General features: G+C 30.4%; 8 protein-coding genes and 1 long non-coding RNA gene across 18 annotated transcripts in view; 3 read left to right on the forward strand and 6 right to left on the reverse strand.

The window, feature by feature from the left end:
* Nucleotides 1-3,913, reverse strand: part of LOC105140713 (PHD finger protein ALFIN-LIKE 4) — a 5,792-nt gene extending 1,879 nt beyond the window's left edge. The window contains exons 1-5 of one of the 5 annotated variants that reach the window (XR_845225.1): nucleotides 3,446-3,913; nucleotides 2,953-3,079; nucleotides 2,807-2,839; nucleotides 1,418-1,646; nucleotides 341-476 (exon numbers count right to left, since the gene is read on the reverse strand). Coding sequence is in view for 1 of the 5 variants with exons in the window: in XM_011047655.1 (XP_011045957.1) it covers nucleotides 341-476; nucleotides 1,418-1,646; nucleotides 2,807-2,839; nucleotides 2,953-3,049 (495 nt within the window). In the remaining 4 variants the exon portion in view is untranslated. Of the gene's footprint in view, nucleotides 1-340; nucleotides 477-1,417; nucleotides 1,647-2,806; nucleotides 2,840-2,952; nucleotides 3,399-3,445 lie in introns of those variants that run through there. The other 4 variants (XR_845226.1, XR_845224.1, XM_011047655.1 and 1 more) reach the window with 4 other exon arrangements.
* Nucleotides 3,914-4,625: 712 nt separating this feature from the next.
* On the reverse strand, nucleotides 4,626-8,368 carry LOC105140714 (protein bem46). Of its 2 annotated transcripts, none has more exons than XM_011047657.1 (8): nucleotides 7,905-8,367; nucleotides 7,647-7,682; nucleotides 7,451-7,529; nucleotides 7,295-7,349; nucleotides 7,078-7,194; nucleotides 6,329-6,493; nucleotides 5,689-5,932; nucleotides 4,626-5,061 (listed from the first exon to the last, which is right to left on the reverse strand). In XM_011047657.1, the coding sequence occupies exons 1-8, from the start codon at nucleotides 8,140-8,142 to the stop codon at nucleotides 5,045-5,047; spliced, it is 951 nt and encodes a 316-aa protein (XP_011045959.1). In that variant the 5' UTR covers nucleotides 8,143-8,367; the 3' UTR covers nucleotides 4,626-5,044. The 2 variants fall into 2 exon arrangements, with proteins under 2 accessions (XP_011045959.1, XP_011045958.1); XM_011047656.1 differs by having other exon boundaries at nucleotides 4,635-5,320; nucleotides 7,905-8,368.
* Nucleotides 8,369-15,456: 7,088 nt separating this feature from the next.
* LOC105140715 (nuclear transcription factor Y subunit A-3-like) lies at nucleotides 15,457-18,924 on the reverse strand. Its single transcript, XM_011047658.1, has 5 exons — nucleotides 18,537-18,924; nucleotides 16,998-17,104; nucleotides 16,847-16,918; nucleotides 16,338-16,517; nucleotides 15,457-16,105 (listed from the first exon to the last, which is right to left on the reverse strand). Exons 1-5 carry the CDS (start codon nucleotides 18,826-18,828, stop codon nucleotides 15,731-15,733), a joined length of 1,026 nt encoding a protein of 341 aa, XP_011045960.1. The 5' UTR covers nucleotides 18,829-18,924; the 3' UTR covers nucleotides 15,457-15,730.
* A 17,243-nt stretch (nucleotides 18,925-36,167) lies between these two features.
* On the forward strand, nucleotides 36,168-42,089 carry BRXL4 (BREVIS RADIX-like 4). Of its 2 annotated transcripts, none has more exons than XM_011047660.1 (7): nucleotides 36,168-36,503; nucleotides 36,610-36,742; nucleotides 36,990-37,161; nucleotides 37,256-37,656; nucleotides 39,780-39,915; nucleotides 40,203-40,603; nucleotides 41,622-42,089. In XM_011047660.1, the coding sequence occupies exons 3-7, from the start codon at nucleotides 37,012-37,014 to the stop codon at nucleotides 41,698-41,700; spliced, it is 1,167 nt and encodes a 388-aa protein (XP_011045962.1). In that variant the 5' UTR covers nucleotides 36,168-36,503; nucleotides 36,610-36,742; nucleotides 36,990-37,011; the 3' UTR covers nucleotides 41,701-42,089. The 2 variants fall into 2 exon arrangements, with proteins under 2 accessions (XP_011045962.1, XP_011045961.1); XM_011047659.1 differs by having other exon boundaries at nucleotides 36,171-36,503; nucleotides 36,610-36,825.
* Nucleotides 41,789-42,458, reverse strand: LOC105140716 (uncharacterized). The gene is made up of 2 exons (XR_845228.1): nucleotides 42,217-42,458; nucleotides 41,789-42,087 (listed from the first exon to the last, which is right to left on the reverse strand). It is a non-coding gene; the product is annotated as an uncharacterized LOC105140716 (long non-coding RNA).
* A 12,660-nt stretch (nucleotides 42,459-55,118) lies between these two features.
* Nucleotides 55,119-56,912, forward strand: LOC105140719 (uncharacterized). The gene has a single exon (XM_011047661.1). It carries the CDS (start codon nucleotides 55,704-55,706, stop codon nucleotides 56,838-56,840), a length of 1,137 nt encoding a protein of 378 aa, XP_011045963.1. The 5' UTR covers nucleotides 55,119-55,703; the 3' UTR covers nucleotides 56,841-56,912.
* An 8,990-nt stretch (nucleotides 56,913-65,902) lies between these two features.
* On the forward strand, nucleotides 65,903-70,262 carry LOC105140721 (acyl-CoA synthetase family protein). Of its 3 annotated transcripts, XM_011047667.1 has the most exons (8): nucleotides 65,903-66,170; nucleotides 66,389-66,575; nucleotides 66,808-66,997; nucleotides 67,248-67,451; nucleotides 67,675-67,974; nucleotides 68,067-69,607; nucleotides 69,801-69,925; nucleotides 70,149-70,244. In XM_011047667.1, the coding sequence occupies exons 1-6, from the start codon at nucleotides 65,937-65,939 to the stop codon at nucleotides 69,028-69,030; spliced, it is 2,079 nt and encodes a 692-aa protein (XP_011045969.1). In that variant the 5' UTR covers nucleotides 65,903-65,936; the 3' UTR covers nucleotides 69,031-69,607; nucleotides 69,801-69,925; nucleotides 70,149-70,244. The 3 variants fall into 3 exon arrangements, with proteins under 3 accessions (XP_011045969.1, XP_011045968.1, XP_011045967.1); XM_011047666.1 differs by lacking the exon at nucleotides 69,801-69,925 and having other exon boundaries at nucleotides 70,149-70,262; XM_011047665.1 differs by having other exon boundaries at nucleotides 68,067-69,925; nucleotides 70,149-70,240.
* On the reverse strand, nucleotides 70,070-76,368 carry LOC105140720 (beta-galactosidase-like). 2 transcript variants are annotated; one of them, XM_011047664.1, is made up of 19 exons: nucleotides 75,901-76,368; nucleotides 75,670-75,765; nucleotides 75,431-75,543; nucleotides 75,229-75,295; nucleotides 75,015-75,107; nucleotides 74,611-74,754; nucleotides 74,074-74,162; nucleotides 73,825-73,930; nucleotides 73,643-73,730; nucleotides 73,377-73,495; nucleotides 73,129-73,290; nucleotides 72,717-72,892; nucleotides 72,490-72,599; nucleotides 72,283-72,392; nucleotides 72,069-72,179; nucleotides 71,806-71,916; nucleotides 71,496-71,701; nucleotides 71,086-71,419; nucleotides 70,070-70,602 (listed from the first exon to the last, which is right to left on the reverse strand). In XM_011047664.1, the coding sequence occupies exons 1-19, from the start codon at nucleotides 76,069-76,071 to the stop codon at nucleotides 70,492-70,494; spliced, it is 2,517 nt and encodes an 838-aa protein (XP_011045966.1). In that variant the 5' UTR covers nucleotides 76,072-76,368; the 3' UTR covers nucleotides 70,070-70,491. The 2 variants fall into 2 exon arrangements, with proteins under 2 accessions (XP_011045966.1, XP_011045964.1); XM_011047662.1 differs by having other exon boundaries at nucleotides 75,431-75,765.
* Nucleotides 76,369-103,229: 26,861 nt separating this feature from the next.
* On the reverse strand, nucleotides 103,230-104,256 carry LOC105140722 (RING-H2 finger protein ATL52-like). Its single transcript, XM_011047668.1, has one exon. The coding sequence runs from the start codon at nucleotides 104,022-104,024 to the stop codon at nucleotides 103,428-103,430; it is 597 nt and encodes a 198-aa protein (XP_011045970.1). The 5' UTR covers nucleotides 104,025-104,256; the 3' UTR covers nucleotides 103,230-103,427.
* Between the last annotated feature and the right edge of the window lie 10,691 nt (nucleotides 104,257-114,947).

The raw sequence follows: 114,947 nt of genomic DNA on the forward strand, positions 1-114,947 counted from the left end.
GGGGGGGGGGGGGTTGGGTTTATGAAACAAACCTTAAATTCAAGTTTATATTCAACGACTCTTACATTTTTAGGATTTCTAAAATGAAGACTTTTTCTAACTTCGGGGATGTCATGGCTTGCACAATTGGTCACTGTTAAACAGAACCTTTTAAATTTGATAATTGAGTCCTTGAAAAATGTAACGTTGGGAACCAAAGATTAAATTTTAGTCAATCCTCTTATCAGAGGCTAAAAATAATATATCCATTTAAATTCAGCAGTTGAAGGAATTACATGGTGTAGCTGATATTCCCAAATCATTTAATCAATCAAGAAAAAAAAAGAAGAAGTAATTTTACCCCTTTTGAGTTTGACTTGGACTTGTTACTGCTATGATTTGAGATGGATGATTTCTCCTTTGCTTCTTTCTTCACAGCTCCGGTTACAATCTCAAATATTGTTGGGAGATCATTTATCATAGTGAAAAGACGTTTCCTGTGTCACAACTTGCATTATATGATTGGGAAATGAAAGTTGATAGACAAATTATTCACATCAGCTGGCAAACAGGCATTGCAAAGAAGAAACAAACACAACACTAGAGAGGCAAGTTTCTATGCTCCACCATGAAAATCTTTCAAGCAGAGAGAGCTAATATCAAGAGGAAAAAAAATCTTGTTGATGCAACTGTTGTTTCATCGCTTTTAGCAGCAGTCTCACCAAGATGAGGCCATCAAAGAGTTAAAAACACAAACTACTTTATCACGCAACAAGCTTATACATCTTGTATTAAAGTGACAGGAGAAAAGGTCTTTTCATTTAGAACAGCATCAAGAAACAAATCTCTGTTAAAAATCTGTACTTCACAATACTGCTATTAAAAAAGGTAGAGGCATCAGTATATAACAGATATTGGTATGCAGCATTAACTTGGTTGTTATGAATTTAGTTTCTAACTTCTACAATTTAAATCAATTGTAATAAAAAAATGTAAAAACAATTTTCTTGCAAATAAATAATTACTTTGGAATTTTGATAAATAATATGAGCATTTCTCAACCTATCAGACCTTGAAATCAGATAAGACCATAAAACAAATAGCTGATCATTCTTAATTACATACCCTTTTCTCTTCTATTCATAATGTCACAAACATTAAATTGTGGGCTCTGAGAAAAATGTTATTAAGAATCTCCATAAACTGGATCTGGGGTGATTTAAATTCCCAACAAGAAGCCAAATCCTAAGCTTCAGTTAAATTACAACATGAAGAACATAACAGACATTGTGAGCACAACTATGAAAGTGCACGGACATCTGATCCCCTTTTTTTTTTTTTTTGGATAACTAAATAACTAGAAAGAACAAAATATTCTTTTATGTAAGACATTGAAACACCAATGTTGGAAGCAGGAGAGGGGGGGCGGGGGACTTGCCTATCAGTTTTATCAAAACCAAATCTAGAGCCAAAGTAGAAAGCCACAGCAAGCAACCACGCGTCACTATGAACAGCAACTAGAGAGAGCCAGTCTTTTTCTTGCATCCCATCTCTGGCAAAGTTAATTCCAAGTGCAGGCTCTGGGAGTTCGGGAGGCACTTCCTCAGCAGGTAAATTGACTTCCCAGTGTTCATTAGGGAACCCATACAGGCAAAGATTCTCCTTCTCTGTAGGGCACACTAGTTAGTTACATGTATATTTGAACATCATCCACCGTTAAAATGAAGTGAGAGACTATAACTATGATTAAAAATAAAATAAGAGGCAATAAGTTTATAACTCTATTTTTCTCTTTTGCAAGCTATCCAAATCAATCGGCAAACAAAGATCACAACAGAAACAGTAATATCAGCATCCATCTCAAAAATTCAAATGCAATCACAGATGCTGGAAGGTGCAAATGCTATTGGAAGTGATAAGGTGCAGTTCCTCCTTAAGCTGCAAATAGAAGGCGTACAAGGAATTATACAGAAACGCCACACTGAAACGTAAGAAAAATAAAGCTCCTAATTATCACCCTTGACTTTGTTATAGACGTCAAGAAAAGTTAATTAGCAGAACCAAATGAATGAAAATAGAGAAGCTTGATAATCGTAAGAACAAATATAAAAGATTGTTTGAGTTCTACGTCCAAAGTTAATTTTTCTGTGGTTTGAAACCAAATCAAGCATACTTCTAAGGTGGTATAAATTTCAACTTGTTTTAGACAACCACTGGATTTAAAATCTGAGACCATAAATAATACAAAATCCAGCATATCGATATTTCAAATCATAACAAACAAGTGGAGTGTAAGTAGGAGTTGAAAAAAACTCACAGAAATATAGCAAATAGAACTCATCTCGACACAAATAGAAGAATCCACCCAGATCAATGCCAAATGTTTCCATGCACAACAGAAAATGATTCGCTCAAGGATCCCTAAACAAAGTTTGCTTGAATTTTTGAAGAAAACACATCTCTGTCCCCAACTCAAGATTGTGGAGGCTGGAAACGTAGCTTATGGAAAATGCATGTAGTATTTCTCCTTCTTAACAATCAAGTAACTTCAATAACTGTTTGAAAAGAATAACTTAAATCTCAAGTGCGAAGCCGAAAATAAGTGAAGGAGAACACATCGTAAAAAAGAAGAAGAAGAAGAAGAGTTTAAGCTTAAAGCCGCACTAACCAGTTTTTTTATTTTTTTCAAAAAATAGCAATGCTTTTATTAATCAGTTGAACTTTACTCCTAATAGAGTTTTTAATATACAAAAATTCAAACAACAGAACACCACCAAGAAATGAAAAAAAATTAAAAAGCGTGGTAGAAAGATAAAAGAACCCTAACCAGGATCACACTGCTGATAAAATTCTTCTACATCTGCCAAAAAAAAGAAGAAGAAAAACCACCACAAACAGACGTAACATAACTCACAATGCGAAATCAAAATCCGAAAAGAGAATTGAGAGAGAGAGAGAGAGAGATAGCAGTACCAGTAGTTAGGGCTTTGATCATTCCAGCTCTACGGCCTTTAAGATCCCTGAAAACCTCCTCTACAGTTCGGGGGTTGTACTGGGCGCCTCCGTCCATTTTTCCGTACAATTCAAACAAACAATTGTGCTGCAGAGAGACCAAGATAAATAAAATAATGTAATTATTATAAAAGAGAGAGAAGAGAGATAATAAAGGAAATCTATCTTGTTTTGGAGGGGTATTTATATTTATGAAGAAACCAAAAAAGAAGTTACTTTTTTTTTCTTTTCTTTTTTCTCAGTACTTGGTAGCAGAAGCAGGAGAGTGGAGACAGGGACAGGCCTCAAACAATAAAAATAAATAAATAAAGAAAGAAAGAAAGTCCCGATGACTAATAATCTTCTGGTCAAGTGATGGGGAATTCCTTGAATTTTAAAAAAGGATTTCAAACAGGACTCTAACTGTATAGGTCCTATCTGTGATTAAAGAGAAAGAAAAAACTCAAGGTCCCACCCAATTTGTTGTTTGCTTCCTTGCTCCAGCTCAAGTAGTTGTTTTTAATATTTCTTTGGCAATCATCATCATCTGAGACTGGGAGGGTGTTCTTCCATCCTTCAAATCAGATTTTAAGCTAGCTTTTGAGACATCTAACTGAGGTGAATCCTCCAGCCGAGTTCAGTATAAAGTATAAACTAGATCCTGTCTGCCTTTCTCTGCAGCCCACGAGTATCCGAAATTTATAAATCAATTAAAAAAAAAAAACAAGTTTGACGTGGATGATAGAGACTCTCGTTATCCACGTCGCATTCGGTCCTCGGCTGAAGGATCCATGATGTGATGTTTTTGGGCTCACACAGCTCACAGACACAGCCTCGGGCACACAGATTTCTTGAATCCAAATCCAGAATTGAATGGTGATGCTGAAGTGAGCTGGAGTGGTTTTCTAATCCCTGTGCTTTGATGGACTACTCTCTCTCTCTGTCTCTCTCTCTCTCTCTCTCTCACCTGTGAATTAAGATGGGAATCAAAGAGCGAGAAGAGTACGATATCTCAATCAAGAGCCATCTTGCTTTACGGTGATTGAAGATCGCGTACCTGTCATACACGTGTATGATTGTTTGCTCTTTAGAAAACATACAGTTTTGTTTTCCGTTTTAATTTTTTTTATTTTTTTATTTTTTTATATACCATATCAAAAATTAATTTTTTAAAATAAAAAATAATTTTTTAATATATTTTTTCTAAAAAGTTACTATAATGGTATCAACAACCATGGCTATGCTGTTCTGGTGGCACCGACGGCTGACTCTATTATAGTTGCCGCGATATTAACCTGCCCCCATGGACTTCCACATTATAGATCTTGTGTTTGAGAGAAATGTTTGTTTGTTTTTTTTATTTCAAAAATGTGTTTAAAACTTTTTTATTTTTTTAATTAATTTTTTTGAATGGTTTTAATAAGTTATATCAAAAATAAATATTATATATATATATATAGATACATATATTATTTTAATTAACTTAAAATAGAACCAATGCAATGCCATAAAAGTTCTTAATTAACCATAATTAAAGTTCATAAAAGAATGATAAACTACTACTAATAAACTAGTCTCATTGGCGCTTTATAGATCGACCTTTAGCGAAGAACCTTAAACTAGTGATTAAGCGCGCAGGTTAAGATAGGTGCCTGCAAACAATATAAATAATTAGCATTGAGGAAACTTGAGAACACCTAGATTTGTGGAAACATACAACCAGTCCAGCATCTGAACTCCGATAATTTATTTCAATTTTCTGAGGCTTCTTATTTCATACAATCACAGCAGGTCGGAGGAGTTTACTAGCTAAGGAGATTTATATCAAGATGGTGTACGCTATACCGGTGGGCATTCATATTTTCTGAACATCTGCTGAGGCCTTGTGAGACCAACAAAAATTCTCTGAGAAAACCAGAATGCCTTGGACTGATTTCACTATTCAGTGAGCAAACCCACAAAGTGCTTTTACTCCCTGCAACTTCACGGAAAAAACAGAGTAGAGGTAACAATACTTTTGAGTTCGAGGTGCTGCCCTGAGCCAATTTATAACATCTCAAAATTCTAAATGAAGTCACCTCCCCTCAGTATCTGGAAGCAGAAATATAAAAATCTTCAACAAGGAGTGAGTAGAGAGTATTGAGCTTGGGCCAACACAGCAGTGATAAGAATCTTCACCGTAACTCAGATTCTAGAGCTGGTTATTCCACATCTATCATAAGACAGGTATGAAGTGATAATAACATAGAAATGTAAAAGACGAGGTAACACGACATAAAACAGCCTGTAAAGGATAAGCATCAGGTGGTTTTTCTCAGGGAAACAGTGTCTTCATATACAATGAAGGTGCCTGCAGCGGAAAAAAAGACTTTATCAATTGAATACAAGCTTATCGGACCATCAAAGTATAGAGCTTCAAAACTGACAGATCATCTTTTGTCTACAAGAAATTAGCTGTAATGGTCATCAAGTGCAACAAAAAAGGACAAGCTAAAGGGGTTTTGCAGGCTCTCTCATGAAGGCTAAAAATCCAAACCATGGGTCATGCAAAAGTAAACATTAAATGGTGTAGAAGAAGAAGAAGACTGGAAAAACCCAAATCCAGGGGCAAAGTCCATCCCATCAAATATAATCAGATCCCAGTTTTTTCTTCAGCTATTATGTGAAAGGGGATTTTTCCCAAACATAATTTCATATGATTTCAAGAAAATGAATCACCTTTGTCATCATGGGATGAATCATGTTCCTTTATCTCTGGAACATGCTTTTCAAGAAACTGCTGAGTAGTTCTCCAGTAGTGATCACCACCAGCAAGCCAAGTGTCCATATGCATGCCATTAGGAAAATCCACAAAGACGCACTCTCTATTATGAGCAGCTGCTTTACCATAGAGCATTTGCATATGGAATGGAGGAACCATTTCATCTTGCAATCCAGAAAGGAAAAGAATTGGCTGCTTAATCTGCATTAAGAAGGTCAATCCAACAGTGACACATCGAAAGAGGAAATTACATAAAACAAAAGGTAGAAAAGAGTCACCGCACTGTAATTGCCATTTCCAGAAACGCAATTCTGAAAATAGCTAGTTCAACTTCAACAACCTGTGTTATATAAGCAAATCATACAGGATCGGCACATGCACTTTAATTCTTCCACAAACCAAAGAGAAGCAGGGGACACATCCAGCCTATAACTCCAAATATATATTCTCAAATAATAGAAGATATAGATGATGTCCTATGGGTGGCAACAAATGATTGAGACATGGTCTTCCACTCGTTTTCACATGCACAAATGCTTTGCATTCATAAATAGTCAATAATGAAAAGCATGAGATTCCACTGACATTTAACCTCACCTGGCCAACAACGTCAATGGTACTCCATGGAGAACGTACAAGAAAATTAAGAAGTTTAGGCCCTTTTGAACTCGTGCCTCCAATAAACCACTTTAGGAAGGGCAGTATAACTCCAGCCATGTCCAGAATGGATGTAAAAGTGTTTTCCAGGATCAATGCAGCAACCTGAAAGGATAGACCGGATAAAAGATGACGATGAACACACAAGAAAAAAAAAAGGGGGTGAAAACAAATTAATACTCACAAATATAGTCTGAGGACCTCCAAAATGGAAAGTGAATAAATTCCAATAACTCCAATAAACAGTAACAAAGATAAATAGTAACTAGTATGTGTACAAATTGGATTGCAGTGAGCTTGGACAAATCACCTTCTTTATTTGGTTTCTTTCATGTCGATGAAACGAATAGTTGGGAGAAAAAGAAAATGAAGGTATAGCATATCAAGATTATCATATTTTAAACTGGAAAGAAATGCAAGATGAAAGCAAAATACAAAGAGAAGAATAAAGAGCTGTCCTAGCCATCACAAGAGCATCTGCAACAAGATGAATACAAAAGAGACTGTATCATCAAAATTTATGAGAACCTAAAAGCACAATACGAGTGATTTAAAACTACATAAATACATGAAACCGCATGACATGATTAGTAAAAGCTTGTTCAATTATTCAGGAAAAAACATAAACAAGATTTTAAACTACATAAATAAACAGCATATGGTACTAATAGAATTATCTGGAGCAATACCTTATCAGGATTGTTTTTTGTGAGAAGAGCCCCAACTGCACCCCCAAGTGACCGCCCAAACACAACTATTCTAGATGTGTCAATGTCAGTCCTCTGTGAAAGATGGTCCAAAGCAGCCTACCCAAAGAAAGAAAAGCATACAAGGACTGAGAACAAAGCTATAGTCTACGCATGTAACCATTGGGAGATAAAGATGGCAGGGCCTAGAGAACAACACCTGAGCATCTTTTGTGATCCCGTGCTGCGAAGGATATCCATCACTTGCTCCATAACTGTTTAGATAAAAGAAATGACGAAGCATTTGTTTTCAATCAGACAAGCAGAAAGAATACAGAAATATAAACAAAAGGAAAAATGGTTAGCAAATGCATACCCTCGATATGAAAGCATGAACACATTGCACTGCAACCTCTGAATCATTATGCGAACCATTTCAAGACGATGGGCAATGTCTGAAGGTTAATAGTTAAGGCCTCTAGTTTCAGGGAGCTAATAAGTAAAAAAAACTTAAAGCTGAATGAACCCAATACAGGACAAATATTTATAATGGTGAATCATGGCAAGGATACTTCCAGCATTCTCTTGGAAAAATAGGACAGTCGGACCTGCAAAACCATCATAACTAATTTCTGAGCTCGGAATTTATACTATCAGGAACGCAACTAAAGAAATGACACGTTCAAATTTAAACTAAACCTAATCCCAATTAAATTTAAAAAATAATAATCCTTTACTCTAAATCAAATTCCAATTTCATGTCCGCCTATTTAAACCCTAGCTGAGATTTAAGAAATAAATGAATGACCGAAAATAATTGTAGTGATGACCTCGGCGTTCAGGGAGTGCTTTAATGAACCACGCGTGAAGACGGACGCCATCGGAGGATCGGAGCCAAACGTCCTCGTAAAGGAGACGGAGTCGGGCAGGAGTGACCGAGTAGGATTTAGTGAGACCGGGTAACACCGGGACGTAGACAAGCTTCTCTTGAAAGGCTACAAGCAAAGCCATCCCTGCTACCACTATGCCTCCTACTCCGTACAGCAACACACCCACGTACGACACCATTTCCTACTGTTGCTCTTATCGTTTTGATTTAACAGTCTTCACTCTCTCTCTCTCTTGCGGTGACCGTGAGGAGCTGTTTGTTTACGATTTGATTTGAAATAGAAAAACAAATAAAAACATTGATGTTTGTGTTGGGTGAATCTATCTGTCCATTTTTCTTTGGATCTTGGGGTGGAAGGAATGTGTTGGAGAATGTGGGTGCACAGGTGTCAGAGTCAGACCTAGACCTCCCTGAGATTTAACCCGATTCAAGGCTCGGGTAGCTGGGTGGTTGAGTCAATTCCCAAGTCAAGCTGCATCTTTATCAGAACAAGTTGTTCTGGACTTTTAAAAGAAATGATGTTATTTGGATAAAAAGTCTTAAAAAAATGAATTAATTTTGTTTTGAAAAAAATTTTAAAAATAAAATTATTGAAGTTGGTTTAAAACATATATATTTTATTAAAATTATGATTTAAATTAAAGTTGAATAAAAAATAGTTTAATATGTTTAATTAAGAATGCTTTTAAAATTGAAGTTATAAAATAATTTAAATATATATATATTAATATTGATGATTTTTAATTTAAATATTGTAAATTTAACTACTATTATTATTCTATCATGAGTTAAATAATATTTTATATAAAATATTTTTTATTATTCTATTAAACTATTTACAATTCCATCATGTATGAAATACATCCAATAAGGACCATAGTTTTCATAAATTTCTTAAGAGCGCAACAATATAAGGTAAAATATAATTAGGAATAAAATTGGGATTATGATCAAATTCTACAAATATTACATCATCAAGCAATCTTCGTTTAATTTATGTAGTATTATTGAATAATATTTAACGCTAGTTTTTCAAATAAAATACAATTAAAAATATTTTTTTTTATTTTGTTGGGTCGAACCTGATTCAATATAGTTTTAACTTTTAACCGAACCGGTATGGTTAAAACAATGAAGAATATCTTCACTGTTCACGTAAATAGTGGAGACATGCTCTATTGTTCATTGAAGAAAACCCATAAACAGTGGAGCTATGCTCCACTGTTCATGAGTTTTCTCATCACAAGAAATAGCTAAGGGTTGCTTCTTGTAAACTTGTGGCACAACCACAATTGATGGTGGGCCCTACTAATAAAAAAATTACTTTTTGAGCATTACCATATGTTTGTTTTGTTATGGTTGCTTCAAATGCAAAAACAACCACGCAAACAAATAGACTCTTAATTGGTTCTCAATTGTATTTGGTTAGATCAATTAGATTATAGGTTTATTTTTGAAGTTACCTAAATTTGAACTGATCAATTTTCAATCCAATTCAATAATAACTTATCTCGAGTTAGGCTATATATTGGAGAATCGTTGAATTGACTTACTCAACCCAGTAAAATTTAATAACAATGGTTAAAAATATATGAACAAATAATAATTACATAACAGTTTTATCGGTTTAGCTATTATATTAATATTTTAATATAAGAAATATTTTAATAAAAAGGGATATAAGGGGTCAATTGTCCTTTTTTGCCCTTATATGGCTCCACCATTGATGCGAGTAATATAAAATTATTTTTCAAAATACTATCTTAACTTAAAGGCTTGAAACCAACACTAATTGATTTTTTTTATATATTTAATTATAATTAGAAGAATAAAATTTATGAGATTTTAGAATTTTAATATTATATCAAAGAATTTTATCAACCTAGATTTTTAAAATATTAGTTAAAATCCCAAAATTGTTTTATATTACTACTAATACTAGTGTTTGAACTTTTGACTTAAAAATAATATTTTGACATAGGTGTGTTGAAGTCTGTTTCTCTCCCATGGGCTTCAAGACCAAGTTGAGGTTTAAGATAAGGTTGTTAATATTATGGTTCCAGCAATATGATCCATCTTTTTTTGGCAAAGTGGCTGGTAGATCATATTTGTAGCTTTTTATTTGGGGATTCTTTAACAATTAAATTAGTGTCAGTTCAAAGGGATATCAATTATACTTTTGAAAAAATAGCTTTTTAAGATATATCTTCTTTTTTTATTTTATCATAACTAGTTAGAGATATTTCAACCGTGATGAGTCAGAGATAGTTCTATCCTGATGAGTCATAAATCTTTTCTACATTAACAAGACAAAGGTATATCTACGATTGAAAAATAAAGAGTAAAAAAATAAATATGAAGAAATGTTATCTTTTTCTTTTTTTTTTTTATAATTCCTGAGGTCTCTCCTAACGTATTAGCAAAATATCTGTCTTGTTCAGATAAAAAAAAATTTACATATCAAGATAAGATATCTTTGTCTTGTTAGTGTAGAAAATATTTATGACTCATCAGGATAGAAATATCTCTGACTCATTAGGGTTGAAATATCTCCAACTAGTTATGATAAAATATTTTTGACCCATAGTTATGGAGTTAAAGAGAGCATAGGTCTAGCGTCGGTAGATCTGGTAGATTTCTAGATTTATAGACATTAGGAGATGGTGGGTTTAATAGCTTGCCAGGCTCATACACGTTTAGGCTTAGTATTTGGTTGAGCTAAAAAATGGTGGGTTTGATAGCTCGTCAAACCCGTACATGTATAGGCTTAGTGCTTGAATGAGTCTAAAAATAATAAGTAATAACCCTCTATTTATCCATACATGTGAAAGATAGTCCCACACAAACAAAATAATAATAAATATTGATCTTTCAGTAACCCCCCAAATCTTTAGGTCTCATATACAGATTTTAAAAAGCCTTTACCAATAGTATATGAGGCCATTTTTTATCTTTTCTATAATATTGTGTGCACCTCTCAAGACATTGTTGGGATCCTTAAGTCCATGTGTCTTTTTTTTTTAATGGAAATAAGGTTTGACTTAGGGAACGAAAAGAAGATTAACTTTCAATATTGTATTTAAATAGTCCTCTTGAGATGTGTGGAGATATGAAAGGTTTTTTATATAATGGTGGAGATAAAGGGATGTTTTCTTTATAACCTTAATTGTTATTGATTTTACTTTTCTTTCACTTTTACTTTTTTTTTTTATTTATGAAAGAAAAAACTATTCTTGTGGAAAAAAACCCCAAACCCAAGCCACCTCTTCTTTAATTTAAGAAAAAACTCATATAGCCATCCATAAAACCTCTTTTCAAATCTTTATTTTTGAATCAAAACAAATAGATCACAAAAACATTAGACCCATCTACAGAAAAAAAGTATCATGTCCCTTGACAAGGAGTTCATTTATAAAAACTTTCATGAAGGACTCCAAGTAAGATAAAATCATTTTAAAGGCCAAACTCCAAACGCAATTTGAAGGATGAGATGGGTCTCCTGATCTGATTAGAAAACTAACGGTGTTGAGCATCCCACTACAACTGAGAGTCTGACATAAAAATGATGGGCTTTAAGACCCAAGAAAGATGCAAATCAAGCCTCCAACATGCCATGAATAAATTAATATAACTAAAATGGTCAAATATTACAAGAAACCAAGTTAGAAACAAAGTCTAGTTGCAACATAGTTGGAATTACAACAAAGTTGTGATAGCAATAGAATCAGTTTTCAACACAAATTCTAAGAGATTTATCCAACCTTAAAGACCAGACAAAGAATTAAAGAATTAAGTAATATTAATACTTCTAATTAGCCTAATAATCCTAAAGAAATTTGGCAAGGAGTAGGATAAATAGAGTAGAACATAGCTAAAAGAGGATTCAAAAAATATTTCTTTTTTTTATGCTTTTGTCAATTTTCTAGCAACTGTCAATTTTCTAGCAACTATGAACTAAACTTTTGAATTCGGTTCAAAAGAGATACACCATCTCTGTTAACAAATTCTGAGAAGCAATGTTATCATTGTAATTCTTTCAGATTCGAGTATTTATTTTTTTTTAATTCAAAATTATGCTATTAATTGTTATTCAAACTTATTGAATTGTTTTGAGATGACATGTATGCTCTCTAGTTTTTTTCAATCTGTAATTATTGTTAGGCACTAGAGCAAGAAGCAAAATAATTAATTTCATTGTTATAACTCTCATCTTTATTTATTAAAAAAAATAAACCAAGTTAAATTGTCAAGCTTTTGAATGTTTACTTAGAAAAATCCACAGATTTTATTCCTATAACTACTGCCGATTGAATGAAAATTGCTTTCAATATTACATTCACTTAGTGGTAAGAAATTAATTATAAAGTTTTTCCTAATAAATGTACTCGTAATTTCATTGATTTTCCTCCGCTTTAAGGGATATCAAATATATTTACTTGACGTGAAATAATATTTATTTTACTTTGATGATCAATAAATTTATAAGAATGAATATATGGAATTTTACTTTGATGATCAACAAATTTATAAGAATGAATATGTGGACCCTTGAACTAAGTTAACGACATATCAATTTATTATTTTTGGAATTGTTGTTTCTTGAATTTTTCATTCAAATCCCCTATTCTTTCTCATTTCAGTATATTATAGGAAGATTAAACAAAACTTTTCTTAGGTGCAACCTAGTTTTCATGATCATACTATAAATTTATTTTGTTTGTGATAGTTAAGTCAGAATTATATTTTAGTGGTTTCAACAATCGACTAGTACACACCTATCTTTAATGAGGAGGTATACCTCAATAAGCATACCCCCCTCTTTTAATAATTTTCAAGTTCTTATCCAAATGTTTACTATGCATCTATTATGATTAGTTGTAGTTTAATGGACAATATTTTTGTTTTAATATATCTAATCATGTTTTAAGTCAATATGCATATTTTGGAATGTATGTTTAAGATATATTTAAATGCATGATTTAATGATTTAAGATTGTTGATATGATGAAGCTAGCATATTTAAATGTCAATTTTAGTATTTTGAGATTTAGGTTGATCACTTGGTTTTGTTTCGATTTAATGCATTAGTGTTTGTTATAATTAGATTGTAATCTTATTTTACTCTTTGATATAATGTTAGGGTTATCACATCTTTTGTACATGTTGAAGATGATAAAAAAAAAATGTATCAAAATTGATGTAATAGTGTTTTTGTTAATGAAAATGCATTACTAGAAAATTCTAGGATATGATCTGGTTGGACTACTATGTTAATTTTTTTTTCTTCTTATTTCTTTAAGGTTTTTATAGTTTAAATAGGTCAGGTTAGGCATGCCTATGTTAGTTTTAATAGGTTTATGTTATGCTTCTTTGGTTTAGGTTAGTTTCTAGGTATAAGGTTTTTCTACATAATTTAATGGTTTTTTCTGAATTTAGGTTGGATGTTCATAGCTGTTATTTTTTATTTCTTAAAAGCTATAATTTTAGTCCATCTTGTATGCTTTGATTAAAGCTTATACTCATATATGAGTGTTCTTTACTATTAATTTGTTCATTAATTGTTTATTAATTGAATCAATTGATCTTTGACAACTTTGAACACCTGAGTTAAGATTAGAAGCTGTTGGGTTCGATTCATGAAATATACAACATGTCTTTCCATTTAGATATTCTTTATTGATCTTCCATACTTTATCTCTCTATACCTTTCACTTGGTGAAATTTGGTCTATATTATTGATTTAGTTTCTGGGTTCTTTGCTTTTTCTTCATGTTCTTCAACGATTTCAAATTTTTTTTGCCTTTTAATCTTCATAACTTTCGTATTAATTTTAGGATTTGTTTCTGGGCTTTGGGTCTAGGCTAGGAAACCCACCCCACATGGTTGGACCGAGCTTATCATTTTTTTAAGAGCGTGTATGGTGCATCAAAAATCTACTAAAGAAAAGGTGCAATATTTTGTTTTTAAAGCGTGTTTGGTAAACACGATCTTAAAAAAAAAATTAATCCTATGATTTTTAGTTAATAATGTGTTTGGCAAACAACCTCTACTAATTTTTCCATCTTAATGAAAAATGCAACCACTTGAATTAAATGACTAACAAGAGAAATTAAAAAAAATTATATAGGAAACAGATATTAGGAAAAGTTAAAGACAAAGTTAAATAGAAAACACGTATTCAGAAAGTTATATTGGAAACATACTTGAATTAAATTAGTGTATAATAATTATTTAACTAATTTAAGGGTATTATGGTTTTTAAAAATATTTAAAGGTATTATAGTCAATTTAAAGTATTTTATAAAATTCATGCTTTTATATATAATTATAGATTAATAAAAAATTTATTTTCAGTTAAAAAAAAAATTGAATACAAATTTTTACAAAGAGAAATTATTACATTAATTATATACTACACAGATAGCATCACCATAAAAGCTATCACTATAATTGCCAAAACAAAATTAATTACACATGTAAGTTAGAAGCAGAGATATAGATAGATTTATTGCACAAAAATGTGAATATCAAAGTTTAAGTGATTTTTATTATTTATTTATTTATAATAAATAAATGTTTATTTTATGACAATAAGAATATTTTATAATCAAGGTGTACATCAAAATTAAGGTATTTAAGAGTATAATAATGATTATTTTTTGTTTATAAATATATTAAAATAATTTTTTTATTTTATAAAATTATTATTAATATCAATATATCAAAATAATCCGAAAACATATAAAATAAATTTTAACTAAGCTCCGCTTAGACCACAATCTCAAATAAACTCTGAATCGGTTCAAATAATTTTAAAAAACTCTGAATTAGTTCAAATAATTTTAAAAAAACACCCGCACATGGGTGATCGGCCGGTCTAATGTTTATTCTTCTTAACTCTTACATACCAACCCCTTAAAGTTTTATTCTCTTTAAGCTAAATAGCAAGAAAGAAGTATCTTTAACTTTCAAGTTGCAATCATAAAATCAACTTATTCCTCTCTCAAAGGTGCATGCATGACTTCCTTGCATGTTTCAAGTTATTCCAGCCGTAATCTCTAGGTTATCTTTTTAATTGGTCTCCAAATAAGAATAAATAGAAATGACTTTTGTTAATCAGTCTACTTTGAAGAAAATGTCAAACTTGTCCCTTGTTTTTCTAGCTAAATGCCTCAAATAAATATTTGATATTAACTTTAAACTTTATAACATTCAACTTTTCAATGATTATGACATTCTCACATCAAAATGTCTCTAAACATCTCCACGCCCACTATACTGAAGCTATAGAAATTTTGCCTGAATGCAATTGTCCTCTAAAAGTTACTTAACTTTGAACTCGCCTGCCGCGTTCTTGTAAATGACATGAGAACCAAGCAGCAGGCACCAAGAACACGCCTTTGGCTTTGTTCGGCGTCGACATATACAAGAACGAAACAAACACATGTTTATCTGAATCTTAGTAGCAGTTAAAAAAAAATTATAGGCCAAGCTACAACCCCAAGTCTGATATTTATTTGATAATCTGATGAGCAAACACTTGCAAAGTTACCATATTTAACAATCAGTGCAACCAAAGGATAGATTTCAAAGACAAACTCTTTTCAAACCATGCTGACACGCGGAGATGTATATATAGAAAGAAAGCAAAGTGCAGAGAAATTGAATACATAACAGTGTCCTTCATGCACTTTTTGTACCAAGTAAAGAGACAGAGCCAAGGATGAATTGCCTGGACCGGTGACACGGTCTTCTTATTCCGCATTTTCACCGAACAACAGAAGCATGGTGTTGGGTTCCGCTGCTCATAAGCCCACCATTGATTTGCACGCCTCCACCCAGGTGAGCAGCAATACCTGAGAATCGGCGATCTGGCTGCCTGAAATTGACATCACTGTTGGAGACGCTGGTGGTGTCAGAGCGGGTTGTTTTTGAGGCACTGGATTGACCAGTTCTTGATTGGCAGCTTTCAAGTTCTGATGCATCATTCTTTGGGTGCAAGTGGATGGTATCTAGTACATTACACTGGCCATTAGAGGACATGGGATCAGATCGTTGGAGCTTTTTTGTGCTGAGAAAGCGTCCACCAGATCCTCGAACCCTATTTAAGGCATGAATGTGCCGAGACTCATGAAGGTATGGCTGCAATCCATTAAGAGTGGCATGATAAGTCGATCATAAATAACAAATTAAGAGCAATGTATTACTTTGCTGGAATAGCAATGTGTGCTTTCAGGTTTACTTTCCCAAGAAGGAACCAGCTATTGAGCTTTAAACATTATTGCAACTAAAAGAGATAACAAAATACTTCAGTTTACCACTACTCCCTTTAAAATTCCAGCCCTGAAAATAAATGGTCGCTGAATAGACATACCTTTCGATTTTTCACAAGTTTGTTTTGAGCCTCAAGTTTTGCCCGTGATTGTCTCCTTCTCAGAATTCCATGGTACTGTTTAGCATTAACATAAATGGGTCCATCATCTGCAAGATCAAGAGGCAGTGGGACTCGTCCAGCAGTCATCCCCACCACATGAGAACCCATCTGGGGCTGAATCTGGTCAGGTTCCAATGATAATTAGATCAAATTGGAGAGCAATAGTTACAAAAAATCAAAAGGAACATAAACAGTATACAGATGATACTTTAAACACTCTTATATCATCACTCTAAAAGGATCAGGATCATCTTTCACCCATTTATGTAGGGCCCCAAAAGTGCCCTAACAAAGTAGATTGCAAAACAATCCAAAAGGAACATTACATACAAATAACGGTCAGTAACATATAAACAACTCAGAAAATGCTGCAACAGATAACAAGACCATAGCACAGCACAACTCTACCTACAAAAAGATGGTAAACTTATGTACTCAATGGTACTTACGAACGCATGTGGTCCATAAGGATTAAACAGCCCACCAAAGTAAGGATCAGCACATGGATATGGAGTACGAACCTGAAATGATGAAAGTCATTAATCTATAATTGTAACCAAGATGACAAATAGAAACCCATATAAAACCAGCTCAACCTACCACTGAATAGCTACAATCAGCTTGTGAATGATTGGACACACCATCTGGAGTACTCAGCAAGAGAACCGGCCTCATTTTGCCCTCCACGCCCTTCCCACAACTTTCATCTTGACTCGTGTATATGGAAAAACAACCATTTCACGTTAAAGGTAACTTAGCAATATGCTGGTAAAGTAGCCAATTCAGCCTCATAAGGCATAACAAATAACTTACATCATAATAAATGAGACCGTAGGTACCATAGGAAACATATTAACGGGTATCATATCCATCAAAAGAACTGATATAGTAATACAAGTTCTAGTAGTAGCAAGTTACTGATCTATGCAAAAGGGTCTCTCTTAACTATATATCCTAAACTACAAAGGGACTAGGATTCCAGTGGAAGTCAAAAAGAGGTGAGAAAATTATTTCATTGTCAGAATATAAACAACTGGTCAGGGAAAAAGCAAGTTCACAGAAATGAGATAAAACATAGATACATTATCAGAGGGAAAGAGACAACAAATGAGAAAACAGATGAAGAATTGAAAATCCAAAACTAAACATCTCATAACCCATAAGAACATTTTAAAATGCATTCAGAGGAAAAGGAACACGTGCACACACAGTTGTTGAGAAAGCTCTTTGGTCAATTCTGTAGAATTCAGATGTCACTTTACAAAAACCCAAACAAAACATGAGATAGAGAATAAAAAACCTTACATACTGTAAGGGTGTTTAATGGCTGAAAAAGGCACGTTAAATATATCATACAAAGGATTCAGATGATTTGTCTTCAATTGAACTCCGATGACTTCTGATAACATGCAACAAGAAATCATCTGAATACAATTGGCGCGTTTCTCCATTATCAACAAAAAGAAAACGAAAAAAAGAGCATGTGCACACAGGAACCAAGTGATTTCGTGTGTGTTTGGTAGTGTGGTGCAAAGTGTTTTTCAATTGAAAATGCATCAAAATAATATTTTTTCAGTTTTATTTTTATTTTTTATATAAGCACATCAAAACCATCCAAAAACACCTAAAAAGCATCAGGGGAAAAGCAATTTGAAAAGAAGGTTGCAATGCAAAAACACTCACTTCATGTATTACGTATAGTTTGAAGTTTTCACAAACTGAATTTATGAAAAAAATCAAGCTCTGATTAACTTCTTGTAAAGCCAGCTAAGAAATTTTAGATGACACGCTAGTAGTTCAAACATCTCACTGAACACTCATTGTAATTCTTAAAAAAAAAAAAATACACTTATTTTATCTTAGAAGGGATTCCTAGACCCCAAATTTCCCCGGAGCACTAAAAACTGCTCTTGAAAAGAAAATAAATGTCCCAAAGTTTTTCTTCTGCTTTGATAACAATATGTAGCTTCAAGAGCCAAGTCACAGCCTAATATGTAGCCACGCATGCCCTCTAAAGTAGAGGAAACAAGTTGTCTTCCCTAAGACTAGTTGAAAAATAAAAAGTGTGCTTTGCAAGTGTAATGCATAAGATAAAGAACATAACACAGTGAATAAATGTGTGCTATCAAAAATAAGTACCAGATTCAGACGAAATACATTGATCTTGTGAATTGGTCCCTCCCATGGCACTCATTTCATTGTGAGATTGACCAATTGACAGAGTTGAGGACGATTCCTGGTCCGGAAGATTAAGTCCTAACTGCTTTGCTTCATGATAAGGTTGAGGTGAAGAGTCTACTTTAAAGCTTATGTTCTTGGATAAAGATGGTGAAAATTGCTGTTCATTAGAATTCCACCATGATGGGCAACTGACAGTAAAGTGTGGTTCATCAAAGTTTTTCTTCAGCAAGTTCTGAATTCGTAAAGCCATCTAGTTTATCTATATATATGTATGTATCCTGAATTTGAAGAAAATCCTTAAGCAATCAAAGATTCTTGGTGGCTCGCCTTTGAGATTACCGTTTAGCTGTCCCAGGAAAAAAAAAAAAAAAAAAAACACAAGATCCACTGAGCTAGGCTGCTTCAGTTACATAAGAACACGTGACAAAAAAATTAAAATCACATCAAGATGGATAGGTAGATCGAGATGAAATACACAAAATAGACTAATTTTTCACCATGAAACTACCAGATGAAGCTTTTTGACACACAGAAATAATCTCATGCTGAAACAACCATTCAGGTTCAAACCACCACTGTAAGGAAAGCTTAAGTTGCCTAGAGTTTGTAATTTGAATAAAAAATATTGAATACTCAAAAAAGAATTGGAGACACTAAGAACTGTACAAGGATAATTCAATACTGAAATGACATAAGAACAGGTTTTTAAATATGTAAATATATACACAATCTAAACTAGAAGTAACTTGTTTTTAGCAGTTCTAGGTAATTTTTGGAAGTTAGAAACGCAAGTTTTTAAGAACTTTATACACCACTTATGCAGCAACTGATGACTGCATTCATTTCCGGCCTCAGCTATCACATAAGAATCTCATGGTTTACCCACGTTTCCAGGAAACTTGTTCAAGGCAGGTGATAACTAAAGTCATATCCATCAGAATCCAACACCCAATTCTCCATCAGTATCACTAAAGTGCAAAGGGTGTGCATACATGTGTGTTTGCTGGCTTGAGGTTGCTTCTGTGGTTGACAAATTTACCATGGATGAGTTGGGGACGAAGTGGTCCTATCTAATTGTACAAGAATCAACAGATGGAAAGCATTTTATGATACAATGTACAAACAAATCACAACTTCCAATAAAAAAGGAAAAATTAACTCCCTGACATGAATGTTCACACTAACTTGCTGCCAATGAATATTCACTACCATAGCATGAGATTCTTTCACAGTTACTCCAATTTAGTAAAGTATTTCTTCCTAAGAAAACAAGCTAAATAACTAAACAAAACATTTGTTTTGACCATTTAAAGAACCTGACCTGCCATCAATATCAGGAATGAGTTTCCAATCAATAGATGATTCCTGCTGCACCCAAGAAACAATATAAGAAAATATAGTCCACGATTAACCACTATAAAGAATTGGCGTGCCTAAAATTTTCCAAAAGTGGGTGAAACATGCAATATTCAAGCTCATTACGAATTGAGCAAGAATGTGTGTCATCCACTGAACCCGCAAAACCGGTGAAGCTAAGAAAAACCATTGATCTTGGCATGCAGCGTAAAAGCATGTATAAACCAGATACTTGGCCAACATATTGATTCAGAGCTCAATGACTACCACTTTTAAATCGTTACTTCAAATCATTAAAATGCACCACGAGACGTTTTCCCCCCACTTTTCCATCAACATACGAATATGTAAACTGCAAATTAAACCTACCGGAGCTCCAAGTTTTTGGAACCTAAAAAGTAATGCCAGCATTTAACCGCGCTATGCAAGTAAGACAAGGCTAAGAAACTAACAGGAATGATTAATGTATATGTACAAACTAGTAAATATAGCATTGAATAAGCATGCATGGAGTCAAAGTCCAACCACAACAAGCAAGCCCACTACTTAGGGTGCCATATACTCTCCCAGTAACCTCTTGAATGCATTTGGCATATCAAGTGTAAGATGAATAAAATCACAAGAGAATTCCTCAAGAAACCCATTCCAATATCAGGGGGGGAAAACACCTCAAGAAACCCATTCCAATATCAGGGGCAAAAAAAATTCAGTCAATGCAAAACCTAACCTTTTGAGAACCAGAGAGTAAAATAAACAAAAAATGCAGAAAAAAAATTCCAAAAGTCTAAGAGATGGGATTAAAAAAAACCCAAGAAACCAAGAAAGAAAAAAAAGCCAAAAATAGTAGTGAGACCCAAGAACTAAGCATAGCAAAAGAAGTAGATATAGAACCACTTTCCCATCACCATGATCTCAAACTCCACATGCACACATAAAACAGCAAAAAAAACATGCCCACCTGGATTCTATACCCATAAATTCTATGCAAGCCATCAAACCAAGAACAAGCAGAAATAAGAAAAAGAAAACATCAAGAGAGAGAGAGCGAGAGAGAGAAAAGGAGAGAGAAAAAAAGTGAAAAAAAATAGATGTAAGCAAATAAAATAGAGAAAGAACGAGAGAAAGAGATAAAAGGAAAGACCTTTGGGATCTGATAAGCAAGTCAATAAGTAGACGTTGAAGAAGAAGCAAAGAATTTCAAGAGGAAGCTGTAGGGAAGAAGTTGGGCATGTCTCCCTCTCTTGAAACTCTCCAAACCACCATCCCGCACCCACCTATCCTATCACTATAAATTTCTCCTCCCCCACCCCTCTCTCTCTCTCCCCCCCTCTCTGCGAGATTTGCTTTGCTGTGACAATTCACATACCTACAAAGCTACTAATAATTTCTAAATAAAATAATATAATCACTCCACCTCTCTCTCTCTCTCTCTCTCTCTCTGCGAGATTTGCTTTGCTGTGACAATTCACATACCTACAAAGCTACTAATAATTTCTAAATAAAATAATATAATCACTCCACCACCACCACCATCACCACCTTCTCCTTTACACATTGTCGCTTTTTTTAATGCATTTTCTAACGTTTTCTTTTTTCCTTAAGCTGGCCCACCTATCCCCACCCCAACACGCCCTTACTCTTTTGGCTTTATTCATAGCCGCCGTTCACTGTCCATTCCAAACTCCACTATGTGTATTGGTGCACTTAATTAGCTCAACCGTCCCTGTACTCTCATGATTTTCTTAATGCCATCCCACAATTAATTTTCTGAATACAGATTGCTTTCATGTGGGTTCCACCGTTAGTGTCATTGGATGGGAGGTAATTTATGTTTTGATATTTACTATAAAGTATGCTTTTAAATTTTTTAAGATAAGGTTTATGTTTAAAAGATATTATATTTTAAAAAAATTATCATATTACCAAACCAAACACACTTAACTATTTTATTGAAATATACATGATTTATATGATTTTATTTTTTATTTTTTTCTTCACCAAAGAACGAAAAAAACATTAATTTTTTTATAAAAAAGTAGCATGATAATTTGGCATTTCTTGTCCAAGATAAAAAAAAAACGATAATTATTGAAATGCAACAAGGTCCATCATGTTATAACATGGTTCTATTATGATGGATGAATCTATTTTTTATTATATAATTTCTTCAAGTTAATAAAAATTAAGAAAAATTGTTTTCTTTTAAGGAAACCTAAACCCAATTAAAACAAATAAATTCAAATTACTATTCACACTCTCCTTTTCTTTATCTTTTTTCAGGAAAAAATCACATAAAGCTACAGCTTTCTAATCTAGATATTAGATACAACATCAAAAAAATCAACTCATCACCTTAACCTTATCAACAACATCATCTAGTCCATCATTGTAACCCAAAAAAATATATCAATTGAAATAAGCATCAAAATGACCATCTTCTTAGTACAAATATGGAGATGAGCTTTCACCAAGCTATTATAAAATTTAGTTTTTATGTCAAAGTTTATAAGATAATTTTTAAATTTTAGAGAAGAAAGATAGTAAACTTGAAAGTGGCTAAACCACTCAAGATTTTTTTACAGCAAAGATATCTTTGAACTAGCATGTATGGTAGTTAAGAAAACTAAAAAAAAAAATAGATGATTTAACATGTTATATTAAAAAAATTAATAAATTATGATGAGTTTCTATTTTATAGTTTAATCAAGCCTTTCTTAGAAAAATTACTATTCAAGACTTTTTTGTTAAACTTTTTTTTTTAGAAAAATTACCATGATCATCTCTAGTTTACTCAATTTTACAATTTGATGTAGTGAGGAATCACTCTGGTTGCTCCTGTTCAAGAATTCTTGTTTAGGCAATTCATACCATTCATACATAGTGTTTTGATCTAAGATTTCAATTCTTCCATGTTTCAGCAGTAACATATTGTTTCGTGTCCAAAATACGAAAGAAAGAGGTGTTTCCACGACTCTACTACCCAATCAATTATGTTCCACTTAATCCCTATTTCATGGCCACATATCTTTCATCTCAAAAATCATAGACAACATCTTGAGCTTTATAAGTTTATATCATTTCACATGACACCAAAAAAAATCAATAAAAAAATCTTCGACGCATCAAATTAATGAAAAATCCACTATAAAAAATTCAAATATTCACATATCAAAACACACACAAGCACAAGTCATGGCTCCTATAGGTTAACTTAAGTAACCCAAACAAAACCCGACTTAACCTAGGTCTGTGTACCCACCCTAAATTTTATATCAACTCGAATAGTCATGTTTAAGTAGAAAAGGAATTTTTTTTAATTGATATAGCCTCTCATACACAAGCTCTTTTAATCATCTCACAAATATAAATTTTACACTCAACACGCTTAACAATAAGTAATGAATTTTTCATTTAAAATAATGAAACTATTTGATCTAAAAACATTTATCCACGCCCAAAATGTTGTCCCGTATTAAAACCTCTAAATACAACCACAATCCAACCATATTCTACTTATGCAACCAATACTCACATATATGTGACTTTAGACTCATTATCCATAAATTCCATCAATAACATATTTAATCACCATATAAATATACATGTCCATAAAATCGTTGATATCTAAGTTTCGCCTCATGTAATTAATTACATTCATAAAAGAATAATAGATAGCATACATCTTACAATCCAGAAGTTATTCTAACTAAAATATATAAAATAAACATAGTTAAAGTTCTACAAAATAACTATTTATAGTGAAAAACTAAGAAAGCTAGAGTTTGATATCAAGATGGTGGTGGGAAATGAAAGAAATCTACAAAACATATAATTCTATAAAATTATTGACTTGATCACAATCGAGAATCATTAATAGTAACTTTATCGTAACTTTATTATAATTATTTGAAAAATTATAAAATTTATAATTCATTGTCGAGCATGATCTAGTCATATTATATTATCAATTTCATTTCATCCTCCTATTAATGGATGAGATTTCTTTTCATTACTCCTATCTCATATTCTTAATCATTATTTAGCCTTTTACATTTTGTATGGTTCATTATTACATTCAAACTCTTGCTATTGTGGTTGGTTTTATTCTCATTTATTAGTTCTTGTCATTAAGGAGTATATCTTGTCATTCATTTTTTTTTTCCTGAAAGCATATTTTATAAGAAATTTATCTCCTGCCCCAACACATAAAATATATCATATCTTTTTTATGCCCTAGAGGCATACACATATAACTATCATGCCTTAAAGTATATTTATACGATCAAAGAGTTGATATCTTCTTCCAAGTGTAAGAGTGTTGAAGTAATAAATAACTCAGCAAGACCGGGATCGAATCACAAGGATGTTAACTGTATAAACTACAAATAAAAAAATAGATAATAACAGAAAATGAGTTGAAGATAGCTTTGAGATGTGACATTGATATAAGGATTTAAACAAATATAAAATAATTGTCAACGTTAAAGGATCCACTAATAGTATTTTAAATAAGTATAATATAAACTCTTTTTATTATTCAACTAGAAACCATATACAAAAAAAGTTACAATCGGATTATAATTTATTATCATGATTATATTAATTATCTTATTTGAGTAATGCCAATACTTGTAAATATTATCAGATATTCATGGTGATAACTTATGTTAACAACAAATCAAGTTCCTTTCATAGCACAAGTGTCAGTTGTACCATACAGTTGGGCTATAAAAGTGTCAAGTATTTATTCTACCAAGGGTTGTTTAACACAAATCTAGATTAATCATTTAACAAGCAATGTATTAAGAGTGTATAAGATAATAAATACAAAACATGTTAGTATCAAACATTAAAGTCCATGTTGAGTTTATACTATACTTATTCTTACACCATTAGTGTAACATTTTCATCTTGACATAATAAATTTAGCTAAATATTATAAATAAGAGAAGTATAGATAAACAAGATGAGAACATAATTATATAAGTATAGTAAAAGAAATAAAAAGAATAAACAAGAGATTAAGAAAAATATAACATGGAATAAATCTTGAACATTACAAAATATAAAGAAAGAGAGCAAGAGCAAGATATTGATCTAAAAATCAAATGTTTAAATATATGGTAAATGCTTCTTTTTACAAGTCAAATTTTAGAATTATTGATTTGATAACTAATCGTTGAGTGGGTGACCACCTTTTGACTTGGTAACAATCCTATCTTCTTATCTACTGAAAACATCATTGCTAATATCATAATTTGAATAGATAGTCTTCATTAAAGTTTTGAAAAATTATCTTAGCTTTCGAACAAAATAAAAATGAGGTCATTTGGACTTTTAAAACTCGAGTTATGGGTTGAACTCTGAACAATATCTGAGTTATAAAGCAGATTCCCACTTCTCTAGTGTTGCTACAATTTGAACTTGAAAACAGTTATTTTGAATCTTGAACTCTTATAAAAATTTTAGGCTTATGTCTTAACTTTCTATCCATATAAATCATATCTAAATCCAGGTTCTACAACTCCAATTATGATCCAATAACCGAATGGTGTTCCAATTTGAATTCAACAAGTATCTCTTTTTTAAGCGTCACCCTGTCTATCTTTTCAATTTCAGTAGTTAAACTCATTAATCAATTATTTGCTTTATGTCATAAACTTGTATTTAAAATGAATATTTACCATAAATTAAAGATATCTTATATTATCAGACTTGTTATTATAAAACATGCTCTAGTTAAGAAGTTATTGATACTTCAAGTGCAAAAAATATAAAACCTTGGTAAAAATATACTTTTAAGTACTAATCTTATATCTATATATAATAGTCCTGCCTCAAAGGCTTATGTTATTCAATGATAAAAATATATTTTTAAGTACTAATATTATATCTATATATAATAGTCCTGCCTCGAAGGCTTATGTTATTCGATCTTAGTTTTCCTACCCCAAAGGCATATTTCATTTAATATAAAATTTATGACAATAAACCCTTTGTAAACAAATGGTTTGCATTTTAACATTTACAAAAATTATTAAAAATATATCAAAAGGGTAAAGGTAGGACCCTTACTTGGAGCTGCTATTGTACATGCTCTTGAGAAAACGGGTCTCACTTCGTATGTTTCTCCTATAAATCCTAAAAAATAACAATCAATATCTTATCTAGCCAAATACATTCACACAATCATTTATTTAACAACTAATTTTCAATGTCATACATTTCATCAACTAACTCAATATATAAATATCTAAACTTTCCATTGATGAATTTCAATGTTTAACATTTAAATCAAACACCAAGTAGGCATTTGATTTAAATTATCCTATTCTTGGAATTTAAACATACCGAACCTTCCCAATCCATATCAATATTAGCCCAACCACATAACAACTCATTTACCATAATCAAAGTAAACTTAAATCTATAAACCAACATTATTTCATATGATTTATACAATCTCAACCCAAAGTTTAGAATCCCCCAACTTTTTTCACCAATGTTTGGCCTAAAATACATTAATCAATTTCTTAATCATGCCATTATAAAATGTCATTTTTATTTTTATATTACCAATTCACATCCAAACACATAATCTTATATTTGTCTATTCTTTTAAAAAAAATTATCAACAAAAAACTAATATAATAACTCAATCACTTTAAGCATGCACAATTAAACTCACCATCTCTATGTTACCAATTTACATTCAAGCATATCATTTTTATTTCCATATTTTCATACAACCAAATACATTAAAACACTAAATTTAATGCAATTTAGTAAATTTTTATATTTTCATCGATATAAGAATAATAAATCAACTCATAGCAATCCACATTAAACCATTTAAAAGTTATTTTAAGAATTTCCAACATCATTAAAGCATCAAAATCAATACAAATTAATCAATTTTTATAAAAACCCCAAATTCCTACCCATAATTGGTCATTTTAGGTGTTTAATTTCTATAATTGAATTCAATTTCTTTCAATTCACTTCTTATTACATTATTTCCCATGCCAAAACAAAAAAAAAAACTTAATGACCTACAATTTCTATACAAGTTACACCAACCCTGAAATTTAAAATTTAGAGAATTTTTACCCTTTCCCTGTAAAGTCAAGAAATAATTGAATTAAATTGAAAGTAACCTCCTTACCTTTACTAGTTTGGCTTAAATTAATAAGTTTTTGATGGAAAAAACTAATAATCTTTCTTTCTTACACTTTACAAGCCTTTTCTCTTTAATAACATTAAATCCTCCAATTTCTCTCTAGGTTTTCAAGCTAATTTTAGTGAGTTCTTAACACCATTAGCTCCACTTGAAAAAACTAATCAAACTAATCTTTTTTTTATATTGATATTTTTATGAATAAATGCACATTTTAAGATTTATAATTATAAAGGCTTAAAAAACTTCTATATAGAAAAAAGAAAAGGTGCAAAACACCTAGTTAAAGCTTGTGCACAAGCTATTTCTCTTTATTATTGTCCTATTCTCATAGCTTCCCTTGTTTCATCACGAATGCAATTATCATAAACAATCCAACTAATACCCTCAAACCTTAACAAGGAAGATTCCTTAAAATCTCATACACATATACATTTTTCATAGTTTTTTTAACCATTCTATAACAATTTAGGTTAACATCATGCCATATCGTTATTCATACACATCAAATAACAACAAAATTTCATGATCTTAAGAAATCCCCATACGATAATAACATCATTACACTTTAACATATATATTTTTTAATTCAAGTTCAAAGAATAAGTTTATGAAAACAATTTAAGTTCATTTATTTCTCTCGTATGCCAAAACTTACCCTCTATTTTTTTATGGTGTTCCTTTCAATTTCTTGTTTAAGGATCATTTTAACATATTTTAGTCTAAGTCCAAACATAATATAATACAAGATCATATTCTAAAATCCTTTCTTTTTCATTTCCAAACAAGGTTGGATTTAGCATTCCATGTTTGTCCTAAATCAACATTCCATGTACATTTATCATTTATGCAATTTTAATACATAATTCTACACAACAATTCAAGTAAAGTTTGACATCGTCCATACTACCCTTTTTAAGCTAATCATTCACCTTATCATATTCATAATTTCAACCAAGTATGCTTTTGCCTCTTTAATATTTTTTTCCTCTATTAAACATTTTATTTTATGCATATATTTAATCTACAAAACTTGAAGCAATATATACCCAATAAGTGTTTAAATTCATTTAATTTTTATTTTACTTCCAACTGTTGGGTCCATTTAATCCATATTTGAAATTTGTTCTAATTATTAATCTCAAGCATATATATTATATCACTAATACAACTTACAAATTCAATTTAATCATATTATATACAGTTCAACATTTTTATTTTCTATATATGATCGACTCCCTTTAATGAAAAATCGTATGTTTTTTTATTTAATTCATTTCATTCTTCTAACTCATTAAGTCTTCACACAACCATCCTAGCATCTATTTAATTTTTATCATATTTATTCATCATAATTTCTTCCCAACATACCACAACCAATACTTTCTTCACATGCAAATAATATACAATTTTCAACTCAACTAAAAAGTCATTTTAACATAATCTTCCATTCATATGCATCATAAGGCCATATATATTCATCAGTCTTAAACAAATTCCTATCATTTGCTCATTATCCACTTATGGTCGATTCTATGAGAAAGAGTTCTTCCTTGGTTTATTTCAAATTTTCCTATAATCTCTTCTTTTTTTACCATTCTCATGCTAACACAATTGATTTTCTTTATTATATTCATTTCCTAACATTTCTCAAAAACCCTAGAATATAATTTTAAGGGTTTTTTATTATTTTTTTCTTATCAATGAACTAGTTGATAATAAAACCATACCAACCAAGTTTTGAGTTTAGTTTATGGGTTTCTTATCAAAACTTTTATCCTTTTCTTCTCCTTTTCCTTTCAAGGTTTCTTGTTTCTCTATTTAGTCTTAGCTATTATCAAGCCTGTTCTTCTCTATCTCTATTACTTCATGAGTTTTTTCCTATCATGTTCACTCTTAAACTCTAACAACTCATCATTAAAGAGCATGACCTTAAATTTGGTAAGAAACATGAGGGGAAGATTATGTTCTACGCTCTTAGCTATTATCGGTTTTAAAGAGGAAAAGATAAAAGAATTTTCAGCGTAGTTACCAACATACCCTTACTTAATTCCTCAATTATTTATTTGTTATAGATTATTTGGTCAACAATACTATATTTCAAGGCCTTTCCAAACTCATATTGTCTTGATTCCTCAAAATATTTCAAGGCCTTTCCAAACTCATATTGCCCTAAGATTTTAACTTAAGATGGAAAAATAGGTCTAGAGACTCATCATAAAATTTCAATCTGATCTAAATTTGAATTGAGAGATATATTTAATATTGTAAAACTAGATATTCAGTAATTTTACATCAAAAATCTAAATTTACTACCTATACATTTCATTTGCTATGAGAGGAAGGAAAAAAAAAATTTCGTAAGAACTCATTCCCCTTTCATTTACGGTGCCTTTGGTTTCTTAAAAAGGAGAGGGAGATAACTTTTTCCTCTAATTATGAAAATGTCATTAGTTTAATTCCTATAATGTTTTCTTGTACGGTCCATGTATTTTTATTTTTCATGTTTAGATTTAAATTGTTAAGGTTTTTCGCTAATTTACCTGGAATGTTTCTACATCTCATAATAAAAATTTCCACTAATTTTCTTATTTCTCAGTTGAGAAGTACAGTATTAAATATGGATTTAAAAGTTTGAGCTTGGGTTTAAATTCCAAGTCACCCAGGTCATGGATCAACCTACTAGATTAGGTCGGGTTTTAAAACAATGATATTCTCAAATTTTGTAACTACCCTTATGTTATTGATCACGTGCTTCTAAGTTGCAAATCATTAAGGTGACTCTATCTTAAGCTTTATCAACTCTAATAAATTTCTATTTGCGGTATATTTGCAAAAAATCATAGTTGTCTACTTTCTTAATTTTTAGTTTAACATCTTTAAACCAATATATTTATGTCAGAAGTTAAAAAATTAAAATCCTTCCTCCTCTGAACAAAGTTGATATAAGCTGCAAAACATAAATTAAACATGTTATAAAAAAGATTTAAAAATTAGGGTTATATGAATAGTAGCCATAATATTTAATTTGGGGATTTTTAGGATTTTTAGGATAACAATATTGATTACTTTCCCATTAGCAAAAAAACTCTCTAGGATTCTGAATATTAATGTCTAAATAAAAAAATTAATTTTTTTTCTAGTTTTTAAGCTTAGAATCTACGAGTTCAATAATTAAAAATTTAGGCTTTTTAGTTAAGTCAAGTCATAAAACCTATATTCTAATGAAATAAAAATATTTAACAAAAACTATTATCAAAGTCTCGATTAAAAAAAACAATTAAAACATATCATTTTATTGTTTAATTCTAAACGATAAATGTTAGAGAACTGAGGAGATTTCAAAAGCTGGTGATGAGAAGAGACAACTCATCTCCAAGATAATTGAAGATAAATAATAAAATTTATAATTTTATATTTGATTTAGGTTTAGTTTAGACTATGAAGAGAGAGAATTTTATTCTAAAAAAAGAGAAGTCGAAAATTGAAGAGAAGGAAGGTTTATGGTGTTGTTTGGTTGTTTTTCTAATATAATATATATGGTTTTATTTTGGTCATTTAAATTGATTTGAAAAAAAATTTAACTGAATTATTTTTGTAATTTTTTAAACAATGGAGGCAAGATGTAAAATTAAGTAAACTATATAATAGTCATGCTAAGTTTTTCCTTTTTTAACTTCAGAATTTTGGATACATATTATATATACAGGTTTCTTTGTCCTCTTTTTCAATATTTTAATTCATTCCTCTTCTTTTTTCCCTCAGGATTATAAAGGAAACACAAACCATGGTTATCTTTCATGAAGAAAAAGATAAGTGATAATTAGATTTATATATTAGTTTATATTAGTGTTTGGAGTCTGTTTAAGAATATAGTAAATGTTGCGTCTCAAAATGCTTTTTGCTAAGAAATATATAAAAATATATATTTTTTATTTCAGTACATCAAAACGATTCAAAAACAAAAAAAAAATCAAATCTTTTTCAAAAATACGATTCAACCGCCCTTCCAATTAGGGTCTTAACATATAAGATTCAATTTGAATCAAGAACCCTTTATGCTAGGAAGTTTTCAACCGCCCTTCCAATTAGGGTCTTAATATATAAGATTCAAAAAACAAGAACCCTTTGTGCAAGGAAGATAAGAAAAGGGTTTAGATTAAGAAAATTATTTGATGAAAGATGATATTAAAAGAATTACAAAAGTATAAGGATACCACAAGCTAATTAATCCGAAGTGCGTGCAAAGGCAAAAGAAACAAAAACATATATTATACCTAGCTAAAAGGGGTTAAGAGAATTTCTTTTTATCAGAGGTTACCATACTAACCTTTCTTTGTATTTTGTTCAATTATGAATAAATTTCTACAATATCAAGGTACAATATTTAATTTTGAATACTTAGGACAATAATTTTACAAATAACTTGTTAATTCTAGACCACAAGATTAAAGGTAATATATTATAATATATATATTACTTAGCCAGTTACATAGACTTTAAAAATAGTTAATTAATAACTTAGCTATATTGAGGGTGATTAGAGAGTGTGGTAATTATATTTTTTTTATAGTGTTTTTTCTAGAAAATATATTAAAAAAATATTTTTAATACAGCACATCAACCACTAAAAAAATAATTTTAAATAAAATAAAAATAATTAAAAAATAATTTTAAATAAAATAAATTGAATTTTTATTATTTATTTAAACTGCAATTCCAAACTTAATATAAACCTTAACAAATCAAATGCACAATCAACCACTAAATTAGCCGTCAAATTTATCATACCAGTTTATAGACATACTCAAAATTAATAGCTTTGTAACAATTGTTTTTAATTTATTAATATGATGAATATATTTTTGACTAATCCTTTTTAGATAATTTTAAAAATATATATTTTTTAATAATTTTATAAAGTGAAAAAGGAAAATATGGCTCGTGACCATGCAAGCTGGTCGGAAATAAATCAATAAAGTATTTTTAGATCGATATCAAAACTCAACTGATTATTTTATTGTGGAGTCAATATTAATCAATTGTCTATAAAAGTTAGTATGGTATCAAGTTTTTACACCATAAATTAACGCTAGTTGGACCTCCATAAGGATCGTTTGTATATTTAAAAAAAAAATCACTGTTTAAAATTATATGGTAAAAAAATAAATTAAAATATATTTTTTTAAGGTTAAAATTGATGTTGAATATACTCTAATTATATAAGAAATTCACTTATAAAAACTATATTTTTCTAACTTTTATAGTTTTTTTAGTGGAATCTATATATAAAACTCAGTCTCAACCATAAAAAATAAATGATTTTAGTAATGCTTTATTATTTGAAAAACACAATGAAGAATCAATTATTAACAAAATTAAATAGCAATGATCCGTAAATAAATATTTGTAATTCCATTCATTTGCTTCCTTAAAATAAGCAAAAATATCGAAAGAAGTCTAAAAAATACTGTTTCACTTGCTAGATTCATGTCGATCCTTAATGAATATTATAATTATGTGAGGGAATTAGAAATTTTAATATGAAAGGGTCAAATTAGTAAGAAAAAAAATAAAAAGATTGAAATTTAAAATTCCTAATTTTAAGATTAAAGGAGTGAGGCTGAAAAAAACAATTCTTTAATTTTTTTTAATTTTACATTAATAAAAAAAAAAAGTTCCATCACTCTAGGCTTAAAAAAAGACTACATTTCTTTTATTCTAGCTACTCTGAGAAATGACAAGACAGAACACGACGCCGTCAGAGACAAAGATACCCTGTTTCCTCTAAAAACAAGTCAACGAAGTGTGTTGGCTTTATCAACTAATCTGTCGTGCCATTCTAACCAGCCAAAACGCTGCCGACATCAGATGCTGACGAAGCAGTTAATTCGGCCGACATTCTTCGGCATGTTAACGGGCTTGAAAATGTTTATCTTTGTCTAGGGAAGTTAAATTTAAAGCCTGGGGTTACTGGGCCACTTGATGGGCTCCCAAACTGCCACCGTCAAATTGCTGTCAACAGGACTTGAATGATAATCGCCCAACAGAAAGAGGGCCATACAGAGAAGGTTTCGTCTAGTTAGAAAATCCATACTTTATAGTTGGAAGGTTTAGTCAGTTAGAAAATCCACACTTTATAGTTGGCCTGCTTAGATTAAAATTTTCTTTAAAGCAAAAATAATTATTTAAGTCACGATTAAACCCTTTACAATATCATTAGATCAGATTAAATAGACTTTATTCAACCCATATTTGAAGCTAGATTATTTAGAAGTTGTGTAATTAATGAGCATAAAGATAACTCAAACTACATGTTTTAATAAAAAAATTAAGATAATATTTTTTTTTTAATATTGAGATTATAACATATTAAATCATCTTGAATTTTATGGTTTAATTTACCAACTTCACGATCCCAATCTTAAATTTTATTAGATTTAATAACTTTATTTTTTTAAATTATTTTTATTTAATCATATAATAAAAAAATAGACATTTAAAAAATTAAACACTAACACAATATAATGATATTTCAGACATTTAAAAGATTAAACACTAACACAATATAATGATATTTGTTTAAAACCATGATAATCATATAAAAAATAAGCTGAAACAGAACCCCAAATCTCAATTAATTAATAACAACATACTTGGTTGTTTAAAAACATAATAATCATATAAAAAATAAGCTGAAACAGAACCCCAAATCTCAATTAATCAATAACAACATACTTGGTTTAATGACCTTTTTTTTTTAACTATTCTTTATTTAATTATAGAACAACAAAAATAAATATAAAAAAATTAAACATCAATCAAATATTGAGATATTTGTTTGAGACCACGATAATCCTATATAAAATAAAATAAAATAAGTTATGAAGAATGATTCACAATAAATCAAATGTTAAATAATAAAATCAAAACAAAATATCTAATAAAAACTCAATGTGCTGGTTTGCACTTTTACAACAAAGTCCAAATATGTGGGTTTGCTATCTTTGGCTCGTGTGCTTAGGCTTTTTAATTTGTTTTTTGTTTTTTAAGAGGTGAACAACGAATTATCTACCCTTTTTTTTTAAAAAAAATAAAATAAACGACATTATGTCTACCTACCAAGAATCCAGTTACCATAATGGTAGTTGGAAATTTAAAAGGTTTTTTTTTAACTGAGTCTGAGACAGAGTTATTAAACTCGGTCCGGGGGTTGACCAGGCCAAGGATATGGGTCTCGAGTTTCATGGGTCAACCCGGAATAACAGAAAAAAATAAAAAAAATTATAATTATAATATTTTATATTAAAAAATTAAAAAAATCAATGTAAATATATGTTATACATATTGTAGATAAATAAAATTTAAAATAATATTTAAATTCTTTTTTTATCACACGTTAAAAAGTATTATGTTAAGCTTTTAAGTTGAAGTATTTAAACAATAATTTTTTTTATCCCACATTGAAAAAATATAATTTTTTCTTTGGGAACATATAATATACATACTAATGAGCTTCAAATCCTATATTGAAAAAAACATAATTTTTTTTTTCTTATGAACATAGAGTATATATATACTAATAGGTTTCAAATACAACATTAAAAAAAATAACTTTTTTCTTGAAAACATAGAATATATATACTAATAGGTTTCAAATCTCATATTAAAAAGATATTATATTATCCTCTTAAGTTGAAATATTTAAATAATTTTTTTTTATTCTACATTGAAAAAATAAAACTTTTTTCTTGGAAACATAAAGTATACATACTAATAGGTTTCAAATTCCATATTTGAAGAATAAAAAAAAATATCAGGTCTCGCCCGGGTCTCGGGTTGACCTGCCAGGTCGATCGGGTTTGGCCGAATCGTTCCACCGACCGATCTTTTAACAAACCCGGACCGGTCCAACTCTTGGGTTTACCCGCCAGGCTGGTCTGGGTTTAATAATTATGGTATGTGACTTATATGGTTCAGGTTGTGACTAATGCCAAGGTATGAGACATTTAGGAGTTGATCAAGAACCATTATTGGGGTATTTAGAGTTAGACATAATACAAAAACTGAACATAAACACTTAAAAATCAAGACAAGACTAGGCTTGTATTGTTTAATGTTCATGTCGGGATTCAATTTTAGCTAGAACCAAGTCCATGGTGTTTGGAGTCAGAGCCATAACTATTTTCAGAGCGCTTATAGAATGAACAAGTATTAAATATAGTATTTAGGGTTTAGTTTTAATTAGGATTCAATTTTAGCTAGAATCAAGTCCATGGTGTTTGGGGTCAGAGCCATAATTATTTTCAGAGCGTTTATAGAGTGAACAAGTATCAAATATAGTATTTAGGGTTTAGTTTTAATTCTTGAAAATTAAATACAGGGTTTTAAGGTATTGAATCGGAGTTTGGTCTATGACACCACAAGACTAAGTTAAAAATAATTAAGTTTTGAGACACCATAAGACTAAGTTAAAAATAATTAAGTTTTGATTTTGGAGAGTTTAAGTATTATTCTTGATAACTTGAAAATCTAATAAAAACTAAATGTATTTTTTTAAAATAAAATAAAAAACTAGTTGGCATTCTTGAATATGAGAAATAAAAGAAAAATGAAAACAAAAACAGAAAACGAAAATGATATCAAAAGACACATTAATTTTCGAAACCAATCATGTATAGTCTTAGAAAAAGAAAATAAGCTGAATATGAGTAAATTTAGAGAAAGAGGTAGGGAGTGACTTCTAAATGTTGGTTCATACCGGGTAAAATAGCCATCCATGTCCCCTGCCCAAACTCCAACAAAAGAGTGGTACGAGCTTGATATATGGAGTGATTTGGACCTCTCAGTATCTCCAAAAGAAACAATCCTTAACATGAAAGGTCGCAAGCAAGAGTCTCGTGCATGATGCACATGTTTGGTCTATTTGTGCACACCATCTTCCTCGTACGAGTTGAAGAGAAGGAAAAAAAGAGTTTAAAAACACAATCAGCAAAAGAAATGGTATTCGAATTCGATTCGAGACGAGGGTTAAATGGGCTTCTAAGACAAATGAAGAAGCCCATAATGTGGATCACAAGGCCAAGTCCAAATAAATATCTCCCATAGCCAGAAGAAAAGAAGAAGAGCATTTGAAGAATCCGAGAGACAGACAGGAGGCAGCGGCCTGAATGCACAGCAATTCTCAAAACATAATCAAGCTAAGGGCTCTGAGCATCGAAGTAAGAAAATAAAAGAAGCCAAGGCTTCAACCAACAAACCAACAGCTCTCTCTCTCTCTCTCTCTCTCTGCCTCACTCTCTTCTTCAACCCCTTTTTTATGGTGATTAGTTCCCTCTACCACCATATTTATGCAAGCAAAAAATGCAGTCCTCCTACCACTCCAATTCAAGGTGATTCCAATCTCTCTCTTGCCTCTCCTTTTTTTTTTTCTTTAGGAGTTCATGCAATTTTTAATTCAAGAATTTTTATCTCCTTTTGTTTTATTATTGTTGACAGAGAATCTCTGATCGTGTTATTTAAAGCGCGCAATTGAACGAAACGCTGCATGAGCACTGGACTCAAGGCCCCTCTCGTTATTCGCGCCTTGCTTTCTTCTCCGATTTCCCATTCTTAATTTCTCACTAACACTGTACGGACTTGATACTTCTCTGAGTCGTCATTCGCGCTTTGCTTTCTTCTCCGATTTCCCATTCTTAATTTCTCAAAAACACTGTAAGGACTTGATACTTCTCTGAGTTTTATATATATATATAGACACACACATCAGCGATTGAATCTTAATATTGGCAGCTTTTATTTGTATCAAATAATTCCGATTTTTTCCCCCGAATTTCGAATGTTGCCTTTCAACTGTTGCATCTGTTGGTGATACACAGTCTGCCTGCAGCAGAATTCAAAATGCTGACGTGTATAGCTCGTTCTAAACAACCCGGTGATGACTCACTGAGTCAAGCCGATGACGACTCAGCCGCCGCCACCGCCAATCATCATCTCTCCGCAGCCAAACAACAACAACAACAAGCAGCCATCAAATCCCTAACTTCTCAGGTACCTCCACACTTCCAATAAAAAAAAACCAGAAAGTTCAAAAATCCATTGCTCTTATTTTTAATTATGCTCTTTTTTTTTTTAATTATTACAGTTGAAGGACATGGCATTAAAGGCATCAGGTGCATACCGCCACTGCAACCCATGCACGGCGCCAAACACAACTACTCAGAGTCGACTCAGGAGCAACTCGACTGAGTCAGACGCCGAATCAGAGAAATTCAGGTGGTCGCTGCGGCGGACGGGAAGCTCGAGCTCGACGACACCGCGTACGTGGGGAAAGGAGATGGAGGCGAGGCTGAAAGGAATATCGAGCTCCAGTGGCGAAGGGACTCCGAATTCGGTAAATGGTAGTGGGCGTCGGGTCGACCCGCCAATAGTATTCGTTGAAGAAAAGGAACCTAAAGAATGGGTGGCACAAGTGGAGCCCGGTGTTCTCATCACATTCGTTTCGCTTCCAAGGGGAGGGAATGATCTCAAGCGGATACGCTTCAGGTAAGTAGGTCTCGATTTCTTTTATTGGGCGGTGGTGATTTGTTTCTGATGTGATTGATTGTTTGATTTTTGTGTGAGAACCGTATCCTTGTTACTGTTTGGGTAACGGTGACTGAGAGTGTGGAACAAACTGCTTGCTAGTGGATTAGACACGTCATTGATTGGCTGAGAAGTCTGTTACTTTAGATTTTTTTTTTTAATTTTGTTATTTTTATTCTGTTATGCTTTGAGGTTCTTTTTTTTTTCGAAAAACAAATGTTTGCCCAAGATGCTGGGTGCTGTTTGGATGTCAAATGCTTGCACATTCGAACTCAAAGACTTATTTTGTTTTGAATAATCTTTTTTTTAATACTTGAAACATTTTCCACTAATCTAAAAACTTTGATACAAACTTTGATTTACCCCGGTATAATGATTAATTTATTTTCTTGGGAATTTTAGATGGGTGTGCTTTGTTATAGATGAGGCAGATTAAGTTTTAAAAGCTTTTGCAGATCAAATGACGTAGAAGGATGCATACATACACAGCTAGCTGATTCCAACTATAATTTGAGATTGCTGTTATTGTGTTTTGAGATCTTTTAAATTTTTTCCCTGAAAAATGGTAAAATTGCTAATAATATATGGTGGTGTGCATTATTAGTAATTTGATTATTGTGAATCCCTTTTGATTTTGTATTCCTGAGAAGTAATATGTGCTTGCTCTTTGATTTTTTCAAGAGCCCTTTTAGATTATTGAATAAATCAACCTAAAAGGCTAGCAATATTGAAATATATGAGACAACAATCCTTGTGATCTTGTTTTAACCACTTGGATCATTAAGCAAGACAAGTCCATGTTTGGAAGGAGATACGTCCAAACAATACCTTAGACACCTCTGCCTGTTATGTTCAAATGGAGGGCGGAATAAGTGTAGGGCCTACAACCCAACAGTAAAATTCACGCCTACTGGAAAAGCAATCCAATAAAAGTCCAAAAGAGGAACTCATTGTGCCTCATTAGTGGTGGTGGGGGCTGATTTGATTGTGTTTGTATCCTTTTTCACTGAGCATTGTCGTCGTGTCGGGAGAATGCTCTGCCCTTTTCTTTTTCAACAAAAATACAAGTATTTCATCACGCCGAAGCCTGATTCTCCGTGACTTTGTCACCTTACGTGACCATTTATTTGACTTTTACTTTAGCAAATTGCCACATCATCCGCCACTCTTCAACCAATATAGAGGACAAACTATGGCCCTCAAATGAGCCACATGTTGGCACCGTACATGGAAAATGGCTGGAGAGTGGAGAGGCAAGTAGACCTTTCTTGGATTACAGGGGACATAGATGAAGAATTTTCCTTGGTCATTACTTGTGATGGTTACCCTGTAGTTTCCCCTCCTTAATGACCACACCCTACATTTGACTCCCTGTTCATTCTTCTTGGATGATTTTTTTTTCTTTTTGACTTTGTTATCCCAATACACACGTGTCTTAATCCCATTAATTCTTCTTGTTGCTTGGTCATATCCTGTAATATTTCCACTGGATTGGTTTTGAACACTGCCCCCTCTCTCTTCATGGAAAGTAGCCTTATTCTTTTGACTGATTATATCCTCTACTTCAATAATGTTGCTACCTAAAATGCATTTTAAGCACCGAAGGTTAGATTTTACAATCTTTTAAGTGCTATTAAAATACGTGGTGCTCTCTTTTGTGTCAAAAAGTACCTCGTGTCCAATTTAGTGGCTTATATAATTATTGAAGTAGATATATAAGACTATAATTGATGGTAGGTTCGATGCTTGAAGCGGTAGGCATGTGAACAGGTTATAGCTTGTATGATGTAAACTCAATGATTATTCTATTTGCAAAATGTCAGAGGACCTCGTTCAAGCCTTAGGGAAATTTCATCTTTATCACTTAATCCTGATAATAGCACCTTTTGTAACAGTGATTTCTCCCCTCATGTCCATGAAAGATTTCACATTGTATTTTGCTCAATCGCCGCGTAGTGCTTTAATTTTGGCCTTTACCAAATGGATGTCATGCGCCACCTCATTTGATGCCGATACTAATTCAGTGTTTCCATGATAATTCTTGAAAATCAAGATTCTGAATTTGCTGTAATCTCCTTGATTAGTCGAGACATGTTTAACAAGTGGCAAGCTCAAAGATGGTGGGCAGAGAACTATGACAGGATCATGGAGCTTTACAATGTCCAGAGGTTTAACCGCCAAGCTTTCCCACTACCAACACCCCCAAGATCCGAGGATGAGGTGAGTTCCTTCCTTATTTGACAACTAAAGGGATGGTTATTCAGAGTACAGTGTTTTCAGATGGCCAGTTGGGACATTATAAAGTAGGTTGCCAAATCACAAAATTGTATGACTTGGATGCAACAACATTCAATTTAACCAAATAAACATGCAGTTGGGCCAGCACACGTTTTGCATTGAATGATCTCCTTGCACAATATAGCAATATGTGGTATTATTATACTGGGAAATGAGTTTTGACAACACCTGTGATGTCTAAACATGTCATTCTCTGAACCCTGTTACAGAGCTCAAAGATGGAATCTGCAGAAGACAGCCCAGTAACACCTCCACTGAATAGAGAACGGCTACCCCGTAACTTGTATCGTCCAACAGGAATGGCAATGGGCTACTCGTCCTCAGATTCACTTGACCATCACCCATTGCAGGCCCGTCATTACTGTGATTCTATTGGTTTCACCTCCACCCCAAAACTCTCCAGCATCAGTGGAGCTAAGACAGAAACATCATCAATGGATGCATCTATAAGAAGTAGCTCATCGAGGGAGGCTGATCGCTCAGGAGAGCTTTCCATCAGCAATGCCAGTGATATGGAGACTGAATGGGTCGAGCAGGATGAACCAGGTGTTTACATCACTATCAGAGCCTTGCCAGGTGGAAAAAGAGAGCTCAGACGAGTCAGATTCAGGTAAGATTCCGTGCCTAATCGTTGGTTGAATTGATATTTCTGAAAAGATTAAACAGTTGCCATGTTGGAAAAAGAGCCGACTATGCAAGCATATATATTTAGGCTGTTAGCATTGCATTGACGTTATTCACAGCCTAGTGGCTTTAACTTCCATACATACATACATACATATATTTATATATATATATATTTCAATTTGGTTGCACTAACTGATCAATGACATAGTGGTTTCGTATTATTGCAATTTTCTGACCAGAATCTAGAGTCATTTGATCATATATGAATGTTTCTTATTTTCAAACTGTCAGATCATTTTGGCAGGTGAGAAACATGTATGAATAGTTCTTTGTTTAAGATACAGATATTTTAATTCTAGGAAGAAAAATGGAGTGTATGTCACATAACTGTAAGTCCTAACCTTCTCTGTAAAAGCTCTTCCTGTGCAGTAGGAACTATTTGATCAGTCAGCTGCATCACAGCTAGTTGATAATTTTTAGTTTGCCATGAATGATGGCCATAGTGACTACATATCTGCCCAGACTTCAAAAATCAAAATGATGGCCATAAGTTTTCTCATAAGCTGGCAGTATTTTCCCCTTTAACAACGGGGATGTTTTAGAGACAAACAAACATTGCACTCCCACATGGAATGCTGTAAGAAAAAACCCCCTTGAGTAGATTTGAGTTGACTCGATGCAAATTGTCTGGGCATGATACAAAGGCAATGATTGAGTTCCAGCTTATTCTCAATCATGACTAGAATTGATAACCCGTAGGAAAATTGACTGGCAGCAGTTAATCATGCTGCTTCCACTAATTGTTTTTTTTATTGCTGACAACAGTATACATTCAGCTTGAATCATTAGTCGTCCAAAATACAAGCTTCTAACATTTCTTTTTTGACCGCAGTTAATCATGCTGCTTCTTCTTTTCTTCTTCTTCTAAAAATAAAAAGTAAAAAAACTTGTTCCTACTGTATTCACCGAGTATTCTTGTTTTATATGCATGTGCATTGCAGCCGAGAAAGATTCGGGGAGATGCATGCCAGAGTGTGGTGGGAAGAGAACCGAGCCAGGATACATGAACAATACTTGTAATTGAGCAATACGGTGGCTGCTGGTTCGTTGTAATTGTGGGGGTGTGTTTTTCCCAATATTTTTAACTTTATTTTTTTTTTTAATTTTCTTTTGGTCTGCCATACCGGTAGAATCTCTTCCATAGATATCCGAAAGGTGCTGCTGGCACTCGTCGATGCTGGGCACACCACTCGCTCCATCCTTCGATCCAAACTGTGAAGCCTCCCAGCATCGTAACTACGCGAGCATATATCCTTTGTGGGATGGGGACGTCGACTTAAATCCATATTTTTAACAGTTTCTTTTGATCACGGGGGGCTAAAAGAGCAGCATTGGTTGTGTATTTTCAAGTAATTTGGGTGGTCGACACATCAAGAAGTATCAATGAAAGAATGTGTTTTCTCCTCCCTTCTTCCCTCTCTCTCTCTCTCCCCTCTCGCTCTCCTCATCTTCTTAAGCAATCAACGAGAAGCTTGTAAATAATCAACGCTACCATCTAAGATTTCTCGCCGGCTTTTCGATCATGACCCTTTAGGCGTGGTATATGGTGCTTGAAGTTGATAAACGTCAACGTGTCATATGCAGCCAAAGACTGAAACATCGCTAATTTAGAGGCCAAGGTAAAGGGCTGCTGTCTGGTGTCTTTTCCAATGCTTCGATGCTCATCTTCCAGTTCTTGTTCCGTTTCCTTGCCGGTCAATCCAATTCTTTTGGAATGGTTTCAATTTGCTGTTAATTTCTGTCAATTTCATCATTTGAAGTTATGTTTTCATGTTTTAAGCACTTAAACATGTTTTTGATATCTTTTTTGATGTTTTGATATTAGATTAATGATGAATTTCATTAAATAAAGTTTTAGCTTCTTTTTAAAAACAAATTGAGAGATGAAGGACTAAGTTTGATATAACAAAAGAAATAGAGGACTTATTCACAAAATTTGCATAAAAAATTTATTTAATCCCTCGAGTTTCAGTTTTCCATCTTTTGTCCCCATCGTTTTACATTATTGCATTTTGATTCTAAACTTTTTTTTTTTAAATCATATTTTAGTTCTTGAAAGTTGAGAGATGAGGGGACAGTTGAGGAAAATGAAATCTCTTGGGTGACCAAAATCTACTCATCAATAACTTTGATTTTTATATTTATAAATTTTTCTTAAAAAAAAAAAATCAATAGACATTGTTTCCACTTCCAATGATGTAGTAAAAAATAGATTGATTTTTAAAAAATATTTTATATTTTATTTGATTTTAAGTTTTTAAAGCGAATAAAATATATTTTATTGTGGAAAATTAAGTTTAAAATGCCCGTTTAAAAGGTGTTTATTTTATTTTTCATGTTTTGGGATGAAAAATGATAGAAATCTGGGCACGAAAACTTAAACTTTGATTTTCTGGTTATTGGAGACTAATTTGGTGGCTGAAAAATTGAACCAGACAAAATGTGTGCTAGGCAAAAGGTGTGTCATCACCTATAATTAAACCAAAAAAAAAAAAACAAGCGAACAATTTGTCATGTTCCTGGTTTTGTCCAAAACAAAAAAACAAAAGAGAATAGCATCTAGGCATGGTCTTCTAGATTTGGGCTCCATGACTCCTTTTAAAAGCCAGCATGTAGGCTTGACCTTCCAGGGCCCAGAGAGCATGACCACTCACTTTTTTTTTTTTAAATTGTCTTTTTATTTATTTTTAAAATGAAATACTTTTTCATTAATATCATTATAATAAAATTCTCAAAAGACAAAAAAATTATGCCTTCCTTTTCAAATAATATCTGATCTTATTATAGTAATATTGTGGATTAATTTATAAAAACATTATATATATAGATGTATACTTTTTTTAAATTGATTATGAATAAGCATGTTTTTTTTTTCATGTTATTCTTTAATATAATTTTTGTAATGTTTTATTTTATTTATATTTATGAGTCTCATGACATGATTTTTTTAAGTGAATTTTTCTTTTTTGTTGCAAGACTAGGTAGCTTTTCTATTTTTGCTGCTGGTTAGATTATTTTTTTAACATAATGCCAAAAAAGTGCAAAACTTGTTAATACTTGCTACAATATTTTTTTTTTTTAAATAAGACTATATATATATATATAAACATGTATATTTAAAAAAAATAAGACTATATATATATATATAAACATGTATATTTAGAAACACATGCATCAAAATATATAGTTTTTTAAATGATATAGAAGTTGATATAATTTTAAGGTCGATATTAATTTTTTATATGATATTAATTTGATGATATATTAACATTTTTTATATGATATTAATGTTTTATATGATATTAATTTGATGATATATTAAACTAATTCTAATCAACTTAGATTAACCATTAAATTCATAATCTAAATTATAAATATGATTATTATCGCTACCTAATATAAATTGGGATTTTCAAAATTAAAGAAAAAAATAAAAAAATAAAGTCATTGTCTAGTTTTTTAAAATATTAAGAATTCTAAAATTTGTATTCATTCTAAAATCTAAGGGGTTGATTATGTTTATGAAAATATAAACATCACCCTTAATGTACCATTTTAAATAAAATATTATTTTAACTATATATTTTCTCCGAAGTTCATCTCATTAATAGTCTAAATTATTTCTAAGGTAATTCACAAACCATTTATTTGCCAATGATATTTGTCAAGCTTACAACGTACCTTGAATCAGGAATCTTGAAAACTTGAAGATTTTTTTAATTGTTTTTAAAAGGCATCATGCTAGGTCTATGCTCATCCCTAAGAATTAAAACAGATGTTGACCTAATTATTAAAAATCAAGCTTTGACCAAAACAAGACACGAACTTGATCAAAACTCCTCAACACAAATTTTATTATTGTTTGAAAAATAAATATTTAAACACATAAACATACATTGAAAGGTGATATAATATTTTACAAAATGACACCCATGTCACTGTGAAACCATTAAAAATAAAATAAAATCATAATAAAATAAAACAAATTGCATGAATGAAAAGTTGTTGATTTTTAAAAATATTTTTTTTACACTTATGTGTATGCAAAAAAGAGACAATATAGTTTTATGAAATGTTGTGAAACCATTAAAAATAAAATAAAATAAAAAATTGCATGAATGAAAAGTTGTTGATTTTTAAAAATAAATTTTTTACATTTATGTGTATGCAAAAAAGAGACAATATAGTTTTATGAAATGAAGCTAATGCTACTTGAAGCCAATAAAATAAAAAATTGCATGAATGAAAAGTTGTTGATTTTTAAAAATAATTTTTTTACACTTATATGTATGCAAAAAAGAGACAATATAGTTTTATGAAATGAAGCTAATGCTACTTGAAGCCAATAAAATAAAATAAAATATGTATAATTAAAAAGTTACTAATTTTTAAATATGAATTTTTTCATGCACATGTATACTTAAAAAGGAAATAGAATATTTTTAAGAAATGAATATAATGATTCTGTGAAGCAAATAAAAACATAAAAAAAAATGCATGAGTAAAAGTTGCTAATTTCTAAAACATGAAAGTTTTTACACTCAATTGTACGGGAATAAGAGACAACATAATTTTATAAAATGGAACTATTATTATTGTGAAGTCATTAAAAATAAAATAAAATAATGCATGAGTAAAAATTATTGATCTACGAATATGAGTTTTTTAATAATGCATACATAAAAAGAAAAAAAAATATAATTTTATATAAATAATGATTACGCTACTAAAATTTTAATAAAAATAAAATAAAATTAAAAAGCATTGGTGAAGAGTAAGCATGCATAAACTATTTTTTTATAATGTAAATAGTAATGTTTTAAAAAAAAAAAAACAAAAAAGGAAGGAGGTTATAACTTACCTTTAAAAGTGCTTTCAAGTGAGGAGAGGCTACTGTGGTTGCTTTGAATGGTGAAAATAGTGATGATGATAATGGTTTTTTCTTTGTTATTTTTTTTTCTTTTTCTTTCTCTTTTGCTAGTATCAGATCAAACAACTCTTTTTCTTAACAAAAAAAAACACATTTAGATTGTGTATTACAACAAATCCTTAAATTTTGATGACTTTTCAATTTTATACCTAGCTTTGTAATTTTTAATTTTTATCTATTTTCACTCTTTTTTTCTCAATTTCATCTTAACTTAACTCCTAATTGCATTAAAATGGGTCCTTGGATTTTGATGTTTTTTCCAATTCGATCTTTAGCTTGCTATATTTTAAATTTTATCCAATTTCACTTATTTTTCCTTAATTTCTTCAAATTCACCCCTAACTAACCTCTCTTCCTCTTAAATTTTAGTCATTGGCTTTCCAATTATCCATTCTCAACCCTTTTCTCAATATTTCCTTTCAATTTCATCCATGATTGTAATTTTCTCAATTTTTAAATATTTTTCTTTTTTGATTAATATATATATATATATATATATTTGTTTTTAGGATATTTAATAACCAACTATCTCTTTCTTTTTCTTTTTTTCTCCTATGATGGGCTTTCATTGGCCCCAGGTTGGACAAAATCCAAAGTTAAATTAAAGAGTTATTAAAAAAATAGGTACCAAATTGAAAGAAAATGGTTTGCTCTCATGTAGAATGAAAATTGAGACTCAATTGAAAAGTTATTATAGATTCAAAGAGTAAATTGAATACAGAGAAAAGAGAAGGGTTTGCTGCATACAGCGCACACTCTAGTGTGGAGGAGAAGATGTTTTATTAAGGTAATGCGTTCAAGTTTCTATGAATTTAAAAGGATGCATTCTTTTATATAGTTGGAATCATGGCAGAATGAGTTTTCTTTTAAGACGACATGTGTAACCTATTCATCATTAGAGTGTCTTCAACAATTAATTTTTCTTATCTCTATTTTCCTCTATATGTCATCTCTACTTTCTTGATTTTTATGTATGCTTTCTCTTTGTTATAAAAAAGAATTTTTTTTTTAAACCAAGCTCAATTTTAATCTTTTTATTTCCAATAACTTGTCTGATATAAAGTCCAAACTGTTTTTTGCAAACTAAGCATTAACCCCCCTGTTAAGATGTTTGTTCAACACTGTGAGAACCTGATAATAAGATAATTCAATAAAACTATAAATCCAATTCTTAATCAAGATAACTATGAAAGGACTTAATTGAAAAACAAAAATATGTTGGTTATGAAAAAAAAGGAAGAAAAACAAAACCAAATAGTAAGTCAACAAAAAAAATGTATTTATTTACAATAATACTATTATACCCGAAATAATGATTAAAGAAGCTCTAATATCTAACAATAATATAAAAAAACCCTACTAAAAAGAGCCTTTAGTACTCCATACAACTATAAGTATACTTTCCTCAACATCTCTTGTTTTCTATCAAAATAAGTAAAGCTGATATTCTAATATGTAAAATGATCCTTCTTGTCTATTTATATTAGTGTCCAAAAAGCTTTATGAAAAAAAAACAACAACCAAAATGAAGAATACATTAGTGTTTCTCAGTGAAAAGCAGTAAAACTCTTGAATCCCCACTTCTTTAACTAAAATCAAAGATTTCCAAAACATATTGCCTTTAAATCCTCATAATTCTCAATTAAAAAACCCTAGATTAACAGTATCAATATCATGTAAATAACAATTAGTAGTAATTCATCAATTTCTATCCTTAATATTATTTAGATGTATCATGAACAAGCCATTCCAAGCATCTCTGCAATTCTTAGCAAGCACCTATACATGCTGTCATCATATGGGTTATGTCCAAAATATGAAAAATAAGGCCTTGAACAGGTGTTGATTAAACATTTCTCATGTTATCCTTTACTGACAACAATTCTTCACCCTGAAAGAGAAAGAAAGGAAATTCAAAAAATAAATAACTAGAAAATCACATACAAGGTTTGGCAATGATTGTGCTTCATTAGATTTGTGCTTAGTTGGATTCTTATTTATATTTTTTTTTCTAGATTTGTGTTTAATCAAGAGAGTAGGATAGAGAAGAGATAGTTAGCACAAAGAAAGAAAATGAGTAACAAGTACTTTTCATGCTATAAGGTACTAAAAGTGATTTTTTCAAAAAAAAAGTAAAACAAAAATGGAAACAAAACTAATATTATAACTTTAATATTAAACTAATATTATAACTTTAATAAAGCTTGATATTTCATCAACACAAATGCCAAAATAGAAACTACTAATATTGGAACAAAATGCTTTTAAGTAAAATATGCATTTGCCAAAACTGTCTTTATGAATCATAATTTACTCTCATTCATCATGGAAGTATGGAAGGCGTGAAGCAACATCTTTGACAACCTTGAACCTATCTTCCCATTTGAGAATGGTTTTGGGTTCCTCAAATAAGTAATTGTCCAAGCTCCTGTTCGATATGAAATCATGGACAAGCAATGAATCACCTTGTCGGCATGACAATCCTAGCATACAAACCAAATTCTTGTAGTGGAGATGACTAATACCAGAGATCTCTTTTGAAAATTCCTTCAAACTTTGTTTATATTCATGAAAAAATCGCTTGACTACTATTTGAGTGTTACAATTCAGCAGAGTTGATCCTTTGTAAACTTCACCATATCCACCTAAGCCAAACAACTTCTTCTCTCTAAAACCCCTTGTTGCTTTCTTTCATTCTTGATAGGACAACTTGTAGCTCCTATGCTTCGATCAAGCCGAGTAAGCTAAATTCGCTATAAACCAACCAACCAGCAATTATCATGGAAGTCAATAGGATTCATATACTCCCTCCAACACCAGGCTCCAGATTCAACTTAAGTGGTCTTCTCCAAGACCATGACAGAAGCTTATCACGGAAAAACATGGCTAGTTGATGCCATAAATGTTAGCTTTGAAGCAAAATAGAAATTTGAAACATTACAACAGGATGACATCCATCAAAGTAACTCACTAGCCAAATAAGTGTTCTTATTAAAACTTATTTTTGGTGAAACCATAGCCTATGCTGTTGTGTATATGGCATACACAATAAAACCTACAAATTGAGAGAAGAATGCCTGCAAATTTTTTAGTGGCCAAAAAGTTGAAAGCGTCGAATGGATTGCAAATTGTTTTTTTAAATCTTGATGTCCAATTAAGACCCCTAATTTCACTCTCTTCCATAGGATGATAGGTGGTTCCCAACCCAAATCCGCCATTTACAAACCCTATTCTTCTACCCATCCCTCACCACAAGCCCAGTTGGGAATCTAATGGCACCATCATCACTCCTAAAGTTTTGGGTTTTTTTTTTAAATAAAGTTTTTAAAAAACCCTAAAAATTAACACCCATATAGAAGAAAAATTGATTATTTTTAAAAATCAAATTTGGGTTTGGTTTTTTTAGAGAGAGAGAAATGTTGATATATATGCCAAGTCTAAAAAAAAAAAAAGGCTTTATTCCTAACATTGTGAAGAAGTTTCTAGTGGTTTTTGGTGGGAAAGATAGACGGCAAAGAGACTGCTAGTGTGATTTGTTTTTATAGGTAAATTTTATTTTTTGATCTTTTTAAAATTTTTATTTCAATATAAAATGTAATTTCTTTAAGTGCATTAAACAAATAAAAGCACAACCAAATCTTAAAATATTTTTTTTATAATTATCTCTTATATGACACATTTGATCTTTCTTAGTAAATAGTTTTCAATTTAATCTCAAAAGATAAAAATATATATATTTCTTATTACTCTAAAGAATATTTTTTTAAATATTTAATATCAAATGGATGGAAATTTTCATCCCATTACTTTAAAGATTAAAAAAAAAAACAATATATTTAAGTATTAACTAAATTTGTTTATAATCCATAGATGCATTTATAAGATGATCTTTTATATTTGAGAGAACCTTGATTTACGTAGGCCATTCTTTTATTGAAACGTTTTATTTTTTTGTAAACCTCTATTATGTTGGTTTTTCTTCAAGAATTTAAAATTATCGAAGGGTATAATATATATTACAAAATAAAAAGACTCAATATATTTTTGTGTAAGTCAATGATTAACAAAAAATCAAGGAACTAATTTATAGGTTTACAAACATGAAGAACTAAGTTATAATTAGAATCTAACATTTAAAGAGTATATAGTAATTTAGTCTTTAAATTTTTATCTTCATCCTAACCAATTTTCTAAAAATAAATCAATCTTTTTGAAACAAAAAATAAATCTATGTTTTATGTTATAATATATTTTAGAAAACTAACCCCTTACTATTCTTCGGTCGCACTTGCCTATCAAGTTTGAAAAAATTACAGTTTATTTTTTGAACTTTATACACACGATTATACTTAAGATCCTAACAAAAAAAATTAGTAAAAAATATCTAATTATTTACAAGATTATCATTATATTTTATTTAATAAAAAAATTATTCCAATATTAAATATTACAACTTTATCATTAAATTAAAAAAAACCCTAGCCACACCTTCACTTCTCATTTTTGGAATCTAGATAATGGTATGATATATAACAAAAACCTGTCAAGAAACAAACATTAAAAAAATCATATAAAAAAATACATAATTATAATTATATTTGGTGGGTACCTATTGTTTATTGTGTTTAGACTTAGAAATAAAGTGGAGCAATTGAAAAGTTGTATACAACCAAATAGAAACAAACATTAAAAAAAAATAAACAAATTCATAGTTGCAGACAACCCAATGGCTTCACCATGTTGACTTAGTCTCTTTCTCTTTTTTTCTTGAAATTAAAAAGTTACAGATAACTAGTTAAGAAACAAACATTAGAGGAGTCTTTAGGTCCAAAAATTTTAAATTTTTTAAAATAATTTTTTTTTATGTTTTTAGATTGTTTTGATGTCTTGATATTAAAAATAATTTTTTAAAAATAAAAAGATTATTTTGATGCATTTCTAAACAAAAAAAATACTTTAAACCATTACCGTTACCGCTATCACAATTCCAAATAGACCCTAAAAATAATATAATCAAATTCATAGTTGCAGACACCTAAATAGCTCCAATATGTTGACTTAGCCTTTTCCTTTCTTTCTCTTGAAATTAAAAAGTTGTAGATAACCAATAAAGAAACAAATATTAAAAAAAAAACATTTAGGCTTGCTAGATTCAATAATCTAAACATGTCAAATTTGTCAATAACCCAGAAACATATCCATATGATAAAAAAAAATAACCTGTTGATATTCTCCCTTGATCCAGATTTATTAATAATTGACATGCATAACCATATGAAAAGATAAAAACCCTTGTTATCCTCATTTTTTAATAAAAAAATCAACCAACTAAGAGTCAAATGATGGTGGATGCCATTATCTCATTTGGTTCTATTGATTTTATATTTGATTATGATGGCGGATGCTATTATTTTATTTGGTTCTCTTGATTTTATATTTTATATTTGATTTTGTGATTTGTGTTTAGAAAAAATGAGAAAATGATATGTGGAAGCGAGAAAAATCATAACCTAAAAAGAGAGAATATCATATGTATTGTTTAGGTGAATTTGTAATTAATATATATGAAAGTAATTTAATCATTTCATCAAATTTAAATTTTTTTATTGATTTAAGATGTACAATGTAATTTTTCAAAACTCGATAAACAAATATATTTTTTACCAAACTATGTTAGGGGTAATTTTTCCTATCTTTTAAGGTCTTTTAAGGGATATATAAGTATATCTGAATATAACTATTTATAAAGTTTTCAAAGCCTTTTCACTCTATTTACATACATAATTAATTAATTTTTTAAATATATTTTTAAATTTTGATAAGAAGGAAATGAGTTATAACTTATTTGATATTATTATCTCTATCATTTTTTTAAACAAAATCTTGCATTCAAACATGGTTTTCATAAAAATAAATAATTAACAACTTTAAATTTGATATTATTATCTCTAATTTTTCAAATCTTGGATTCAAACCTTTTTTCACAAGAATAAATAAATAAATAAATAAAAACTTCAAATAAGTATATTGGGTGGACTTTTAGATAATTTTGACATGATTTACGAAAAATAACTTTCCATTTTGAATCATCATTCAAAAATTATTATTCATAAATAACTTGTGATAAAAATGAGTTAATCTGATGATAAAAAAATGATTTAAAGCAATATATATATATATATATATATATGTATATATATATATATATGTATGTATGTATGTATGTAAGTAAGTAATAGTATAAGTTATAATTTATGAATTACAAGTAAAAAAGAAAGTTTTTGATAAAAATAGAATTTTTACACAACTTGTTATAAATTATTAATGTAAATACAAAATTATTTTTAACTATGCATAATTATAATTTTATTTTATTAAAAACCTTTGGTAAAATTACCCCTAACATCTCATAGTAGTGTACTTGCTTATAAAGTTTTGAAAAATTATAATTTGCACCTAGAAATTTATATACGTGCTAGCACATAACATTCTCCTTAAAAAAAGGTGAGAAACAATATGATAATTTACATAAATATCATTATTTTTAATTTAACATAAAAAAAACTTTTTATATTAACTATTACAACCTTACAATTAAATTGAAAAAAAAAAACCACTAGCTTCAATATTCTCTCCTCCCTTTTCTAATCCCATACACATTGTTTGTTTTTTAGATAACACTCATAAAATACCCAAAGTATAAAGGATTTTAAGATTTGTGAAAACTAAGTTATATGGAAAAGCAATATTTTCTAGGATTTGAGAAATGTTTGGGAGGTTCTTAAGAGCTAAGCAACCCAAAAGGCTTTTGTTTAATCCATTTGGGTTTGGGAAAAATGAGAAGTCATTGAAAGATTTAAAGTTGAAGGAGTTGAAGAATGACATCTTAAGTTATTTTGTACAAGGTTTTGAGTCTGGAGTTGGACCATTTCAAAACCTCCTAGATCACTTAACTAACCTCAAATTGCATCATTCTTCTTATTTAAGGATAGAAATAACTCATATATGATCCTTTTTCCTATCCTCTTCTACTCATTATAACTATTGTGTGGAGAGCTCTATTATAATTTTATATAAGAAATAACATGTTAAGGACTAAGATAGACTTATTAATTTTTTTTTTTTTTTTAGATGATGAAGTAGCTTGATGGTCATGACTGACACTATATATACTTTTTTCTTGTTATAATATTGACACCATAGCTTTTTCCATCATCGAGCTTCCATGTTTGATGAAGAATTAAGGTGAGAGGTTGAAAGCGGTGGCAGCTATGATTTGAATGGATGTGGAGTAGGAGGGGGGGGGGGGGGAGGTATGGATTTTAGATGAATTGATTTGGGTGAAGGTGGTTACGAGAAGGAATGTGATGACAATGGCTTTTCTAGTTGTGATAGTAATTGATGGCTAGAGTTTGGTGTGAGAGAGGGAGAATGAGAATCTTTGATATAATATATACAAGGGTAGTTTGATTTTTTCATTGATTTTGAAAACTTGTGTTGACTTAAGACACAAAATATAATTTTTTAAAATTCGATAAACAAGTGAAAACTAAAGGATGTCATGGGTAGTTTTATCAAGAATTTAAAAACTAACTTCAATCAAATTTTAAAAAGGAAAAGGTACACCTAACATCTTATAGTTTAGTTGAAATTGTACTTGCCTTTTGAGTTTTAAAAAATTATAAGTTGTATTAAACTTTGGTTTTTATGTAATAGTTTACATCCTTAACCTAGAGCGCCTAAAAAAGTAAAAAGAAAATTATTTATGTATTTATAGGATTAAAATTATATTTTAATTAATGACTAAAGAGTCCATACAATGTTAAAATTATAAAATTATCATTAAGTTAAAAACAAATCAAAACCTCTTTCTCCTCTACCCTAGCCACCCTTTTCTCTTATACAATTGCAAAAAAATATGGTGAATCACTTTCTTCATCATAATATAATTAATCACTCATACCATAATCTCCTAATGTATTGTTCATTTTTTGCAAATGATGCTGATAATGGCAATCAATGTTTATCATAAGAAGTGATTTTAAATTTTAATTTTGATAAGAAAATTGTATAATTAGAACACGAATTGCTATTTTTACCAATCTTAAACACAACCATTCTCTTCATAAAAGTATGAGTAAAAGACAAAATATTATGAAACTCATTGTTCTCAAGATTCAAGTGCCTTAAATTCTTCATTTCTAAAAAACCTTTAGTATTGTCCTATTCAGGTGATTTGAATTCATTATGAACATAAATTGATATTTCTCCTCTTTAAAACTCATTAATCCAAACCCATCAAAGCACCAAACTTTTGTAATTTCTAAGGCCCATTTATTATCCATTTCATTATAGTTAAAATGTTCAAGTTCCTTTAAAATCAATTTCTTCATTTATCTTGATAAACAAAATCTAAAACTTGATTTGGTTGAAAATGAATCTAACCCCAATTTCTTTCTTCTCTTTAATGTTTTTAACTTAATAAATTGAACCTAGCCTCCAACAAAAATCTAAAGACTAAAAACCTAGATTGAATAAAATCCCAACCTTCTATTTTTCATATATTCATTAATTAAAAGAAGAAAGCTCCAATGTAAAGGGGTATTAAGAAAAAGTCTTTACCATTCTCCATGTATTCATAAATAAAAAAAGAACAATTTTAATTTTGATCGGTAAAAACAAAAGTAACACCAAGAATAACACAAACATCAAGTTTAGATATGAAAGCAACTTTTCATTTTAAAAGAACCCCATCTTCAATCCCTAAATTCCTAAAAATCCATTTCGAGAATTAACTTTGAGGCCATTAACTTTGAAGTCATACAACTGATTTAGATTCGGATAAAAATACCTTATTTTTTTTATATAATTTCATTTATGAGAAAACAAATAAAAAAAGAGAAGAAATTAAAGAAAATTGAAAAAAGAGATAAAATGATATAAATAAATAGATCGAAACATATTATAGGCTAAGATGATGATAATAATGATAATTATAATAATAATGATAAGTTATAATATATATATATAAGAGTACTTAAATTATTTACTTAGATTTGAATTTTTGTTTTTTGATATTTAAGTGTGATTTTTACCATGATTTTCTATTTTAAAAATTATGTAAAAGTACGAGTAATGAACTATTGTTATGAACTAGAGTGAAACAAATCAATTAATGAATGAAAGAATGAGTGCCAACACTCAAGATCTTTCCTAGGGTTCCAATCTTTTTTATTATTTCGAAACAAAAAAAGAAGAAAGGTAAATCAAGTAGTAGCGTGGGCTTGTTTACGAGCTCTTGATCAGTCTTTGCCCCCATTTAATCCAAGATTTTAGAATAACAAACCCTAGTAATTCACGTCCCTCATGCAATGATTCAGATTCATTTATCCCTCAAAACACAGAATCAAAAGTCACCAAATTGAGAAAATCCTTCTCTTATTGATCATTACATCACCCTCCAGTAAAGAACTGAAAAGGCTACACTTCTTTCTTCCTTTCAACTTTCAAGGACATCCCAGTAAAGCAAGGCAATCACCCTGCCAACCTGTCCATCCCCTCCAATCTAACTTCTTCTAGCCACTATAATACACCCGCACGCGCGGCATTTCCTTTTAAAATCTTTCCACAGCCACAGAGGGAGAGGGGGAGAGAGAGAGAGAGTCTGCTTTTCCATTGTTGACGTTGTGCATTGCAGACAGCAGAGCTTCCTTTCCTCCTCCTCCTCCTCCTCCTCGTATTATTATTATTATTCAGAACTAGCTGTACACAAACATACCACGTTCACACAGACAACCACCACAGATCAGTCCAAGTTAAAGCCTAGTACGACCACTACTATTTTATTTAAGTCGCTTTCTTTTCCTTTCTTTCTACTTCTCACATGACATGTACCTCTGCGTTCCTTTTTCTATTTATGCGTGTTGCAGCTTTTGGCATTCTTTTAGCAGACACTAAAGATCCCTTGAACTCCCTTAAACTACTATCCATCCCTGTCCTTTGGATCTCCACCTTTCACCCTCTTCCTCCTCTGCCCCTCCCTCTACACTTGCAAATACCTCTGTTTTCCTTCAAAATTTTGTGCACGTAAAACATGTACAAGAAGGAGAGATGTTCAAGGGAAAGCACATTCCATCCAAGAAGAAGAACCCCGTCTTTCTCTTCAACTCTTCTTGACTCTATTTACCGTTCGATTGACGAATCCAACGGTGAAGAACAACATGTGCTAGGGATCAAGAAACAGAGTTGCAACTCTGTTTCTACAACCAGGTGTGATACGTCGTTTCTTGAAGAGGAGAAAGAGGTATCTAATACTCTTAGACGAGCCGTCAGGACTGAAAGCTGGATGGAGAAGAAAAGCACCCGTGGCTCCATGCAATATAATTCCACTTCAAGCTCTTCAGATTCTAGCTCTGCAGGAGGAGGAGGAAGCGGAGGAGGTGTGTTCTCGTCCTCCGAAAACGAGTCAAGTGTCAGAGGAAATTCAAGTTCTTGCCAACAAAGAACAAAACCACTTTCTGATAAACCACATCAGAAACCGAAATGTGAAGGAGGAGGGTTTCATAAGACAAAGCTAAGAGCATTAAAAATCTATGGTGAATTAAAGAAAGTAAAGCAGCCGATTTCACCAGGTGGCCGCATTGCAAGCTTTCTAAATTCTATTTTCAATTCAGCAAGTGCTGCAAAAAAAGTGAAAATGTGCTCTATTGGGGCCATGGATGATGTAAGTTTTGAGCGTAAATCAAAGTCTGCATGCTCATCGGCCACTTCCTTTTCAAGGTCCTGTTTGAGCAAAACACCTCCTCCGAGAGGGAAACCAAGTAATGGCACAAAAAGGTCAGTTCGATTCTATCCTGTTAGTGTCATTGTTGATGAGGATTCAAGACCTTGTGGGCATAAAAGTATTTATGAAGATGATCCAGGATTGATGCCACTGCCTCGAGAAGTTGTCAAAAGTAGTTCTGTCAAGGAAGTAGAGGTTGCTAAAGGAGCAGCAGCAGATTATTTAAGAAGTTATCACCAAAGGAAGAATGTTAGTGAATTTGATTTCAGGGGTTTCCACAATTATGTTGCAGATGACAGTGACAGTGACGACGAGAGTTGTACAAGCTCCGATCTTTTTGAGCTTGATCATCTTATTGGGATTGGAAGGTACAGAGAGGAGCTCCCAGTGTATGAAACCACTAATTTCAAAACTAATCAGGCCATTGCTAATGGCTTTTTCCCGTAATATTCATGTTGTTACCAGAATTACCGAAATCCAAATCAAATCATCAATGCAATTAATGTTTTGGGGACTTATCTAATCAATAATTTAATTTCTTTCTGTTTAATCATACAATATATTCAGTTTCTTTCGAGTCAAAGACAGTTTGATTAGTCTTTTTCTTTCCAAGGTTTTAAGCCTTCCATCTAATCAATAATAATAAAAAAAAGAAAGAAAAAGGTGGTTTGTTTTTCATGGAAGTACTATCTGAAGGAAAGGGTGCTTCAGGAGGGAGGGAAAGGGATGATGAACAATTGAATATTCAACATTACATTCACACAGTGAAACGTTAAAGCAAAACACAAAGGTGGATTAACAAAGTGGGAAAAAGGAAAAAAGCAGATGGGAAAATCTTCTCCCATGGGAAGTGATGTTCTTGCTTTATCGCTGCCTTTGCACATGGCCTCAACCTTTCTAGTAGGTTAAAGTCATAGAAAATGATTGCAGCTTATCTGCTGGATTTTCCATTTTTGCCTTTTTCTTCGTTGCAGTAACTTCACTGCGCTAGCACATAACACATTGACTTTCTTTATATCCCTTTGAGCTTCTCACCTTCTCATTAATTAAAAAAAAAAAACATAAAATAAATGTATCCCACGACATATTACATTGTTCATTGGGGAATAATATGATGATGTTTTTATCCCTCTAAAAAAAACTAACAAATCATGCACTTGGAGTGAATTTATCTTTTTCAAAAGGATTTATTGAATATTATCAAATTAATTACGGACAAATTCATCTACACATATTTTTTTTAAAAGAATCAAATGATTTTTTTCCCTTTAAAACCAATATATATATATATATATATATATATAAACATTTGTCGTTCAAATTGGAAATCCCCCTTTAATTTGCTTGACCTGCTAATGATCTAATCTATAAAACTTTTTATAAGAGGAAAATGCTAGCATATTAATAATCTCACCGTCGTAATTGAACACCAGATTATACTGTACTTTAGACAAGTAGGGTCATACTCGAAGGAGTCTCAGGAGTCAAGATATGGCAGCATTGGATATGATAGCTAGCAAAACTAAAATCCAAAGCAATTTTTTCACCAAAGGAGAAAATAAAAAGTTAGCGATCAACTCTCTATCTTCCATGGATGATATTGATATATATATATCGAACACCAGTGGCCACCATCGTTGACCTTTAAATCATGCCAATAATGTACCCCATTTTGAAAGAGGAGAAGGAAGAAAACATAACTTGAATGACAAAAAAGAAAAAGAAAGGAATGGTAAAGATAAAATGACTATTTCCTTGCTAATTAAGAAAGTTTATTATGATGTTGTTTTAATATTTGTCGGATATTAAAAGGATGTTTTTCTTAATTTTTATGGTTCAAATTGTAGTGGGATATAATTTAAATATGCATAAAAATCAACCATAAATTTTAATTTTTTAGCTTTTTTTGATGATCCCACACCCAAACCTCAACCTATCCCTTTAAAATAAACACACACTTAAAAACTAAGACAAACCATCATCCTCGAGACTATCCATTTTAAATCTTAAATTACTATAACTTTGAAGGATATATACTTAATGATTTTTCTCAAATCAATTAGTCATTATCAATTTAAAGATATGGTCATATTTGATAAAAGAATATCATCAATATATAATATGTGATCTACATCATAAAAGCAAATTTAATTTATTGAATTTATTTTTAATCATAATATTATTATAAATTCAACAAAAAAAATGATAAAAAAAATAGCATCTTGTTTTTTTTATATGGCTGAAAAGCTTTGAGAATGCAAGAAAGAAAGAATTTTTAGGGTATAAAGCATGTTGAACATGTGTATTGGACAATTCTTAAAACTAAAAATAACAAGTTAAAAATATAGTAACCAACTAATTCCACTAAATATGTATTATTCGAGTGGGCAACAGGGTGCATGTTTCTCACTAAACATACAAAAATATATGGCATATAACCATAAGTAGATTATAATTTTTTTTTTTATTAACATGGGTGTCTGAGTTAGCATGCATGTAGCTCGACTAACTCCATAAATCCTGAAGTTAATGATCATGTAAGCCTTTAATAACCCTAAATTTTATGAAATTCAAACTAGTAATTTTTAAAAAACAAACGTAGAATCTGATCAATTAAATTACACCTCCCATAATTTAAAATAATCTTATAATAAATGCATGTGGTGCAATATAATTAATAAGCACTTAACCTAGAATTGCTAATCCTAGCTCTCAGTACTGTAGAACCTCCATAATTGTCTTAATAGAAAGGAGCAAATTTGGTCACATGTTTCCAACCTTCATTTATATTATGCTTATGTTGTATGCATGTATTCATATAAGGTCAACTTAGATCATAATGCTATAACTGTCACTTAGCCAAGATACCTATAAAACTATATTATCCTACTTGTATTTTTGAGCTAGCCAAATACATTTAAATTTATCTTTTATATATACCGTTTTGTTGTTTGTTTGTTATAAATAAATCATGAACACTAGTATAATAGATATTATAAAAATATGTTTTTACTTGAAAGACTGGCTTTTAAATTGGTTATTTTTGTTTTAATTATATGACATGAAAATTTAGGTCTTACAATAGCATTAAAAGGAGCATTGTCATGTATTTTCTTGAATTTGTGTCGATACATGATTTTTAGACAAGCTTTCTTTAGTTTTTTCTATAATTTATTTTTCATAAATTACTTTATACAAGTTTATTTTTAGCTCTATACTTTACCTTTATACTTTATTTATCACTTTTTTACATGCTTTATTTATTAGTTTCTTTACTTGCATTATTTTCCAAGTAATTTAACATTTTCTTTTAATTTTGCAAATTTTTCATGTTAATGACAAAAGGTTGGGGATGATAACTGATTATGCATCAAAAGTATCATTAAGTCTCTTATTTTATATATGTATTTATTATTTTTATCCTAGTTTTTTATAATAATTGATGTGCTTTTTAGTAATAAAGTTTCCTTTAATGTTTCAATAGGTTTTTGGAGCTTAAATGGATTATTTCAGAAAATTTAACGTTGAAATTTGGAACAAAGAATTGAAGAGAAATTTAGTTGAAGTTTGAAGCAAATCTTGGTTCAAATAAGTGCTCCAAATTTGCCCTAAAAATCAATTCTATTCCAATCCTAGAGAAGATTATCATATGATCTATTTTAAACCTAAACTTACCTTATATTGTGTGCAAACTTTAACCATCAAACACTCAAAGTTTCAATGTCAATCTTAGCTCAAATAATATGTACATTTGTATCCTTATATGATACTTAAATTTAGCCCCAAATCAACCTCCAAATTAGTCCAAGGATAATTCATGATCTTACATGTCCACACAACAAATAACAATTGATTTATTTTGGGTAATCTATTGATTCAAGAGGGTAAGCACATAGATGGAAAGCTAGAGGGAATATTGTTACATTATTTTGGGTCAAAAGGAAGAGAGATAACTCATAAAGAAGAAATAAAAACATGCACCAAAGTGGTTTTCACGCTGGCCTGATTAGATTTTTCAAAATACCTTTCGATGTTTTGCCCACAACTTTTGACTCGGGTGTCCAAATGAGTTTTGCTTTAATTATCTAAAAAGCTGAAAGAATTTCCTATGAATATATCTCTAATAGCCATCTTCAAGAGAGGCTTCTAGGAGGGTCGCAATTGCTATTTAAAGTTAGCATTATATTTGTGTTCAAATTTTTATTGAAATTGTGTTGTGTTTTTCTTTATAGATTTTTGTTTTTTAGTTTGTAAAACTTATTATTTTAGTTTGATTCAAGTTATTTTATATTTAGTAAAGTATTCTTATATATAATCATGGTTGACTAATCTCTTTCTTGGATCCAAATAAAAAATAATGGTGGTTGAGGTGAGTTTTTTAAAATATGAATGAATCTCAATGTTTATCTTCTTATTTTTTTCATAAATATTTTATTATTGCAAAGAAAATTTAGAAATCATTTAGGTAATGTTATAATCTTGAATTTTTATGCACAGACTTTAGTTTTGGAACAAAAATTGTTTAATTCAATGTTTTACTTAATATGAAAATACTTGTTCATTCTTAAGTAATAATCAATCTTCATCTTTTTAAACTTCATTGTAATATCATCTAATCTAATATCACTATCGTTAATATTAGGTTGAGTTATCTTATATATGTTGAAGAAATCACCAATACATCACCATTAAAATTGATTTGGACCAAGACTTACTTTTCTTGTCATTTAAAATCTATTTACATTTTTTCATCTTTGAAAACAAATCCATCAATTATTTTCAACCAAGTTATTGTTAATTTAAATTTAATTTCTCATGAGTTTTTTGTTACCTAGCTTAATTTCCAGATCTAGCTCTATGTGGATATGACCTCGATTTTATCGAGTTAATTGCTACATCGCATACTCGTGCACCGGCGAGTTAAAACAAGCCGATCATAAAAGGAGATCAAGCAATACCTTCTAATAATCATTCCCATAAATCAGTCTTGAAAATCAGTCTCTTAGTTGATGTAAATTAGCCCTTATGTAGTTAGATTGATACCCTATAAATTAACTTTCTAATTAATACAAAGCAACCATTATTTTTGTAGATTAATGCCTTATAAATCAACCATTCAACCATCTAATTGCTAAAATTTAGTCTTGTAAAGTGCTATATAATAAAGATATCAAAGAGTATAAATGATAAAGCCACAACTCCAAAACATGGTTCATTCTAGTAGATTTACTTTCTAAACTATTAGGATCTTTCTCTTATATTAAGCAAGATATGTTCTTCATTTTGTTTTGAAATTTTATTCTTGTCTTGGATTTTTTTATCTTGTTCTTTAATCATATTGCTTTTGCTTCAGATCTAGTGTTATTAAAAAAGGTTAATACTTCTAATTGTTTGGTGAACATTGAACCTAGACATTTTTAATAGTTATTTTTTATTTAAAAACTAAAAAAATGAGTTACTCCTCTTGATATCCAAGATAATTGCCCATGTTGAGTTCATTTTACCATAAATACTAAAAGTGAATAACAAGGCTTGATTTGTGAGAAAAAAAGGATAGGTTTTTTTAAAAAACCCTTAATGAATTTTATAAACAAGTTATAAAACCTAAAACAAATGAATATATGAATGAACATTGATTTTTTTTTCTTCATTTAGAACAAAAAAATCATGTCAATACATATTGTTAAATATATCAATGTTCATATATAAAGCAAGAGATGTTGCCTTGTTAATGATAATGAAATGACAAAAAACATGAGAGGAAACAAGATGCAAAGTTAAAGGATTCAACTAAATGCATTTAACACAAATATCGATCTAAAAAGCATTTCTCAATCCTAAAATATCATCACAAACACATCAAAATCAACAGTAAAATAAAATACAAGATTAAAGGACTTAGCCAACGTCATTCAAATACAAATATCAATTCAATAAAAAATATTCAATCCTGAAAATCTTATTACAAAACATATCATAATCATTAACAAAGCAATATAATTATGCAAAATATGTTTAGGTTTCAAAATAGATCTTCTAGGTGTGGTGGAGGACTAAAAAAGGCTGGAAGAATGAAAAAAATACTATTGTTGTTGTTACTATAAAGTACTACTACTATTTTTATTTATATCTTCCAGTTGGATTTAGAGTGTCACAACCATATAATTCAGAGTTAGACACTTCATAAATGTTTTAGATATTCTTCTAAGCTCTTCAAATCATATAGGTTTATTTTTTTTTATCACTTTTATAACTCCATATAAAGGCTGAAAATTGGAACATGGTTTGAGCTTTAATGAGCTTTTTAATAGATTTTAACCTTTTTATTTTGACTATGTTTTGAGTTTCAAAATAATAGAACCAAGTTTTAGAATCTTCATAAAATTTTTAGGACTATATCATATCTCTCTATCAAACCAAACAATACTAGAATCTAAAGCGTATAGCTCTAGTTATGAAGCAAAAACCAAGCAATATTCTAGTTTGAATAGAGTTTTAAAAAAGATTGCTGGTAGAGTTTTCTAGGATGTATGGTGATTTTTTAAGGTTGATTTCTTGTTGAACAATGAAGTAGAGGGGTTTGAAAAATAGAGGAAGTGGTGCTAAAAATGATAAAAATGAAGATGGATTGTCACCTTGGTGAAGAGCGGGCACTGATTGTTTTTTCTTCCTATTTTTTTTGTGGTTAGTGTTTTTCCTTCAAATTTTAGCTTTTTCTCTCTTGGTGGCTAGAGTTTTTGGTAGAAAAGATGAGGCTAGGGATTTTACATGGTAGAGATAAAGTTTTTTTATTTTTATTTTTTATGGTGACCCTCTCTTTTCTCTACAATTCAATCATTTATTTATAATACACTAATTTTATTAATTTCTATCTAGTTATTTATGGTTGTACAAATGACATAAATACGTTGAAAACATATTTTTCTTGAATTTTTGCTTTTTTATTTTATTTTTGAAACATATTTTGAAATTAAGGGTAAAAAAATTGGGTTATAACAATAGTTTCTTCTATTAAGCAAACATAATCATATAAGTATATTAAATATATTTATTATTAAAAATAAATAATAATGCAATTTACCTTAGATATGATATATTTAGTGTTTGCTATCTTAACTATTACCTATAATATAAATAGTAGGATACAAAATGTATGTTTTTTAAATATGGAGAAAAAAGTGCTAATTTTCAATAAAAATATTTTTTTTTTAGTTATAAAGATTCAGATTTTCTAGATTTGAATATTGATAATGTTGAAGAAAATAACAATACAAAAGAAGTTGGAGGTAAAGAGAGGAAGGAATTAAAAGCGATTTTTGATTATGAAAATATTAGCTTCAAGTTCAGTTCCTTGAACTACAAACATTCAATGGGATTCAATGGGATGTAACTTGATAAATTTATTGTAAATGTTGCAATATCGTATTATTTAATTCCTATGTAATGAATTAGAATATTAAGATTTTTATTTGAACTCATAATTTTCTATTAAATCTTATGTTATTTTATTTATTTGTGTGTACTTTGTACTTGAATTTAAGAAATTAGATGTTTAGAAAACTTAATATTTAAATATTTAAAGACTTGATTAAATGTGGGTATTTAATTTAGGTCATTTTTCAAAGTTTTTACAAGAATTTAGGTATGAAAGCGAAAACATTGAAGTATCAATTAAATTGTTGAACAATTAGTTTAATTAATGATTCCATTCATTTAATTCAATAATTTGCTGTTTAGTTTTGATAATTACAATATAGCTAAAACATACGGGGAAAACATTATAGTTTTTTTCATATATTATTGTGCAATGTTAAAGTGTTTTTTTTCTTCTAAAATTATTTTTGTCAATTTTATTTTTTTGCTATTGAACTTATTAAGAATTTAACTTTATAATTTTTTTCTATAAAATACTATGAATTGCTACAATGTTTCTCCATGTAATTTTTTTTTGTTATGATTTTTTTAAATTATTTGTTGATTTTATTTTTTTAATATTGGTTTTTCTAAAAAAATATTGTGGATTGTTACAATGTTTCCTCACATGGTTTTTTTTTAATGATTTTTTTAAAATTATATTTGTTGATTTTATTTTTTTAATATTGAGCTGGTGGAGAATTTAACTTTATAATTTTTTTGTTTAACACATTGTAGCTTGCTACAGTATTTTCTTATATTTGTTTTATGAGTTTTTCAAAATTATTTTTGTCAATTTTTTTTTTTAATATTGAGCTGATTGAGAATTATAATTATAATTATAATATGTGGGAAAAATACTGTAACTTTCTTCATAAATTACTGTGGATTGTTACAATATTTTTTCCATATTGTTTTTTTTCTAAAATTATCATTTGATTTTTTTTTTAATATTGAACTTGTTGAGAATTACAATTATAAGTAATACAAGTAAGACTAAATCATGTAGGGAAAGTACTGTATTTGTCCTTACAAAACATTGTGGATTACTACAATGTTTCTCCACAAGATTTTTTTTCTATTTTTTGTTTATTTTGTTATGATTTTTTTTAAAAAATTATCTTTGTCGATTATATTTTTTTAATATTGAGCTAGCTAGAATTTAGTTTTGTAATGTTTTTCTTTCAAACACTGTGAATTGTTATATGGTTTTCCTATATGATTTGTTTTTTGTTTTTTATGATTTTTTTAAATTATCTTTGTCAATTTTATTTTTTTAATACTGAGGTGGTTGAGAATTATAATTACAATAAAACTAAATCATATAGGAAAAGCACTATAATTTTCCTCATAAAATATTTTGCATTGCTATAGGTTTATCTACAAGATTTTTTTATGATTTTCTTTCAAAATTATCTTTGGTGATTTTATTAGGAAAAAACATTGCAACTTTCCTCACAAAACACTATGGATTACTACTTTATTTCCCCTTATATGTTTTTTTTAATAAAATTATTTGTCGATTTTTTAAAATATTAAGTTGGTAGAGAGTTTAGCTTTGTAATTTTTTTTATTAACAGAAAAGCTAAATTCTACGAGGGAAAGCACTATATCTTTCTTCACAAAATACTATGGATTAATATAAATCATTTTATTTAATTTCTAAATTTTTTTATCACCAACATAATTTTTTTTGTCATTAAATATTGGCTTTATCATACCTTCATTTTCTATTACTTATTTAGTATCGATTCATAATTATAACATTATTAAATATATTTATTTTATAAACTCGTAAGAGAGTGCGAGCATCTCATCTAATGTTTTTTATAATAACTAATTTGATTAATGTTTCAAGAAAAAAATGAAAATATATATGGTAATATAAAATAAAAAATAATTTTAATTTTAATTTTAATATTTTAAAAAATATACTCCCTTTTATAACTATTTTTATATTTGTTTTTTTATTATAGAACCAGTCTTGTTTCACGTGAGTAGCACTGAAAAATCAGTTGCAGCACTCTTACGAGGGGGTGGTGAGGCCCAATAATTGGGCGGGAAAGTCAGCCGTTGATTAAAAAGACAGTCAGTACCCTAAACATTATTGGAAAAAGCAAAAAAAATATCATGAGGGCGACCTCTCCTACTTCACCAGAAATAATGGAACTCTTCTCTAAACTAGCATTCGATCTCCAAACCCTAACTCACAATTCGCCAATCATTCAAGAACAACAACAACAAGAGTTCAATGATTCTTCAATTGATCCCTCAATCTCAAAGCTAGCAATGTCTCTCACTCACAATCCTGGGGTTAGGGTTTTGGACACTGCTTTATCTCTCATGTGCTTTAAAGCGCCACAGGTCTCATTTCTCTTCTCTACTAAAAAAGAAATTGTTAGGTAATGCCAGAAGTTGTACTCCTCTTTCTCACAAAACATGGACCCAACATAAAAAAATATCCATGGGCTCCACTGAGGGATGAGAGTATAATTCCTGGTATATTGAATAGTTCCTCTCTCTAGACTTAGGTCTTATGGCTGTCGACATTGCTTAATTTGAGTAATGGGTTTTACTTTTAGGTTCTTGACTCAGTGGTTGAGTATTCTGTGAAGACAATTGTTAGTGTCTTGTCTTCATCAATATGTTGTGAGGTGTCCCGGTTTCGTGATGAAGAGGTTCTGCAGATCGGTAGCTTCATTTCCCGCAGCCATTGCATGGAACTAATTGAATGTGTTTTTGATGTTATTTCAAAATTGAAGGAGCTTGGTGGGTTTTCTTCTCCCTTGTTTCTTTAATCTCCATTGCGTTTTGATGTTTATTGAATTGTGATGGTACTGTTCAACGACCATTGATTGTGGTTTGTTTCTATTTCATTGTTTTAGTTGATTTCCAATGAGCTTCGAGGATTAATTGTATTGGATATTTTCTTGACCAGAATCCATATATGAATGTCTGAACCTCTTTCTTAATAATAATAATAAAAAAAAAATTGTTGTAGGGATGCCTATTGATTTGCTGTTATCTGCTGTGGTTAGAGTTGCGGCTTCAGCTTCTTGCTATAGATATCTATCCCCATCAATGCGTGTTCTTGATGTTAAATCCTTTGATGGAAGTATCACTGCTATCTCAAAGCTGCTGTCTCACTTGCCCATGAATTTCTCCCTTAGCAACCATGAAATACCAACGAGGTTTGCTGCAACTACGTCTCTCACTACTCAGTGTAGAAATTGTCTTCTTTCATTTTGTCTTAGAGACATGGCAATTAATATCAGTGCATATTAAACTTATCTCAAGGTTTATTAGTCAATCTCTTCAATAAGAATATGACAATAATCAAATAGAAAATTTTAAGAAATTGACTCGGGGGCTTCACAATTTTTATTTTTTTGGTATATTCACCCTATGTTTTCACTGTTCCACTTATACTTATGTGTGCAGGTTGTTAATTTGGTACCTTGATCCATTAGCTCTAAAGCATGATATTTCAAAAATCTTGCAAGGAACCATACAAAGACCATTCCTTTGTTTGAGAATGGAATTTTATGAGAGGATGGATTGGCGCTCGATTCTTGTATGCTGGGTACTTTCTCCAGTTATGTTCATTGATACCAGAGCTCTATTACATGACTGGTTTCTGCAGACGTGAGTTCTGTTTCTTGATTTTATGGATGCTCCAGCTTTTTGTTTTTTTAGCATTTCTTACTATTTCTTAAAGAATCATTTTCTAATAAACTTCAATTGAATTTTTTGCTGGAAATTCACTTGTGTTATCTGCTTGGAGCTTCTGATAATATTTACTGCTAAAAACTTGTCTTATCAGAGCAACAGTTATATCACATCATTTTTTTTTGTTTTTATGCAACAGGGGTCTTAGTTCTGTTGTAGAGCTTCTGATGGAATTAGTTTCACTGATACTAGATGTAATTTCTAGACCAACATGGTGGGGTCTATCATTAGAGCTGGGATTGAAGCTTCCATTTTCTAATGCATATTTTCCATATCAAAGTGATTTCTTGAGGACTTTGACTGGACCCTTCTCGTATGGAAGTTTCCTACAATTAGTTCACATGACAAGAAAATCAGCTTCTCTGCATAGAGAACTATGTGATCCAACTATCAAGCCATCGGCAGTGAGGGTTGCATCAATAGATCATAAATCTATCTGGTATATTCTTACTTCATGTCAAAGAAAATAGCAAAGGCAATTACTGCATTTCAATCCACTTTCTAGAACTTATTTGAAATGTTTCATAGCAGGGCCCTGGCAATAAGCTTTCCAGACTGGTTCTATTTTGCTTCAGTTTTACTCTTTTCTGATGATAAAAATTCCCATCAAAACATTCAAGTTAAATGCCCCTTAGGGGTACTGGAATTTGGGCAACTACCTGCTTCTGCTGCAACTTTTATTGCTTGGATTCTGAGCCCCATTAACAAATCTAATCAGGATGCACTGTTTGAAAACCTGACAAAACTATCAAAGTGTTGGAATCTGAAAGAAATCAGCTCAGATAATAGTCAGAATGGGATGGCTGGCTACAAGAAGAAACTTAAGAAACCCAGATTTTGCGACAGCAAGGAGGATTCTACTCTTGGAAACAAGTATGATTGTCAAGTCATTATCCTCTGGCTCAAACAATTCCAGAATATCATGAAGCATAATGAAAGCATTGATGAGTTGGCATTCTGTGAGCCAAAGTCTTATTCTCTTCTCCAGCAGCATGATAAGCTGTTCAGAAGAATACCACTAGGCATCTTGATTGGGTCCTCCGGTTATATAAACGAAGATGGATGTGAGCTGCTGCTTCATTATGCTGCCACTGGTAGGATACACGACTCACTTGGAACTGAGAATACTGGCTTGAAACATGTAAATTATAATTCTTCAGAGCCAGAAGATTTGTTTGTTAACAAAGAGGAGGCTGTATTAGGAGCCTGTCTAGTCTTCAGTTTAACTGATGTTGTTGACAGGATGTCTGTCTCACTATTTGAAACTGAAAAGACTGGAGAGGATTTTCTATACCTGGTGAAATTAAGGGCTGGCAGGTACTTGCTCAAGTGTATCAAGAGGCTAACACAGTTTAATGTTGATGAGGATGGAGTACCAATGCTTTTGGATCTCCAAGGTAGACTGGAGAGGTGGAGGTATCAAGGGAAAGAAGTACCAGAGTTTCAAGAAGATCTAGATGATGCCCTTAAAGGTTTAAGCACTGAGTTATCATGAGATTCTTAAAGCTACGGAGCCCTTTGATTATGCACAGCGTCCTAGAGAAATTTTACAATTCAGCATCGGAGATTGAGTCTATTGGAAGCTTATGAGTAATGGATTGTTGTGTTTTAATAGCGTGTGGGATCGTATTAGATCTTCAAAGCAAGAGTTAACTGGTTTAAATTGGTGTGGGTCCTTCCTGATTTCCTGTTAATGTTATCATCCATTCATAATAGGCGACCAATGAATGGAAGAAACAGTGGAATAGTTATTAATCCTCACCCTCTAATTTGTCATCAAGATACAAAAACCAGAACTGTCAACTTCATAAATCCAGGGGAGTCCAGGTAATCAGGGCTGAGAACTTCTATAATATTGAAAAACCACTTGATGGATCACATCAAGAGTTGTGATGGAATAAGTCTAAGGCTCCTCTGTAAACAGGGTTTTTCTTGTGTTTTTTAAAGAATAGCTTGGGAGTTGGTCCTCTCATGTTGGGTGAAAGCAACAACGATTGCACCGGCAGGCTTGTATGAAATTCCGCAGTAGTTTCCACTCAATTTGCCCGGATGTCAAGATGAAGATTTATGCGGTCAGCTATCAATCCCCTTTGATTATTTTTTTTTTCTTGCTTTATTCTTTACCTTCTGTGTGAAGCTTTTGTTTTCTGGTTGTTTAAGTTTTTGGTAGCTTCATTTTCATTTTTAATAGTTTGATAGACGAAATTGACTCTCGATTACCAAAAAATCATAACACTGGAATATTTGGTGGGAGTCCTATTGCAGGATAGAAGGAGAAAACACATCTTGATGTGCCAGTTGCCTGTGTATTATGGGATTCATGTGGGGATGCGATATCTGTTCTGTAATTCTTAGAAATTTTTAATCAAGTCCTTCTATCCATGTCTAAGGTATTCTAATAGAATATCCTAATTGAGAAATCAAATTTTGTTTTAAGGGAAAAAATCATACAAAAATTTGTTTAGGGGCAAAATTGATACTAAGCTAATAGTTTGGAGGGGTATTTTTGAGGCTCGATAAGAAAGAGAGTATGAAGCTTTAATATAGAAAATTCACAATTCAAATTCCATTGGAATGCTATTAGTTATATTCCTTTGCATTTTATTTTGCAAGGTACAAACTTACAAATACTCAACCGCTGCACGCTAAAGACTTGCCTGTATGAATTTGCAAGACTAAAAGCTTCCAGACTATATGTAGCCTGTTTATGATGTATGACAGATAATAGCTTGCCTATGTACCTAAAGCATCTTTCAACCGCTTCACAATCTTCATCTGGCTTTGCCAAATTCTGTATTTTTTTTTTTTTTTATGATTTCTCCGGTTCCATGGACCTTGGAAATCTGTAATCTACATGCCTGAAAATCTTAAAAGGATGTAATGTAATGTCTATGTACTGAAATGGAGTAATCTGGGATTTCAATTCTTTGCGTAGAGCTTTTGGAATTTCAGGACTTCAGCTGCAGACAGCCTCAACTGATAGCTTCTTTGCACTATCTGGACATGGATCTCCTCCGAAAACTTCAGGAGCTACAGTCACTGAGCATGACTGCTTTCCAACACAATTCTGCAGAAGGATTCTCATGTCAGTCACATAAAGTTAATGAAAAACCAGCTAGAATTTGAGCGAACTAAAGCTGAATCTCATATTATTGATAAATCAGCATCATGGGCAAACCAGTTCACGTCCTAAGGCATAGCAAGATTTTTCAGCCGAAAGATGAATTGAAAAGGAAGAATGATTGAACCAAAATAAACCTATTATAGTATCACTTCTTCAATGATGATATTACTAAAAAAATCCTCTCCCAATATATTCCTCCTAGATTTTTAAAGACCCAGAGTGTCGGAGGCGGGGAATTGCATAAAATTATAAATCCTATTATGTCTTCGCACTCTAAAAAGAAGCTGCTAATATGCATATGCAACATTTTCAAGTCAGACCGAGTGTTAAATTTGTGTTCTATTCAGAGTGGCCTTAGCAGCAATTCTTTTACTACTGTCAAGAGTTGTCATGTAGCTTAAAAATAGGTCTCATAGGTTAAAGTACTCTTTCAAAGGCATCGTATGACTTGTGGGCATGGCAGCTCCCCTCCCGAAAGCTTCCACATGTGCCCTGAGGCATTCCGAAGCTAGCAAACTTTATCTGAGATATCTTCTGTCCCGGAGGGCACCACAAGTGGGCTTTGGGTTGCGGGCTGATGACTTTGCCTGAGGCTATCGCCTGCCAGTTCTTCAACGCCGGCTGCCCTTCAAAGATATCAGCACAGACACTTGCAGTAGTTCTTTTGACAAAAGAAATTCCAGTTGGATCACCACCCCATTCTTCAAACACAGCTAAGAGATTCCCACTCGGCTTAAGCCATGAGCGAGGAACATGGTACCTGAGATTAATAGCATCGTCAAGGCTACATAAATTCGACAAGCAAAGCAAGCTAGACAGTCCCAAGGCTTCCTTACCATCTCTGTGAGGGCTCCCCACAATTAGTCCGGCATTTTTTGTCATCAAAAGTTCCAGCATAATTGCAGTCACCACAACTGCCATGAGCTATATATCCTGGCCAGTGCCGTCCTATATTTTGTCCATTTATCCACATCTGACCTTTCCCCATGCTACTCATATCTAAAGCCAGGGGATCATTGCCTGGTGGTGCATCAAAAGCTGTCTGGATTTATCGAAACACGGTGGATTTCTTAGTAAAACTTGGTAACCTCTGGTCAAAATAAAAGAACGCGGAAATGCAGAAGTCCTCGTGAAACTAGCTCTTACCTTGTACCAGGTCAGTGCTTGTTTTTGAGCCAATAGTGATCCCTCCACCCATTCAACAGATTCACTCCCGCTAGCAGTATGAAGGCCCAGTGATTCACCTTTCAGACCAATCTGCTCAGAAACATGGCAGATGATTTAATTGATTCTCTAGCCTCTTCTGACTGTTTAATTTTGCAGTACAGCCATATACCAGCTCTATGATTTTTCAACGTGGTCAGAAATGTTTTAGCAGAGAAAAAAAATAATCAGAAAACAAAACAAACCTTGTATGACCATTTCTGCCCTGACAGGTCTCTCGTCCCCTCATTCAGACCCTTCAGGGTGACTGGACCTAGAACCCCGGCATTCCATGTCTCAAAATGCAGGCCAACGTTCTGAGATCAATCAAGATGACAATTTATTGAGTTCAAATGACTAATTATCTGCCAAATTCATGTCACGGAGAACAAAGACAACAAAAGAAGCGGGAGAACTAACCGGGAGACCAACAGCAACACTCAACAAAGAGATCTTGTTAATCCCTTCTGTCAATTTGATGTTCTGGCTAAACGTCAACTTAGGATTTGATAATCCCCCATACGCGGTTCCTGCCACAAGATTAAACTGAAACTTTAATACAAGATGGAGGTGAAAAATGAAGTCCATTAGTTGACCACCTGAGCAATGATATTCTATTCCACCCACCTGCTAGTTGACCATTGATAAATACATGCAAAGCATGGCCAGCGGAGAAAATTGTGAGAAGAGGATTCTGTCCACTCTTCAGAAATCCTTCATCGGCGTCTATTTTGACACTGAATAATCAAGAAATGTTCAAGAATGGTAAGCTGTAAGCAAGAAAACATGCAGCAACAACCCGAAAACTTGCCCCCGAGAATCAGCTTGTCCTGAAAACTAGGACTTGTACTCACTCTGTCAGGTACCACAAGTAGTCTGTGGCATCCCTTGTCACATTTATTTGCTCCCACAACCCATTCATTGTAGTTGTATCATCATCATCAGCTGATGCAGTTTCTTCATTGTATGATTGCCAGGAAAATGAGCTACTCGCTGGAACCATTTTCATTTGTGAGCTTTGGGAACCGAGCTGCACAAAAATTACCATCAGACATCAAAGTCACTGTTGCAGATTTTTCCAGTATTTGGCGGGGCTAACCCTGAGCTTGTTTATTATCTACCAGAACTCCTATGAGAGATCCTTAAAGACGACTAAGGTCAAACCTTTCTTGTCAATTACTAAGTGATCAGGGGAAACTGACATGGAGAACCACAAAAAGGTGAATAAACTAAGATTCATGTTGTGAGCAGCAGACTATTCCTTACCCTTGCTGTGTTATAAACCACAGTCTTGCAATCAGGGAGAATGCTGATGGACCAAGGCGGCAATTCATATTGTCCATTACCAAAGGTCACCTTCACAGAGTATTTTGTATCATAGTTGGCAAGAAATGCAGCACATACCGACTTTGACTTGAATACATGAACCTGTAAACAATGACAGTGATGATGAGCAAGCCAGACCAGAAGATTGCAGGTACATAATGTACATAACCACAAAACTTGAACCATACCTCTTGATTACTCCCAAGTGATGTTACAGTGGGATCAACAGAAACTAAAGCAGGTTCACATAGCTTGATGGCTTTGTGCAAATCTCTCAAATGCCCCCACTTTGGTTCCCTTGGTAATCCTGGTTCAAAAGATAGGCATCCTCCATGGATCACAGTGGCTTTGGAAATGTATCTTTTTTGCATATTTAAGTGCGTCCTATAACGTTAATTTATAAATACATATAATGCAATGTGTTCTTCATCACGATCCACTTTAGGGTACATACCGAATTCATCAAGAGGGGCATCATAATCGTAGCTAGTGGCAATGAAGGGACCGCCAGCGGTTCTTCCGAAGTTAGTTCCTCCATGGTACTGAAGACATGAAAGACAGAAAAAAGGAAAGCCCCCGAGAAATGAGTGATCGTTATCCATCTTATGGGCAAATTAAATTTGGAAGGTTGCTTACCATATAGTAGTTAATATATGAACCACCATTTTGTATGAACCTTGCGACTGAAAATGCCATGTCTTCTGCTGGCCTATGAGGAACAGCACCACCAAATTCAGTATACCTGAGGGCAAGATGAAGCAAGGAAAAAATATTCAGGGATCATCAGTCACGTTTCAGTACCAAATATAAAAAATAAAATACCTATAACCAACTTTTTTATCTTTTTTTTCCCCTGCGGATACTCATCATCCGTGTGTGACTTACCAGCCAGTCCAGGCTTCTGTCCATATTTTGGGTTTATAGTCCTTGTTTGGTTTGAAGTTTTCACAGTAGAATCCATTGCAGGTGTCTATCTGCAAACCGTATAAAACAAAGATAGGTGCTTGAATAAATGATAACAAGCAGCATGATTGGCCTATGCAATCCAAATGAATGCCATCCTGACATATTTATTCTTTACGAAAAAGTTTCAGTGAATACTTTTAGCAGAATCTTCACCATGGAGCTTAAAACAAGATCTACCATCGAGCAACAAATAGAACATGCTCATCCTATATATTATTATAACACCAAAAACAAAAACTTTTGTTTGTTGATAAGTAGACATAAGAACAAAAAGAGAGGGACTGGTAGGCCCCAAAAGAATTAAATTGAACAGGGAAAGCAAGGCAAAAGTGGATAAGAGAATAAATAAATAAATATATACTATTCAAGGTACACAACAAGCACCAAGAAATCGACCCCATGAAAGCGAATAAAAGGCGTGCGAAAATAAAATAAAATGGTAGAATGGATTATTACCATGGGATCTGGGGCATCTTCTTGCTTGCACATAATCCATGGGACTCCTGTACCAAGCTTCACTGCCATGTCAGCTGCCCATTTTGTATAGGCTTTACCAGGTGCACCAATTTCCCATTCCACTGGTCCATATTCATTTTCTATCTGTTATTGTTCAACGAAAAGAAAAGAAAAAAGTGTTTAAACATGCCAAAATCAACAAAATATTTAAAGCACGTTTCTAGAATGATGATAAGGACATGAACAGGGTTATTGCTCTTTGTCCAATAAAAAAAGCTTCATGACAATTGTTTTTTAGGGACTTGTGTTGAGCAATGGACCAATTGAAAACAAATAGGATTAAATGCAATAAAACAAATATAACCCATTTTTCTAGAATGAGATTCAAGAGGTGAATTTCCTACCTGGGAAAGAATTATTGGGCCTCCTTGATTTTCGAACAACTTTTCTGACTTCATCATGCCAACAATCTTCTCTGTGAACTTTTGCATTGCCGCCTTCATTGAAGTTATATAAAAAGAAGGGAACAGATTTTAAATCACATCAGATCAATTTGAGTGATGAATTCAAAGAAAAGGGCTCTCAAAATCGAAATCAAAGATTCCGAGTAATAATAACCTTGAAAGGCCCGTTGTCGGTTCTAAATTCAATACCAGGAACATATTTTAGCCACACAGGAAATCCCCTGAACCAGAAACAGAGCATGTGATTTTTTTTTCTTCGCTTTCTTTGAAAACAAGATATTGTAGAAATCAAGGACACGGATTTCTACGTTAGTCAAAGCTAATTAAAAATAGATAGATAAATTATGAGTAATTACCCAAAGTTCCATTCAGCACAAATATAGGGGCCAATCCGCAGATGAAGATAAAGGCCTGCTTGTTGAACCAGCTTGATGAACTTAACCAAATCATACCTGTCCTCAAAATAATACTGATTTTTTTTCCCCCAAAGAGTGAAGATCAATCGAGTTAGAAACTTGAAATGAAAACAAAACAAGAAGAAGAGGAAGAAGGCACAGCAAACGCAAAAGCCAGAATAGAAAGGAATTTGCATTACGTTTCCAGGAGAGGGTTCATGTCCATTCCAGAAGACATAAGTTTGAATCACATCCACTCCTCCATCTTTGGCCTTTTGAATAAGATCAGGCCACATCTGCAGCCACCACAAAATCAAAAACCCACATAAGAATTAAAAAAAAAAACATTACTCAAAAACATGGGAAGTAAAATCAGGAAGAAATAAAAGGAAGAAGAACCCATGAATGAGCCACATTGGAATCAACGGTACCTCAGGAGTGCTTCTTGGGTAGTGTATTGAGCCAGAAATAAGAATCCTTCTCTGCCCATTGATTATAACAGCTTTATGATCATAGGACACAGAGGCTGTAACAGTAGAAATCCGTGAAGAGAAGAAGAATAAAAGTTGCAGCAGCAGCAGCAACAAGAACACGTTACACATAATTCTGTTTCTAGCTATGCCACGCACCCTAAGCAATAGACTTTTGCTCTTTGTATGTATCTACTTTTTCCCTTTCCCTCCTTGTCTGTGTGCGTCTGTATATTGAGTATTTATAGAGAGAGAGCTTTAATTGCTTTCTACATACATTACGAAGAAAGAGATTACGAACGCGTAAGAAATATTAATTTCTTGTTCTGAAAGAGAACAAAAGAGAGGGAAGTTGGCGGAGTTTAATGTGAAGAAAGAGGAGTGGAAGGGATACAAGTGTTGTGTTTGTTATTATTACAAGACAAGAGAGTGAATGAGGAGGTTCGGTTGAGCAACTGCCTTTTATAGCCTTTTTTTTTGTTATTAATTGATTAAATTATAAATTAATACTCTAGTTTTGCAAGATATATTAAAAATCCTTATCTTTTAGTTTTTCTTTGTTTTAAAAAATAAACTAAAAAACAAATAAACATTATGGGAAGATTGGTGAGCAAATTGGACACCTTTTTAAAAATTAAAAATAAATATTTGAATATAAAATGATTATATAATTTGTTTTTACAGAATTACAGGCACTAATTTACAAACTTAAATGAAGTGTTAGACCACACTATCCTCACCCTCGTGACATGAACTTAGTTTGCGTGATCTAGTAATAGTTTTTTCTATTTTAACTTAGATCTATAAAAGGTTTTTGTAAAATTATTCTTTTTTTTTAAATCAGGAAAAAGTGTTAATTTACAGAGGATTAATTAGTTTTTTTAAGATAATATTTCCTAATATCTTAGTTTCTACTTCAAGCAAGTAAATTCCCTTGTATGTTTATTGTTATTAGGGATTTCGAGGGCTTAAATTAATTTCCGTTTTAAGCACTATTTTCACTTAGGTTTTGCTAAGATCTGATTTATAAATAATTTCACATAATTTAATTTCCTAATATCTTATTCCGTGAAAGAAGCATCAGAATCCAGGTCCGATCTATAAATAATTTGACATTAAAGACATATAGTATTACTCACGTAAAGATTCCCCAATCCCAATTTGTTCCAGCATTTAATATATTATTTTTTTATGTCTTAATTTTAAAAATAAAATTTTAAAAATAAAAAATATTATTTTAATATATTTTTAAATAAAAAGTACATTTAAAAACAACTTCAGGACTCTGTTGTTTATCTTACGTCATCTATTCAACTCTCCTGCTCATCCTCGCTTCTTTCAAAGCAAGGACTCTGTTGCACATTGCAGCTCAATCGAAGGACTGCTTTGACTTGCAATTTTGTTTTGGAATTCTGCCCTCACCCTCTTCTCTTCAGTGATAATCAATGGAGGGATGCCTCGCCCTCGTTTTCTTTTGAAAGCAATCCTATTTGGAGATTTGACAAATTAAATTTTGTTCACATTAGTCCTTGAACTAGTTGATTAATTTGATTTAGTCCCCTATTATATCAAGGTAGAACTCCATCCAATTACTGAAAATAATACAAAGAATCAATCAAGCAAAATTAGAATAGATTTGGTGACTTATACGTGTAGTGTACAAACTAAGAGGTGAACTAAATCAATTAGACAACTTGCTTCGGAATTAGTGACACTAATTTGTTAGATTAAGAGTTAAGTGACACTTAGACCAATAGTCCAGAGAGTTTAAGTTTGAGGGGAAAAGAATCCAAATCTAAAATTGTAAAGGCCAAGATGGACATCTTATGGAAGAAGCTCAATGAGTGCTTAAAACAAGGAAAACAAAAGTTAGAAACCATTTACTAGTTATCTAATTTTTTTCATGGTGTATTTAAATCAAAATCTTTTTTTTATATATATAAATAAAAAACATTAAAAAGAATCAGGCATATATAGATCAAAGAAATATGACTGGCATAATTGACCCAACAAAAATAAAGTCCCGTGAGCTTGGGCTACAAGTACATGTGCTCGGCTTTTTTTTTATATATAATTTATTTTACATGGGTGATCCTTGTATTTTTTAAACGAAAAAAAAAGAACAAATAATGCATCATTTGTTTATCAAAATTCATGCCACTAGAGAGGTGATGAAAAATTAGGTTAATGTTGTTTTTACCCTATTAATCATTTTTTAACATTTTTTTACTTAAAAACATATTATAAATGCTCTCATACTGTGAATATAGATCAATTTATCAGCCCAAATAGCTCGTAAATAAGTCAAGAATAACTAAATTAAATTGAAAACAATTGTTTCTCATCTTTGGTATACCTTTTTCCACTAATATCAATGTAAAAATACATTTTAATATAACTTTTCTTACTAAATAAAATTCTTTGATATTAAGATTTATTTTATTTTTTTAATCATCAGAAGGTGGTCGATTTATAACTCTCTCGCTCTCACTGTTACCTAATAATTTTCTTTTTCATATCTCAAACTTGAAGATTAAAAAATAAATAAAATAAAGTTTTAAATATTGTTTGATTAAATATAATAGATGTGTTTTTGAGATATGAAATGACCAATAAAAACTATATTTTATATATCCTAAAGATACTGTCCACTTTTTGATTTTGAGAGATAATCCATGAGTGTTTTTATTGTTATGCGTTAAATTATATTTTACGTTATATTATTTCAATCCAATCTCTCTCACCTACTTATATTCAGATGAAGGTTAGTAGTGTAAATTAGCTTGAAACGAATTGTATGACATGTGAAAAGTCAAATAAGATCAAGATATGTGTAAGTGAGGTTCTGGCCTATCGGTAGGAGGGGTTTGTCTCCTTTCTTCGCACCTGGGTTCGAACCTCACCATGCACGCTTGTCACCCTCGCGGTGCTTTACCTGCTCCCTGGACTTGCAGGATGTTCAGTGGGCCGTGAGGATTAGTCGTGGTGCGCGTAAGCTGACCCGGACACCCCACGTAAATTAAAAAAAAAAAAGATCAAGATCTGTGAATTGAGGGAGTAACATATTAAAAATATTTTAACAAATATATTTTATTTTATAAATGAACGTAAGTATATGTTTTATTATAGTAATTTTAATATATATATATATACTTCCTTTTCTTCTTCTTATCCTTTTTTTTTTTCTCATTTGACTTGCAAGCATTGCAGCGTATCTTCAATTAAATACTACTGCATGATTGTTATATATATATATAACCAACAATTTACCCTTCATCTTTGAATAGACCGGCCAATAAATTCTTAGTTTCTTTAATAATAGTAGGTGAAAACTCATTTTCCTGTCTAATAATGAATAATGGCACTAATTCCATGCAGCAATTAATCACTTTGTAATGAAAGTTACAAAAGTTTAACCATGAAGGGTTATTTAAATCGTCTTATTATGAATTTGCTTTTCAATAATTATAAATTTAAATTTTTTTAAAATTATTAAAAAATTACATAGTCATTAATTTTAGAACTCATAAAATTATTTAAGATACATGCAAATTAACTTGATATCTCATGAAATTATTTGAGATATGTGTAAATTTATCCTAACATCTATATTAATCTAAAAAAATTTATAAAAATTTACTAAAATTTATTTATGAGGATTGCCCAATATAAAACTCTTTTTTTGGCATATCTGGTTCATAGTCTAGCTCAGCACCACCATGAACCAATGATAAAATAAGTGTAACTACTAGAATGAAATTTGTCAAATAGTATTAATATATTTCAACCAACAAGCTAGAGACAACTCATCATACACAAACAAAGAGAATAAAGCTTTATTGCAAGTTCTAAATATCCTAAAGGATTTTAATCTCAAATCAAATCTATATTTAAGAATTAGATATGATTTGTCAGGGGAAAAAAAAGGAAATAAAAAGGAGAATAAGGGAGACTAAAGGGCTGCGCCTAGAGGTGAGAAAGCCACCGGCTGCATCTAAAGGTTTTTATTTCTCAAACAAGATACCAACAAGTAACCATCACTTTATTGATTTCTTGACCAATAAAATAAAATAAAATAAAATAAAAATTATTGTTATTATCCATAATTAAACATCACAAAATCAATCCCTTCATAGTTTCATTAATTTACAATTTAACTATATGCTAATTTATATTTTCTTTTTATATAAAAATTTTGATGTGTTTCCAACTTGTAATCATTCCTTCGCAAAATTAGAAATACCTATATTTGATATATTTTTTCTTCCATTTAACTCTCTCTCTGTGTCTCCCCGTGTGTGTGTTTTGATTAACGGAAGTGAACTAGGGAAAATAATCAATCTTTATTATTAAATATTTTATTTTTTATTTTTTATTTTAGCATTAGATATTCTCAAGTCAGGTTGTCAAATATATTAAGATGAAATCTCTCATAAAAAACTGAGTTTATAGGAATTGTTTCTCCGTACATAGCCTCCTATTACATGTAAATACTCCAAGACAACACTTTAAATTACGGACCCAATAATTAAAATATTTAAATATTTAATTAAAAAAAATAGCTTAATAAATCAATGCATCAATTCTTTGCCTGATCCAAGCTTTTAAAAAGTGAATGATTCTTTTCTCTTTTTTTATTAACTTGCATATTTGAATCAACTTACATGTATTTTGACTAATCTCATAAATTTTAAAATTAATAATTATATAAATTTATAATTATTATCATACTAGTAATTACATGATTCAAACTTGAAATCATAAAAAAACAAATTTTTTAATCTAAATTCTTATCAAGGTCCGGCCTATTAGATGGTTGAATAATTCTTGCTTACTGGAATGAGATGGAACAGTGTGAGCACCCTGGTGTAATACTTACTGTAAGTCCTGAAAGGAAAGAAAGTTGAGGAACAGTAACCAATTGCTTTGCTTGTTACCATTGAAGAAAAAGGTTCTCCTAATTAAATTATTCTACATGGATAAAAGAATTTAGAGTTAATATATAATTATATGATCTATTATATTAATTGAGTCTTAATCAGTCCTTTAAATCAAGTGAATGAAGGAGTAAGATTTATGGGGTAATTAATTTACAGCTTCTATGTATTAAAATAAACGAAATCTATTTTTATTTTAATAATTAAGACGTGATGTGATGGAGAAAATGATATAGCGATCATTGAAGACGTGTTTTAAAGATGCAACTGTCTTATCCTTTGTTTCCAGCACGTACCTACCTACTTATAATTAATCTCTGCTGGACAGGAGCTTGCATAAACGAGATTAACAAATAATTAATTACGGCTACATTGCATCTATAGTTTAATTAAAAGTGGTCGACCGAGGAGATGATGTGATCTTCTCATGCAATCTTCTTTAATTAGTTTAGGTCACCAAAGAAGAAGAAGAAGAAGAAGAAATTAATGACATAAATTAAGAACTCATCATGGGACGTCCTAAGGTTGTTCCAACCCTAATTTGCATCATGCATGGCCAAATTAACCAATCAGTCTTGTTTCGGATGCTCAATCATAATCATAATCAGTGATTGCGTGCATATATATATATATAGACACAAATGTACACACACTCTTTTAACATTTGTTTTTAGTAATTATGATTGGGAATATTAATCATAAATTGAGGATATTTAGAAAAAAACAAATTGTGATGTAGAGCCAATAAAATAATCAACTCACAATAATCAAATATGAAAAGATAGGGACTTAATATTATACTTTTTTTATAAAAAAAGAGATCGATTAATTGTTTTATTAAAAATATAGGGATTTTACTCTTTACAATAATATTAATATTTATTTATTAGTGGATGTTAGAAAGAATATTGGCAATGCTTGCAAGATCATAAATAAATGCTAATACCATATATCATATAGTAATATATTTTTTTATTAGTAATTGTCAAAAACAACATTAATTAGTGATACTTGCCAATAAAAAGCAAGAAAGATATCAATTTATGTATTTTAGACATAAAAAAAAAGAATTGTAAAAAATGTCAACTAATTTAGAATAATGTCAATGATTTATTACAAACTTGAAATTTTTCATGATGAAACAATTTCTAATACAATTCTATGGATATTTAGTAATAATAGAAGGAGAATTTAGTAAGCATTTTTTTTTCATATTTTAATACTTCTCACTATAATTTCTATGGATATTTAGCATTGCATCATATATTTGGTATTTTTCTGATTTAGAATATTTTAGTTATCATATAAATGATTTATTTATCTACTATTTTTTGTTGGAACCCTATTAAGATTTCCACTAATTATACAAAATTTTTTACTCCGTAACCCAAGGCTTTCTAGCCGCCTGAAGAACTGAACCACAAGGAAAAGGAAGCATCCAATTCATTTATGGATTTTCTTTTTTGTCCTTCACAATAAAAATTGCTTGCATTTGAAATAGGGGTATTATTGTATTTTCATACTGTGCATTAATTATTATCAATTTGTTCAGAGATATTTCTATCTATTTAATATATTTATGAACAATACAAGAACCAAAATACACTTAGAATGAAAAAAATAATAATAACATGGCATGGGTGTTACTGTAATTTTTTAAAGAATATAATAAAATTACTTATATGACTTTAAAGACAAAAAAAAAAAAAAAAATTAACACTTAAGCTATTAAAACAGGAGTATTGACATTTTTCTATCTTTTTTTTGGTAATTTTTTGTTCAGTTGAGGTCAGTAATGTAATTTACCATTTAGTTTATAATTTTTAAATGAAAAAGTTTTTAATTAATAGTAGTAATAATTGTTATAATAATAGTTTAAAATAAATAATAATAGTAGTAGTGATAGTGATGATAATGATAATAGTGACGACGATGACTATAATAATGATGACGATGAAATAATAGTAATAATGGTAATACTATTATTACTAATAATAATAATAATTGTAGTGGTAGTAATAATGATGATGATCATAATAACAATAATAATAATAATAATGATAATGATAAAAATATTGATAAAAAAATATTAAAAATGAATAAGATTTCTTTGTAGTTATAGAGACAAACTAATAAAAACTGATAATATTTTTAAACTTGAAAAAATTACTAGTGTGTGGGGGTTGCCACACATTTTTAGTGATGTGTGCAACTGATTCCGATAGTTAAAAAAAGACTTTCATCATGTAATTTTATTCCTTGATATCTTTTTTTTTCTATCATATGTGACGCTTGTTGTTCAAAAATAAGTAATATTGTATCAAACTTAATTAATGTTATTATATATTTATTATGACCATATTTTTATATTTTTTTAAACTCTATTTTAATATCTAAATATTAATTTTTTATATAAAAAATAGTTTAGTTCCATGGTAAAGCGCCAACACGAATGCCACTTATAAATATTTTAGAAGATATCAATTTTATGATAATAAAACCATACAAAGTGTACACTTTACTTTTGATAACTTTTTATTTTTCTTATATATTTTAATAATTAAAAATAGCATCATTAATTTATACATTAACCGATTTTAAAAATATATTTTCATATTTATTTAGTGCATTGAAGAGAATAAAGTTTTTTAAATAATGAACTTAAGCTTTGCTGGTTATTATGAGAAAAGATCTCAAATTTAAGCTTATTTATACGCAAACACTATTTTTTTAGAAATGTTTAGTAACTATTTCTGGGAATTTTCTCATATCTATTTTTTTTTAATGTTTTCCTATTCACAACAAAATCTTATTTTTTTTCAATTACAATTTCTCAAAGTTACAATATTTAATGTTTTCTCTTAAATTTGTATTTTGACTGCATGCTAATCAAAGACTATGAATTTCCTTTTCTTTTTCACCACTAGCATTCGCGTGCAATATACGTCCCATACAAAAAACAAAAGAATATTTTTTTTTTCCTGATTTTATATTCAGGGACCCACTATTGGGCTGATTTGGAAACTTCAATGTAAAAACAGGAAAAGAAAAAGAAAAAAGAGAATCCCATTGTAAAATAAATAAATAAATAAATAAAATAAATTATGCTCAATCTATCTTTCTGAGTTGTCCAAATGAATGGGATTTTTTGGATTTTTTTTTTCCCACGCAAAAAAGAAGAAGAGAGCATTCATGCTGCAATGGCGATAATATCCGTCTTTTCAATTTGATTTGGACGGGAACCTTCTGCTTTCTGCATGAAAGGACACCACAAACTTAATCCGCATCGTCCTCCGATAATGTTATACTGATAAGAATCCAGACAGGGTGTTCTTTTATTTATTTTATTTTATTTTTAATCTTTTTTATATGGATGAGTTTGCCACGTTTATAAACATTAGGCTCTGCTATCCTGAGCCAATCCATATCCACATTTCCTGGTCCTGTGGGTCCTAAATTAGACTTTGATTCAATAATTATACTGGCCAGCCACATCCTAAATCAAAAGCCTCGTCCGTGTCAAGGACACGCCTCGGTGTTTGTTCCCCCTACGCAAGGGCTAGCTGGTGACCGGACCCCGAAGCCATTCCACCTCCAGGGCAGAGGTCTTGCTGGATAAGATAAAGAACGGTGTCCGTGATGAAATCGATTTCGGTGCCCATTTTAAGCAAGAAGAGACGTGAAAATAGAAATTCTAGTTTATTTATAAAAATCATTACATGTTAGAACAAACATGTAATGATTTTAGTGGGATGATGTCCACTTTCGGCTCGGATTATTGAGCCGGCTAGGCTGATGAGTCCATGTCGCAATGACAAGACTCTCTGGGGCTGGACGGCTAGACATATCGCCGCCTTCAGGCACACTCTTGACAATGGAAAACTAACTGAAAACGATTTCATGGGACTTTGTTGGCGTCAACATGCATGATGCTGGGACCGGAGACGGTTGTGTAAGGCAGGCGAATCTGGTCTGTAGCACCTTATCTGATATTGTATAAGAAGATTATCCTTCACAAATGACACGATCATTTGACTTGAGAGCTACTTTTTCAATTAGATTAGGTCTTGTAATTGAAGCTTTAACAAACTATTCATTTTTCTTTGCTAAACATCATTGTCTTCTTGCTGGTGTCATTAGCGCAGCTTTGCTTGACAAAGAAACAACTGTGTTTTGATTCTTGATGATTTGTTCAGCTACCATCACTCGGTTCGTTTCTTCAAACTAGTCCACCACTGCCATTATTGAGAGGGAGCCTTAATTTGACAGAATACGCTGCATTTTTTATGGCACTTGCTCTCTCCCCACCTACTGCTCCTACTTCCACAACTAAAATGTACTCTTGCTTCTTCCCTATAGGAGGAGAAGGTGGCTAAAACCCTCTCATCAAAACCGATATGGTGGTTGAGTGGGGACCGGACCCAGACCACAAGACCTATATATAAGTGGCTAACTGGCCATGGATCACGTCACAGCTACCTGTGACAACGGATTTTACCAAACTCTCCATCTGGATATTGCTCTATTGCGTAGGACGGTGGAAGTGATTTGCCTGGTTACTGTCAAGTGTGAACGTTGTAAAGTTTGCAATGGCAGAATTAATGATTCGTTCTAGCTACAATATTATTACCGATTCGAATCTGAGAGGAAGTAATTTGCTTTCCTTTTCTTTTCCAGAGGCTTAACTGTCAATACAGAGAGGACCCAGCTAATTAGAAACTAAATTGCGAGGAAGCAAGCTGCTTCTTTTGTACGGTAAAATGAGAGGAAGCAAGTTGTTGTCTGGTGAATCGAATTTGCTGCTTGAATTGGATGCTAATCTCCCTCCGCTGATATTCATTGAAACACTGAGTTCTTTAATTTGGTCACTATATCATTGTACTTTATATCTAGTCTCTGGCCAATCTTTATTAGTCTAATTGCTTTTAATTTATGTTTAAATATTAGACCATTCTCCTATCTATATTTATTTAAGATATTTTTATCTAACTTAATAAATATACTTTCACATGATAAACTCAAACTTAACCTAATTTTTTTTTTTAAAAAAAAAGTAACCATAAAAAAATGAATTTATAATTCAAGTTTCTTAAATTTATCATTTTTAAATATAAATTAGGTTGTATTGAGTTCCTTTAAGTGAGTTTTTTTTTCTCGGTTGCGTAAAATTCTCTACCAAATATAGATTGGAAAATGACCAAAAATATATGGACAAATTTCAAGCAATTAGACTTGCAGGGATCCGATAGATTAGAGGGACTTGATCTAAAATACAAGGACAAGTTTAGCTAATTTTCCTTAATTAACTATAATTAAAACTTATTAATGTTTTTATCATCTACTATACTGTTATGCACTGTAGCAAATCTGTGATTATTTTCGCTATAGACTGTGAGTATTTTAACTGTCAATTGTATTGTTTGTTTTATTGTAGCACTGCTATTATATATTGTGAGTATTTTTACTGTAAATTACATTATTCTTCACAATAAAAGCTCTATAAGTGCTTTCACTATGACCTATATAATTTGATGGGGCGTGCGTGAGGCTACAGCCAACAGGCTCTAAACAGTAACTGGAGGTGTACTTACTGGGGTTGTAAACACTTGGAACTTGGTTGCCAAACCTAGACGCTAGGCAGACTACACTCTAGGTTGTAGTCACTTGGTGCTCAGTTTTCCTGACCTTGGATGTTTGGGTTGTCCGCCTATGTACAGAGCAAACTAAGCTCACATGTGGTGTTTAGGTTGGCTGGCAATGCGTTGGGTAAACTAAGCACACACATGATGTTGGGGCTGATATTTATGTGAAAAATATTATTATTGTTATTATAATTAATAAAATAATTAATAGCTTTGAAAGAAAATACTATTACTAATATTGAAAACATATTATTATTTATATTATAAATTTTTATGATATTTTTTATAAAAATAAAAAATGAGACAGTGACGCAATATCATTAAAAATATTCAACAATCTAAATATTAATATAAAAATTATTAAAATTTGTGTTGCAAATATTATTTTTTTTATAATTTAAAATATTTATATCAAAATATTATTATTTGTGTTCTTAATATTATTTTTTTCTTATAACTCAACGTATTTATATCAAATATATTATTATTTTTTATTATAATATTATTATTTTTACTATAACAAAAAATATTAATATTAAAAAATTGTTATCATTATTAAAAAAAAATTATATTAAGACATGCGGCGTTTGGACTTCTTGTTATGTGTTGGGCAAACCTAGTATACATATGACATTTAGGCTATATCTTGCGACTACAAAACCCAAAATAACATTAAATTATTGATTATACAGGACTCAAAATAGACTTGAATCCTACCATCATTAACCAAAAAATTCTTGGATCGTGTAATATATAAAACCCAAATTAGCCATGGGTCATGCTACATTCAAAATCTAAAATTTTTATAAAAATAAAAATTGAACTAGTGATACAACACGTGGCGCCTAACTCGTTAAATATCGAATATCCTATAAATACATTAAGCTCTTACGGTCATTTGGAGATGGATTTAATTTCGATTGATACACAAGTTGGCCGCCGATATCATCAATATAAAAAAATAATTTTAATTCATTAATTTTTCTTTTTTCGTTTTACTGAACATCATTAGTACAATTTATAGAAATTTTGTTTGCTACAGATAGTTATTATGTGCGTGATTAGTACTTGATGGCTGATTTTCACTAATAAAGCTCTTTAAAAAGCGGTATTATTTCCACTTCATAAGTTGTTAATCCCCACATTTATTAAAAACATATATATATTGATAGAGTAAATTATCCTTTTTCTTCAGTAGAATTTTGAATTTAAATAAATATTTGACATATTTAATTTTTTTAATAGTTATTAAAATTTCAGACTAATTCAAATAAAAAACAACAAACATATAAATTTGAATTTGAATTTTTTTAATTAATCTATTATATATTTTTTTAAATAATATTTTATAGGTGAATAATATTTGGAACAAATAAATTCTTGAACAAGAAAAAATGTAGAATGACTGAACTTTCTTTTTTATTTGAAGAAATTAAATTCTATGATATATGAGTAACTATATATATAAAAAAGATATCATTTCAATATCTTAATTTAAAAAAGGACCTACTACTTGTATGTATGTATGTATACCAATATTTAATATCACCATTTCTAAATATTTGAAGTATTTTGATCTAAGTAATATAAAATAATTTAAAAAATAGAAAAACCACAAATGATTGAACCTTGGAACTAAAACACCTAAAGTTCAATGGAAAACAACTTTTAAATTGTGGTATCTCTAGTCGGTTGCAAGGGTATAATCATGATCCACTAATAAACTATGATTATATTTGATAAAATTTAAAAATATTTATACTAAAGACGTGATTTGATGTAGTGCTTGAGAAATCAAACTAAAAAATTATAGTAACAAAAAATAAAATCTAATCCACATATATATATATATCTTTTTCATATAAAAAATTAATTTTTATATAAAAAATATTATTTTAAAAACACTTTAAAATACAATCACTACCATATACTTTTAAACAAGATACCAACACATACCTAGTACATATATAAAACTTGATTGTTGATTGTTTTTTGTGAACAGGTTGATTTCAAGATTCTTCCATAGTTTGCTTAGAAATTAAAAGAGTGAATAATTAATGTTGTTGTACAATCAAAATGTAGATATTTTTTTTGTTACATAAACCATATGTATATGATATAAATGTACATATCTCAAGTTAGTTGTAGATTGAATTTGATAAATATTAATCTATTTTTTATTGTCTATCAAGTAAAGCAATTATATAAAAACTAATCATTAGTTTTGCTAAGATTGTCATCCTTGACAGCATACTAATACATTATACACAACTATAATAATCTTAAAATTGCTAGGCTCAATTTGGTAGAGTAAAAACAATGGTATGAACTTTTGGGTAACGTTTGGTTTTTGTTCTAAAATAAAAAAAAATAAAAAAAAAACATATTTAGTTAAAAAGATAAAAATTATTATATGAAATAATTTTTTTTAGAATATTTTGAAGTAAATATTTAAATTTTTAAAATAAAAGATACACAGATCACATGTCTCCAACAATTATATTTGTTATTATTTATCCCTAAAATACCACTATAAAAAGCCTGTTAATTCCAAAATTATGGTTATTATTAAAGATATAAAACTCGACCCAGAGCAAAGCTTGAGTTATGAGTCGAGTGGATCAACTCATATTTACCCTAACATTTCTTCTAAAAAGGATAAAAATAACTTAATTTTAACAAAAAAAATCAATGAATTTTTCACTTAGATTTTAACTAGATTTTACCCTAAGTTGGTTGAATCACAGGTCGATTATGATTTTTGATCGGGTTAAGTTGGGTCAAGTCTTTCTTTATTATTCTTAAACCCGAGTCAGTTAGATCTCAGGTTGATTTACTGGGTCAATTCAAAATTTATAATTAGAGTTATTAAACTATTATTAGTTTTAATGTGTGCATGTATAAAAATTTGATATTAGTATATATTGAGGGTAAAATATATTTTTTATTTTATTTCATTTTATTATGTCTTGTATACTATCAATTAAACAAGATATAAAAATAATTATTTTATCTTACAAGCCTTTATTAAATATAATTTAGTCTTTTTTATTTGGTTTTTTTGTCATTATATTCTATATTTCTCCTGCCTCGTAATAATAACCAAACATGATCAGCTTGGAATTAGAAAACTTTAGTGAGGCTGATAAAATGGAAGTGTTTGGTTAAAATGCAATTACCGGTGATTTTTCTTTAAATTAACACATATGAATAATAAACAATCATTAAAGGTTATATACATAAAAATTAAGATGAACCAACAGCTTCATGCGACGCTGCTTTTGGGGGCTTTAAGATAACATTAGTTTATACACAAATTTACATTATGGGGTCTTGCCAGATCAACCTGCTGGGTCAGCTAAATCATACAATTTTTTTTTTTTCAACCCTACTTTGTTATAATTGTTAGCTAGATTCCGGGTTAATCTATTTAGCTTGATGAAATTTTAAAACTATAAAAAATAGTTTTAATATTAAATAAATTAAATGTGTTTCTTTTTCCCTTCGTCAACGTAAAACATTCAACTTTTTGAACTGTGGAGCCCTTTCTATAATCAGTGATATTGAAGAAATAAATAAAGAGTGTCTATCCACTCAAAGGCTCAAAAAGGTGAGACTATATTCCAATAAATAAATAATAAAAAAAAGATATAAAATTGGATTGGACTAAGAGCATTGAAGCCCAGAACAGCTGGGAACCTTGATTGTTTTATCCACCTAATGGGCCGGACTCCAGAGCCATGAAGTTCTTGAAAAACACAAGAAGCCCATTGTGATGTTTCAAAATCCAAATACTACAAATTCTCCCTCACAAGCCGAACTGAAACCGTTTCTCAAATCTATATACAATATCTTTTGAATCCTTGATCAAATTGTTGTTCATAGTTGTGTACTATCCTATAGCATCAAACTGCTATAGCTGGCTTTATAGAAGGAATTGGTTAGGTGGCATGTGCTGTGGTGTGGGCTAACTTTTATTTTGGTGTAAAAAATATAAAAAAAGATAGATATTTTTAAAAAATAAAAATACAATATTAAGGTAATTAGCTTGAGTAAGTTTAATAAATTTTTTTAATTTAATAATGTCACTATAAAATAAGATAAGATATCGACAACAAATAAAATGAAAAAAAAAAGATTTAATGTAAAAGATGACCACTTGTAAATATTATAAAAATATATCTTTATAATATTACAAAAATATCTTAATGATTTTATTTCTTAAAAAAGTAAAAATTAAATGAGAATACGATAATTTCATAGAAAAATAAAAAAAAATATTAAAAAAACAAAAAAATAAATTACTATTAACTTTTTTAAATCATAACCCGAGTTATAAGATTAAAAGTAATATATATAAAAAAATTGTGATGGTTAAGATCACAAAAAAAAACACAAAAAAATCCAAAATAAAAAAATATAAAACAAATAATGAATTTTAAAATTGTAATAAAAAATAAATTAAAAGACAACAACAAATTTTAAATTTAAGAGTTAAATTGAAAAGAATAAAAATATTAATAAAAAAAATAAAAGAACAACTAGGATGATTTGAGAGATCAACTAAGAATCACTGACCAAGGAGCATAGAACTCAACGAGAATGCCTCTGTCTTGACCGACTTCCTTCTCAAAGTTATCTTCTTTTAATACAACAACATCATCTACTAAGACTGAAACAGCTAACAAAGCCATGGTGCTAAAGACGTACCAGATCTGACTATACCTCTCCATTTTCTTTCTCGTTTTTATTTTTCTCTGCTTTTTGTTTTTTGCTTTTAGCTTAAAGGGAATTAAAAGAGGTATTTATATACCAAATCCTACAATAGGATTTTTTAAATGAGAGTTGATAGAGGATAACTGTGTTTTCTATTTCATAAATCATTTACAAAACTGTTATTACTATAATGATAGAGTAATGAAATTCTTTTATTAAAGTGACTCTTGAGACACATCTTAATAAACATTCTTAACAAGGTCTATCAGAATACTTCTTCAAATATTTAAGTTTACAAACTCTCACATTGTTATCACTTAATTCTGCTCATATACTCATTTAACAAGTATTTTTAAACCTTTATTTTCATACACATATTTTAACATATGATTGTAGGCTACAAATTTGATTATTACATTATTTATGTTCTTTTATTAAAGGTAACAACTAAGGGAAAGGAATAGTATATAATTTGCAAAAAAAAAATTAATGATAATAAAAATATTGATAAGTTTGGTTTTGTAGCCTCCCTAACCTAAGCAATTAAGCCTGAAGGGATGTTTTAACACCTAATATCCTAAAGTCAACTGATTTTGGAGCTATTGGTCCAACATCTGTTATATAGGTTGAGGAGAAAAGTTTAAAAGAATCAAACATTGCACTATCTACGTATCAGTATTTGTAACCCGAGTTATTAAACTTGAAGTAGTGTTTCCATAACTAATGTCCTACGACCAACTAGTCTGAGAGTCATTAGCTGAAAACTCGTTACATGGGTTAAAAATACATTGTGTTATATGTATATATATTAAAAAAATAATTAAAAAAAAAAGATAATAATCCCAACCCAAGTTAGCCTTAAACATTAGAAAAAAAATGTTTTCATCCAAGTAAAGCCCTATATCTATGTGTTGATATATTGAGCACAAAAGAAAGGTTTATAAATAGCTTGATAAAGAGATATTGAGCAAATATATAAATTTAATGAGAGTTTATTTATCTGAATAGATTAATGAAAATTAAATGAAGAATACTTTACTTTGTGGAACTTGTAAATTATTTGTCTAATTTAACATTTTGATTACTAGTCCCTAGTAATAAGTTATTTGGGGGGTGCGATTAGTACTTAAAAGTGTATTTTTATTAAGGTTTTATATTAGCATTTTACACTTGAAGTATCAATAACTTCTTAACTAAAGCATGTTTTATAATAACAAATCTATATTATAAGATACCTTTAATTTATGGTAAATGTTCACATCAAATGCAGGACTATCACATAAATCAAAGGATTGATTGATTGATGAGTTCAATTACTAAAATTGAGAAGACAAAGAGAGGGTGAAGTTAAGAAAAGAGATGTTGATTCAATCCAAACTCGAACACTATTCAGTCATTGACTCATATCTAAAGCTGTAGATCTTGGATTTCAATTTGGTTTATATAGTTAGAAAGCTAAGACATAGGCCTAAAATATTCATAGGAATGCAAGATTCAATCCTGCTGTCTGGAAGTCCAAATCTTAGCAACAATAAAGAAGTTCAAATCTGTCCTCCAGCCTAGACACTGTTTAGTGTTCAGCCTATATCTCGAGTTCTAGAAGTCCAAATGCACATATTTTTTTGGTTAGAAAGCTGAAACAATTTTTTAAAACTTTCATGGGAAAGTCTGTTCAAATTCTAACATTAGTAATGATGTTTTGTTTAGATAAAAAGATAAGGATTGTCACCGAGTCAAGATTCAGCCACCCACTCAACAATTAGTCATCAAATCATAGTTTTAAATTTTAGCCTATAAAAAGAGGCATTTGCCATGTATTTAGGCATCTTGGTTTTCAGATCAAAATCATGTTCTTGCTCTTTTTCTTGTTGTAATACCTAAGTTTTGCTTATATTAATCTTTGTTTATGCTTTTCATTTCATTTTCTTTGCTTAGTTAATTTAAATCTTATTTATATTCTTATCTTGTTTATCTATATTTCTCTTCTTTATTATATTTAGCTAAGTTTATTATGTCAAGGTTAAAATGTTACACTAATGGTGTAACAATAAGTATAGTATAAACTCAACATGGACTTTAATGTTTGATACTAACATATTTTGTATTTGTTTTCTTGTTCATTTTTAATACTTTGCTTGTTAAATAGTTAATCTAGATTTATATTATATAACCCTGGGTGCAACAAATACTTGGCACTTTCATAGCCTAACCGTATGGTATAACCGACACCTATGTTATGAAAAGAACTTGATTTGTTGTTAATATAAGTTATAATCATGAATACTTGACAACATTTACAAGTATTAGCATTATTTGAATAAGATAATTAATGTAATCATGTTAACGATTTATAATCAGATTGGATCCTTCTTTCTGTTTGGTTTCCAGTTGAGTAATAAAAAGAGTTTATACTATACTTGTTTGAAATACCATTAGTGGATTATCTAACCTTAACCCTTTTTTTATCATTGTTAAATCCTCATATTAATCTTTCATCTCATAATTCTCTTTAACTTATTATTATTATTATTATTATTATTATTATATAGTTAACCTCCTTATGGTTCGACCAACCTTGATTTTTTTTTATCATTATTTAATCCTCACATTAATTTTTCATCTCAAAGCCCTCTTTAACTTATTATTATTATTATTATTATTATTATTATTATTTAGTTAATCTCCTTATTGTTTGATTCTGGTCTTATCGAGTTATTTATTATTTCGACATTCCTACACTTGAAAGAAGATATTAATCTATTAGTCGTGTCGTGTCACAAACCTGTAACCCAAGTAATATGTGTCTGATTAGTACTTAAAAGTGTATTTTTATCATGGTTTTATATCATCATTTTGCACTTGAAGTATCAATAACTCCTTAACCAAAGCATGTTTTATAATAATATAACTAATAATATAAGATACCTTTAATTTATGGTAAATGTCTATTTTTAATGCAGGTCTATCACATAAATGAAAGGATTGATTGATGACTTGAAGAACTTAAATTGCAAGGATAAAGAGATGGCCAAACTTAGAAAAGAGATGTCGGTGCAATCCAAACCGGAACACTGTTCGGTAAATGGGTCATATCTGGAGCTATATATCTCAGATTTAGGTCCAATTTATATGGATGGAAAGGTAAGACATAGGCCTACAACTTTCATATGGAGCCCAAGATCTAAAAAGGCCATTATCAAGTCCAAATTGTAGCAACAACAAAGAAGCCCGAATCTGTCTTCCAGCCCGAGCACTGTTCGGTATTTTGGCCATATCTGGAGTTCTAGAAGTCCAAATGAGCTGAAGTTTTTACACAAGAAAGCTGAGACAATTGCCTACAACTTTCATGTTTGCAACTGGCTCCAGTTTTGACGTTATCAATGACGTTTTGGGCAGACAAGAGAAGATAAAGATTGTCACCAAGTCAAAAGTTGGCCACCCACTTATCAATTAGTCATCAAATCAATAGTTCCCATTTTTGGCCTATAAAAGGAGGCATTTGCCATGCATTTAGGCATCTTGGTGTTCAGATCAAGATCATGCTCTTCCTTTCTCTCTTTGTATTTTTTATGCTTTGTTTTCATTAATATTAAGTTTATGCCTTTCATTTCCTTTCCTTTACTTAGTTAACTTTTATGTTCTTATTTTGTTTATCTATTTTGCTTTCTTTCATTATGTCTAGCTAAGTTAATTATGTCAAGGTGAAAAGGTTACACTAATGGTGTAAGAATAAGTATAATGTAAACTTAATATGGACTTTAATGTTTGATACTAACATGTTTTATATTTGTTATCTTGTTCACTCTTTAATACTTTGCTTGTTAAATAACTAATCTTGATTTATGTTGTATAACACTTGGTACAACAAATGCTTGGCACTTTCATAGCCCATAATGTATGGTATAACCGACACCTGAGCTATGAAAGGAACTTGATTTATTGTTAACATAAGTTATAATCATGAATGCTTGACGAGATTTACAAGTATTAGCATTAATTGAATAAGATGACTAATGTAATCATGTTAACAATATATAATCTGATTGGAACCTCCTTTGTGTGTGGTTTCCAATTCAATAATAAGAGTTTATACTATACTTGTTTGATATACCATTAGTGGAACCTCTAACCTTGACATTTGTTATTATCATTGTTTAATCGTTACATTAATATTCCATCTCAAAGTTCTCATCTTCTTCTTCTTCTTCTCCTTCTTTTTCTTTATTATTATTATTATTATTATTATTAGTCAAAAAAGACTGCTGCAAAAATCTTTCAAAATGGATTTTATTGGCCCACCATGTTCAAGGACACACATGCATTCTGCAAAACTTGTGAAAATTGTCAAAAAATTGACACTGGTCAAAAAGTTTTGTTTTATGATTCTCAACTCTATGCATTCCCTAAAGAGCTAAGATTAAGATGGACCAATCCTTATGGGGCCTGTGATATTGAGAATTCAATGAATGACAATGATTTTAAGGAAAATGGACATCGTTTGAAAGCTTACTTTGATAATTTTCCTAGTGAAAATGAATCAGCTGGTTTGAATGATCTTGTAGATAAAGGTTGATTATTTTGTTTTTCTCACATTGTTTTTGTGTTTCTTTTTGAGTGATTTTTGCTAGTTTCTCTCACCCCGGTCAAATGGCGGATAACGGTACTCCGTGACTTAAGTCGGTTCTTTCAGTTTCCCACAATAACTGATATTTGTGTATATATTTGTGCAATTCTTTGAATCTCTCTTCTAATTCTCATTTGAAAATGGACACTAATCTTGAAAAATTGAAAAAGTATTTTCCCGCTCTGCCTCAGAATGCGATTACAAAAATTTACCGTGCTAGATGTGCAAGATTGAGATTGTTAATGAATCATGGAATTCCTGAAGATATTCGTTGGTTGATTGAAGCAAAGGTCCGATTATCAGGTGAGTCCTCTAATTTCTTTATTTCACACATGCCTGGAACAGGTAAAAGCACTTTTGCAAAGAAACGTCGTGCAAAACGACTAGAAGTCTGTCATCGATGTGCTAGATGGACTTGTAATACACAATGTCGTTCTTTAGGAATGGTATCTATAAACCGTGAAGATAAAATACAATTCATTAAGGATGGCCTGAGTAAGGAGTCTTTAGATAATCTTCTATTGACTCTTGAGACGCATCCTAGTGGAGATGTGCATCGTGCAATTCATGATTTATGGCCACTATTTCATAAAGAACATGATCGACTTAGTCTTGGGAATCTGACTAAAAAAGACCCTGTTTGCCAGTTTTTAAGAAAACTGGATGGGAAGCCTATCCCCGACCCATAGAGGGCGTTTAAGCCGTTCTTGGACGTAAAACCAAGGGAAGATGTGAGCCACAATCACAACTACCTGTACATACACATGTTTTTTTTCAAAAGTAAATAAATAAATAAAAAGAGAGAGAGAGTGTGTGAGACTCTAGCTGGCCTACATATAGATGTTATGATTGCCTTTCTAATTTCTCATCTATAAAACCCTCTTTTCCTTCCTTTCATTTCTACTCAACCCATACATTTAACAAATACAGAAGTGTGTAGAAATGGCAAGTTCCTCAGGTCATCAAATAAGAAATATTTGTGTTTTCGGTGGATCTAGTCCTGGGAAAGAAAAGGAGTTTTTAGAATCAGCAAATCATCTTGGTTAGGTGCTAGCTGAGAGAAAGATTCATTTAGTGTATGGGGGAGGCAGTCTTGGGTTAATGGGAGGTGTGTCAATAGCTGCATTTTTAGGAGGTAGTCAAGTTTTGGGGGTCGTCCCTGAAGCTTTGGCACAAGGGGACATCATTGGAAAAACAATTGGAGAGGAACTTCAGGTCTCCACAATGTCGGCTCGAATGAATGCAATGTTTAACCATGCTGATGCTTTCATTGCTTTACCAGGTGGTCTAGGCACATTGGAAGAGATCTTTCATATTTCCTCTTGGGCTCAATTGCACATTCACCATAAACCCATAGGTTTGTTAAATGTTAATGGTTATTATGATAAGTTGTTGTCTTTTCTTGATCATGCTGTGGAACAGGAATTTCTAACATCTTCTGCACGACAAATCATAATCTCTGCTGCTACTGCTGAACAGTTGATTGACCAACTACAATCTTTCATTCCTGTGATTGATCCTTCCATGAGTCGCATAAATTGGTCATCTACGGGAAGCCGTAAAAAGCTTAGATTGGATTTGAGCCTTCATTTGTGAATTTTTGTGTCTTTTGGTTTTATTATTGTGTTTTGTTATTTCTTATTTTTGTTTTAGTGTGTTTCAGGTTTTGTCAGTGTTCGTTATTTCAGGTGATATCTTTTATACTCTATCTTTCTACCTTAGAACATTGAGGACAATGTCTCGTTTTGGTTGGGGGGAGAGGGTAGTAGTTGATAAAAAAAAATTGTTTTTCATTTCATAAAGCATGTGCATAATTGTTGTTACTAGGATGGCAGAGTAAAGGAGTTCTTTTGTTAAAGTGACTCTTGAGACGCATCTTAGTAACCATTCTTAACAAGGTCTATTATAATACTTCCTGAAATATTCAGGTTTACAAACTCTCGTATTGTTACCACTTAATTCTGCTCATATACTTATTTAACATGTATTCTTAAACCTTAATTTACACACACACACTTTAACATATGATTGTGGGTTGCATATTGGATTATTACATTATTTATGTTCTTTTGTTAAAGGTAACAACTAAGGGAAAGGGATTGTATATAATTAAAAAAAAAACATGAAAAAAAAGAAAGAAAAAAAAAAGAAAAAAAAGAAGAAAAAAAAATGATGATAATAAAAATGTAGATAAGTTTGGTTTCGTAGCCTCCCTAACCTAAGCAATTAAGTCCGAAGGGGTGTTTTAACACCTAATACCCTAAAGTCAACTGACTTGGGAGCTATTGGCCCAACGCTTGTTACATGGGTTGAGGAGAAAAGCTTAAGGGAATCAAACATTGCACTATCTACATATCAGTATCTGCGACCCGAGTTACTAAGCTCGTAGGGGTGTCTTAACACCTAATGCCCTAAGACCAACTGGTCTGGGAGTCATTAGCTGAAAGCTCGTTACATGGGTTAAAGATGCATGATGTTTTTAAAGTATATGTATATAGAGTTAAAAAAAAAAAAGACAAAAATAGTAATCCCAACCCAAGGAAGTTAACCTTAAACATTAGAACAAAAATTTTGTTTTCTTCCAAGAAAAGCCCCATAATTATGTGTTGATACATTGAGCACAAAAGAAAGGTTTATTAATATCTTGTTAAGTGGTATTGAGCAGATATATAAATTTAATGAGAGTTTGTTTATCTGGATAGACTAATGGAAGTTAAATGATGAATACCTTGCTTTGTGGAATATACAAATTGTTTTTCTATTTTACGCTTTGATTACTAGGGACTAGTAATAAGCTGGTTGGGGGGTGTGATTAGTACTTAAAAGTGCATTTTTATCATGGTTTTATATCATCATTTTGCACTTGAAGTATCAATAACTCCTTAACTAAAATATGTTTTATAATAATGTATCTAATAATATAAGATACCTTTAATTTGTGGTAAATGTCTATTTTTAATGCAGGTCTATCACATAAATGAAAGGATTGATTGATGACTTGAAGAACTTAAATTGCATGGATAAAGAGATGGTCAAACTTAGAGAAGAGATGTCGGTGCAATCCAAACCGGAACACTGTTCGGTAATTGGGTCATATCTAGAGCTATATATCTCAGATTTAGGTCCAATTTATATGGATGGAAAGGTAAGACATAGGCCTACAACTTTCATATGGAGCCCAAGATCTAAAAAGGCCATTATCAAGTCCAAATTGTAGAAACAACAAAGAAGCCCGAATCTGTCTTCCAGCCCGAGCACTGTTCGGTATTTTGGCCATATCTGGAGTTCTAGAAGTCCAAATGAGCTGAATTTTTTACACAAGAAAGCTGAGACAATTGCCTACAACTTTCATGTTTGCACCTGGCTCCAGTTTTGACGTTATCAATGACGTTTTGGGCAGACAAGAGAAGATAAGGATTGTCACCAAGTCAAAAGTTGGCCACCCACTTATCAATTAGTCATCAAATCAATAGTTCTCAATTTTGGCCTATAAAAGGAGGCATTTGCCATGCATTTAGGCATCTTGGTTTCCAGATCAAGATCATTCTCTTCCTTTCTCTCTTTGTATTTTTTATGCTTTGTTTTCATTAATATTAAGTTTATGCCTTTCATTTCCTTTCCTTTACTTAGTTAACTTTTATGTTCTTATTTTGTTTATCTATTTTGCTTTCTTTCATTATGTCTAGCTAAGTTAGTTATGTCAAGGTGAAAAGGTTACACTAATGGTGTAAGAATAAGTATAGTGTAAACTTAATATGGACTTTAATGTTTGATACTAACATGTTTTATATTTGTTATCTTGTTCACTCTTTAATACTTTGCTTGTTAAATGATTAATCTTGATTTATGTTGTATAACACTTGGTACAACAAATGCTTGGCACTTTCATAGCCCATAATGTATGGTATAACCGACACCTGAGCTATGAAAGGAACTTGATTTGTTGTTAACATAAGTTATAATCATGAATGTTTGACGAGATTTACAAGTATTAGCATTAATTGAATAAGATGACTAATGTAATCATGTTAACAATATATAATCTGATTGGAACCTCCTTTGTGTGTGGTTTCCAATTCAATAATAAGAGTTTATACTATACTTGTTTGATATACCATTAGTGGAACCTCTAACCTTGACATTTGTTATTATTATTGTTTAATCCTTACATTAATATTTCATCTCTAAGTTCTCATCATCATCATCTTCTTCTTCTTCTCTTTCTTTATTATTATTATTACTACTACTACTACTATTATTATTAGTATTATTATTGTTTCTATTATTATTGTTGTTGTTTATAATTATTTTTTATAATTGTTGTTTATAATTTGTATAATTAACCTCCCTGTGGTTCGACCCTGGTCTTGCCGGGTTATTTATTACTTCGACACTCCTGCACTTGGGAGAAGACATCAATCTTTTAGTCGTGTCAGTGTCATCCTATATTAACTTGCTAAATTTATGGTTTAAGTCATTAAATTGGGATAATTCGATAGAAAAAAAAACAAGCTCTTTTTTTTGAAAAAAAAAATCATTGTTAAATGATGAGAGCTGAAAACAAATTATGTTAAAAAAAAAACTATAAACTCGGGTTAAATTTTTAAACATGTGACCTGAGTTATTAGATTAAAAGCACCCCCATCAAGAAAAACCAAAAAGCTCAATTCTCAACAAATTAAATGTTAAAGGATGAAAGTAGAAAAATAATTTCTATTTCTTAGCCAACTTCGTTACAATGAAAAAACCAATGTAAAAAGACAAGTGTGCTTATGGATGTCAGTTTTTATTTTAAGGATATTTTGATCGTTTTAGTATGCTTTCAAAATGAGAAAAAGACTTTCTTACCCCTTAACTATTTAATATTGACTAATGAGCCTTTTACAAAGACTAAATTACCCCTAATTGCTAGTTTAAAGATTTTTTTTTTGTGAGAAGAGCACAACTATTATTACACTTTACTAGTGAAGAGTGCTCTTGAATCTAGATAAATAGTATTTTTAAAAAGGGTTTTAGCTTTTGTAAATATTAATAGTTCTACTAGGTCTAAAATTTTAGGTGATTCAAATAAATTACTTAGAAATATAAATGAGGTAAAATGCAATTTGAAAAATCAAATAGTTATTTTAGAACAAAGAACTTAATTTTTTTAAATAATTCAAAAAATTCTATGAAATAACATTTTTTAGTTTTGAATTTTTGAAATGCTCAACCTTCTTATTTATTTTGTGTTGAAATAAGTTTTAGTGTGTGTTTAGTATTATAGTTTATAATGCTTTAAAAATTTTTTCAATTAAAAACATATTAAAATAATTGTTTTAAGATTTTTTTATTTGATATTTTTTAAAATCAAAAATATTTTTTAAAATATTTTGAAAAATAAATTGAATCATATTATTAAACACTTTGGGAAAGAAACTCTAAAGTTGGATGTGGCAATGAATAAAAAGAAAAAGAGTAGTTGGTTGAAAGTTTTTATTAGTGGGCTTGTTTAGTTTTCCACTTGTGAATTCTTAAATTATTACTAAGTTGCTTTAAATGATAAACGAGCATCATTCTTTCTTTGTTCACTCAATAACTGGCCGACCCTAAATGCGACCTGGATTAAAAAAACCTTAAACATCAAAAAATGTCTTTAACACAGGAATTTTTTTAATCTTTTAAGTTGATTTTTTACTTAATCTGGTTTCAAATCAAACTTAGAGATTATTTTAATATGACACAATTAATTTAATGAGTTCAATGAAAATCTAAATAACTAATAAAAAGCGTAATTTTATTTAAGAAAATATTATATGACATATTTTTAAAAAAATATTGAGATAATAACATATTGAATTGACCTGAATTAATCCACCAAACTCACTACCTATATAATATAGACACCACAAAATTTAATAACTTTCTTTTTTATAAAAGTATTTTTATATTTAATTATATAATAAAAAAATACTCAAAATAATTAAACATCAATCCAATATTGAGATGTTTATTTGAGATACTGATAACTTTATAAAAAATAAATTAAAATAAATTATAACTTATAATTCCTAACATACTTTTTTTTTAATTGATAGATAGAAATATATTATTTATGCAAATGTTTTACATCAACTATCATTTTTATTTTAAATGTTTTTATTCATTTTATTTTGTTGGCTAATTGTTATTCCCAATAATAAAGTATTTCTATTTTCATAAAGAGTTTATATAAATATAGCTAATTCATATTTTATATAAATATAGCTAATTCATATAAAATATAAGAGAAAATAAATTCAAACTAATCTCCTTGTAAAATCACGCAACTAAAAAATCAACAACTATTTTAAAAATAAAGCTAAACTAATAGGAACAATTAATGAAAAATGATGAAAAAAATAAAGATATTAGGTATTAATATGCTAGTTCTATATATCTAATTTAAATAAATTAAAAAAGTTTGTATTTTTTTTATTTGCATCTAGAATGGATGGTATGATCATCCATTTATGGGGTTGGGAGCCTCCTACCATCGCTATAATGGTTAAAAAAAATTAAAAAATAAGCTTTTTAATTTATTTTCACATCAAAACACTCAATAAATAATATAAAAACATCTATAAACCATTCAAAAAACTCCAAATCAGTAAAAAATAATAAAAAGCAACCAAATTAAAAAAGTCTAAACAGGCCTAATTTACTTTTTTATTATTTATACAAAAACTTCCATGGTTATTTTTTCATATCTAATAGAATTTATTAATACCAAACATGTCGAGTTTTGTAATTGAAAAGTGATTATCCTTCAATTTTCCTTTTTTTTTCATTGTTTTCATAGTATTTTTTGTCTCCTCTCTGACTTGACTTAAATGATAAGAAAATAAATTTTAGCAATTAAAATTGCATAGAATAAGTAAAAGGAAAGTTGGTGGACTAAACAAAGTTTTTCTAGTAAATTTAAGATTGACCATGTATTGTCTTTTTATTTTACACTCTAGTCCTCTTTTATTGAATTTTTTTTCTTTCATTAACAAATTTTAATAGATTAATCAATTGAAAAAGTAAGGATAAAAATAAAAAAAATTAGCTACTATAAATTACTACAGTATTTTAACTAAATATTTTAGTATATTTTGTAATGTATTGATGCCAATTTTTTCTCTGTATTTTAAGAGATCGTATAATATTATAGTAGCAATTGTTTTTTTTTTTAAATTATGCTTGAAAATAAATTGAAATAATATATATCTTGTATTTTTTAAAATTTAATTTTTATTAACATATTAAAACTATTTAAAAAATAATTTGAGGTAAAAAAATAAAAGTTCTTTAATAAAGTTTTTGAAACATAAAACTAGCATGTTAAGTAGAAATATTCAGTGCCGACTGTGGACCAACTTTTTGCCAAACGAAGAACAAAGAATACACAAGGTGGACCAATATGTCAATCCGCGAAGCAATCATGGTTATCTTCATCAAATCAAATCTCAGAACGTTTCATTGCCAGCAGACACGCAATGGCATCTAATTTCCCCTTCCTAGTCAACAAACAAGTGGGAAAAGACAGGAACCTAGAAAACAAAAACCTCAAACAATATTATTGATGGCGGAGCCCAGTAACCCTTCTCTAGAAGTCTCTGAAGTATCGCCTGCCGCCGCGGCCGGTCTTCTATTACTCACCGCAAGAGGAGGATCAATACTTGAACGACAAAGCGGGCAATCTGAGTGGGAATACAGCCACATATCTATACAAGGAGCATGGAACAAGTGCTTACACCTTGGCAATTGCCTAACCTCTTCTCCCTCTTCAAAAGCCGATAAGCAAACAGCACATTCATAGTCACTTCCCTGATCTTGGTCACCGCCTGTTTTTCCCTTTTTGTACTTGAAACTAGACGGCAAGTTGCTGTTGGAGTTTTCAAAACTCTGGCTTGCTGTTACCTCTATAAACACATTTGGTCCCTGCCCTGATCGGCCTCCACGTTGAGCGCACCACTTGATGATTATAAGGTTGTAAGCAGCTAGCACTATAGCAGCTGTGCCGACAACCACTAGGCCATAATATAACATCGGCAGATTGGATTTGTGTGGAGGAGGAGGAGGAGGAGACTCAAATAAAGGGCTTGTAATATTATTATCTACCATATTTCTTGAGAATGGAGTTTTGGGATATTTAGATAGCATTTTAGCAATATAAGAATGTAGGGATGTCCCTATCCAATTTTCCGTCCTTGCCTATGTTTGTATAATATCATATAGGTAATCTAAAAGGCTTTGTTGTTGTGCAGTCATAGAAGAAAATAAAAATAAAAATGGTTATAAGAATCTATGGGCCATTGAATGAAAGAAGACAAAAGAACGTACAATCAGGAGACAATGAAGGAGATCGACTGAATTTTTAGATAACAGAGCTTCATTAGTTTGGCTATCTGTTCATTACATCTGGACAACAAGATAAAATGATTCCTACTCCTAATCTAAGCCTTAGACTAAAGTAATCTTAAGTAACATTTGCATATTATAGCAGTCGAGAGATCACACTCCGTACGTCCCCTATGAAGACAACGCTTCTTCTTTAACTAGTGAAAGAAAAAAAGAAAAGAAAAAATCTTTCTTCTTCTTCTTGTTTTTGTTTTTAAAACCAACACTATGTTTCCAACATTTGCATTGCAGGGTGTATCACCAAAACTATATAACTGAAATGTGTTTTTATATGTACATATATAAATCAAGGTAGTCTATTATATTATGTTTTGATTAGAATAGTCGGTACACTTTATACTTTATATTATTTCAAAAAATAAAATAAATTTCATTTCACTCGTAATCTTAAATCATTTTAGATTTTTCACCCAAATTCTAATTGAGAAGTTTTGGGTTAACTTTGTTCATGACGCTTTGGATACTAATAACAATCACAAGTCACAACTATATGCATATGATATGATTGGTCATTTGTTGATCTTCTTCTTCTATGGTGTCATTTTGGTTATTAAAACAAGTTTATAGAGTTTGTGTGTTTTTTCAATGGTTTTCTCTTGGATGATTGGCAAATTATTGGTAAGAGATTTGAGCTTTTGCAATTTGTTGGAGTGATTTTCTTGATTGTTTTCAAGAATTATGTCCTCATTGAATTTGTGTTTTGTGGAAAATATAGGTTTGTTTTGAATTCTGATTTTTGTTTGAGTTTATTGGAGAAAGATATAGATTTTAAAGGATACTAAATAGTGAGTTTGATAACTATAGTAGTTGCAATTTAAAAGACAATGAATGTTAGTGTTTTTATCAATAACACATATATACCTTTAGTGTAATCAATTAAACAACTATTATATTTTGTAGATTAGTAAACGTAAGATTTGATGAGAGGATGGATCTTGTATAGTTTTCTTTCTTTTCTTCTTTCTATTTTATTTTATTATTTAATCTAAGCTTAGTAAAAATGATCATGTATTGGAATATCTAGTTGATGCCTTTTTCTATATACCACCACTAGATTAGGATTCTTATTTTTATGTTAATAATGGAGATTATGCTTGATCTATATATCGTTTGTATTAAAATCTTTTGCTTTCTCAATATCTTGGAATTTTATTTGTGTTAAATTATTTTAATTTAAAGTTATTTTTAGTCTTGACTCTATAATATTAAGAAATGTTTTAAATTTTAAAATTATATTTAAAAGCTTGACATTATATTTGTATTGCATAATTTGAAGTTAATTTCTCCTTAGATTTCAATTGAAATCATGTATGTTGAATTAATATTTTGAATTATGCGCGCACACAGTACAAAAACTAGGAACAGAACACTGAAATGCTCTAAAACTAATTTTTTTCATTCCAATAAAAAGAATAGAACGCCAAACAAAATGGAATTAAAAACCTTGGAATAGACTAGATTTTTGGCTTATGTTATGCCATAGATCAAAACATTTTCTAAAATGTACTCAAAAGTGTAAAGGCGTTGCACAATTGTATTTTTAAGTTAACAAAAAAATTCAATCATGAACTCAAAATCTGAAATATATTGGATAACACCCTTTTTAAATATTAAGACAGTGATACATTAAATGTAATATTGAGACTGTTAAATACTGAATTGACGTAGGTCAACCTTGTTAACTTGTATGACTCACGACCTAGATCATGAAATCGTGATAACTAATAGAAAGTAAATAAAGATAAATTAGTAATTTAAATTTCTAATCAGCCAAATATTGAAGGATAAAAAAAATTAACATAGGTCAGCCTTGTTAACTTATATAACTTACGACCTAGATTATGAGATTGTGATAACTAATAGAAAGTAAATGGAGATAAATTAGTAATTTCAATTCCTAATTAACCAAGTATTGAAAGATAAAAACAATCAATTTTAAAAAGAAAAAAAAAGTGATTCCATTCAACCTGAATAAACTCGTCAAACCTGCAATTCATATCATGAGAATGAAATTCCTTATAGAAAGCAAATTGAAAGAAGAATATCAAGCTCAATTCTTAAATAACTCATTGTTGAAGAATAAATTTTAAAAAATTAAAAAAAAAACAACACGTGTCACCTCAAGTTAACTTGTTAAACCCATATACTAGATCATGAGCTTTGGATAACTTCCTAAAAAGCAAGTTAGAAAACATTATGAAGTCCAATTCTCAACCACCTAAATATTAAAAGCTAAAATTAGAAAAAATATGAATTTAAAAAAAATAAAAAAAATACTTGAGTCAACTTGGGTTAGCATTCCAAATCCGCAAACCAAGCCATGAAACCTTAATCATCCTATAGAAAGAAAAAAAAATCATGAACTTAAAATCTAATGCATATTGTATAACATAGTTTTTATATATTGAATTGGTGACATATTGGATGATATATTTCATAAAAAAATTAAGACGATGACATATCATTTCAATTTAGGTCAACTCTAGTTAACTTGTAAAATCAACAACCTTGGTTAATAAGACTGGTAACCCCCGTAACATCTTAAAAATTTAAATGCATTTATAATGATTTAATAATAACATAACATGTAATTAGAGTGAGTTTTTTTTATCACACAGTCCATATAGTGTTATAATATTTTCTCTTAGTCCAATGTCTTGATATGATAAAAATATCAATTTTTTTTGCTTCAAGAGATTTGTCAGCTCATTGGAGTATCAAAGACAAAAGAAAGATTTTGAACGATGTGTAAAATTTTTATTGGGATGATCCTTACTTATTCAAATATTATCCTAATCAAATATTTCAAAAATTCATTCTTGATAATGAGGTAAGTAGTGTCATTAAACTTTGTCATTCTAAAGTATATGAGAGTTATTTCTTGTCAAAATAGATAACTGTAAAAATCTTTCAAAATGGATTTTATTGGCCCACTATATTCAAGGACTCACATGCATTTTATAAAACTTGTGAAAATTGTCAAAAGTCAGGATTTATTTTAAAACATAAAGAATCTTTAGATAATCTTTTATTGATTTTTGAGACATATCTTAGGGAAGATGTGCATTGTGCATCTCATGATTTATGACCTCATTTTCATAAAGAACATACTTGACATAGTTTTAGGAATCTGACTCAAAAAGACCATATTTGCTAGTTTTTAAAAAAACTGGATGGGAAGCCTATCCCTGACCCATAGAGGATGTTTAAACCGTTCTTGGACGTAAAACCAAGGAAAAATATGAGCCATAATCACAATTGCGATTTGAGTCTTAGTTTGTAAAAACTTGTGTCTTTTGGTTTTATTAATAGCATAATATTTGTGTTTTGTTGTTTCTTATATTTGTTTAAGTATGTTTCAGGTTTGTCAGTGTTCGGTGTTTCACGTGATGTTTTCTATACTCTATCTTCCTACCTAAGGATATTGAGGACAATGTCTTGTTTTGGTTGGGGAGAGAGGGTAATAATTGATATTAAAAAAAAACTAGAGGGTAGCAGTTGATATTAAAAAAAAACTAACTGTGTTTTTTTTTTTATATAAAGCATTTGTAAATTGTTGTTACTAAGATGACAAAGTAAGAAGGAATTTTATTAACTCTTGAGACGTAACTTGGTTAACATTTTACAATGTTTGTTTGCAATATTCATAACAAGGTTTATCATAATACTTCTTGAAATATTAAGGTTTATAAACTCTTGCATTGTTATCACTTAATTCTATTCATATACTTATTTAACATGTATTGTTAAACCTTAATTTTCACACATACACTTTAATATATGATTGTGTGTTGCATATTGGATTATTATATTATTTATGTACTTTTATTAAAGGTAACAACTAAAAAAAAGTGATTGTATATAATTTGAAAAAAAATAAAATAAAAGGCAAATAATAATAATAATAATAAAAATATAGATAAGTTTGGTTTGGTAGCCTCCCTGACACAACTAAAAGATTGATGTCTTCTCCCAAGTGCAGGAGTGTCGAAGTAATAAATAACCCGGCAAGACCGGGGTCGAACCACAGGAAGGTTATTTGTATAAATTATAAATAACAATAATACAACAACAATAACAATAACAATAACAACAACATGTATATTAATAATAATAATAATAATAATAATAATAATAATAGTAATAATAATAATTGGATTTGAGCCTTCATTTGTGAATTTTTGTGTCTTTTGGTTTTATTATTATGTTTTGTTATTTCTTATTTTTGTTTCAGTGTGTTTCAGGTTTTGTCAGTGTTCGTTATTTCAGGTGATATCTTTTATACTCTATCTTTCTACCTTAGAACATTGAGGACAATGTCTCGTTTTGGTTGGGGGGAGAGGGTAGTAGTTGATAAAAAAAAATTGTTTTTCATTTCATAAAGCATGTGCATAATTGTTGTTACTAGGATGGCAGAGTAAAGGAGTTCTTTTGTTAAAGTGACTCTTGAGACGCATCTTAGTAACCATTCTTAACAAGGTCTATTATAATACTTCCTGAAATATTCAGGTTTACAAACTCTCGTATTGTTACCACTTAATTCTGCTCATATACTTATTTAACATGTATTTTTAAACCTTAATTTACACACACACACTTTAACATATGATTGTGGGTTGCATATTGGATTATTACATTATTTATGTTCTTTTGTTAAAGGTAACAACTAAGGGAAAGGGATTGTATATAATTAAAAAAAAACATGAAAAAAAAAAGAAAGAAAAAAAAAAGAAAAAAAGACAAAAAAATGATGATAATAAAAATGTAGATCAGTTTGGTTTCGTAGCCTCCCTAACCTAAGCAATTAAGCCCGAAGGGGTGTTTTAACACCTAATACCCTAAAGTCAACTGACTTGGGAGCTATTGGTCGAACGTTTGTTATATCGGTTGAGGAGAAAAGCTTAAGGGAATCAAATATTGCACTATCTACGTATTAATATATGCAACTCGAGTTACTAAGCTTGTAGGGGTGTCTTAATACTTAGTGCCCTAAGACCAACTGGTCTGGTTGTCATTAGCCAAAAACTTGTTACATAGGTTAAAGATGTATTGTATTTTAAGTTATCTGTATATATATTAAAGAAAAAAATAGAAAAAAAAAAGATAATAATCACAACCCAAGAAAGTTACACACGGGTTAAAGATGCATTGTGTGTTAAGTTACATGTGTATATATTTAAAAAAAAAAACAAAAGAAAAAAAAATCTCAACCTAAGAAAATTAACCTTAAACATTAGAACAAAAAATTTATTTTCTTCCAAGAAAAGCCCTATAACTATGTGCTGATATACTGAACATAAAAAGAAGGTTTATTAATATCTTATTTAAGAAGTAGTAGGCAGATATATAAATTTAATGAGAGTTTGTTTATCTAGATAGATTAATGAAAGTTAAATGATGAATACCTTACTTTGTGGAATTTGCAAATTATTTTTCTATTTTAACGCTTTGATTACCGAGGACTCGTAATAAACTGGTTAGAGAGTGTGATTAGTACTTAAAAGTATATTTTTATCGAGGTTTTATATCATCATTTTGCACTGAAAATATCTATAACACCTTAACTAAAGCATGTTTTATAATAATATATCTAGTACTATAAGATACCTTTAATTTTTGGTAAATGTTCATTTTAAATGCAAGCCTATCACATAAATGAAAGGATTGATTGATGAGTTTAAGAACTGAAATTGAAAGGACAAAGAAATGGCCAAACTTAGAAAAGAGATGCTAGTGCAGTCTAAACCATAACATTGTTTGGTAATTGATTTCAATTATGATGTTATCAATGATATTTTAGGCAGATAAGAAAAGATAAGGATTGTAACCAAGTCAAGAGTTGGTTACCCACTCATCAATTAGTCATTAAATCAATAGTTTCCAATGTTGGCCTATAAAAGGAGGCATTTGCCATGCATTTAGTCATCTTGGCCTATAAGATTATGCTCTTACTTTTTCTCTTTGTATTGCTTTTGTTTTGCTTTCATTAATATCAAGTTCATGCCTTTCATTTACTTAGTTAACTTTTATCTTATTTATGTTTTTATTTTGTTTATTTATTTTTCTTTCTTTCATTATGTTTAGTTAAGTTTATTATATCAAGGTGAAAAGGTTATACTAATGGTGTAAAAATAAGTATAATGTAAACTTAACATGAATTTTAATGTTTGATACTAATATGTTTTGTATTTGTTATCTTGTTCACTCTTTAATATTTTTCTTGTTAAATGACTAATCAAAATTTATACCGTATAATACTTGGTACAACAAATGTTTGGCACTTTCATAGCCCATACTGTATGGTATAACCAATACCTGGGCTATGAACGGAACTTGATTTGTTGTTAACATAAGTTATAATCATGAATGTCTGACAACATTTACAAGTATTAGCATTAATCGAATAAGATAATTAATGTAATCATGTTAACAATTTGTAATTTGATTGAAATCTCCTTTGTGTGTGGTTTCCAATTGAATAATTAGAGTTTATACTATGCTTGTTTGACATACCATTAATGAATCATCTAACCTTGACATTTGTTGTTATCATTGTTTAATAATTATATTAATCTTCCATCTTAAAGCTCTCATTTTTTTCTTCTTTACTACTACTACTACTACTATTACTACTACTACTACTACCACTACTATTATTTTTACTATTGTTTGTTGTTGTATTATTGTTATCTATAATTTATATAATTAACCTTCATGTAGTTTAACCCCGATCTTGTCAGGTTATTTATTACTTCGACACTCCTGCACTTGGGAGAAGACATCAATCTTTTGGTTGTGTCACCTGTCACGTGACCAGGGGGTAAATATAATTTTATCACTTATTTAACCTTTTCTTGAGTAGTTTTGTATAAACACCAGTTCATCTATATTATTCTCACATCAAATCTTTTACTTCACCATCCCAATTTATTTTAATTCACTTGATATTCTTTCTTTATAAATAGTAATAAAATTACCTCTAGAGTTATTATGTTCTAGTTGAGAATTACATTATCAAGCTCATGGTTCACACCAACTTCCAGTATTCCCATGCACAAAATTATTCTTCCTTTCATCTAAGGTTTTTCACTAAATAACCAAGGATTTTTCACTACTAGTCTAAAAGATTTTCTTTAAAATTTTTATTATTTTTTGGTTTATGATTTACGCAATTTATCACAGGGATGACATTTCACATACCAATCTATTTCTTTATTTCATCAGAAGTTTAAGATGACATATCACGTACCAATCTATTTCTCTATCTCATCAGAAGTTTAAACTAAGTTACAAGGGATTTTTCCCCAATTCAAAATTTTTTTATCTTAATTTATTATTTTTCAATTGAGAATTACCTTACTAAACATTGGTTTGCATTTTATTTTATTTTGGTTAGGGGTTTACATACTTATAAAAAACATATGAAAAAAAATTATGAAGTCTCATTCTCATTCATTAGAATGTTAAAAGATGAAAATGAGAAAAAAATAAATTGGAAAAAGGATTAAAAAAAGGTGTGACTCAAATCAACCTAGATAAACACGTTAAACCTACGACCCAGGTTTTGAGAATATGATAACTCTTTATAAAGCATATTAGAAAAAATCACAAAACCAAATTCTCAAACCAACACAGTGTTGAAGGGAAAATTGAAAAAAAAAGATATATCTAAAAAAAATTATGAAATCCAATTCTTAACTAACCAAAGGTTTAAAGGTGAATTTAAAAAAAACTAATTTAAAAATGACCCCAAAATGAAACCATCCAAGACAAACTAGGTCAATCTTTCAAACTCATGATCCAAATTATAACACAAGGATTTCCCATAGAAAAAAATTAGAAAAAAATATAAACCTAATCCCTAACTAGTAAAATATTAAAGGACTTGATTGACAAAATAATTCAATTAATAAAGGAGACAATGAAAAAAATAATAATCAAATGAATAAGAACTAAAATTGACATGAGAGAAAATTGATAAAGCAAGCCAAGAAAACCAAGGTGATGAGATAAGAGAGAGATGAGGAAAAAACAAAAAAAAAAAAGCATAGTAGGCTGTTAGAGGCACGCCATTGCTTGAAATCTACCACGTGCTACCGACTCATGTAGTCCTTATTGAGACAATTCAAGTGGCACCACAAAATACCACCTCTCAATGTCAGATGCGACCACACGCGCCTCCATAATATGATGGCTCTCTTCACATGCTAGAGTGTGCATTACATAGTCAAACATTTCCCTACTTCTCATCCAACTTCATCTGTGCTCTTGTTTTATTTTTAAATTTTATTCCTCAAGTTTTAATTATTTAAAATCAATAAAATTGAGTTTTATTTTGCAAAATTGAGCATCAACTATGCATTATTTTTTTTCTGACATCATGAGATCCTCATATCTAGGCAACAAAAAAAATTTATGTCTAATCCCAGATAAACCCAATGTGAAAGGTTTGAATTGAAAAAAACAAACAATAATAAAAAAAAGTTGACTTTTTCCTTATCCATGCAATTCAGTCCCTAATCTTAACAAGAAAAAAAGGGTGAGTATTTATCTATTGTTTAGATTTGGTCCCTATAGCTTTAATGGTTTTATATAAATAAAATATCATTTCATTTTTTTCGAATTAAGTATCAACTAAGTAATGTTATTTTTTTCCTACACCAGGAGATCCCCTATCCTAGGCATCCAAAATAAACCATGAATGCTAATCTTAAATGAACATAACGTTGAAAGAACAAATTGGAAAAAAAAACCAGGAGACTAAAAAAAAAAGAAGCTAAAGGATAAAAAAAAAAAAGATACATTGTGGAACACTATTATACTCTATAATGTTTTCTCTCTTATGTTATATAGATCTTTTTCCACACCTTTTAGTTTTTTCCTTATTACTTTAATTTAGGATAAAATCACTATATATATGTTTTCTTTGTCAAGACTCACCAATAATTTTCTTTTCTTAACCTAATCAAACTCTAGAGTCAAACCTTACTAACATGAAATCATTTATTTACATAATAACTGGAATTCACTTACCATTATAAACCAAACAAATGAATATCTATAAAATAAAATTGCATAAAATCATACATATTCAATCTCTAAACTTTAACTAAAACTAGTTTGGTGGTCCGCATTACGTCACGGGCTCACATTTTATTTTCATAAAAATTATCATAAAAATCTAAGACCTAAAAAAAATTAAGTCTTGACATAGGACCCATTAGGCTTGGGTCCTAGGATGACCTAAGAGAATTGAGTCTTAACAAGGAATCCAATTTGCTTGGGTCCAGCTTCAAGTCCCAAAGCTTACAGGTGAAATGTCAAGACTCAATTCTTTTGGGTTCGGCATCAGGATCCATTAGATGGCTAACCCAAGCAAATTGGATCCTAACACAAGACCTAAGAGAATTGGATCCTTATACAGGACCCATTAATCTTGGGTTCTATCGCAAGACCTATAGTCTTTGCTAAGGCGGGGCTACAAGATCCAAGGGATTTGGGTCCGGACGCAGGACCCATGAGAATTAGATCTTTACGCAGGACACATAGTCTTAGGTTAGGTAGGGCTACAAGACCCAAGGGATTTGGGTCTGCACTCACGTCACACCCAAGCAACTTGGGTAAGGCACCCCTTTCCAGCCCCAAATCTCTTGAGTCCGGAAGGGGATGTCTAATCCAAGTTAATAATAATAATTAATTTTACGCTTCAAATCAATTTTATATTTTTTATAGTAATAATATTTATTTCAAATTTAATACTAGTAATGAATATAATAATATTTATAATAATAAGAACAACAACAACAACAACAACAACAATCTTAAACTCTTCTTACCTAAGTTCTCATAGTTTTTAATCCCTTCAAATCAAATATATGGTTTTTCTTTAATAGCAATAATATTTTTTTAAATTTATTGATGATGATGATGATGATAATGATTATTATTATTATTATTATTATTATTATTATTATTATTATTATTATTATTATTATATTTTACCCTTCAAATCAAATGTACGGTTGTTTTTCAATACTGATAATTTTTTTCAAATTTATTACTTATTTTATTAATAATATTAATTATAATAAAAATAATAATATCTATAATACAAATAATAATATTTTTTATATGAATATGTTTAATTATAATAAAAATAATTATACTTATAACACAAATAATTATATTTAGAAATCTAAGACCCAAGAGAATTGGGTTCTAACACAGGACTTATTAGCCTTAGGTCTTGATTAGTACTTAAAAGTGCATTTTTATCAAGGTTTTATATCATTATTTTGCACTTGAAGTATCAATAACTCTTTAATTAAAGCATGTTTTATAATAATATATCTAATAATATCAGATATCTTTAATTTATGGTAAATGTTCATTTTTAATGCAGATATATCTCATAAATGAAAGGATTGATTGACGAATTTAACTGAAATTGAAAGGACAAAGAGATGTCCAAAGTTAAAAAAGAGATGGCGGTGCAATCCAAACTAAACATTGTTTGGTATTTGGATCATATCTAGAGCTGTAGATCTCAGATTTAGGTCCAATTTATATGGATGGAAAGGTTAGACATAAGCCTACAACTTTCATATGGAGCCTAAAACTAAAAAAGATCATTTTCAAGTCCAAATTGTAGCAACAACAAAGAAG

Source organism: Populus euphratica, unplaced genomic scaffold (genome assembly GCF_000495115.2).
Source record: "Populus euphratica unplaced genomic scaffold, PopEup_1.0 scaffold150.1, whole genome shotgun sequence".
Classification (NCBI taxonomy): domain Eukaryota; kingdom Viridiplantae; phylum Streptophyta; class Magnoliopsida; order Malpighiales; family Salicaceae; genus Populus; species Populus euphratica.

What these genes read in the sequence shown, in the direction of transcription:
- LOC105140714 (XM_011047656.1), bottom strand. Translation starts at nt 8,142, where the DNA reads ATGGTGTCGTACGTGGGTGTGTTGCTGTACGGAGTAGGAGGCATAGTG. An exon ending in TTCATGCTTTCATATCGAGG is followed by an intron (nt 7,350 to 7,450) that starts GTATGCATTTGC and finishes TTATCTAAACAG; the next exon opens with TTATGGAGCAAGTGATGGAT. An exon ending in TTCATCCCATGATGACAAAG is followed by an intron (nt 5,321 to 5,688) that starts GTGATTCATTTT and finishes TTTCCGCTGCAG; the next exon opens with GCACCTTCATTGTATATGAA.
- BRXL4 (XM_011047660.1), top strand. Translation starts at nt 37,012, where the DNA reads ATGCTGACGTGTATAGCTCGTTCTAAACAACCCGGTGATGACTCACTG. An exon ending in TCAAATCCCTAACTTCTCAG is followed by an intron (nt 37,162 to 37,255) that starts GTACCTCCACAC and finishes TAATTATTACAG; the next exon opens with TTGAAGGACATGGCATTAAA. An exon ending in CTCAGACGAGTCAGATTCAG is followed by an intron (nt 40,604 to 41,621) that starts GTAAGATTCCGT and finishes TGTGCATTGCAG; the next exon opens with CCGAGAAAGATTCGGGGAGA.
- LOC105140715 (XM_011047658.1), bottom strand. Translation starts at nt 18,828, where the DNA reads ATGGCTTTACGAATTCAGAACTTGCTGAAGAAAAACTTTGATGAACCA. An exon ending in ATGTATTTCGTCTGAATCTG is followed by an intron (nt 17,105 to 18,536) that starts GTACTTATTTTT and finishes ACACGAGTCAAG; the next exon opens with ATGAAAGTTGTGGGAAGGGC. An exon ending in AACTTGTGAAAAATCGAAAG is followed by an intron (nt 16,106 to 16,337) that starts GTATGTCTATTC and finishes AATGGATTGCAG; the next exon opens with CCATACCTTCATGAGTCTCG.
- LOC105140719 (XM_011047661.1), top strand. Translation starts at nt 55,704, where the DNA reads ATGTACAAGAAGGAGAGATGTTCAAGGGAAAGCACATTCCATCCAAGA.
- LOC105140722 (XM_011047668.1), bottom strand. Translation starts at nt 104,024, where the DNA reads ATGCTATCTAAATATCCCAAAACTCCATTCTCAAGAAATATGGTAGAT.
- LOC105140721 (XM_011047666.1), top strand. Translation starts at nt 65,937, where the DNA reads ATGAGGGCGACCTCTCCTACTTCACCAGAAATAATGGAACTCTTCTCT. An exon ending in CATGACTGGTTTCTGCAGAC is followed by an intron (nt 67,452 to 67,674) that starts GTGAGTTCTGTT and finishes TTTATGCAACAG; the next exon opens with GGGTCTTAGTTCTGTTGTAG. An exon ending in ATAGATCATAAATCTATCTG is followed by an intron (nt 67,975 to 68,066) that starts GTATATTCTTAC and finishes GTTTCATAGCAG; the next exon opens with GGCCCTGGCAATAAGCTTTC.
- LOC105140720 (XM_011047662.1), bottom strand. Translation starts at nt 76,071, where the DNA reads ATGTGTAACGTGTTCTTGTTGCTGCTGCTGCTGCAACTTTTATTCTTC. An exon ending in ACAGAAGCCTGGACTGGCTG is followed by an intron (nt 73,931 to 74,073) that starts GTAAGTCACACA and finishes TCTTGCCCTCAG; the next exon opens with GTATACTGAATTTGGTGGTG. An exon ending in GGCAGAAATGGTCATACAAG is followed by an intron (nt 71,917 to 72,068) that starts GTTTGTTTTGTT and finishes GTTTCTGAGCAG; the next exon opens with ATTGGTCTGAAAGGTGAATC.